The sequence below is a fragment of the Tiliqua scincoides genome, chromosome 9 (assembly GCF_035046505.1).
Source record: "Tiliqua scincoides isolate rTilSci1 chromosome 9, rTilSci1.hap2, whole genome shotgun sequence".
NCBI lineage: Eukaryota > Metazoa > Chordata > Lepidosauria > Squamata > Scincidae > Tiliqua > Tiliqua scincoides.
Genome location: NC_089829.1, coordinates 33487936 through 33631610, shown reverse-complemented (window position 1 = coordinate 33631610; position 143675 = coordinate 33487936). Strand labels below are relative to the sequence as shown.

Sequence of the window (143675 nt, the reverse complement as noted above, 5' to 3'; positions counted from 1 at the left end):
GCATCCTGACAACATCCTGTATACTATAGGCTCCATCTCCAAGTTCTGCCAACCCTAAGCTACATTAAACTGTAGCATACCTCATCTAGAATCATTAACACTGTGATGAAATTTGGAATTCCCAAAATCACTTACTGAACATGCTCTCAGCTGTTTCAAAAATTGGCCACACTCAAGGTACCAGTCCATATTAATTCTAAAACTAGTTGGCCGTTTTGAAAAGCGCTGGTTGGAACTTTACTGAACTTCTTTCATTTTGGTTTAACAGTACGTAGGATACAACACTCTGTGCACTTTCCTGGGAGCCTGGAATATAGCAAGTCTTACATCTAAGTAAACATGCATAAGATTGCATTGCGCATACTTTCAAGACAATCTTACTTTTAAAAAAGCCAACAGAGAGCACAAAAACCAAATTCATTTGTCTGGACTTTTCATCACTCTCTCTAAAGCTGAATACTCAGGAGTAAGTGGCCAGGTGACAACACATCCAGGCATTGATCGCACTTATCTCACCTTATTAATCATTTATCCAAGTTTTCAGAAGAGCAGCTCTGGAGCTATTGATTTGTCACCAAAGGGCCATTCATACACCACCAAGGCCCAGGGCTCCTTGCACAGAGAACACATTTTACATTCAGCTTTATTGACCCAAATGAAGACATCTAAATATCAGCACTTCGTTATAGGAGTGCCCACCTTGGCAAGGAGTCTTTAGGGAAGAATAAATGCCGGGCTGGGCTGGGGGGCGGGGAGGAGAGAAACTCAGTAAAAAGGTACAGATCTTTCTGCTGTCAAGAGAAGATAAATGAGTTGCAACTCTGCCTATAGTTATGGTAAATCAAAAAGATGTGGACGTTGCCTGTGAACATCATTTGATTATGACAGAACCAAGATAACCCACCAGTGGCTGCATGGGAGGCAGTGCTTGAATGACAAGGGGGGACAGAAGAGGGCCTGGGCCCCTTACCTTTTATTTTTTAGTTTTAAAAGCTAGTGCCAAAAACAAGGGGGATCAGGGAGTGGGGCTTGTGCATTTCAATAAGGACCCTTCTAAGAGCAGTTAGGCCAGCTAACCAAGCAAAGGGCTACCATTTTAAAGCAAATATTGTTAGTCAAGGGACAATAAATCCCTATTCACCCCAGCTAGGAATCCAGTAGCTGTTGCTCTTGTATTTCTTTTAAGGATGTGAAAGAACCTTAAAAGAAGGTTCTTTGATTGGGCAAGGAACCAGAAATCAGTTTCTCATTCCTTTTGCTGTGTAAAATAAGCTTCAAGATCATGCAACCCTCTCCATATGGGGAAAGCCATGTAGGGCCTTTTTAAAGGCTGCCCTCCCAATATACTACTTGTCCTGACACAGCACCCACCCTGCCTTCCTAGTGTTCATAGTTTAGGAGAGGGCTGATCATGTAACATCAGAATTTGTTTGGAAGCTTTGAGTTTTTATTGCACCTGCTCTGCGCAACAGCCATATAGATTACAGGTTGAGTATCCCTTATCAGACCTAAAATGCTCCCATTTCAAAAATGTACCATTTGGTGGGGGGCAGTCCCACCTCAACACCCTGAGTGGAGCAAAGCCAGCTTTTCCCACTCTCGACTAAGCAAAATAGCACCTTGGGATGCGATGTCTAAAGAAGAGACAGAAGGGTGGCACATACTGCTCCAGAGGGAGAAATGCTCAGTTGCTTCAACAACTCACATGAAGGCAGCTGCAAAGGTAGACAGTGGAAAGTGAAAGTTTAAATACCTGGGTGCCGCTCCTCAGCAGATGTTGGAGGGGCTTCCTTCCGAGGGAGGCAACACCACAAAACTGCAACTTACCCAAGTTTCCAAGATTAAAAAAAAAAATCCAACACACTTCTGGTCCCATGCATTTTGGATAAGGGATACTCAACCTGTATAACCAAATTCAGTCTTGGTATGTTACTTTGGCTGGCTACATTCTAAACAAAGTGGCTTAAGTCTCTGCAGGTTAAAAGCAAGGATATTTGTGAGCACCCAAAGGCCGGTTAAGGAACCATAAGAACAGCCCCACTGGATCAGGCCAGAGGCCCATCTAGTCCAGCTTCCTGTATCTCACAGCGGCCCACCAAATGCCCCAGGGAGCACACCAGATCACAAGAGACCTCATTCTGGTGCCCTCCCTTGCATCTGGCATTCTGACATAGCCCATTTCTAAAATCAGGAGGTTGTACATGCACATCATGGCTTGTAACCCGTAATGGATTTTTCCTCCAGAAACTTGTCCAATCCCCTTTTAAAAGCATCCAGGCCAGATGCCATCACCACATCCTGTGGCAAGGAGTTCCACAGACCAACCACACGCTGAGTAAAGAAATATTTTCTTTTGTCTGTTCTAACTCTCCCAACACTCAATTTTAGTGGATGTCTCCTGGTTCTGGTGTTATGTAAGAGTGTAAAGAGCATCTCCCTATCCACGCTAATCAATCTAATCAGCTTCCCAAGGCTTAAGAAATGGGGCGGGAGAGTTGGAAAGAGGGGGTTATACTTTGTGCCACAGCAGCCTCTGTGATACTCAAGGCATAGCAATGAGAATGCTGACAGCCTCCCTGGCACACAGCTAAATGAGACAGTCAGGGCCCTGTGCCAAGATCATGAGCTAGACTGAGTTTGTCCAAATACAGTACATAGATGGGGGCTTTTCTCCCTTATGCACGACTTCAGCTACACAGTAGTCAGGTAAGAAAGCAGCCCAGTTTAAATCCGTTGTGTGTCTGACCTCTTTATTCCAGGTTGGAGGAGACCTCTGCCACTTTCACACAAGCATTCATACTCTTGTACACCTTGGGGGGAAATCAGTGACTTGTGGAGAGGTGACCCATAGAGAAAGCTGCAAGCAGGGGCAAGGAAAGAATAAGAAAAAATGACAGGAAATCTAAATACGTTACACAAGGGCTCTGTAGGCAGTACAGTATCTCCTGCAGGAGATAAGGTATTACATTCTACAAATTTCACTAACACAACTCCATTTCTTGAGAATCAAGGGTCATTTTTTTTTAAAGAAAGCATTTTTTTTTAAGTGTGCATCATGACACCCTGGGGTTTTGTGAGACTCTGTAGGAGTCATGGGCTGCCCACCAGCCAGCAACAAAGCCACTACATGACACTGCAAAAGATGGCAAGAGACTGGGCTTGGCCAACTGAACTCCTGCGCTAGGTTTTGATACACTGGAAAATGCCTTCCCGCCCGCCCTGAGCCTTACTGGCCTTTGCAGCGTTGCATCAAGGTTCTATGAACCCAAAAATCTGGCAATGCGTTTGCAGTACCAGGGGGGCGTCACAGACCCCAGCAGATTGGGAAGCACTGGATTAAGGCATGGAGAGCTGCCACCCTTCATCCCTGCCAGTCCCAAGACATCTGCCTTTCCCCCACACACCCTACTATTTTGCCCCAGGAGGGAAGTTCCCATCCAAAGTTGAGGACACACAAAACTTGATCATAAAAGTCACAGGGCTGCAGGGACATTGTCCACACCCTTCTAGGCGGCTTTTGCTGGGCTGTTATTTTAAGACATTCCATGCTAGGAATCATTGATCTGGCAGAGGTCTTCGGCAAGAAACTTTAAAGTTTGCAGCCGGTCAGAAGCAACAGCTTTTTTTTTCTTCTTTTAAAAGGAAAGATGCTTTGTACATGCAGGAAACCAAAAAATTTTCCATCAATTGATCATTTGCAGATGAAAGTGCTCAAGCCAGGTTTGCAATCTGGACACAATACACCATTGTGCCTTTGTCTTCCACCACTGATAAAAGAGAGACTTAAACCAAGTTCAAATTAACTCCATTAGAGCCAAGAGACTGCAGAAAACATTTGACTCACAAGGTCCAAATCAATGAAAATAAGTATTTGAGTTGTCCGAAGTGGGAGGGGCTGCCTGGGGAACAGAAAAGCTTGGAAGAGCAATAAGTCTGTTACTGGTCTATTGGCGGGACAATATGTAGCAAACAAGCCAGAATGCTGACAAATCCAAACCTAGAGTTTCCTGCTATCACCTGGGAGCTGACAACAAAGTCCATAGTTGGAGAATACAAGCCAGTGGCATAACTAAAAGGGATGCAAAGAACTAAGTTTTGCAGGGAGCCTCACCACCCCTCCCCTTCAGAGTCATTCTGGGCAAGGGGACCAGAGTGGAGGGGTTGGTCTACATTTTGCTCCCCTCTCCAGAATGGCTCAAAAGGGGTGGGGGAGAAGCTGCTTGCACACCTTGGTGAGGCTTGTGGCAGAACTTAGTGTTTTGCACCCCCTCTGGCTACGCCATCGACACAAGCCAGTTTTCAGAAGCTTCGTGAATGGAAGCTCTCTGGCAGCCGACACGTCAGGGTACATTTGCAAACGCAGTTGTTACTCATAAGCATATATAAGTATAAACCTCCTTTTAAAGGTTTTTGAATAGAGGATGCTTTCTGTTTTCAAGCTGGAGGGCTTCCAAGTGAAGATTTTGTGAGTGTGGGGTTTGCCATCAGTCAGCAAGGTGCAAAGGTAATTGTCTGAGTGGGTCTTGCTTCTGAGTAATCACACTTAGGATTGCCCTGTACAGCCCAGACCACATGTTCTCTTAATCCTGAACATCCAAATTCATTGCTTAGAAATATAGGAAAAGGTGGCACACTTCAGACTTCCAGAACAGTTGTTTTCAAAAAGAACACAGGAGCAGTGGCGTTGCAGTAAATTCCAAATTCCCTTCTCAGCCTGGTCTTCCGCAGCTGCAGTATGGGGAGAATATTGTCCTACCTATTTAGCAAAATAGTATACGCAAAGCACAATTAATGCTTAAAAAGCTTTGTAGGAATGGCAAGTATTATTCCCCACAAGAACCACCCCAGAAAAGCAAGATTATGCAATCTGCCAAAACTTTTCACACATCTAAGCACTGCAAATACACCTTCTTAATTTAAAAGCAATGTGTTTAAGATTGTGTAACCAAGTAACATTAAAGGGACCATCATCCTGACATGCTAAGAGCCAAGAGAGCTGTTCCCCATCTGTAAAATTCTTTCATTTAATACAGCCGAAATGGATACACCACCATTCTACAAAAGAAACAAGCATTCCTATTAGTTGTGGTTAAGAGGTTAACAGAGGATCATGCGGTCAACACCCACCCCTTCCTTTAGTGCCTATGACTTTTCGCTTTTTAAAAAAGGGTGTTTAATATTATAAATACTATAATGAAAAAATGATCTACGTAAGCAAGTACAAAAGGAGCATCTCCATCCAATACACTCTGCAAAAACAGACAAAACTTCTCTGGGGTTCTGGATTCAAAGCTCACTCCAAGGAATAAAGATTTTGCTTGTGCAACATGTCTGCTGCTAAAAAAAAAAAGATAATAAATACACTGGAATTGTGCTAAAGCAAGAAGTGCACAAAACAAGGAAATGGGCGCAGAGAGAGCTGAAGCTACTTTAAATCAAGTCAGCCACAGCAAGCAAGCTACGAATCTTCTATTCCAAGACTACACCCCAAAAGTCAGTAGAGGAATGTTCCAAAGCTCCCTTTCCCATTTCGCTTGAACTGATTGCCCGTGATGGACACAAACATTTCCTGAGCCATCAGATCATCGTCAGCCTCTGTGATCCCCAAATTGCTCAGTCTTTTCTTTCGCAGGTGGGTTTTTTTCAGAGATATTGCCGACAGTTCGCTTACAATTTCCGAATTGTCCTCCATGTGCTTGGCGGAGTCTCCTGCTGTTCCGCAGGAGTCCAATTCTCTGCTGCCGCCCAGCTTGTTTTGGCCTTCACACCCAACCTCAGTCATATCACCAGCAGACTGGACAGCTTCCGCTTGTTCTGCGTCAGAAACAAAAATGGCATTAAATAGATTACTGACCACATCCATATATTGCCCTTCTGTACTTCTCTCAAGCGCTGGGTCCTTTCTAAATTAAGCCACTTCTGCCCAATGTTGCATATAAACAAGGACCAAATGCATACACCTGTGGGATGGGCAAAAATGGGTTAAAGATCTTAAAAACATATTCCTGTATTTGGCAGACTTGTCCAAAGAGTGCTTTTGGGGGGTTAGTTGGCTATACATGTACATATATACGTTGGCTATACATGTTAGTTGGCTATACTCTTGGATCCTTTGTTCTCTGCTGGGCTATATTATGTTTTTCACATTTTTATACCTCCCTTCATCCAAAGAACTCAGGTTGATGTGAGGACAAAAGGAGGGAAGGAATTATGTACAACAACCCTGTGAGGGAGGTGAGGCTAAGAGCTAGTGACTGGCCCAAGGCCACCCAGGAAACTCAAGGCCAAGAAGGAATTTGAACCTGGATCTTCCAGGTCTAAGTCCAACTCCAGAATAACTACACCAGGATGCTTCAAAGTAGATATTTTGACTGGAGCAAAAACCACATATAGCTGGCCACTGGCAGAGCAAAAATCTTCCTGTTTTGAAGTGCTGATTGGCTAAAATTTGGAGACTTGCAAGTCAGGAAAATTGACTGTATTTAACCATTTGAGAGAAGACAGAAAACAAGCTGCAAATCTCAGCATGCTTATTCTCGTTTTATTATATTTCCCTTTTGTGTGTCCAACTTCCAGTGCGTTTTGTATCCTATTTTGCAGTTTTGCAAAGTCACAGGTTGAACATATGGAGAAAGCCAGCCATCCGTACCTTTCAAGCTCTCTGGAGCACCGTCTTTTGCCAAGGAAGAGTCTGCAGGTTTCACCAAGACAACTCCATATCCTTCATTATTGTGTACAACATTGTTCACCAGGGTTATCTTGGGAATTTCGTAACACTCATCCAAAAAGTCCTGAAAAGCCAAGAGCGAGATCTTTCAAAAGGGGAACTTTTAAAGGAAGACACCTAACATCGCAAGGCCTTGCAACGGATTGAGAGAGATAGCGTATGAGAAAGAACTATGCCATTCACCCAGTCCATAAGAACTTGGATGTTTCATCCTAAGCCTGGCTCTCTACCCACTGATCATGCTGGCCTGACGCTAGAGGAGCAGCTGAGTTGAAAGTGCAGCTTTGGAGTCTGTGTAGCCATAGCAGTTCCAAGGGACACTGAAGGCAACAGGGCTGTTTCCTACTGTTTCAGCATATAGATCAGGTTTTTTCCTGTTTTTTTTTCCAGGTCAGGAGAGGCAGGTTATGTTTAAATTGCTGACTTTTTCAGGAAGAGGATGGGCAGAGATGTTCCTGCTCTCAGAATCAGAGTTATTTCAGTTAAGTAAGGAGGTAGAGGGGGCAAGAAGGTGACATGTACAAGGCTCTCATTGCACAGTCAACAGCAGTGGCAGTTCAGGGATAGGTGGAGGTATAACTCAAAAGGCTGCTGTTTTAATGACAACCAGTGTGAAAAAGCAGGAGAACAAGCTCAAAACTAGAACCCCAAACAGGCTGCAGTAAAGATCCAAAACAATCCCCTATAGACCCCCCCCCCCCCGCCTTCCTTTTGCAGTTGGCAAGAACAGAGCTGTCCATCTTGCCCCAGCTGAAGGAAGTCCCCAATCTACGGGACACAAACATCAGGTATAGCACGCCATCTGTGCTCAGCAGCTTATTTTAGCAAGGGGAGAATGTCCCACATGGCCACTTCAATAGCAGCATCAGCTGAAACACAAGGAGGACTGAGATGATGACTCGAATGACCAACACCACCCCTTACATTGCTTCCAACATTCCATCTCAGCCTGGGAGAACAGCATTGGGGGAAGAAGCCCTTGGAGGCATCTTAAGGACTAGGTTCTTTAAGACCAGTTTATTACCTGGTGCCATCCTCCGTTCCTTTGTGTCTTTTTTTTTGGCAGTTTGCTCTTTAGTTATTGCTGCTGGGTAGTCTCTTGGGTTCGGTGATGAATAGCTGAGAGCCACTTTGCAAGCTAATCTTAGCTGAAGAGCAGGATTATAAATACGCAAGATAAAGATCTCTGCGCAGAGTCATCAAGCTTATTGGGCAGCCATAGACAAATCTCTCTTGGCCTAGCCTGCCATCCTCTGGCTTGTTGCAAGGTTAAAGAGATCGATCAAAAGCCACCCTGACTTCTCAGGATATAGCAGGAAAAGAAATCTAACAAATTCATTCCCCCCTGTTAACGGGGGGGGGATAAAATCTTCAATCCAGTTAAACATTTACTGCGCTGTATTCAATCCGAAGTGCAATGTTTGGGGCGTTCAACATGCAAAGTGTAACTCACTTTTATTAAGATTCCCTCCTTGCAATGGTGTATCCCATTTCCCACCAAGGTACATGTGCTTCCGGGATAAATTTCTACACCAGCACCCTGCAGTTAAGAGGGGGGAAAACTGTATTAGTTAATAAGATCTAAGCACAGGATGAGATCCAATAGAACAATTCTGGGCAACAGAAGAGCTCAGAGAATGGTTTGATGGTACCCAGTGCAACCGTCCTGCTGAACATCATGGGTGCCACCTAAGTTCATGCAAATCAAATGGCTCCTGTAAGTTTAATTCATGTAACTGACTATGTAGTTGTGCTCTTCAGGGGTTGGTGGGTGTGAGTGATGTGTTTTTTACCTGTTTTCTTCCTGTGGCTCTGCCTACTGACAGCCACAGGCAAAAAAAACACATATATAACACCTATAGGATAGTAATTACACTCAATAAAAATGCTTTAAAATTGATTAAAGTATTAATTTGGAATAAAAACACAACACTGGTTTCAGTCCTTTTCTAAGGATCATACTGCCATCCATGAAAAAATAAAACTGCTTTAGACTGCCTCTAATTAAACGGCATCAGTGGCACACTCCCTTAGCAGCCTGCTCCTGGGACACCATGAATAACTTCACAGTGCATCAGGCAGAAGTCCATCTGGTGCACCTTGTAGCCAGTGATGTTGGATGCTGCACCTTTTGCATTTCTGCTTGGACATTTACTATCATTGGAGGCATTTTGGAGAAGCACCGTGCCTTGTCGATATCCAGTGGAAATTCATCAGGTGCATCTCTAGCAAATGGGGTGGGGGCAGCTGTTCAATTTCTGCCTTGGTGCATGCCTCCACAGCCCAGTGTCAAGCCGAAAAACCGAGGCAAAGCACAAGTTGCAGGGTGCCTAAAGCAAATGTAACATACAAGGCTGCACAAAGCCTCATAAACAGTAAAGTTTAGGTGATCCCACCTCCTAGACCTGCCATTTCCCAGGCTGTTCAGAGTTCAAGTGAAAACGGCAACCACCTCAATTCTCATCTTAAGCTAAAGAGTCTGATATTTTAGAATTTTATTAGGCTATCAGAAGCCCCTTATCTGAGCCTGAGGAGCTCTTTCGATCCCTGCCAGACTTTGCAATTTTCTACTAGGGATACCACATAACTCTTTATCTCCCCCTCCCTACTGTTAGCAGAATCAAATCTATGCAAGGCATAAAATAAAGGGGATTCCAGTTTATTCAAGTTGTAAAACGGAGCATTGCTTGACGACGGTAGCTTGATTTTTGACACAACATGGAGTAAATCTGTGGTTCTCAAATCCCCCCTCATGACTTGCCTCTCTTCATTTGCAAACACTTTGCAAAAGGAAGCTTTTCCTTCCTTGAGTTTTGAAAAAAGAAGCAATCAGCAAGAACCAAGACTCATAACTGCTAGAGGTGAGAATGTGAACATGGAGTTCTCAATTCTGCTTCCTCGTCCGTCCACTTCCTGTTAGTGTTTTCACTGTCACCTCCTGTAACGTTCCCTCTAGCACAGCAATTTTCAACCTATGTGTCATAGCACATTGGTGTGCCACAAATGATCCACAGGGGTGCCGTGGGAGTTTGGCAGAATGGCACTTATTAATAGGGCCATTGGGGTATGTGATCTCCGTGCCAGCAACACGGTATGCCCTGTCAATCGTCAAAAAACTGATGGTGCGCCTTGACAGTTTTTACACCTTGTCAGTGTGCCGTGAGATGAAAAAGGTTGAAAACGTAGAGTCGCAGCTACAAGTCTAGGTTCTCACTCTGCTTCCTGTTCTTCCTTTTGCAAAGCATTTGCAAACAACGAGACACAAGTCATGAGCATGATGGGGGGGAATTTGAGTAGGGTTTGCTGCTATCCCTGGTTTTGAGCATTGCAATAGCAGCAGGAACCTATACCCTGCAAATATGGGGGGGGTACCCATAGATCTACTCCTTCCCAACACTCTAATCCAGTGGTTCTCAGACATTTTAGTGCCGGGACTCATCTTTTTAGAATGACAATCTGTTGGAACCCACCAGAAGCGATATCATTAACCTGAAAGAAATGTCATGGCCGGAAGTGTCAAAGTTTTTAACACACTCCATATGACAAAATCAAATCTAATTAATTAATTAAGTAAATTAAAAGTTTACAATACGTATAAGTTTATAAATTCACTTAAAATAAAGATGAACCCTACAAATCCTCCCAAGCAGGGGCTGATCTGTTTAAAAAAATTCCCAAAACATCCCAAAGGCTCCCAATCCTATCCGCACTTACCCAGGAGTAAGTCCCATTGACTATCATTGGAAAAAACACACAGTAGCCTGCTAAAAAGTATGGATCTGTAACATGTCCCTAAATGCCGTCAAACTATGGTAGCATAAAGTCTAATATATTAAAAAAAATACACATTGAGATGAATGGTGACCCACCTGAAACTGGTTCATGACCCACCTAGTGGGTCCCAACCCACCGTTTGAGAAACACTACTCTAGTCCTTAGCATCTTACCTTTGCACCATACAAGTCAGAGTTCTTCATTAAAAGTTTGGCTGACGTCCGGACAGCAACTCCTGTCGTCTCACACTGCAGCACACAGTTCTCCAGAGTAGTTTTACCTTGGTGAACACCTGGGAGGAAGAAAAGGAGCATGGCATCCTGGGTTGATCATGCAGACCAATCACAGCACATCAATGTGCCACAGCACAATGGATGAAGATTGCTGCTCTAGGGAGTGAAATGGAGAAAGGACTATCTTGTGTTTCAACCAATCAAGCCTTGATGGAATAGAGCACATAAGACAGCTTCTTCCAAAAGTCCCTTCCAATGCTTATGTTCCATGATTCAAAAGCCATTGAATCACTTGAAGGATTTTTTTCCAACGGGTCTTCCATATCTTAACTAGTGCCCTGGATTTTTTCAGCTGCCATGCCATTTTCCACTAATCGTTTTCGCTATGCTGGCTTTTCCCAGTGTTTTCAGACAGCATTCTGTGCTTTGACTTTATTTTAATGGCATTTATATCCTGCCTTTCTTGCATGGCAAAACTCTGGGGTTGCCAGCTGGTCACCCATTCAGCACTAGACTGACTGAGCTTCAGGAAGACGGCTCTATCATGTGCTCCTGGGAATTGCAGCACACCTTGAGAGAATTGCTGCACTGCAAGTCTGCTAAATAAAACTTAATAGGGCATGTGGGGGTAGGGGAAAGGGTAGGTCCTCCGGATCACTGCAATGCTGAAGACCAACAAGGGCTGGGTTTGGTCTTCAGGCCTCCTGTTGCCCAACACTACATGAAAGGACAAAGTTTGAGAGGGGAAGAAAAAAGATTCTTCAGAGTAATTTATTAGGGACATGCAATTAATAACTTCTCCGGCCCAAGACCCCCTTTTTTGGGATGTGTGAATATATTTTCACATAAAAGGTGCTGAAATAATCTTGCTAGCCCATGTAACATTTGTTATTCAAATCTACCTCTCAATGATGAAATGTTAATTATCACCTACTCCAAAAGACAGAAGGGCACAGCCAACAAGATTATTGTCAAATTCAAAGTTATTGCGGGGGGGGGGGGGGGAGGGGGGGGAAGAGGAGAAGGTTCCCATTAGGATCAGAGGGGGGAAAATGAACAGGAGAAAAAAACTTGATATCAACATGGGTACGTATTTTCCTGACATGTTGATCTGTTCTAGCAAGACAAATATCAATAGTTTAAGGTTTTGCCTTATCTCACACAAATTAATAGACATGGAGAACAATTTCAGGTTAGACAAAAAAAGTGAAACTTTTTTTTAAAAAGTCTCCTCTGCTTTGGCAACACTATCAGAGAAAAAAGTCAGCCTTTAATAATTAGTTTGTTACAGTCATGGATTGCTATGAAATTAGCAAAAATCCAATTGTTTTCAATCAGCTTAAGTAGAAAGATAAAGAACTATTTATCATTACTTCTGCCCTCCATAGCCTGCCTTTCAAAAATCTTATTTCCCATACATCACTAACCACTATACCAGTGTTTCTCAAACTGTGGGTCAGGACTCACTAAGAGGGTCACGAACCAATTTCAAGTGGGTCCCCATTCATTTCAGTATTTTATTTTTAATATATTAGGCTTGGTGCTATCATGGTGTGTGACTGCATTGAGGGAAATATTACAGATCTGTACTTTTAACAGGCTACTCTGTTTATGCTTTTATCAATGATAGTCAGTGGGGCTTACTCCTAGGTAAGTGTGAGTAGGATTTCAGCCTAGGATAGTTTAAAATTTTCCTGCTTGATGATGTCACTTCCAGTCATGACATCACTTCCTGTGGGTCCTGACAGATTCTCATTCTAAAAAGTGGGTCCCGGTGCTAAAAGTGTGAGAACCACTGCACTATACTACTCTGGAGCTAAAAAGAAGGACATTGGATCTACTCAACTTGCAACCCGCCAATCAAATGAGGCCCCCAACAGTCTGCTAGGTGCAAAATAAGTCCTCCTTTTTTGCTGTCCCAGACAAGCAAGCTCGGCAATCCTTACATTGTAGTCCCAGGCAGGTAGCAGCAGCAGACATCTCATTAAGCCCCCAAGAGGGGCAACTTACTTGTAGAAGAGGCGGCTCTACTGTGGGGTCTGTTGAAGCAGCTGCCTCAGGCAGCAAAATATTTAAGCATTTTGGGTGATTAAGAGCAGGAGATATTTCTTGCATCCAAAGAACACAATCTATTTTTTAAGCTCTCCTACGCAAGCTATGCTGAAATGAACATTCACGGGGCCTCACGTAAGAGAACCATTCAATATATTCCATCCTACATTCATCAGCAAAAGGCAAGTACCCATTAGCAGCATCAGAAGCTCCAGAAACTTACCTAAGATGCCCTCCACTGCATCATGCTGGATGAGCTTCATGCTGGAGATTTTCACATCTGCTCCCGTACACTCAAGAAAAGCATCCCCTTTCCCCCGTTTTTCTATCACGATGTCATCTGGCAGGCCATAACCTTTAGAGGAAGTTCCAGAAAGGGGGGGGGAACTGGTAAGTTACTACTGCTCAGGAGCTTACCCTTAGGGTAAGTAATCTGTTACTTCAGTTTTACCATATGCCTATCTTGAAACAGCAGAGACTTCCAGATTCTTTTGTCAAGCTGTGGCTAAACAGATGCTGACACAGTCACACTATGCAGCCACAGATTACCGTTGGCCCTCCTTATTCTGGGCTCGGCACCCATGAATTTGACTAGCCGTGGGTGCCAACCCATGGCCAGAAGGGCTCAGAGACCTCCCAGTTGCAGTTGGAGGTCGTCTGCCCCACCAGCCACAGAACTAAATATCTTCAGATTTCAGTATCAGCTGGGGGTCATAGAACGGATCCCTCAAGATACCAAGGGCCGACTGCATTCCCACCTTTTACAGCCCTTTGTTTCTGATCTCTGCTGGAGGAGACATCAGCAATAAGAACAAAAGAAGTCCTTGTATCACAGCACTTAGTTTTAATCAAAGGATGATTCTTCACTAGGTTCTTCACCCATAATTTTTCTGCGAACAATGATTTTACAATCCAAAACGATTTTGGAGTATCGAATATTTACTTAGTCCAATAAACCTTCCATCACACACTTTCTAGAATTCCCTGCATAACAACTACATTGACCTACCTTACAGGGTGATTGTAAGATTACTGGGAAGAACTTACAAGTGCCCAAGACAGGGGCACCTATATAGCACTTTACAGTTCAAATGGTTTCACATTCCTGAGGTGCCATATAAATTCACTTTACTAGCTTTTTCAGATTACTGAAATAAGTTATCATACAACATTCATCTGAAGTAGGACAAATATCCCAGTATGACAGGTGGGGTTTTTTTTAGTAAAGCTACTCACAAGGAGACTGGGGGGAGGGAGAGAAGATGCCATCTACAGAATACCTGATCTGTATTTTCCAAGTTCAGGCGTCAGACACCTGTATTGTCTTCCCTGAATGGTAGCAGCTCCCTAGGGTTTCAGACAGGAATCTTTCCAATCCCAACCTGGCAATGCCAGGATTTGAACACAAGATCTTCTATATGCACAGGACCCAAGATCCAACACTGTCCTACTGCCACATCCATGCTACAGAAGCTCTATGCCAAGACACAACTGTTTAGTCTCTGCACACCCACCTCCCAGATGATTAAACACCCATCCAAAATTGTTAATAGCCAGCCTAATAAGAATATCACCCAATGCTTCTCTCCCCCCCCACCCGACTGCTTCCATCATTTTTTTTTTTTAAAGGGGGGTGAGAACCTAACAAGCAATAATGCTTCCTGGCACTTCTTCAATCACAGAGTCAACTCCATGTATCAACCAGATACAAGTATTTGCATTTTAAAAGCTCATGGCTATGTCTGGTCCCATCCATTTTAATATGCTTGCTTAAGATATGCCTGACCCCTTCAGCAGGACATGCTCTGTCATTTAAAAAAAAACACCAACACGACACCCACGTTCCCAAACCATCTTATTCTCACTTCTACCGATAACAAAATTTATTGAGACCCTTTATCCTGCAGGGCTCCTGCATGCCAGCGTGCTTGTTGATATAAATCGAAAACATCCGAGAGGTGGGAAGGAAAGCAAAATCATAATCAGAAAAACAAGACCATAAAAGGGGGGGGGGAGAAAAGAAAAGGCAAGGAAAAGAAATCAAGCCAAAATAGCAGGAAATTAAACCCTCTGCTTTCTTTCCATTAAGAAGTTTTGACAAGATAAAAATCCAGGCTGTGGCAGAAGCCGCCTCCGTGCGGCTACACCTGCCCTGCGGTGATATATCGGCTGTTATATTAAACAGCAGCACTGCAGCTCTTCTGGCAGACTTTCACAGGTGCACAGTGCCCTAGAGTGCGAGCATTACTGGGAGAAATACGAGGCAGCAATAAAAAGGGTTGCGGCAGCTTCATGGGACAAGAGAGCCGCATTCAAGTTCTGAAGTTGAGTCCTGGTATAAGAGCCGTGGGCTACGAAGCTTCAGAAAGCACTTACAGAACATCAACTCAGAGAGGAGGGCTGACAAATGCTGCCAATGTTCAGATGTTTTAGTGGGTTACATAGCCCCTGATTTTTTTTTTCACGTGACCGTTATTCTTCATGGTGCTTTACATGGTAATCCAACTATAGGTCACTGCCCCAAAGAGGTTGCAATGCTTCTGAAACAGCAACCAATGGCCTGAAGACAACTCTGCTTTTTCAGAAAACACACTTTTTATCTTTAAATCTAAAAGCCACCTTAAGTGCTTTATTTGAACTTATATACCACTTTTTCACCAAAAAAAATCAAAGCTGTTTCTATAACTTGCAGTGCAATCCTAGGCACGCTTACTCAGAAGTAAGTCCCATTCTGTCAAATGACACTTACTTTCAGGGAAAAGGTGCAAGGAATGTAGCCAAAAGAATAAGATGGTTCCCAGTTCCTGGATAGCTCACAGTATTTATAAAGCCACAAGCAGACACCAGCAAACAGTCATTGGTACAGACATTATAAAAGAAAAAATGCTTAACATTGACAAAGCATGTTCCGAGCACACAAAGTGGTTCACATGCTTTATTCTGATGCTATCCTTACAACCACCTTGTAAGGAGAATATGAATGATTACCCCCCCTCCCCATATTGCAGATGGGGAAGACTGAGGCTGAGATGGAGTGGCTTGTCCAAGTGTGGCTGAGGTGACATTCAAACTGGGAAAAATTCTAATAGATCTTCTCTCCCTGCCTACTAAATATATGAGGACCATCACTTTAAGGTGCCTCTTTGTCCAGTTGGCAGGGTCAATCTTAACAAGGCAATGCATATATTCACTGAATAAATGATACATTTTGACTCAGTAGACAGAAGGAGGGGAGAGGATAGGAGGAATGGGGGAAAGACAAGTATTTGTTGCAGTTACACATACTTAGGCTTGCTTACAGTTCAGTATGGGGGCTAAGGGATTGTGCCAAATTCTTCAGAATAGGTTCCAAGAAGAGATTTGAAAGAAGCAAGAACATCAGAATCATGCAGGCATTTGTGGAAGCAATTTCAGGCTCCCTGTCACTAGCAGAAGAGATAACAAATTCTTTCAATGCCAATAAAGGTTCTTGAAATCAATCGATAACAAATTCCCAATTCAAGAACTTACTGGGCTGGTGATCCTCTTCACTTGGGGGTGGAACAGGCCCATGCAAAGCACATGCTCCACGTGGAGGGCTGAACGTGACCAATAACCCAATCCCAACCATCTTTCCATCGCCAATGCAGCCACAAGGTAAGGGAATGAATGTTCCCTTACCTTAAGAAGGCCTGCTCTCTCCCACCCACCCCCCACGCCACACACACACAGCAGAATGCAGTGCATGCCCCCTTGACATCAGTACTGGAGAGCTGGTTAGGACTAGGCTGTAAACCTAGTTTGTACAGTCTTTCCCCACACCCAACCCCTTGAACAACAGTCTCTCTCATTCTCTCTCTCACACACACCCCCCAATGCAGCACACCTGCATTGCATATTTCACGACACACACAGCAGGGCAGAGGAAAACATTCCACTTTTCCACTACACAAAAACTGCTCACCAGCCAGGTGGCATACAAACTGAACCAGCTGTCGCTGGAAAACAAGCAGACTAGCAGAATTTGTTCAGGCTGCAGACTTTCGTTTACCTTGGTGCCAGATTTATGGATCTCCAAGCACAGAAAATACATTTCCCCACACAGTGCCACAAATAGGGCATGTAGGCTTACCCCTCTCTCAGCATTGCTCCCCAACAACCTATGCTCAGAGACACACCAGGGCACATGCCTCTGCACCTGGAGGGAGCAGAGAGCCAGTGATAAACTTGGCTTCCATGGATTTTTCTATCTCCCAGTCATCTAAAATGGTGATCATCACCATGACCTGTAGAACACAGGACAGATCTGTCAAGGGTTCACGCCCGAGACTGCTAGGTAATTTACTGGCTGAATAGTAGCAGGCCTGAAGCCTTGGCCTGACTAAGCCAGCACAGCATCCTGGGAGCAGAAAGGATGATGCAACATCAGGTGATGTAGACCAGGTGACTGCTCCCTGTGTGTGTGTGTGTGTGTGTGTGTGTGTGTGGCAGCACATGCTAAGGCAGAGTGACTCTGCAGATTTTACTGCTCTCTGATTGGCTGCCACACATATATATTCCAGCAGGAGCAAGCTGGGTTGTGGGAGATGCAGAGTGGATTTTGTGCCGAAAGCTATGTCAGTGTGATCAGTGATTCGTGTACCATTTGTACAGTTCGGACTGTTGCTCTTGTAAATATTGTACATAGTAAAGAGGCGTTTGGTGGAGGACTTCTGCCTTGTGTCGTCTTTGTCGCCGGGAGTGTGCGCTCCGACCTTGGGAGATAGGCAAGCCGAGCAACCTGATAGCAGCTAGCTGCGTGAACGTCTTCTTCGTGAGTTGAGGAGTACGTATATGATGGTGCCTTGACCTGGCTTATTCCTTTTGTAACATTACCTGCATTCCTGAAGAAGACCTGCCGTTCAGCGTCTACCTTATCACTGACAAGACGTCACTTTTTAAACAGAAAGGCAGATAGCCTCTTAGCAGGCAGAAGCTCTTACCTTCTAGCGCTACAGAGTCCGCGATATGCAACATTCCCTCGACAACGTAGTGACCAGGGCAAACGACAATTCTGTCCCCTTCATAGCAGGTATTCACAGCAGATAGCAGGTCACTGTGGAACTGGGGAGAAAAAACAGACTAAAGTTCATTCGTGAAGGGAAGGAGAAAAATGAAACAGTATCATTCCTGTTTTGGGTAGCTCAGAGTTTGTGGAGCACCTGAGCTCAACCATGGGTGTCAAAGACTCAAAGATGCAAGTAAAAGGATGCGTGAACTTATGATACCTTTTTCAAAGTCCATGTAGCTGAGCTTCATGAGTAAGAGCCCTCCAAAGGATCAAGCAGAAGTCTTCTCTACTCTGCTACAGCTGGAAGTGCTGAGAACCAAATTTAAGACCTTTGGAGCACTTAGGACCTTATGAGGTCCTTATGACCTACTCAGCCATGAACTATTGCCCTCTCCTCCAAAAATATATGGCAGGGAATTTGAAGCATTTACTTAAATGAACTATGGAATATAGTTGGCAACCTTCAGTCTTGAAAGACTATGGTATCGCGCTCTGAATGGTGGTTCTGGAACAGCGCCTAGTGTGGCTGAAAAGCTTCCACACTGAACTCTGGAAGCAGCCTTATTTATTCATTCACATATGGGTTCTGAGCTATCTGCAACAGTTCAGGAGAGAGACCTTGGGGAGCTGGTGGACAGCTCAATGAAAGTGTCAACTTAATGTGCAGCGGCAGCTAAGAAGGCCAATCCATGTTAGGGATCATCAAAAAGGGGATCTATCTATGCATAATTATCTACATTGAATAGCAGCCATTCTCCAAGGCACAGGCCTTTCCTAGTCCTATTACCCATATACTTTATAACTGGAGATGCCAAAGATGGAATCTGGAACCTTCCACCAGCAAAGCATAGCTCTACTACTGAGATATAGTCTCTCTCACTCTCCTCATGTCCAAAATGCAGCATGTTAGACATGCAGCTGCAGACCATTTTTCAATCCCACCTTGATTAAAAAATGAGAAGTCTTCAAGTTGCCATCCTGATAGAGCTTCACTGTTTTGGCTTAGCTCCCAAAGAACCTGCAGCCGATACAACTTGCAGCAAGCGTGCCAGTGTAATTTCTTGTTTTACATTCCCTGCATGCCAAGAAGCATCAACTGCTTTCCACGACAGAAAGTCTCATGTGCAGAACAAAAACAAGACAAGAAAGGCAAGAAGTGAGGTTCCTGGTCCATTTCAGGCTCACGTACCTGTATTTCTATCTCTCCATTGCAAGGGTCTTGAGAAAGCTTGTCCCGGAGCAGACACTGCAGCAGGCTTGACATCATGGTGGTAGACACAACATGGGTGATCGTGGTACCGGACGGGCGTGCTCCTTTTGCTTGGAAGCCAGAGTGCTTCTGGTACCCAAACACATACCTTCAATAAGAACAAGTTAGCCCTTCAGTCTCCAGCATCCTTAACCACATAAAATCCATAGATAGATGGTACACTTAGGCTGGCCAAGGCCAATCAGGAAAGCCCAAAGTTGCACTTCAGATGGGGAGACAGGTCTGCCATAACAAAGAAGGAGGGGAAGCAACAAGGCATCCCTGTATCATGCCTGGTCCCAGACCCAGCTAAGAATACCCTTCCCAGGAACATTTTCTATTTTATTCTAAATGGCAGGATGACATTCAGCTGAATAGCAGAATAATGAGTCATCCAATAACTCAGGAAGCCCACCCAAATCAGGCCATTGCTCCTTATGGATATTATCTATACCCGGTGATTACCAAACTGAACCCACAGGGGCACCGTGGGATGTCCCCAGTGACCTCTCTTTCCCAGCTCTCCTGGCACCACACAAGCGGGATCCTGTGCAAGCCAAGATGGCACATCCATCTTCATGCACCATCCAATATGATGGCACCAAGGAGAGCTAGAAAGAGGCTGCCATAAAAGAAGTGTGCAATGACCATGGTAAGTTTGGGAACCACTATGGACAGTCTAGGCTCTATCTGGAGATGCCACAGGTTGAATCTTGGACATATTGTCTCAGAACTCTGCCACTGAGTCATGGCCTTCGATCACTAAACCCCTTGACACACCTAATATCTACCTTAATAGAGGGTTTTCAATCAGCTTCAGCTTTTGTTTCAGGTGCTCTATCCTGTCGTACAGCTTCATCCCTTCCACCACAGAGACATTCTCCGCTTCAGAGTCGGAATCGCTGCCCGACAGGCTGTTTCTGAGGCCTAGGAACTGACGGTAGAGCTCCTCACACTGGGAGACGAGGCTGTGGTACTCTTCAATGAGTGCAGAGGGGACGCGCTCTTCAAGGATGTCATAGTATCTGAAATTCAGTTAGGGGGCGTTTAAGAGGAGGGCCAAGGAAATCTCAAATAGGTTTGAGATCCCTGAACCAAGGCCATTTGCAGGCTAATTTTAGGATGATCATAGCAAGCTGCCTTTAAGACTATTGGTCCACCGTACTTGGTATCGTCCGACCAGAAATGGCTCTCCAATGTTTCTGATAAGAATTTTTCTTCCCTGTAACCTAGAGATGCCAGGTATTGAACCTGGACCTTGGGCATACACAGCAGATGCCCCGAGTCACAGTCCCTTCCCAGTTGTTCAGTATAATTAGTTCCAACTGCAGTGTTTCAAGTTGAACATATTTCCCACTGAACATGGGTTCACACCATGAAAATGATGTACTCTAGGTCTAGGACAGGCAAAAGACAAATACTTCATACAATAAATCATTAAGCCATGGCAAAGGTAAGGCGATTGCCATTGTTCAGCCCACTTTCGACAAATGAATCTACCAACAGATTGACTTCAACCATGGTAGCCAATGGTATGTCACTGAATCATCAGGGATCAGCAGTGGAAGGACAATCCACACACAATGAATTGTCCACAACAGGAAAAAGACCAAGACTACCCAGTCATCGGTCTGATCCAGCGACGGGTCAGAAGAATGCAGAACGTGCACAGAAAGGTTTGCAGAAAGCTAAGAGCATCCAAAGCAAATCAAACACATGAGTATTATCTATGAACAACCGATTATGTCTCACTCTCTATGAGAAGAAGTTCCCCTTTTATTTTACACAGGTATCATTCTGTTGTCTTCTCTCATTCGTCTGTACGTGCCAATTTAGCAAATTTTGCACATTTACAGCAAGGATCTCCTTAGGTTCCCATGTGTCCTAAAAGTCAAATATTTTGGTATGGTCTACTGTACACTCTACAACGACAGAGAACAGTAGAGCCAGAAATGGGAATTTGGCCAAAGACTTGTTTATCATAGTTATCTAAGGGCAGAGTCATTGGCTATGAGGCCCCAGGGACAGAAATCGACAGTGTGGGGGGATGTTACAGCGAACTTTGCAAAAACAGTTGGGAAAAGGAGAACAAAATTCAGCTTTATTTCACTGAGATGTATGTTCCTGAGCCATCCCAGAGGGACTTCTAGCATCTGAATTTATTCCAGCAAGGCTAGAATTTAAAATGTTTTCTTGCCTATGAAATTCCACACTCAGTTTTGCAGTGCCATCTAGAGGACTACATGGGGTATGCATGGGATGAACATCTCCATAAACTCCTTCCCTTCAGCAAGATGTTGAAAATAAAAAAATTAACTGGGAAGACAGAAAAAAAATCCTTTATTTTAAAACTACTTGCAGCCAAAAAAAAAAAGGACTTGTTAATTCACACTGATTTAGGGAATTTATTCTCTCTTTCTCTTGCTGCCTTTTAGTTCTCATCATCCCCAAGGGTCACAGCAACAGCGGAATTGGCAGAATTTCTGTCAGGATCCAGACCAAGAATTTTACACCTCTTGACTCCTTGGTCCACAGTTCCCTGTCCAGCAAACTTTGTACACCTACTACAAGTCCATTTGCCCTCCTGTCTGTGAGTCTTGTTTCATTTTGGTCCAACCCTATTTTTCCCCTTATCTCCACTACCCATCACAAATTCAGTCCCTGTCTCCTCTGTCCTTTTCCAAGTACAGTGCGCCCTCAGTATCCGCAGGGGATCTATTCCGGACACTCCCACCCGCCGCCGATACCAAATTCTGCAGATAATGCAATTACTGGGGGGGCCGAGGGGCAAGTGCCTTCCATGAGGTTGCCTTCCTTCATCTTCTGAGACCCCCCAGCTGTGGGCTCCGCATCTGCAGGCACCCAAATCCATGAATGCCAAGCCAGCAGTTAAGGTGGAACCACTATATACTTCCTTAACATTCCTGTTACTCAAGCCATTTCCTAGTCGGCATTCTCTTGCCTTTGGCCTCTCTGTCTTATATTTTCTACTATTGTGCCTCCATCCCTGTCCCCACCCCAAAGCCACCCAAAGGTGATGGCCAAGAGGCCCACAGCAATTCCTGAACCTCAATACTAGTGAGAGCGGCAGCACCTAATGCACCCTCCAAGAGAAAGCAAGAGCACTGTGGAGAGGTCCAACACAGAGCACTGGTCCAGGATCCTCAACAGCCTGGCACCCAAACTATCCTGTATGAGGTTTTAAACCTAGCCAAACTGACAGCTGCTCCTTCCCCCACACAAGCCAGCCTGCAACTCCTTTTATCCTTGAACAAAAGAACATTCCAAGCCACCACATTTGCTGTGCACCAGAACTATGTCAGAAACCTTCAGTGCCTCAAGCACAACACAACACATAGCCCACTGAAAGCTTCAAACAGAAGCCACCCAAGTAGCATTCAACTCTAAGGGGTTCAAAAATGTTTTTTATCAAGCACTCACAATCTGAGCCGAGGTTCAACACATCTGACGAAGTAATCAAAGTCGTCATCATCCTCTTCATCCCAGCTCCGCCAAATGTGCTTGTAGAAAAACCTTCAACACAGACCAAATTAAACAATGACTCCTTCAGACCTTGCTGATGAAGAGTTATAGTTGCACACAGATTAAAAGTGAACGCATTCCAAAACATTGCAACCCATCTCAGACTCCTGAATCTTCCTCCATGATAGAATATCAATCTCAGTCTCCCTGAGCCTCCATATACTAGATCAGTGGCTTTCATACTTTGCACACTGACTTATCTGGTGAGGAACCTCTCCACATTGCAGAGGGTTCCTAGGCATCTCCTATGAAACATGCAATGCATAATTCAATGGGATTCATAACCACAAGAGGTAGCGATGGCCATTATCTTAGATGGTTTCAGAAGAAGATTTAGAAGGCAAGAGATTTTAGAAGAGGATGGTTAGAATATGGACAGGGATCTTTCCCAACCCTACATGGAGATGTCAGGAAATCAGAGATCCTTTTGTAAGCTGCCATTTAGATGCAGGTCTTTCCTATCTCAAAGAGGCAGGACTTGTGGTATCCCAATCAGAAGAGAGTTTCTGGGCCTTAGGCCATGCAGAGTTTCTGGGCCTTAGGACCAATTGAGGAGGGCCAGTCAGCGCAGCCAGCTTCTAAGAGCTAGCTACTTAAAGCACTCCATGACTGAGCCAATGTATTTAGTTCAGGCAGCCCAATCGGTTTCCCTGCCCCCACAGGCCAGTGCAGTCTACCTGACATGCTCAACAGCCAGCGCCGTCTGGTCAAACTCCCCCGATTCATCAAATACAACCCACAGCTCCTGCAACGGCAACTGATGCTCCTTCAATTCCAAAAGCTCTTGCATGCACTCCAGGGTGAAGGCCTCTCCTTGCGTCTCACAAAAGAACGGCTCGCTGAGGCGCACCACGGCCTTCAGAGTCGAGTACTCCACATCGACAACCTAGTGTTACAGCAACAAATAAGTGGCACATTATTCTCTAGTACAGGGGTGTCCAAAGTTTTTGGCAGGAGGGTCACTGTGTCGGGGGATGGGGAAAAAAGAATCAATTTACATTTGAAATTTGAATAAATTTACATAAGTTTACATAAATGAATATATTAAAGATGACCTTATATGAATGAACGAAGGTCTTGCAATAGCTCAAGGTCTATAAAAGGCCTTGTTACAAAGCAAGACTGGTCTTTCCTTTGCTGCCGCTGCTGCATCACAGACGTGAAACTGCAAGCAGTGGCAGGAGCCCTCATCCCACAGCTCACGCGAGAGGTCAAACAGTTGCCTTCATGCTAATAGCAGTTGCGTCAGGCCAGTGCGGGCTCCAACAAATCTCCGGAGGGTGAGAGGCTCGTTGGAGACTGGGGGCTCCCTGAGGGCCACACTGAGAGTCCTCGAGGGCTGCAAGTGGTCCCCGGGGTCTGGGTTTGGGCACCCCTGCTCTAGCACAATAAAAAAGGAAGAGGCCAAGCCACCCTCCCCCCCAAAAAAAAACTTACACAAGAGATTACCTTCTACAGCAGCAATTTTCAACCTTTTTCATCTCACAGCACACTGACAAGGCGCTAAAATTGTCAAGGCACACTACGCTGCCAGTGGGGGCTCACATCCCCCACTGGCCCTACTAATAAATGACCTTCCCCCAAATTCCTGTGGCACAACTGTGGACCACTCAGGCACACCACAGCCTGAACTGTGCCACAGCAGAGTACCTGAAAATGGCTGTTCCATGGGGTAATGATTAAACCACAGTCTTATTTATGCACCATGGTATCATTTTATTTCTTACACTTAAAAAAATTCAGATTTTTTTTGTCCAACAGGAATATGAGAATCCTTACATTTGACATTTGTTACCAGTCAGTATTCTACACTCTCACCAGTTTTCTTTCATCTCTGTTCTTGTAAACCATATGCCTGCTAATGCGCTTTACAATTATCTTGCTTAGTTCAGATAGTAAAATCTTGATGTTTATAAGAGAATTCTGTTTCTAAAAGCTCAAAAAACAAATATCAAGTATATCTACATGGTGTTATCTTAGGACAAAATTATGTCTGCAGGGCTCAAAATTCAATTTGGCAGGACATCTCATTGCTAAGAACTGGACAACAGCATTTAAACTAGCACTGGATTAAGGGCCCAAACCTATCCAATTTTCCAGTGCTCGTGCAGTTGTGCCAGCACTGCATCCTGTAGTGGAGAAGCAGTCACTGGGGCCTTCTTAAGGTATGGGAACATGTGTTCCCTTGCCACAGGGCTGCAGTATGGCTACATCAAAGCTAAAAAATTGGATAGGATTGGGCCCTAAGCTGCTAGACCTCAAGGTCACCCAATGATGTTGGCTAGCATTATGTTTCAGACTTATTCTTCAGGCAATGAAGAATTAGCTGCCACAAAGTAAGATGGCTGCTAGCCAGGGGGATTAGACAGATTCATGGAGCAGAGCAATTGAGGCTAGTGGCCATTGAGAGACCTAGACAGAACCTCCAGGTTCAGAGACAGTTATGCCTTGGGATGCCAGGTTTTCTTTGGGGGAGAGGGGGCAAAGAATAGCAGGGCTTATGGCTTCAGATCATGCCTTTGGGCTTCTAGATTGGGACTGGAATACTAGATGGGTGTTTGGTCTGACCCAGAACTATTTAAAAGCATACTGCCCCAGTGTGCAGCAAAGTCCCTCTCACAGAACCCATTTGGGCTCCTATTTATAACATCTGAACTATAAAATGCACCTCCACTTGCTCTGTGTTTGATAGGAAACAAACACCTAAGGGAGCCCAAGGAGCCCTTACCTCCACCAGCACCTCAAACACATTGGTGCGCCAAATTGCCTGCCAGCCAGATGGCTCAAGGACCTTCTCCAAGTACTCCGCTGTGAATTCTTTCACCTCCAGGGCCTTGCAGTCAGCTAAAAAAACCAAGATCAAGAATGAGTTCACCCACCACAGCAAGAGCACTTTTGGTGAGCACATCAAAGGGAAAGCTGTTGACTAAATTAGCACTTTGCCCAGCAGAGAAACAGCAGTTGCAATTCAGAAATGTTTTACATTACTGGATTGCCTTACAAACCACTGGGCATTGAAAGAGGTGGGCTAGGCCAGACTTGCAAAATTAGTCATTGACCTGCCTGTTGCGAACACAGACTGCCTCCAGGAGGTCAAGAGGGAAACTTAACAAAAATGGGGCCATTGCTTCCTTTAGGTCACAAATGACTAACGGGCTTCTGGGTGAAAACAGCTTTTTTCCACTATCTTCATCTCACAGCACACTGACAAGGCAGTAAAACTGCCATCAGTTTTTGGGCAATTGGCAAGGCACACCATGCTACTGCTAGGGGAACTCACATCCCCCTATGGGCCTACTAATAAATGACCCCCAAACTCCCACAGCACACCTGCAGACCATTTGCAGCACACAGGTTGAAAATCGCTGAGCTAGAAACTTTGGTGAATTATTGGCCACCAACCGCCAACTGCAGCGCAATCGCTCCAGAGCTGGGCCATGTGCTTTTTCTGAGCCCTAAGACAGCACTCACCCAACATGTAGTCCTGATATGCTTTGAATCGCTCATAGAACAAGAGATTGTTCGTCTTGAAAGTATCTGGGAATAACACATTCCCCTCCGGCACCAGCCTTTCCAAGGTGGTCCCTGGCTTGTCACGACTCCCATAATCACTGCAGCTGCCGTATTCACTGCCATCGCTCTCTTTGGCCTCACCTTTGGTTAACGGGGGGAAAAGTCATCATGCCAGCATTTGAAAAACGGCTCACCAGTACAACAATGTCTGCCCACATGCATTACTTTTTTAAAATATTGTTTTGCAAGTGTTCATCAAGAAAATATCATGGACAGAAAAAATAAACACAGGTTGCAATCCTAACCACATTTTCCTGAGAGTAAGCCCCATTGAACAAAATAGGACTTACTTCTGAGTAGACCTGGTTAGGCTTGTGCCCACAGTCTATCAATGAATGGGTCCAACTGCCTTCTGTACAGAGCAGTGGTTCTCACATATTTAGCACTGAGACTCACTTTTTAGAATGAGAATCTGTCAGGACCCACCAGAGGTGATGTCATGACCAGAAGATCAAGCAGGAAAATTTTTAACAATTCTAGGCAACAATTCTACCCACACTTACCCAGGAGTAAGTCCCACTTACTATCATTGGTAAAAGAATATACATAGTAGCCTGGTCTGTAACATTTCTCCAAATGAAGTCACATACCATGGTAGCAACAAGTCTAATATATTAAAAATAAAATATTGAAATGACCCACCTGAAATTGGTTCAGGACGCACCTAGTGGGTCCTGACCCATAGTTTGAGAAACACTGGTATAGACACTATACCACATTCAACCACTAGATGAGGTGCATACTGGAATCTAATGGAATGAAATTATAGTTATTTAACAGCATAAAGATGGGAAATAGGATTTAGGAGTTTTCTTTCCTTGTTACAAGGCATTTAAAGGTAAACCTTAGTATCAGCGGTGCATCAAAACAGTGGATACCAAATCAGTGAGTACCAAGGCCCCACCTTATAAATAAATAAAATGTTATTTCTTTCTAAATTCCCTTTTTAAAAAGTCTGGTGAATCTAGGTGTATCCTGATACAGTAGCAATTTTCACCCTTTTTCATCTCACAGCATACTGACATGGTCCTAAAATTGTCCAGGCACACAATCAGTTTTTTGACAATGGACAAGGCAGACCATGATGTTGGTGGGGGCGTTCGCATCCCCCAATGGCCCTACTAATTGTCCTCCCCCAAACTCCTCCCCGCAGTACACCTGCAGACCATTCATGGCACGCCAGTTGATTGAAAAGCACTGCTCTACCAAGACCCAACTAGGTTTACCAGTTGGTTTAAAAAGTGTGTCCTGGTGCTAAAATGTTTGGGGACCACTGGCTTAGAGGGCACTGCAAACTGGTAGCTAATATTGCAAGTGGGGCAGTGAAAGAGAGACATGGGCAAATGCAAGGGGGGGCTATGGGTGTGTGCTCCCCAAAACTGTCATGCCAGGTGGAAGCAAAGTCAGACACCAGGGGAACACCCACTGGGCCTGAGTTAGAATGGGAGCCCGGTAGAATGGTCTACCCGGTAGGTAGATACAGGCGCCAAATCCAGGCAGGAGCCCAAGTCTATCCACCTAGGAAAACCTCAGCCATGAAGACCGTAAGCTCAGTTGGAAGCCTAGGTCTACCTGGCAGGTAGATCTGGGCTCCAAGTTCAGGTGAGAGCCCAGGTCCACCTGCCCAGGAAAACCTCAGTATGGAGATTATGCTCAATAGAGAGGCCAGGTCTGCCCAGCAGGTAGATCTGGGCTCCAAGTCCAGACAGGAGCCCAGTCTACTGGCCTGGTAGACCTGGGCTCTGGAGTTAAGATAGTGCTTATGTCCGTCCCGTCCCCCCCCCCCCCCCCATCACTGGATCGGCCCCTGGAGAGGAGATCAGTGTTTACCAAGCATAAGGTCTTCAACGGCTCCCCCTGGCTCAGAGCAGCTGACATCCGGAGGGGGCTCCAAGGGCTTCTCTTCCCGTCCGTTGCCGCCCTCCTCCACCACCAGGAGGGCAGTCACCGTCTCCTCTGGTCGGGTCCCATGAGCCGCCGCCGCCGCCGCCGCCTCCTCCTCCGGTTGTAGCTCCGTCACCAGCCCCGCCAGCTCGGGCTCCTGCTCAGCCATCCCGCAGCGACCCGGCCGCTTCTCCCCCCGCGAGCTCCGCCCGTCCAACCCTCGCTGTGAATTTCAAACCTTCGCGGGCGACGAGCCTCCCTTCCTGGACTCAGAGCGCGAGAGAGCCCTGATTGGCCCGCGAAGGGGACTCCGAACGCCGCGGGAGCCAATCGGGAGGCGGTTCGGGCGCTCCTTGGAACGTTGAGACAGCCGGCGATGTTGCAACGTTCTATCGGCGAGGGGAGGAGGGACGGAGAGCCAGGGTGGGCAGATTGGCAGCTGCGGCCGGTTAATTCAGAATAAATGTGCATAAGGTTCCTGTGTGTGATGAGCTCTGGAGAACTCACCCCGTTGATAGGAGTGCAGGCGCAGGACGGGCCATTAAAGGAAAGTGGGGCTGCAACTCTGCTCACAGATCAAGCCTAGGCCTGTCTCGGAAGTAAATTCTATTGTCTTCAGTGGGGTTTTCTTCTAGGTAAGAGTGGATAGGATTGCAGTACACCAGTGGTTCCCAAACGTTTTAGCATCAGGACTCACGTTTTTTAAACAACACTCTATCAGGACCCACCTAACAACTATGCATGTCTGCTCAGAAGTAAGTCCAATTAGAGTCAAGGGGGCTTACTCCCAGGAAAGTGTGGATAGGATTGGGCTGTCAGTTTACCAGACTTTTTTTTTTTTAACAAAGGAGATCTAGAAAGAAATAATATTTATTTATTTATTTATTTATTTAGATGTAGTAATAACCAGGAAAAAAAAACCTTCAAACATTGATCTCCCTATATGAATATATGCTTGCAAACTTCAGGAGTTCAGCTCCTTGAAAGGCAGTTAGCAGCTATCTTGCAAACTGCAGGAGCTGAACTCTTTACAGGGTAATTAGCAGCTACAGTATCTGATTTTTTAATAGCCTCAGAGCTTGAGGCCATTAGTTATCTGATCCTTTCATCACGCTTTGGCGACCCACCAAAAATCAGGTTGTGACCCATCACGTGGTTCCACAGTTTGGGAACCATTGCTGTACATACTTAGTTCTCAGTCTTTTCTGTGAGTGAGTAGAGATATAACCAAGCAGTATGACCCTATGAATGTGCTCAGTGAGACTTACTCCCTGGTAAGTGTGCTTAGGGTTGCAGCCTTGCAGGGCAATCCTATGCATGTCTCCTCAGCACTGATAGTGCAATCTTATGCATGTTTACTCAGAAGTATGTCCCATTCTGTTCCGTGTACATACTCCCAGGTAAGTATGTATAGGATTGCAGCCTGAGTCCTGTGTATTGAACAGAGCTGAGTTAAAAGCACAAAAATTAATAACCTTGGTCCATATGCCTTGTCCTCCTGTTTGTAATGTCAAGCCACAGCCCTGATCAATAAGGAAGCCTGGTTTGGACATTTGTAAAAGAAGCAAAGGTTGCAATCCCAAGCACATTGGCAGCTCAGTCCGTAACCATAAACTGTCAATTCTTTCTTGGCCAAGTTGGAATGTGTCTGAACTGTGATTGCCACAAGGGGGCAACATTACGTTTCAAATCATCCTGAATGCCATCATTAATCCATTCTCTTTCTCCCTGGTACAAATAAACAGCCATGCAAATCCTTTAATTGCTGCTGTCATACACAGCTGTAGCTCCACTCTTTCGTAGATTCTTCTTCTTCACAGATCTCATCAGAAGGGGGTGCTGAAGAATGGAAAATAAGAATAATTATGCTTTATTGTTTCCATAGCACCATCAGTATCCTTTACAAAGTAACAACAAGAGTAATAACAAGGATCATACAGTCTGAACATTGAAACAGGGAAGGTAACAGTCAGAGGGGACAAACCAGTAGCATAGCTAATGATTGTGTAGCCCAATGCCAAGCTCAAAATGATGCCCCAGAAGTGATGTCACACCCAGGTTTTTTAAAAAGTGAAAAGGGGGGGGGGAATCTGCCTCCTCCCCAGCAGTTTGCCACCCACTTGCTCTGCCACCTCCCCCCAGGTTCTCCCCCATATTCTTATTGGTTCCCTGCTGTATCATAACACCTAATTGGCTCTCAGAACAATCAGTCTCATTGGTCAGTTTTGAGTTAAGAAAATCCAGTTTTTGCTACATAATGCAGCTGTGTTTTTATTTTCTGGTTATTTGGCTAGAACGTTTGCTAGAACGGAGATAATTGGACAAAGTGGTTTGTTTTGTTGCACTCTGCATTAAATTCCGCATCAAATGGTATATAACATGATGGTATTATTCAAAAATACCAAGGTTTTCACAATTTTGGCCTCTAGTGTCAATCTCAGGTTGTTGCCCTCCTGAAACCTGTTGCCCGGTGCAGTTGCTACGGCCTGCACCCCCTTAGCTACACCACTGGGTTGAACAATTAGAAGAAGATTACGGGCAAATGGGGGAAGAAAATTCATTTGATCCAGTTAAGGAATGAGGGTTGAATGGTTGTCCCAAAGTCTTCATGGAAGAAACTTCATGGGTTTTCAGGAGAAATTTGAAGGAGAGAGACAGATTGCACAGGTCTATGGAAGACAGTTCCAGGTGTAACGGGCATCAAGGGAGAAGGAGGTTCTACTTAGTCCAGCGGTGCTTCCCCTTAAGTAAGCTTGCACAGAATTGCAATGGAAACTACTCCCAGTACCATCCTCGACATGTGTCCTCAGGAGTAAGCTTGCTTGAGTTCAGTGGGATTTCTTTTCAGGTAGGTGTGTAGAGGATTGCGGCCTCCATTTATGATTGGACATGCTATATTGTTCAGAGAGACACCCCCGTCCCAAGGGACCCCGCTTAGCCTTGAAGATTCTTGGGTGACCTTGGGTCAGTCACTATTTCTCAGCCTCACCTACCTCACAGGGTTGTTGTGAGGACAAAGGGAAGAAACTATGTACAACACTGAGCTTCTTGGAAGAAGGGCAGGAAAAATGTGGAAAATAAAATGAATATTAAATAGGAGTTACCAAGACTGAATGGGAATCTTATCTATAATGTCTTTGTTTCCACCATGCAAGAAAAGTGTAATACAAACATAATATGTCGGTGTTGCTGCTTGTTCCACTGCTGAACTGCCCTTACTGTCAAGAATTCCTCCCTGATGTTCAACCAGACTCTCCTCTCTTGCAGTTTGCACCCACTGGATCTAGTTCTAATCTCAGAGGCAGTTGAGAACACATTTGCCCCTTCTTCCATATGACAGGTATTTGAACAGCGCTATCATATCCCCTCTCAGTCAGTGGCATAGCTAGAGGGGGTGCAAAGCACTGAGTTTTGCAGACAGCCTCACCACAGCGTGCAAGCGGCCCCTCCCCCTCCCCTTCAGAGCCATTGGGGGGGAGCAAAATGGAGGCATATGCCTCCTCCCACCTGGAATGCTCCCCCTGCCCAGAATGGCTCCAAAGGGGAGGGGGAAGGGCCGCTTGCACACCAAGGTGAGGATCCCGGCAAAACTTAGTGCTTTGCACCCCCTCTAGCTACGCCACTACTCTCAATCTTCTCCAGGCTGAAGATCCCTCAGCCTTTCCTCATAGGGCTCCAGGCCTCTGATCATCCTCATTGCTTTTCTCTGAAATCTCTCCAGCTTAGCTGTAGCACCCTTCCTAAAGTGTGGTGCCCAGAATTGGACACAGTACTCCAGGTGAGGTCTGACCAATGCAGAGTACTGGAGTACTGTGTCCAGTTCTGGGCCCCACACTTTAGGAAAGATGCAGCCAAACTGGAGCAGGTTGACCAGAAGAAGAGCAAGAACCAATTTAATTAGAAAGTAGAGCGAGACTTGGCGCCGTCACAGCAGGACTCCAACAAGATAAATAATTTTAATGACACTACACGGTTTGTTACCTTAGTATTGTTAAGAGGTTCTTATTGCCAATTACAAACTTGTGACCATGACTGTCTTGTATAGTTAAATCTCGTAATGAGACTCAGTCTTTCATATGCCTTCTGACATTTGACTCTAGGGCCGACTGCAGGTTTCATTTCATTCATTCAATGACTTGCATCTACAGAACACCACAACTCTGGAAGTACTAGTTTTTCCCTAATGCAGTATATCTTTAAAAAAATAATAATAACCTATCATTAGTGATGCTGTTCCTGCTTTGGAAACAGACAACCTGGTTCTGTGGTCTGATCACTGTCCGGTAATTTGTTTTTCCAATGAACAGCCTTATTAAGTATCTCTGCCAATAAACCACAATGCTGCTCATGATTCTTGGAACAGAATGAGAGATCTCATTAAATAGACTCAAGAAGGCACTGCATTCAAATGATTAGACCATCAATCCTTCCTGAGGTGGATGTACCAGAGATCTCCCTATTGGTTTCCAGTAGCCCGGCCTTGGCTCCCTTCAGCCTTTGTTTTGTACGACAAAGTCATAATTGCTACTCAACAAGGCTTGCTTCTGAAACATACTTACACTGTTCCTGTTGACTCCCTCTTTTTCAAAACAGCTTTCATGGCATTAAACAAAGCAAAACAATTTGCAGACACAACTGACGCCTGTTTTCAAAGAAAATAGTGTTGAGATGCAATGCAGCAAACGACTGCAATTTCAAGGGCTGTCAACACGGATTCCAAAAGGCTATTTTGACTTCATAAGAGTCATGAATTCTCTAAACTGGAGCGTGACTGGTGACATGTGGCTATTTTCCCCCTTATTGTAACACCCCCTTATTGTAACACCCCAGCTTCTTCAGATGTTAGCTGGCACCCATCCAAGAAGCTGCCCGGCCCAGGAACGGTGGTGAGGATGCAGCATGTGCTGCCATTGCTGATCCCATCCCCTCTGGGCCCGTTTCTCCCCCTTCCTGTCTTTGCACCACACTCCCACCACCCCCGCACCACCCAGTGTGCACTTAACACACATTTGCAACACTTAGAGCTTGCTTAGGGAGGCCTGCACTGGCCCATGACATAGCTAGAGGGGTGCAAAGCACTAAGTTTTGCAGGGAGCCTCACTGTGGTGTGCAAGCAGCCCCTCCCCCTCGGAGCCATTCCATGCGGTGGGAGCAAAATGGAGGTGTTGCATCTATTTTGCTTTTATGGCCCAAAATGGCTCCAAAGGGGAGGGGCCGCTGGCATGCTGCGGTGAGGCTGTCTGCAAGATTTAGTGCTTTCCCCCCCCTCTAGCTACACTACTGGCACTGGCTCAACTCCAAGTTAGGATTGGACTTCCTCCAAATTTTCTGAAATTTGGTCAGATTATATCCCTCACAAGATTGATTTTCTGTGCCACATGTCCTACTGCTTACTTTTACGATGAATAGAATTTTCACGCCTCAAATGGAAGAAAAATGTTTTTTATTTTTTTATTTTTATTTTTTTACATCACTTGAAATAGACTGATAGTGTAACAGTCCTGGGCTAGGGAAACAAAATTAATTCCACAGCCCAGATTCAGAGAGCTAATTGAAGGATCCTGAAGGGTTTGGGCACACGCAATGATTTTTTTTTTACCTGTTTTTTCTTTGAACAGCAAAATTCCCCAGACCATGTCACAAACAGCCTCAGAAGCATTCTGTCATGTGGCCAGTGGAATCGCTCAAGAAACGCAGAACCCAAAGGTCCTTGGCGCACAAAGAGCCACCTGAACATCTCTTTGCATCTCAGTCTCTGTACTGTATTAGTTCTTTTCAAGCCACCTAAAGCCAGCTGTATTGGAGCTGAGTAGTCATTTCTTGCAGTTGGTTTTAATAATGTCCAGGCTACCTATTTCCCCAGGGGATCTGAAGACTCAGCTGCTGATGGGAGGCAGGGGGGAGGGTGACTGTCACACCTCCCCTGCATGCCCAGAACTGCTTCTGGAAGATGAAACAGCCACCCACAAAACAGGCAACAAACAGAATGCTGCTATTTTTCTGATGGAGATCTTTGGCACCAGACAAATATCTCCAACATTTTTCCAGAATGTGCTCGTTCTCTCTCTCTCTCTCTCTCTCTCTCTCTCTCTCTCTCTCTCTCTCTCTCTCTCTCTGGGGGGCAGGGGGGGCATGTGGGTGTGAGTGTATAAAAAGTATACAGAGAGAGAGAGAGAGAGAGATAATTTATAGGCTGCTTTTCACAATAGCCCTTTTGTAACATATGTCTCTTTTTCCGACTTATTTCCACTTTCCATAGCAGAAACTCAAATGGCACGAAGTAAGATTGCCTCTGGAATAAATCAGGGGAAAGATACATTTACGAGCACTGCTTTCTTTTGTTTCGTTTTTAAAAACCAATTAATTCGTCTGTGCATTTTATTAATAATTATAATTCTGATGATAGAATCTGCATTTCTCCAGCTGCAGAGTTTGAGCACAATTCATATTGGGACAGCTCTTGGCTATTGATAAACTATGTTGCTTCTGAATACTAGGCTTGGGTCAAAAACACTTCTTTCTCTCCCATTTAATGAGTATGGTACACTACAAAATAGCAATTTCCAGCCTATGCTCCTCAGGGTCAAAGCCATCATAGTCTATGACTGAGAACACAACCATTCCCACATCTAAGGATCAGAGTTCTGTTCTGGTGCCAATTCACTTGTTACACTACACTAGCTGTCCTCGATTGCCTCTATATGTGGGTGTTAATGATCAATGTCTGACAATCTGCGCTCCAAGCAAGCATTTGTGGACATCCACTCATTCCCTTGATGTGACAGCATCTTCACTTTTACTCATGCTGACTCATCATTCAATACACATGATTAAGACATCTTGAAGTGTTTATGCAACATGCTCAGTTCTCGAAGGAATGTCATTATTGAATGCAAATTGCATTCACCCCAAAACTGGAAGTAACATTTAAAGGCCTTTCAGAGGTCTTACAAGGTCTTCTGAGGGCCAGGAAGGCCACACGCAGCCTCTCAGGCCCTCAGAATACCTCTGGGGGGGGGGAGACAGTGGGTGCGGGCAGCCTTTGGGGTGCCATGGCTGGGGGCACCACCTCCCTACCCGAGCTGTGCTGCCCGGGTCACTTGTACCCATGGAACCCCCCCCCCCAAATCACACCAATGCTTTAATGCTTTGTGGCCCAGCAGGGACAGGTTCAGAAGGGTGGGAAAGAAACATGGCTTTGCAGAGGGCATCTATCAGTATAAGGGGATTATGTGTTGTGCATCCAAACCATTGTCTGCGATCCTACAGCTGAGATCCTCATGTGCATGGACTGCTTCTTCGGGCGCAATTCAGATGCAAATCACATTTGAAAGTACACCCACAGTGTACATAACAATCACTGAACTGGTTGGGGGTGTGCATGTAGTTGTTGGCACATGGCTAGTTGTCTGAGACAAGAACCATTATGTCCAGAAAGCCCAGGGGTCTGAGGAGGACAGATTCCACATCACTAAATCAGAGGCACATTTAATAACTGCTCTTTTCATGCGTTTGCAGGCTACCTCTGACTCCAAAGCCATCAGCAGCACAAATGAATTGATGTAGGCGAGGACAATAATTAAACTCCATAGTTTCAGCCTCACAAAAGCTCAGCTGTTTTGTTCTGTTGGTGCTTTTATAAATAACAAATCACTAGAAGGATGTCTCCGGAAGAGACTTTTTTCCCAATTGCAGTCAGAGAATAAGCAATGTTCCCAGACCTGTAGGCAAACCGGTGAGTAAAAATTGGAAGCTAAGCACTCTGAATATTGCTAATGCTCAAGTGAAGTCCCAGCTTGGACAGGAAGCCTTGATAGTACTTTCTGGCCAAGGGAAGCCAATGGCCAGCCTGTGGATGGAGTCAGGAGAAACCTGCATAGGTGAAGTGACTGCTGCCAAGGGATCACTCCAAGATGTAGCCAGTTTAGTTGGTTGAGTGGTCAGAATTCTGGCCAGGCACTGGCCCTTAGAGGTATGAGTATTTTTGACTCTCTTGCTATCCTCAAAGCATCATATGAAAACAACATTCTACTAGCTTGATTCTCTAAGGTTGAGTTCATTGGTGGGAGTAACTACCCTTTGGGCTGTCACTCTCACTCCAGCAACATTAATGTCAGCTAATCATATTCCTGAGCTGCTGTAGTGCCACAGAAAATTGCATTTTATTGGTCAGAAATATGAACCTCAAGAGTTCATAGTGAATGCCTTAAGCAGGGAGAGGGATGGAAAGGCAGCAAATAAATATTTTAGCAAATGAATACATGCTTTTCTTTGGCTTTTCTTCTACAAAAATTAATCAATGTCCATTCAAAATACAGACACTGTGCTCTGTATTGAAAGAGATGGAAACCATGTTGAACAAATATATGCTTCTTAATGCTTTCAAAAATATTCTTTTCCAAAAAAAATTGCATGAAATGCTAGCATTTGCAAAGGCTTTTTTGGGTCATGTATTTACAAAATATGATTGAGTTCCATCACAGCTGCTTGCCAGGTAGGTTAAAGTGCCTATTTCTTGATAGGGTCATTATGCTTTCATTTTGTTGTGACAACTGAGAACACACTGTGCCTGGCCAGTATTTGTTGCAATTTTTGTTACTTTCACAGAATAGAAACTGGAGTCCATTAAATAAACCTTAATTTTCTCCAGTCCTGATAGTGGCTTACTCACAAAGAAGTGAAGCATCATGTTGGATGTTCTGCTGATGCTGATAAATTGATTCCTAAATAATATTCCTTTTAATTAATATTAAAGTAATAATAAGGTGTGCATAACAATAAATTATTATAAAATAATGCAATTTTAAATTAACTAATTACAGTACTTATTAAATTAATGACATTTTTATTCTCTCTCCTATGAGAAGGTGCATACATACAGTAGTTGTCATCCCCCTATTTTATCCTCGCAACAATGCTGTGAGGCTGAGAGAAAGTGACTGGCCCAGACGGTGGTGTCACTAGGAGGATGGGGTGTGACACCACTACTGGCCAAAATTTTTAAAATCTTGATATGTTTAAATAATACTGTCATGTTATATATCATTCGATGCATAATTTCATGCAGAATGCAATGAAACAAACCATGTGGAAATATCTCTACTCTATCAAAAGTTATTGCCAAAAAACCAGGGGTCAGGGGGATGGTGCATCACCATGCCCATTGCTCAGGGCCTTGCCCTGCCCACTGCATGAGAGGAGGTCCATCAGGGGGTGACTCACTGGCCTCCCGCACCAGGTGATACAACCCCTAGTGATGCCCAAAGGTTTGATCCAAAGGTCCAAACTGGGCCCAAAGTTCATTCGCTGACAGCACAATCCCAAGCATTCTTCTTCATTTATTCTACTGAGAAGAAAGTCTCATCGCATTCAATGGGGCTTACTCACTGGAAGATTTGTATAGGGCTGCAATCTGAGTTTCATGACAAAGGAAGGTTTTGAGCCCAGGCTCACCCAGACCTTTAACAAGTACACCACAGTGGTGTGCATGTACTCCATGTGCACAGTGCCTTACAGTGATACAACAAAGAAAACAGGTCCCTGCCCTGAGGTACTTCCAATATAAATTTTGGCCGAAATGTGTGCCTTCTTTTTACTGCCTTTTGCAGGCTTTGAGCTTGGAGCTTATAGCAATCAAAGCAGATGCTTTGCTACTGAGTTATAGATCCATGCCCAAACTATATTCTCAGACCTGTTCTCTTTGGGCTGCTTGTTTTTCTCTCACAATGCTTCTGAGGTACATGAAAACTGGGCTTTCCCAAATCTTGAAATATGATCAAGATTAACTGCAAATGACAGAAAAGAAAGCATGCAAATGAGTTTCTATATGAGAACAGGGTCTGATTTCTGGCCATTAGCTGCTTAATGACGTCATTTCCGGCCCTCAGCTGGAGCCCTGAAGGCTAACTTCGGCCCTCTGTATGAAATGAGTTTGACACCCCTGGCCTAGCACATCTCTCTAAGCATTCCTTTTGATGTGCAATGTCTCCCATGTCTACGTTTTCGTTAGCACATTATTAGACACCTCTTGGTGTTGTCTTATACGACATCACAAGATTGCCCAGAACAAAAGAATATGCTTGGAGAATGGATATTTCTGACACCATCCCTGTTCAACTACGAGCCAGGACCTTGGACATAATAAGAACTGAAAAATGTACTTTTCATTAGCTTATCAGTCAATCACTCGGAACAATACAACAGGCTGACATTTCCACCTTCCTTTTACAACCTCCTCATTCCCTCTCTGAACAGTATGCATCAACTGCCTGCTTCCCAACAGGGTGGACCACGCTTCAGCCATGGTATAAAATGAGCCATCTAATATAGATATATCTGGGACGCCAAATAAATAAATAAAAAAAAGGATGGAAATGTCTAATACCAGGATGCAACTGACTAGGACACAGTTGTCCAGGATACAGTGGTCCTGTCACTCTCCTGAAGTACCCTGTGAGATCAACCAGGACCCAATCGTGTTGCATCTTGAATAGATGAAAGATGTAATAATATCCGCATCTCAAAAGCAAAACAGAGGGAAAAACCGGACGGTGGATATCACACTGATCTCCTTCCTGATCTTTGTGCTATCCCTGATTTTTGTTCTGCAAGGCACCGCCTGTGATTCAGAACATGGCTTTTCATTTTTTTCATTTTCTTTGTGTCATTGTCCTGCTGTGACTATGCAGGTTTAACCTAAAGGGATTGGGGTTTATTATGTAAAGGTTACACTTCTCACGCAGTGGGGAGCTTGAGAGTAAATGTGCACCTGGCAATTCAGCAATGCATCGGCACCCTGCCAAAATTGTGCAATTATGTGTTGATAAAGGAAAGCCCCTGGATTATTGTTTCTCGCTTGTATTCCAGTTTGTATGATGCTCTAAGCCAGTGATTTCCAACATTTTTCATCTCACGGCACACTGACAAGGGTAAAAAAAATGCTCAGTGCACACCATCAGTTTTTGACAATTGACAAGGCACACTGGGCTGTATGAAGGGGGCTCACATTCCCCAATGGCCCTACTTATAAATAATCCTCTCCCAATATCCTGCAGCACACCTGTGGACCATTCACTGCACACCAAGTACCTCCCAACTGCAACTAGACAGGCCTTCCAGGTGCATCTGGGAGGTGCTGCGAGGCCCTTCTGTGGGTTTCATTATCCGTATCCTTGGAGGGAAACCTGGAATGGATCTCCTGCAGATACCAAGAGCTCACTGTATCTAGCTTACTGTTGTCTATACTGGTTCACTGGGATCTTGGATAGGGGTCTTTCCCAGCTCTTCCTGAAGTTACCAACTATCGAACCTGGGACCTTTTGCATACAAGGTGTGTGATTTATCACTGAACTATGACCTCCCTTCCCCTCCTTCTTGTAATTTGTTTTATTGTTTGGATAATCATTGTTCAATTGCTTTTCTTTCTGCCACGGTTCCATTTTAATTGTTGTTGTTTTTTTATGGCCATTAGCTACTTTGATTTCCTTGGTGGGAGGGGGAGCAGGAAACATAGTGCATGTTTTGAAAATAAATAAATAAATACATGTGTATGAATTTTGTTGTTCTGACCTTGGGATTCTGATTGTGCTCTCCTCCCTTGAACACAGTTATATATGAATCATTCTGATGTCTTTCTATCAGCAAAGAACACAGATAAAAGAAAAACGGACATTGTGATCTCATCCATATTGGCCTGAGTATGGTACACAGGGATCCTCAGTGATTAATGGAAGAAACAAAGACCAGGCAGCCTTGAATCCTAAGGTATTGAGTGACATCTTCCAGGTACTATTGTTTTAAGAACTGAATGCACTAGTAGGACAACTCCCTCATAAAGTGTTTCAGAGTCATGGTCACTGCAACGGAAATACATGGCCCAAGAAAACAGATGCTTAACATATAAATAGGCTGATTTCATGGCCTTTTTAACATCTTTTATACATCTTTTAGTTGCTTTTTACAGACCTGATTCCTCCATAAACTGCCGTTTTATGCTCTTTTTTATTCTGACATTTATCTGACTACTGTTTTTATGGTTTCTGTTAATTGTGTTTTTAATATGTTTTTATCTGCTTGTTAAATTATGTTTTAATTTGTTTTTAATATGTTGTAAGCCGCCCTGGGTCCCTTTAGGGAGAAGGGCAGGATAGAAATAAAGTTTATTATTATTTATTATTATTATTAGACACAACAGTGGGGTAGAGTCAAGCAACCTACCTAGATTTCCACAAAACAAATTTTTCTGAAAGCTTCCCACATCGCAGCATCTTCTGAACAGGCAGTTTAAAAAGAGTAACTGAGCCTGGAGCATGTCAGCCCTTTTTGTATCTGTTGAGAACGACGGATCAAAAATGATCCCAAGCAACATCACGTTTGGTGCCAGTTTGTCAGGGTTTCGGTGGAGTCTGGATGATGGTCAAGTAGACTTGGAGTCAGGTTCCAGTATGATGAGTACTCAAAAGACCAGGGAATGGATCAAGGTGGGTGGGTTTCAGAGTAGGCAAGGGTCTGTTTGGCGCCTTCTCTTAGGGTGCAATCCTAAGTGTGGTTTGAGCTGCTCCCATTCACCAGCTCCCAAGTGTCACAAACGTGCTGTAACACACTTGGTGATGATTCACACCAGCACATGGATGTGCACCGGCCTGGGTCTGCCAGATCCCATCCTTACACCAGCCCAGCAAGTTAGGTTTGCACTGGGCAGTATAGTGGGTGAAAGAGGGTGGCAGGCGGGTATTCCTGAGGTGGAAAGGGGGCATTTATGGGTGCGGAGGAAGGGTCAATGTTTGACAGGGACACTGTTGTCCAGGATGCAATTGCCCTGTCAATCCCCATGACCCTCCCCCCACTGAAGAATGTAGCGCCCACCCCATTGGCCCAGCTGTATCAGTACTGGAAAGTTAGTTAAGATTAGGCTGTAGGTTCACCCGTGAAGGGGTGAACCTTCTTATTTTTGCAGTGCCTGACTCGCACTGCGACTTGTTTCTTGTAATGACTTAGACTCAAATCAAAAACAGATCAGGACAGGTCGCAATGGCCACCCGTTATGACTCACAAGTCAACTGGAGTTAGGGGGTCAGAGACTCACAACTTGGCACAGTGACTCTGGCACATCCCTGCTTAAAAACTTATTGAACCAAGCCATGAGAAAAAAAACAAACAAAAGAAAACGGAATGAAACATAATCTCAGCTTGAATAGCAAAACTATTAGAAACTACAAAATGGACAAACAGGACATGCAATTCAGCAGGCAGACCTAATTATGGCAATTGTACAGTACCTAAGAAACAGGGAATATAGAATCATATTACCATGGAGACCCAGATATTCACTCTACATAGGCATAATGAACAAGGAGAAAATGTTTTCATGGTTAGCACGGAAATGGGTTTTAAAACAAGAACTGGCAAAAACATACAAACAACACAATGGTCGATAACAAACAATTATAGGGAATTTTACAGATGTTTAGGATCAATTATTTGTGTTGAGCATTGGTCTTCAAGCTATGCGCAGAGGTATCTGTGCAGACATGATGTCCAGTATATTCAGCATATCGCACTGCCCCAGTGCCTGGGGCAATGATGTAATGACATTATATGACTTTGTGACATCACTTCTGGGTTCTCCCCAGAGGAGGGAACACTTGCTGCAGCTCCTCTCTTGAAGGGGAGCCTCCACAGGAGAAGGAACAAGGGGTGCATTAGGACCCCCTCTTCCAGAGAGAACCCAGAAGTGACTGCCTTGTGCTGCTTGTGGTGCAAGTAACCACTTATGGGCTTTCCCCAGAGGAGGGGGTGCTCGCTGCCAGAGTGAGAAGCAATGGGGGGCATGAAGTTACCAGCACACACACACTCCCAGATAGGATGGGGGCTGCCTGGAGCACAGCAGACAGGGGTACTGCCACTACTGCTTGCCTCCTGATGTGTCTGCACCTCTCCCACGGTGGTGTTCAGAGCACCTGACCTAATCTCGACACACCCAAGATAAACTCCTGAGTATATGGGCATTTAGCATGCTGAGGGGGTGGAGCTGGCAGATGCAATCATGAGAGAGGGAGAAAAGACAGAGAGAGAGAACTTCTTTGGGTTGGGTAGATCTGCCGCACACCTTCAAGCCCCCAGCTCCTCTCCTTAATGTGCTCTGGCTTCCAAGCTCTGGCTCTGGCTCCAGCTCTGGCTCCAAGCTCTGGCTTCCAAGAGGCTGCACTCAAAAATTCCCCCACAACCCTTCTATCTTCCAACAGAGCTTATTCTCATAAAGATTGATAGCTACAATCTTTATGAGCTAAAATCTTTATGATAGCTAAAAAATTGAGTGTTGGGAGAGTTAGAACAGACAAAAGAAAATATTTCTTTACTCAGCGTGTGCTTGGTCTGTGGAACTCCTTGCCACAGGATGTGGTGATGGCGTCTAGCCTGGACGCCTTTAAAAGGGGATTGGACAAGTTTCTGGAGAAAAAATCCATTATGGGGTACAAGCCATGATGTGTATGCTCAACCTCCTGATTTTAGAAATGGGCTATGTCAGAATGCCAGATGCAGGGGAGGGCACCAGGATGAGGTCTCTTGTTATCTGGTGTGCTCCCTGGGGCATTTGGTGGGCCGCTGTGAGATACAAGAAGCTGGACTAGATGGGCCTATGGCCTGATCCAGTGGGGCTGTTCTTATGTTCTTAGCTGCCATGACTTCCCTGCCTTAGCCCAGAGAAGACAGCTGAGATGCTCCTCTTTAAATTCCACTTTTCATGCCATGTGTGCAAATGGTTCAGGCACTGAATTCAGTGAGGTGTACATGTTCCCTTCATCCAAGCAGCCGCTCCAGCGCAAATGTGTTTTTTAAAAAGTTCCTTAAGAGGAATAAGGCAAGAAGGAGAGCAAAAGCGCTCGGAAGAATAAGAAGTTCATGCTGTCAAGCTAACCACAGCTAATTAATCCCAAGTGCTTAGGGAAAAGAGAAATGCCATTGTTCGTGCTCAGAAGATGTAAAAAAGATTTGTCCCAATGGAGACAGCTCATTTGGGCACAATTATTCCTCTGAGAGCATGAAATGTACAAGAGCAGAGGGGTTAAGGTCCACTAGGGAGAACGGGTGTTTATGATGTGAAGGATGTTCATAATAATCAATCAAGCCTTCAAATGAACTGGGCTCTGTTCTAATAGGACCTTTGGTGTTGTCAGCAATCATTGCATTGTTTCTTTTGAAGCAAAGCTTTTATCTCACACACCCCCATTCCTTCAATCCCACCCACACTGAGGATGGATGATAGGACTGCCCTGCATGTGCACGGTGACCAGATACAATGGAGGTCAGAGTTCCTATACCTTTAACCATGGTATAGAAACTGAAACTTCAGCAAGTGCAGCTCAACATGGAAGGGTTTTAAAAGCTGCACCTGAAAAAATTCACTCTTCTATACCATGGTTAAAGGTATAGGCACTCTGTCCTCTATTGGATCTGGTCACCCTATGCATGCGGCTCTTGGGAATGGGAAAGGTGAGGAATCAAGCTATATGCCCTTGCTATGAAGCCTGCCATGTCAACCAACCAATGAGAGTCAGGTATGGGTTAATTATATGCTGGGATGGACAGACTGAACTTTCCAGGAATTATATTTGTGTTGCTCCAAAGCCTAGGAAGCACAAATAGTCGTTTGGGGAGGCAGAGTGTATCACACAGTGAGAGTTCAATCCTATGCGTGTCTACTCAGAAATAAGTCCCATTACAGCCAATGGGGCTTACTCCCAGGTCAACGTGTATAGGATTGTGTCACCTTTGGGAGGTGGGTCCAGTTGCCAAACTGGCAGCAAACTGGCGCATTCACATCTGAGGTTCTTTTTACATACGCGCACCCCCAGAAAATCTCATTAGTGCACTTTGCTCAATATCCCACCCCTATGCCACATGAGGCTGAGCTGGGATTTGAACCTGGGTTCCGGGAAGCTGGATGAGGGCACAAGAAAAAAATGCAAACCACTGAGGTGGGAGGCAGACAGAAAGTTTGGTAGTGACTCTAGATCACCATCAGTTAGCAGTAGTTCCAGAGTAGCCTTCCTCTTGGGCTACCACAAGGCTGCCAACGACCCAGGATCAGGATACCTGAAGGACTATTTCCTTCCTTAAAATCTTGTTACTGGGATAGTAACATTTGGGAGAGCTACCAGGGGATGGTTCTGGCCCATGGCATGTCAATAATACGAATAGAATGCATAAAGATTACAAAACATATTAATAAGGAATCTGTTAAAAATATAATGTCATCAAAAGGCTTCCAAACATCCAGAAATAAGTCCATATATATAGTTGTATTCTATATAAGCCATATGTTCAAATATTGATAAAGATAGAAGGTTTTCAATCCTCTGAATAATTAACTGAAGCCTCACTGAACACAATGGGACTTACTTCTGAGTAGACACGCTTAGGCTTGCGCTGCTTGTCTTCTAGCCATAGTAAGGGCACAAAGAGTCCGTCTCCCCTGAGCTACAGTTCAGTTCTGCCTGAAATAGGCAGATAATTCTGAAGAGCGTAAATATCTGCAAATATCAGTGTTTGTTGCAATGCAGAGTTATTTCAACAAGTAAATTTAATACTGCTATGTAATAACTTCTACCCTAAAGAATCACATCAGTGTACAAGACCACATCATATGCCTCAGAGCATTGCTTGGCAACGACGAATTTTTAGCACACACAACGGGCTTGCATTCCACAAAAGCCACACCTCTGAACTTCCCTTGGCAGTGCATGCCTACAACTCCAAATCGGCAACCTCCTGCTAGAACAGATGGACAGTGGAAAAAACCTGATTAAAAAAGCATGCAGGCCCACGACAGCTCACAGCATTTTGGGATGGACCAGCTTTCCTGCCATAGCTTGGCTGCCCAACATGCTGTTACAAAGAGAGAACATTTTCTCCAGTTCAACTAGAAAGTGGGTAGATTACACAACCGCAGTGGTGTCGGTAGGTGGTGCGGGGGTGCAGGCCGCACCGGATGATGCGCACAGGTGGCTGACACCACTACTGGGAGGATCAAAAAATTTTAAATCTTGATATTTTCAAATAATACTGTCATGTTATATATCATTTGATGTGAAATTTCATCCAGAATGCAATGAAACAAATAGCGTTGAAGTATCTCAATTCTATCAAAAGTTACAGCCAGAAAACCAGCCGGGACGGGCAATGGTGCATCACCATGCCCACTGCCCAAGGAGTTAGTGCACTTGTTTGAATACAGCAGCCCTGTGAGGCAGAGAAAAGAATTATGCTTGTGGCAGCCCGATCCTAATCTGTGCTGGAACAGGCAGACCAAGTGGCCTGCACTGTATCAAGCACAAGTTAGATGCTGCCTGGAGCACAACGGGGTAAGGGGATATTTTCCCCCTTGCCCCATGTCATGCACCGGCCACCCCATGGGGCTAGTCAGATCTGCGCCACCACATTCGCTAGTGCAAATCCAAGTAGACTGTAAGGCTGATTGGGCCAGGAGTAGGGGTTAGGATTTGCCCTGTATTGCTGCAGCTGATCCCAACCCCCTCCTCGGCCCAATTCACCTCCTGGTCTGCTCATCCCCCCCCCACCCAAAAATACCCAACCCCTGCCACACTTTCCAACCCCCTGCAACAAACTCCCCTGCAACAAACTCACCTGGCCCAGATCTGGATCCAGCGCAAAAAGGCTCGGCCTGCTTGCAAGGAACCGCTAACAAGCTTTAATGGCATGTTTGTGGCACTCCTGGGCCAGCACAGGGGACTTACGCCAGTCGATCAGTTCGTCAAGATTGCGCTCTGATTCATTTTCCAATTTGTCTTCTTTTAATCCCCCAATTGTTTTTCTTTCTAATAGTGAGCCCCTTGGGGGCAGAACTACATTACTAATACATAGGAATAAAAATACCGTAAATTGCCTTGGGCTCCTCCCAATGGGGAAGAGAAAGGCAGAATAAAATATTTAAAAACGGGCTTCAAAACTTTTCTGCTTCAGGGCCACATCATATACTTTAATATGGTGTTGAAAGCCAAATGTGGCCTGCAGACAAGGGTTTGGAGACCCCTGCTTTAAAATAATAATAATGTCTTTAAACCGTAGCACTTGGTAATCTACAGCCAAGTCCTTCATCACTACCACAGGAGATGAAAGATGCTTGACTTTATAATGCATGCATGTACAAGAGAGAAACTCACTAATAACCCAACTGAGATCATATTGTTTGCCCGGAGATGACCGAAAAACAGCAGAGATGCTGTCTCTACAAGCATGTACTACCGAAATGTTAATTCATCAAGCACAGGCAGGCAAGCAGATAGGAAATGAGTGTGATAGATTTTCTCCATCCACTTAATTACATTTAGACTTCTCTAATAGATGCTTTTAATTTCCCTGGCTTGTAAACCCTTGGGTACCATCTTCCAGACAGCCTGAAGTGGAGCTCTTTCCAACCAGTCTCTAACTTTTATAGCTCAATGTTTTTCGTGCACCACAGGAGATCTAAAAATCAGAACGGACTGGCCATTAGTTTAGTCTATACCTGTGTTCATTATTTGCAGAGCATAGTCAAATAGCATGATTGAAACATACAAAATGATGCAGAGGATGGATATAGAGGGATGTTCTTTTCCCTCTCATACAACACCAGAACCAGGAGACATCCACTAAAACCGAGTGTTGGGAGAGTCAGAACAGACAGAAGGAAATATTATTCTGGTATAATATTACCCAGCATGTAATTAGTCTGTAGAACTCCTTGCCTCAAGATGTGGTGGTGGCATCTGGCCTAGGTGCCTTTAAAGGGGGATTGGACAGACTTATGGAGAAAAAGTCCATCACAGGTTACAAGTCATGATGGGTGCAACCTCCCAGTTTCAGAAGTAGGCTACCATCTCAGGCTCCAGCAGATTTGGGACCAATCCTGACAGGCAACACATGCGTATGACAATCAGCTCCCCAGTGTTTTGTACACTAACTGGCCCATTCTTTTTTCCTATGCAGATGGCAGTGGTGGATCACCACAGTCTGGATCAAGACCACAGTGGAGGGGATAGAGTTAAAGCCTTCTCTCCCTGCCATGTTTCTGATCCATGCAGCCATTTAACTTTTCTTTAACAACAGAAAAAAAAGCATGCACTTAAAGTAACATCTAGTTTGACCCAAACTGTCAGGTAATGATTTTTTTCCCAGCTCTGTTTTCTCAAGAGCCTTTTAAGCAGTTTCCAGGAATAGAACGCAGGCCCACCTTCATGCAAAGCAAGCACACTACTGTTGAGATATGACTCAAAGTGCACTGGACACAGCCAATATGCATCCTCCACTACAGCTCAGTGTCAAGATGTCCCATTGTCATGTACCCGTTTTTGCAAATCTAGTCCACAGTCTTCCTCTATGGCAGTATCTTGGCCTTCAGGGAGAAATTTTTCTGCCTAGGCAAAACAGTAGCATATTATCAGTACTACTTCTAATAAATGCAATATTTGCCTACTCAGAAGTCCCATTTATTTTCATGGGACTGACTCCCAGGTTGGATTACTCTAGGTGCACAGGATCTTGCAAGCACAAGCCTAGACATGTCTACTCAGAAATAAACCCTACTGATCTTAATTCCTGGAACTTACTCCCAGGTACATCTGTGTAGGATTGCAGCCTTACAGCCCAATCCTATTGTTCAACCCTATTGCCATCCAGTGGAGCTGGTGCAGCAACCACCACATCCAGCATAGGAATTCATCCACTTATCCCTGGTTGGTTGGCAACTTTCAGTCTCAAAAGACTATGGTATAAGCCTACAGCACCCGGTATTCCCAAGCGGTCTCCCATCCAAGTACTAACCAGGCCTGACTTTGCTTAGCTTCCAAGATCAGACAAGATCAGAGATGGTCTACTTGAATCACTGGTGCAAAGCTAGGCTGCTCCGTATTGGGCTTTCAGGCCCTGGAAGAGGATAGGATGCAGCGGTAGCCACTGCTCTTCTTGGGCCTGAATCTCCCCCTCATCCTGTAATGCCTTTCCCGGCCCTGCCTTCCCCATCTCCTGCTGCCCTGCAGAGAACCTATCTGCTCCAGTGGGCATGGGCCTCTTGAGTCGTGATGGCAGGCCAGCGGGGGCCTTGCCACTGGCACCAGGGGCCTTCCATGCTGCCGCAATGTGCTTTATGGCACATTTGCAACAGTGGGCATGCCCATAGGATTGGACTTTACGTTTCCCAAAGAATCACAACTGGTGCTGTTTTTAAAAAAAGTCTTTCAATCAAGTTTTTCCTCCAGTATGACACACAAAAATGTTTTCCCTTCCCATGATCTGGCTAATTATTGTCGCATTTTTGTAAACAGTAATAAATTGTTCCTTCTGTGAATGACTACAAATTCTATGCCAAACTTTTTTTCCCCCCCTGAATCGTTTCTTCTCAGGCTCAAATGCAAAATCCTTAAGCCATTTTCTGGCAACACAAAAGGCCCTGAAAAGGAGACTGCCTGATTATCTCTTACCTGGTCCTGAATAGCAACAGTATAAAACCTGCTGCATTTCAAGGCTTCTGTTCACTGAGGCACCCTTTTGTCTAAATTAAAATGTGGTATACTTCCATCTTACAGCCGGGGTAAGTTACTTTCGGTGTGTATAACAGCCAAATTTAAATGACAGATCACACAACTGGGACTGTTGTGTTGAATGCCTGTGTTTTGAATGCTAATAGTATTTGTGCAGAACCCCAGTTCAAATCAGGATTGCAGTACAAGGAGAGGGGGGTTGTTCTTTACCCGCATTGCAGCCTGAATCCAGAGTGCCTTCCATGAAAGATATTTTAAGGGGGAAAGCTCTAACTGGTGCCAGTGAAAGCACGTTTTCTTTCTTAAATAGTGTTTGCAGGAGGGACAATCTAGACTGAGACTACAGTAGGAGCAAAGAATGCAAGTCCCCCATGCTCTGTTCTGTCCTGAATTGGGGTCCCACAGAGGTGTTATTTACATTTAAAAATAGATCAGTCACATAATCTTTCCACTGACTCATTTGTATCCCCTGTGTCTCTTTGTGAATCACTGGTCTCGCAGTGCCTTCCAACTGGAAGTGGTTCAGGTAGAGACATGGGAGCCTTCCTCCTCTGAAAGTTCCATCTCTTGTGTCAGTAGCCCAGGTACACTCAGTGCACAGACTGACCATATAATCTGGAGGACCAAAAAAAATACAATGCATGAGCGGTCCTTCCACTGCAAAGCAGCAACAGGACTCTTTTTGATCAGAGATGAAATATTGAGGCGGGAATATTTAAATCGGATGGACATCAGGAAGAAATTCCTGACAGTAAGGGGCAGTGAACAGGGTGGAATAGATCGCCCAGGGAGGAGGTGGATTCTCACTCACTGGAGATCTTCAAGCAGAGGTTTGACAGGTATTTGCTAGAGATGCTGTAGGAGGATTCCCTGCTATAGGCAGGGGGTGGACTAGATGACCTTGTGAGTCCCTTCTAACTCTATGATTCAATCTTGAACCAGAGTTGATTCAACTCTATGAAATCTTTTTCCCCATGTTGTTTTCTAGTCTGCCCTTCCCACCCCTCCTCACCCAGTAAGTTGCCAATTAGACCGTACAAAGAACCTGCAGGATCAGGCCAAAGTTCCATCTAATCCAACATCCTGCTTCCCCAGAGGTCAACCTAAGAACTTTGGAAAGCCCACAAGTAGGACAATAGCACCCCTGCTGTGCCAGCCCCTCCACCCCATATATTTTATAATCAGTGGCTCACTCCCTCCAAGCCTGGAGGTTGTCAGTACAATCCTATGCATGCCTACTCATAATTAAGTCCCATTCAGTTCAATGAAGACTTACTTCCAGGTCAATGTGCATAGGATTGCAGACTGTGACTCATAAAACACTAACTCATAAATTAGTCTAATTCCTTTTCTAAAGCCCATCTAAGCTAGGGGCCATCACCATTTCATGTGGCCTTGAGTTCCATAAGTTAAGTATCTGTTGAGTCCTGAAATACCTCCTGTTGAGTGCCTTGAATTTACTGCCAGTTCATTTGATGGGGTGACCCTGAGTCATTGTGAGCATTGTGAGTGAGGGAGAGAAACGCCCATCCGCCCCCTCTCTCCACCAGCTGCTTTTCTCTCTGAGAGATAAAAGGAATTGGAGAGGGAGAAGAGTGGCAGAACTACTCATAGCATCTAGTTCCATCCTTTGTTCGTGCTACAGACCCAGAGTATCCGATAAAGCAATATGAAATCAAAAGGAACAATCACCCATAAATAGTACACCTACAGCCCTTGCATTAAAAAAATAAAAATCTTCTTTTGGAAGCAGAAAGATCTTTTCATGAAAGAGGTTAATTTGCTCCAACCTGCTAAAAATGAATTCCTGGCTGAAGAAGCAGCTGGATGGTTGGCCTTTCTTCCAACCTGCTGGGCATCCCTCCAATGGTGTTCTCACACCTGATGAAGAAAATTGACCCTGACTTTGTGGGTTTTGTTTTTCAAAGTTCACACCACCAACTCCAGTTCCTTCCCCCACCTCCACCCCACATCACTTGGGAGAGAAATGCTCAAGAATTTAGAGGTGTTCCCTATGGGGTACCTGAAAATTGACTGGTACTTTGTAATATTTTTGGTCAGAAGTAGCCCTGGCAAAGCAGTGCAGCAAACTTGGAGCCCAGTCCTCTCCAACATTCCAGCACATATGCAGCCATGCCAATGGGGCATGCACTGCATCCTGCAGTGGGGGGGGGGGGGGGCAAGTCACAAAGGCCTCCTCAAGGTAAGAGAATGGTTGTTCCCTTACCTTGGGACTGCACTATGGCTGCATCAGTGCAGGAAAGTTGGATAGGACTGGGCCCTAAGATCACAGGCTTTGAGACAAATCCAAGTCTGATTCACCTGAGATAGAGCAATGGCTCACAACAGCTGGATTAACCCCATCCACCCCCTGTGCTGGCATTCACACACACACAGAGGGGGGAGCACTATTCGAGTGTGCAACAACAGGACCAAAGTCAACTTGGTCACAGAGGAATTCTAGGCAAAGGAACAAGGAGCAACAGAACAGTAGCCTAGTCCAGTGGTTCTCAAACTCTTTAGCATCTAGACCCACTTTTTAGAATGATACTCTGTCAGGACCCACCGTAAGTGATGTCATTCACCTGGAAAAGATGTCACCGCTGGAAGTGACATCATCAAGCTGGAAAATGTTTTTTAGCATCCCCATATGACAAAATCAAATCAATCAGGTAAATTAAAAGTTTACACTAAGTATAAGTTTAAAATTTATTTAAAATAAAGACGAATCCTCCTAGACTCCCTAATCAGTTGCTGATCTGTTAAAAAAAAATAAAAATTCCCCAAGCATCCTAAAGGCTGCAATCCTATTCACACTTACCCAGGAGTAACCCCATTGACTATCATGTTAGCAGCATATCGGTCTGTGCCTCCAGTCCTCTCCCCATAGCTCCTATTTCTCTTTCCTTACTCTCTTTTAATTCTGCTTCACTCCAAATTTCTGTCCTCCTGCTCTAAGGCGGGGGGGGGAAGAAGGGGGGTTTCAGGGACGGGTGACTCACTCCCAGTGGCTGCATTTCACTCTCAGACCAGCGCTTCAGAGCGTCCCTGGCTTCGCCCAGAGCTCATCCCCGGGCTAAAGGAAGGCGCATTGATGCCCAAGCACCCACCCCGGGGGGTCTCCTGGCTTCTGCTAACATCGCTCAGTCCCGCAGCGATGCCGGAGGAGCTGCTGCTGCTGGACTTCAACGTCTCCAGTCGCTGCAACGAATGCCTGACTGAGAAGCCCGAGCCCGTTCAGCACCATGGACAGTTCTCCGCGCCGGTCTCCATCCTCTTAGCGGTGCTGATGGGACTGGCCGTGTTGACCATCGTGTTGGGCAACGCGCTGGTCATCTTGGCTTTCGTGGTGGACAAAAGTCTGCGGACCCAGGGGAACTTCTTCTTCCTCAACTTGGCCATCGCGGATCTTTTAGTAGGTGAGTGGAGAAAGAGGGCACTGGGTACTCAAGAGCCTGAGTTTTGTCTCTGGAGGGAGACAGAGTGTCTGTCTGTCTGACTGACTTTGGGAGCACAAGGCAAAAAGTAGAATTTACAAGTTTAAAAATAAATGAGTTCCCAGGGGAAGGGTCATCTGGATCCAAGTGCCACCTCGTCCAAGGTATGGCTTTAGGACAGTGGTTCCCAACCTGGGGTATGGGTACCTCCAGGGGTACTTGCCAGGACTTTTAGGGTTACTTGAAAAAGAATTGAATAATGGTGGGAAAAGGCAGGTCTGTATTAGAATACCTTGTGGAGCTGGCATTAGAATGCCTTGTGAGGCTAACATGAGGGGTAAAATTTATGGAAACAGGCTGCCAAGGGGTACACAAGTGAAAAAATGTTGGGAACTACTGCTTTAGGCAAAGCAGAGAGCCTCAGCTTGCCGGGGGGGGACGGGACACAAATATTTAAAATACTAAAAGTATTTTAAAAAATGTAAAAGATGGATTTTCCCAAAGTTTAAGATCAGCCAATAAGGCCTTGTGACAAATTCTACATTATTTCCAAGCCTAACTGGCTTCCCCAAGAAGCAGGGCCTTCTCAGTTGTAGTGTCTGGATTCTAGAATTCCTGTCTGGGTGACTCTTGCCCTCCTTAATGTTGTTCCCCCAAACAAGGGAAGGTAGTCTGGTTTAGCCATGCCTTTGAGGCTTGCTGTACAATCCCTCTCCAAGTTTCCTCAGAAGTACTTCCCTTTAAGTTCAATGTGTCTTAGACCCAGGTAGGTACATTTCTGCCCAATGTTGCATATATGTAACAGGGATCAAATGTGTACACCTGTGGGCTAGGCAAAAATGGGTTAAAATTGCAGGTTCAACCTTTTTTAAACTAACTGTATGTGTTTCCACTGTTTTGCTGCTTTTGATGTTTTTATAGTGGATTTTTGTGCATTAGATTGTTTTAACCCATTTTTGTCCAGCCCACAGGTGTACACCATTAGTTCCTGTTGCCTATATATGCAACATTGGGCAGAAATGGCTTAAGAGTGACACTTAAATTGTTTTATGCAAGTGGGGCTTCCTCCCAGGAAAGTGTGGAGAGGACTGCAGCCTCAGAGCCAAAGCCTATGGCTGTCTCCTCAGAAGTCAGTCCTACTAGAGGCAGTGGGGCTTCCTCCCAGGAAAGTGTGTCTTTAGATTACTTAGGGAACATAAGCAGGAAAACACTGCCTACGTACCATTCATAAAATAAATTATTTTTAACAAGGCAAGCCTAAAATTTAGCATATATGAAAACATATAAACTATAACCATCAACTCTTGTTGTGTCCTCTTAGAAATAAGGTACCCCTGTGGCTTTGCTTCTTTCAGCCACAGTTCCCCAGCTACAAAATGGGAACGCAAAATGCAAGGATACTGAAAGAACAAGGATTTTTGCACATATTCCTGAACTATAGGCAAAGGGGTTAGCTAGTATTTTCAGGGCAAATTCATGGCTTGCTGTTAGAGTAGCAGAAGTGATATTGGATTTATGATAAAATGCTATGAATTTTTTTTCCTTACCAAAAACCTTGAAAGCTTTGTTTTTAGTTTCATGTGTAGTTGAGTAAATTATAGGAACTGGGATCAGGGAGAACTCTTCCTGCTTGATAGAGGGAAGATGAGAAACCAAATTAACTGCTAGGAAAATTCCTCACCTGGTTCAACTGCTCATATTCTAAATGCAATATTTTATTTTTCACACTTTTATTCTGCCCTTCCTTCAATGGGTTCAGGGTGCTGTACCAGGTTCCATCCCTCCTTTTGCCCTCACAACAAGCTTGTGAGCTAGGTGAGGCTGAGTGATAGTGATTAGCCAAGATCACCCAGGAAGCTTCACGGCTGAGTGGGGATTTAAACCTGGATCTTCCAGTTCTAAGTTCAGCTCCCAAACCACACTGTACCATCTCGGGTATAAATACACTGGCAGCCTGCTTGTTGCAGACAATTCTCTGAGCAAAACAACTTCAGGACTCAGCCTGTTGCACAAACAGATAATCATTTTGTGATTTTAGAACAGCTGCAGCATTGCGTTTATTTCACCTCAATAACACACCAGGAAGCAGATGCAAGGATGAGCTTTCAACACACATAGGATGGGAGGGGGGAACATTTCCATGCCATACAATCTTCATTCATGAGGGGTGGATCTTTGAATGTAACAGATTTACCCTAATTCATCAGGTGGTTAGTTACGATACATTCTACATTGCAACTGAGGTTTCAAAAATCTTCATATTTCTTTTGCTCTGGAATTCTGTTCGAACACCTATAGGAATTTAAGCTCTGTTTTTCATTATTAATGCTGAGCATTTGATTTTGCAGTTATTACGCACACCTAAGCAGCAGTGACAACACCACCAAGTTCTCCTGGGGGGGGGGGAGTTAAAAACACAGGTAGAGGAGCAGGAAGTAAACAGAGAGAGGAAGCTAGAGGACGACCAGGGATGCAATTCTAGCCACATTTCCCTGGAAATGCCACTGAACACAATGAGATTTGCTTCTGAGCAAACATGCATAGGCTTATCCTGTAGTGTAGACCATCTCTACATTTGTTATTACTCAGCATATATGTTTTTACCCTGTGTGGAAAGGCACTCTCTCTTCTAGCACAGGTCCAAAAAGGTTGGAAACTAGTGGCTTGGTACCCAACTGTGCCCTCTCACTGTTCATGTGTGTACATAGGGGAAAGATGTGCTTGCCTAAAAGTGCCTCAGCTTCTAATTAAAAGCATGGACCTTCAGGGAAGGTTGCTCGAGACTGTCTCACCAATGCTGTCTTTTTCTGGTCCATGCCCCTAGGTGGATTCTGCATCCCTCTCTACATCCCTTACATTCTGACAGGTGAATGGAAGTTTGGAAAAGGATTGTGCAAGCTCTGGCTGGTCGTGGATTACCTGGTCTGCACTGCTTCCGTTTTCAACATTGTCTTGATCAGTTTCGACCGGTTCATCTCTGTTACTAAAGCGGTATGGGGTGTTATTTTCCTACTTGACAACATTTCTGTCACCACAAGCCTCTTGCATCCTTTCAGAATTCAAGCAATGAACATGTGCTCAGTGAGAAGAGAGGAGGTGGTGGTGGAGCACAGCACTGATATGAATAGGCAATAACATCACACACTCAGTATGGTGCTTCCACTGCTGTTTAGAAACTCCAATCCCTTATGCAAACCTTCTAATGAGCAACATTCAGCTGATGGATACATTGCTCCATATCAACCTGGAATGTTCAGGACAATGCTCTTTATTTTCCCTAAATCATTAATACCTGAGTGTTTCAGGATGACTTTTAGGGGGATGCTCTGGACACCCACTAAAACTGAGTGTTGGAACAGACAAAAGAAAATATTTCTTTGCCCAGGGTGTAATTCGTCTGTGGAACTCCTTGCCACAGGATTGTAGTGATGGCATGTGGCCTAGATGCCTTTAAGAGGGGATTGGATTGATTTTATGGAAGAAAAGTCTATCACAGGTTACAAGCTGTGGTGGGTATGTGCAACCTCCTGGTAGTAGAAGTAGGCTATCTCTGAATGCTAGATGCAAGGGTGTGGCAACAGGGAACACACAACAGTCTTGAGCGCACCCTGAGGCATCTGGGGGGCAACTGTGAGATATAGAAAATATCACATTCATTTACAGGCCTCCTAGGAAATGATTTGCTCTTAATGCATTTCCTTTTCCGACATTATCTTCATGGTGCCGCTATAACAGCTCCTAGATATTAATTTTAACATGCACTGCCTATGATAACAGAAGGCATGCTGTGCCTCTTTGATGTGGCGCTAAACATGCAAGCAAGTGCGCACATACTATGGTGGAAAGCAAAGCGGCTTAAAATGCTTAGCTTTCATCCGCATATAACTGGGGTTTCGATACAAAGGCAGGCAGGCAGAAGTCACAAAAAGATTTGTTTGAGATTACATTTCAAGAGCCTCCTTGAAAATATCCGTGTTAGAATGTGGAAGGGAAAGGCTAGTTTATTTTGAAGATTTATGGCCCACCTTTCAAGAACATGGGCCCTCCAAAGCAGCTTAACTGGGTCACAATGATACAATTGTATCATTTCAGGTCATCTCCCCCAAACATACAACCTCATCCACTGAAGGCTCAGTGGTCTTCAACCTTTCTCATGCCACAGCCCCAACAAACAAAGACTGGGGACCCACCCTCGATCCCTTCCCCTTGCAGGACCCCATCTGCTCGCTCCACTCCTCACTCCCCACCTCCATTACACCTCCCAACACTGTTCACTGTAACTAAATATTCTTATTGGAGAGAGCAGAAAAAATATTCTTATTGGAGAGAGCAGAAAAAGTCACCGTGAAGCCTGGCAGTACTGAAAGCTATTTTAGCACAATTGCCAAGAACCTGAGCAGGACTGGGACACAATCCCCTGGTACCCGATGCCTCCCATTTTACATGGTGATACCCTAGTCCTGTGCTCTTCAATCTATTTCATTCCTGTAAATTGCTGCAACCCCACAACTGAGGCTTTGTGATCCCATTAGGGTCACAACCCCAAAGTTGAAGAACACTGCTCTAGCAGGTGGCAGAGACCAGAGGGTGCTTCGTATCTGTAGTCCCCAGAGCAACAGGAGCAAAGAGGAAGAAGTACCTGCAGTTGTGCTGACATCAGGTTGATGGGGACTGGAGCAAAATCCTGCAATGGGACTCCATGGCACTCTCTACCCATCCCCTGATGGAGTATTGAGCAATGCCACTGCTACCATTGCTAAGGTTTAGTCATGTCAGCCTAGTTGGGTCCTCTGGTCAGTGCCTGAACCAACACCATCACAGCCCTGTGTTTGCTTAGTCTCTGGCCAATAGATGAGGCTATGAAACACCGCAGCAAAGTTGAGTTTGCACACAGATGCTTCTGGGAACTGCAAATCCCCCAAGCTCCCAAACACTCTTTTCCTTGTCTATTTCCTGTCAAAACCACTAAAGCCCTATGTGAGGTTTTCCCTCTGTGGTTGCTCTTCGGTCATGACCTTCCTGCCACTTGTTCTTTAAGTTTCAACTTTTCATCCCATTTCACCATTCTGAGTTACTATCCTCTTCCTTCCTTTGTGCTGCTCATCTCTAGGCCTGTTTCCTCCATCTATCTTTCATATGACTTCATCATTCCCTTTGACAACTACTTACTCTGCCCAATTCCCTCAAACCTCTCCCCCTGCCAACCTTTTGCAGTTTGGATGGTAACATGATCAGGTTATCCATTCACCCCCCCCCCCCAGACAGAGACAGAGACAGAGAGAGAGAAACAAAAGCACAATCCAATAGCTATTCTTAATACTGCATTAGGTATGAGTCTAGCTTGAGCCACTTTGCCTACACAGTTGAATAAAGTGTTACTGGAAAATTAGAGAGGTTATAGATTGGTTAGGTGGAAGAGACATTCTTTCCATGTGCCCTTCCTCAGAGGCACTAGCTACTTTTCTCTAAGCAACTTTCAGTGCCTTTGTGATAATACATGCATCAGAGGTTCTCAAACTCCCCCCTGCCATGACCCACCTGTTGTGCGGTGGACGATTCCACGACCCACCTCCTACTCCAGTGCTGGGTCTCCAGTGCGGCCTCCAATTACATCCAGAGGGCTCCAATTTGGAGCCAACCAGACTCAAGGACAGGTAGGAGGGCCCAATCCAGGACCCACTGGACATCAGGTCATGACCCACAGTTTGAGAAACCCGGACATACATCATATACCTAACAACAGTCACACCTAAACTAATCTTCTAACACCTATTTGCATTCTTACACTAAAGGACAATGACTGCCAGACCTTTTGGATGCAAAGGGTCAAGAATGAAGGAGGGGAAAAAGACAAGAGCAACCATCAGACCATTTGATGGTCCCTACACATTCTCACTGTTTGCAGACATCTCACTGGGTTAATAATAACATGGCGCTGCCTCCTGCCTTTCCTTCTTAGGTGAATTACAGAGCTCAGAAGGGAATGACACGGTACACAGTGGTCAAAATGGTAATGGTGTGGATTGCAGCATTTCTCCTCTATGGGCCAGCCATCATCAGCTGGGAGCACATTGCCCAGCAAAGCATCCTTCCAGAGAAAGAGTGTCATGCAGAGTTCTTCTACAATTGGTATTTCCTAATGATTGCCTCCACTATAGAGTTCTTCACGCCTTTCATCAGTGTCACCTACTTCAACTTAAGCATCTATTTCAACATTAGGAAGCGGACACCCATAGGAACCAAGAAGCACCGATTGGGCCAAGAGGAGTGTGAAATGCACTCCCTAGGAAAGAAACAACAGCATGCAGTATTTTTTATGATACCTGTGAACAGGAAACGACACAAGAAGAGGATGTGTGAGAACCTCTCACCTGTTAAGCCTGCTTCTTGCAAGCTCAACATGCGGAACCTGGAGAGCCAGTCGGTAGAATTTAACGTTAATCAAGATCTTCCCCCTTTACAAGTGGATATTCAGACCAAGTCACCATGGGATGGTTTCTACAAAGCTCTAGAGAGCCTTTCCAATACCACAAAAAGAACGGAGATCGCCAACACCATGACAACCCGGTTTCGACTGTCCCGGGATAAAAGGGTTGCCAAGTCTTTGGCCATAATTGTCTGCATCTTTGCTCTATGCTGGGCTCCCTACACTCTCCTGATGATCATACGAGCAGCTTGTCATGGACAGTGTATCCCCCATGCTCTCTACGAGGCATCGTTTTGGCTCTTGTGGCTAAATTCAGCCATTAACCCCATTTTATACCCTTTGTGCCACATGAGTTTTAGAAAAGCCTTTTTTAAACTCTTGTGCCCAGGTAAGGCTAAAATCCATCCTAATCTCTTCCCATGAGAACCCATTCTTCTTTTAAGAATCTTGTGCTCATGTACACTCAAGGCTTGTCTCTTAGAATATTCTACCCTTAAACATTTATGGAAAACTAGATTTTTTGTGCAATGCAGAAATTTGTACTCAGAACTGCTTTGAGACAGTACAATTCTTTGCAACCACGATCTTGTAATGCTGGTGTAGGCAGTGAGGACTGGCTAATCTATACCCATTATCAAAGCAAAAGGTAGTTGTACAGATCCTCAACTTGTCAGTGGTCCCTTCTTGTCCTGCACACCAACAGCCCTATCAGGCAGACCAGTTATCACCATGTTCTACAGATGGCTGGGACCAAGAGTAGCTTACCCAAGTCAACCCAACAAGTTCATTGTAGAGTGAGATCTGAACACAAGACCAAGGATCATGCTCATGCACACAGCCGTTGACTGCCAACAGTGACAAACAATTCAGGTTGGGTTGCAAACTCTTTTACGCACATCACAATTTCACAACCTCCTTCCAGCACTTGGTCTCCCTGAATGTAGAATCCCCTTACCCCCAGGTCATTTGACCCATAACTCAATCGAACAGCACAGGCGTTGCAAGCACAAAGGTTCCAAATTCAGCCTCTTGTGCCTCTAGTTAAAGAGATCAAGTAACAGCTTTGGGAAAAGCCCTGTGAGAAACCTTATATATTCAGTTTTCTTGGCTACGTGCAGCAGTGGTCTGACTCCTGCCAAGGTTGCTTCCTGGAACCAAGAAATAAATCCTGCCAAAGCAGCCACTCAGCACCATTGCCTCTGAATCAGAAACCTCTTATGTTTTGAGCATGTCAAAATGGGGTTTACAGCCAGGATTGGCTACAGATACAAGTGTCACTCCAATTACATGAGTAATCACAAGGCAATTGTCATATAGCCAACAACTTCTATGAACAACATTCATTTCCACATAATGTGCTGTAAGTTGTTTTGTTTTAATCAGCATCCAATCGTAACATCCCCCCCCCCCCAGCTGTGAGACATTTTACAACCAATTAAAATAAAGTTGTTTTGAAAAGAGGATTATTGACTGACTTTTTTTACTTGGTCATTTGTAACACTTTGTTCTTAGGAGTGGAGTGGTTCTCTAGAACCTCTAGATCAGGGGTGTCAAACATAAGGCCTGGGGGCTGGATGCAGCCCATGGAAGCTTTTTATCCGGCCCTCAGGCTCTCAGCTACTGAGAGGTACTGAAACGTTATGGCTGCAAGGGCAGCCCGCATGAGAATTGGGCTCTATCTTGAAATGTGATCAAGATTTGTGTATTTTCTCTTCTGTCATTTTCAACTAATGAGTTCCTAAGTGAGAAAAAGTGCTTATTTTTAGTTATGACCTGTTTAATGACATCACTTCCTGCCCAATGACTTCAATTCTGGCCCTCGACAGGCATCATGAATGCTGTTTGGCCCTTGGTATGAAACGAGTTTGACACCCCTGCTCTAGATCCTCATCCTTCTCATAAAACCATGAAAGGAGGGTGCTGGTGAGACAATCTAACCAATCTAAAAGCAAAACAATACAGTAATCCATCATATCCACGGGGGATCTGTTTATGGACTCACTGTGGATACTGAAAACCACAGATAATGGGGCACCATTTTAAGGTAAGGTAAGGAACACTTGTTTTTTTACTTAATGCTGCAAATCGTATTGGCTGCATGGCTACAGGGCAGTCTCCCAAAAGCCACTTCCAAAAGCCACTTCCAGATCACGCCAAGGCCTGCAGCCCCCTCCCCTGGGCTCTGGCTTGCCCCAGAATGCATCATGGAAGTGTTTGAGAAACACTTCCATGATTCATTCCGAGGCATGCCAGGGTCAAGGGAGGCGGTCACGGGCCTTGGCACTACTTGGAAGTGGCTTCTAGGAGTGCCAAAGTCTGCCCTGTAGCTGGCGTGGTTTGTGGTACAAAGGTTAGGAGCACTTTTAAAACTTAAGACATTTCTAAATAGAACACTTTAAGTGCCTGGGACCCAGAAGTGGCTTCCAGGAGAGACTGTCCCATCTGGCCAAATCCACCGATGGTGAGGGATCACTGTATTAGCTGATTTCAGCAAATAATTACTGCTGGAGGCAATAAGATTGACTATGTGAACCTCTTGAATCTGATCTAGCAGGGAAAGTTCTTCCATTCTTCACCAGCCTAATTAGAAAATTGCCTCAGATTGGACTTGGACTCCGGTTCCACTTCTTCTCCAATTCTGAGGCAGTTCAAAGAGAACACAGCCTCTGGGTCATATTTCTGTTTTTTTTGTGCCAAGTGCATGCAAAGCAAACAGAAGTTCTCTATTGATCATGGGAAACACAAAGGACCCATAAGTACAATCAAGAAAGCTCAACTATTATCAACTATTCACTACAATGGGTGACAACAAAGGGACAAGTTCGTTAATAGCAACTTTATTGTTTCAATGGTGCAAATTCATGATACCGAGTAGAACTGCATAACGCATTTCCCCCTTAATTTTACAGTAATGAAGGTTATACATATACTATATAGACCACAATTTCATCTATTACCCTTTTTTCTCTCTCCTCTCTTAATACTATGTGGAAACAAAAGTTATCTTGATAAATATGCCCTGTGCACATTACTGGCCCTCACTGAGTGTCACAGAGCCCTCCATATGCAAAATATAGCTTCTGGATTTTCTGAGCATGGTGCTTAAAACTCCAAAAACATGCATTAATATATTCTAGTTTTAAGGGGGAGGACGACAAAAAGATCTGACATAACCTTGAGCTGCATTTTATAAGAAAGTTAGCAGAACCCACATACAAGAAAAGTGAAGATTTTCTGTAAAAATAAACCACACATACATCTATAACACTTGCAGATGAAAAAATCAGATTAGGTATTCAAGGGAGGAATGGGCCGGAGTAACAGAAAGAGGAGAGAGTAGAATGCTGGGGCTGGGAAGAAAAGAGTCGACACCTTGACATGAAGTATAGAAGAAGAGCTTCAGTCATGCTTACTTTCTGATGGCATCTATCAAGCTGCTGGTCCAAACAGTTGGAATATTTGGTAAAAAGTAGTCAATGCAATTGTTCGGAAGTGCAGCACTGAACACATTGCACAAGAAGAGAGTGAACAGGTAGCCTAACTTGGCACTTCCGAAAGGCACAATCTATGAACTCTAGCATCATTGTAAAAAAAAACCCAAAACTATGTACTGTGTGTAAATGGGAAGATGAGCAAGACAGACATTGCGCACACACAGCTCTCTTTCTTAAATGACCAGCCCTTCATAGATCGGCCCCTCGGATTCCGGCGATTCTCTCCTCAAACGCAGGTGCTCCAGCGTGTTGTGAAAGTGTTTGTTAATTTGTTCTGTCTCTTCGGTGGATTCAAGGTTCGGAAGGTCTTCCCGGATTTTTTGTATAAGCTGATTCAAAACCTGAATTGTGACCTAGAGAAAAAGCAAGCATGAGGAAATGGTAGAGTTTAAAATCTGGACACACCACAAGATGAGGATGTGGGAGTGCTTTCAGTGTTTGTTTTTGTGGGAGGGGGAATTTCTGTAGGCGCTGGAGTCCTGCCAAGATAGAGTCGTGTTGTGCAGCTAACAAGACTTAAGCCATTTCTGCCCAACGTTGCATATACACAACAGGGATCAAATATGTACGCCTGTGGGTGGGCAAAAATGGGTTAATAGAATTGGAAAGTCAACTTGACCTGAGTCAGCTCTCAACTGGTTAGCAACCTGAATATGGCAGTGGTTTCTGAGCGCTGAAGCTGCATTTCACAAGAGATTTTTCCCCCAATGAAAAAAATTAACATTAGACGAGCTTGTCTGAAAATAAAAGAAAACTTACCTACTGCTAAGGTTTCCTGCAACAATCAGTTTCATTCCAAGGCTTAGGGCACAATCCTAACCAGGTCTACTCAGAAGTAAGTCCTATTTTGTTCAATGGTGCTTAATCTCAGGAAAGTGTGGTTAGGATTGCAGCCTTAAGGATCCAGCGCATGCCGTATCACCACTGGAGCTAACGTTGTTGCAAAGAAGTTTCAAGAGGAAAGCAGGAGGGGAGAATATTAACCCTTTAACTGCTCCCCACCTGTTCCCCATGCCAGGTTCTAAACCAGATTTACCATTTCAGGAACCCACAGGTGAAAAGAGCACTGGGGAAACGAAGAGCCTGATTCCAAGCTGCCACTTCAACTCCTTCTTTTCTCACACTGCTTTACAAAGGAGAAGCACCAGCCGGCCAGTTTTTATTATACATATCTATAGGCAACATAAAATGCTACTAAGGTCATCAATGTCATCTTACTCACCGCATCATTTTCCTTTTCGTAAAAGTAGATATATCTATTCAGGATTTCGATGAAGAGCTGAACCTGGAGAGAAGGGTCCATGCACTGATTTGCGATCTTCAGGGCCTTTTTCAAGCACTCCATCACTCTTTTCCCGCCGTGAAGCTAAGCAACAAGGCAAAAGGCAGCTGGTCACCATCCCATCACACTCATCAAGCCCCCAGCATATCACTGAAACAAACCTCCAGTCAGTCCCCAGCCATGCTCTGGCACACTGCAATGCCTTAAATTGTGCCAACTCAGTTTCCATAGCATGTAGGAGAGAAGGTTGTGTGGCCAGCCACCAACCTCCAACTTGTGCATGTTTACTCAAGACTCAGCCCAACCATATTCAAGAAGGCTTATTCCAAAAGTATACGTGCAGAGCATCAGAGCCCTACTGGCCTCTCTATACCAGTGGTTCCCAAACTTATCAGCACTGGGACCTACTTTTTAAAATGACCCTCTTATTAAGGCAGACCTAGCTTCACAAGACTTTTTTAAAAGGTGATCTAGAAATAAACACTATTTCCATTTATTTATTTACAAGTAACATTTTATTTATTTGCATAAAGACTCGATCCATTTCTCATAATGAGACAGCCCTCATGACTAGCCTCAAGGCTTGAGGGGTTTAGTTACGAGGCTCGTATGTGACCCAGCCTTCATTTGCCCCCACTACCTGTCACTGATGGACTTGGGGGAAAAAACACACCAGAAAAAAAAAAGACTTCCAAACATTTATCTCCCTTTATTTACAGGAGCTAGCAAACTGCAGGAGTTAAGCTGTTTACAGGGCAGTCAACAGCCATCTGATTTTTGAATAGCTTCAGGGCTTGAGGCAATTAGTTATCTGATTTTTTCCATCACTTATGTTTTCATTGGAGACTCTGTAGGACCCACCAGAAACTGGGTCCCAACCCACCAAGTGGATCCCAACCCACAATTTGAGAAATGCTGCTCTATACATCTGAATGGGCCTTGGAAGATTCAACATGCACTTTAAGGAACACAGGCAAGCTTTTATTATCCAGCCAGTAGGTGAAAGCCCTGAATATTGGAAGAGAAGTTGCCTTGGCTTGTAAAAACAAAGCAAACACTAGTATAATAGACCCCATTCTAGTGCGCACATCCTCTCACCCAACCAGCTTACAGGAGTCTCTCTCTCTCTCTCTCTCTCTCTCTCTCACACACACACACACACGAACTATGAATGCAAGTTCCTTCATCTCCTTGTATTGTCTGCACGTTCCTGAAGCAAAATGGCACAACCACAAGAAGACAGATGGGACATCAGGGTTGGTGTGTGTAGCCGGATGCAAGTCCAGACTATGGTTTGCTATTATGAAAAGCAGAAGCAGGTCAGTATGCTGTCCTGCCTCCCACATACCAATTAGTGAAATCCAGTTCCAGTTTGTGGCAAACCATGGCTTGCAATTTCATCTGTCCAAAACTATGGTCTGCATTTGCTGCCATACCAAGATAGAAAGTCAGCTGCAAACCAGGAACATAATGATTATCATGCACAAGGGGAACATAAGAACAGCCCCGTTGGATCAAGCCATAGGTCCATCTAGTCCAACTTCCTGTATCTCACAGTGGCCCACCAAAAGCCCCAGGGAGCACACCAGATAACAAGAGACCTCATCCTGGTGCCCTCCCTTGCATCTGAAATAGCCCATTTCTAAAATCAGGAGGTTGCACATACATATCATGGCTTGTAACCCATAATGGATTTTTCCTCCAGAAATTTGTCCAATCCCCTTTTAAAGGCATCCAGGCCAGATGCCATCACCACATCCTGTGGCAAGGAGTTCCACAGACCAGCCACACACTGAGTAAAGAAATATTTTCTTTTGTCTGTCCTAACTCTCCCAACACTCAATTTTAGTGGATGTCCCCTGGTTCTGGTGTTATGTGAGAGTGTAAAGAGCATCTCTCTATCCACTCTTTCATTCCCATGCATAATTTTGTATGTGTCAAGCCCGTGGGAGAAAGCCCATGGGTTGGCATTATGCCCAAATGCACCCAAAAAATGCAAGTAGTATACAAAACAAAAAGATCAACATGCAATTTGTTTTACCTAGTCCCCACTCTCTAGTAGCTATGTAGGGAAAGGCCCAATAGGCCTTCCAGTTGCAAGCAGCTGCCTGAACAGGGCACTAGAGCAAGGGGATTTCTTGCATTTCTTGTTGGACAGCCCAACTTCTCACTATGCAGCAGGAACTTAAGTCAACAGGGACCACTAGGACCTTTGGCTCTTCCTTACCTCTTCTCCATTCTTGTCTGTGTTCCGGCCAGACCAGAACAGATGGGCACAAGTGCTCACGGCTCGGCACTGATCTGGCTTCTTCAGCAGTTTGGAAGCCGCCAAAGCACACTGGGTCCTCAAAGGTTCGTGGTTCTCTTCGCCAAAGCATTTCATCCTCTCAAATGTCCCAATTATCAAGGTGATTGCGGCCAGCTGTGCTTTTGAATCACTGATTTCGTCTTCATACAGAGAAAATGCCTAATCCAAACAAGAAATAAAGGGGGAGAGAAAGTGGAGGATGAACAGCCAGTTTTGATTACTATGCATTTTTACAGAGGCAGTATTTTTTACATTTGCAAAAATTAAGCTCCCGCTAATTGCTCTTAAGGTCCCTGAACAAGTTCAAGCAGGCAACAGTTGAGACTGTTTTCAAGCACAATTTCCTAAGCCAAGGCAGACGAGGAGCCAGCTTCGTTAAGCTGTAGCCATTGATTTAAGTCCCTGGTGGGAAGTTATACACTTGGGGAACAGCATAGTTATATCACTTGGGGTAAAATTCATTTACAATACACACACAGTGCCATACAATAAAAATAAAATATGGAAAAATATCAAAACCTTTACAGGAAAGAAATATTTTCAAAAGTTCAGCAGGGGCCTCCCCACGCAAGCAAGTGAAATCAAGAGGCTTGAATACACCTATGTGTTGCTGGGTCATGGTCCACATGTTCAACAAGGGGACATACGCTAGCCCCACCTGAGACATGAATTCGTAGGCCACCGTCTCATGGTTCTCAAACCCGATCTCCCCGGCCGCCAGAGCCCCCTGAAGGAATAGGCGTAGTGGAAGCTCTGCCAGCTCAGCCTTAATCAAAGCACTAATTGTCTGGTGCGCGAAGGAGAAGATCTTCTGGCACTTCTTTTCCCATTTGTCATCCTACAATGAAGTTAGATTAAAGGGAAACTTTTGGTCAAACAGCATGAAGGAAGAACAACACTCAGCAAGAAGGGCCATTCTGCATTCTGAGACAAGGACTAGAATTATGTAGCCGAAATAAACTATAGGCTTGAACTCCAGTTTTTGCAGAAGGAACCAGAATGTGGCAGAAGACATTGAACAATACCCAATTTTTCTTTTTTGTTAATATAATGAATACAACAGGGAGCTTTTACACAAAGAACCGGCAGTGGCCATGTTGGAAATTGCTCTTCACTGGAAAATTCACCACAAGTTGCTCTGTAGCAAGTATCTTCTGTGGTGTACATAGCAACGTACATGAGGTTCCCTGGCGGTTTCTCTAGATCTTCTTGGCTTCATATGTGCACTAGATGGCCACGTTATGCACTGTGTTTTGTCTAACCTAATATTCTTACTTGTTGTAGTATATTATTGTTGTCTGTTTATTAATTTATTGTATTTTTTATATATCATCACCCACCTTGAGCACCACTGGGGAAAGGAGGGACACCAATCTCTTATATAAATAAATAAAAAAGCCTTCAAGGCTATGCTCAGGGATCATTTCCTTATTTGATCTCCCAACCCCTTTGTTCAGCTTTTGTACCATTCTCTCAAAAGGTTAAGAAACATCAGAATCCTGTTGGGAATTGAAGGGGTTTTTGTTTAATGCCTTATCTTTATTTATTTATTTTTTTAATAAACTTAGGAACATCTCACCAAATACATTTCAGTTCGCTCACTCACCACTTTGGAGTTCTCCTTATAGCGAAATGCAAGCTGGTAGGCGGCAAAGACCAACGGCGGCAACGTGAACCGAATACGCTGGTTTCCACCTGCGCCAAAGTGTTTCCGAGCAGTGTTTAAAATCTAAAGCCGGAGAAGGGTCAGATATTGGAATCAACATCTGATCAATGCCAAAAAAGCCACCATCCTGCTTTACAAACTAAAGAATGGGTAATCAGAGACTTGGTTTTGGAACACAGCTGTACATCTTCAGAGCCATCGTAAACATGAGAAACAGTGTACTAAACTTGGCTTTCTGGGTCTTCTATCACCGAAAGCCCTACTTCGAGTCCAGGGCTCAGACTCCCTATACTTCTATCCTGTACTCAGCTTGCTGCTCGGACAAATTGCACACCTCCAACTATTCTTCAGTTTCCAGCTGTGCCCAGCCAAGTGCCTCTGAGGAAAAGTAGATCATGAAGGTAGCCATTTTTCCACTGTTCACCCAAGCACCTGTTCTCCAGAGATATGCTGCAGCTGGTCATGGAGGCTCCACCTCTTCCCATGCCCAATCAAAGGGGCTTCCACAGGTGATGCTGGAGAGGGGCAAGCAGGAGAAACTAGCTCTATTGCTTTCCCCCTCCAACTTCCTGGAGGCACCAGCTGTCGCTGTTCTTAATACAACCCAAGTGTCACTATTTGCATTTCTTCATCTTAATTTTTTTTGCAGAAATGATTACAAAGCCTCTACTTAGGAGTTTGTTTTTTTTAAGTCAATTTGCAAGGAAGAAATTAAGTCCCATTTTTCAACTATTCCTGCAATTTAAAGAAAATGCTAATGACTCACTGTCCTGAATGTTACTCAGCAAGCCCATTAGGCATCACCATTCCCTTCATTTCCTCTACTCAAAAGTACAAGAGAGCAGAGAGCAGAAAGAGAAAGAACCTGGGATGTTTACAGCATTTGTAGGTCAGCTTCACATTTTAAAATGTATTTTCAAATGAGACATGCTGGGTTGGCTGCTTTAGAATTGAAAATGGGAGGGAAATAAGTTTCTCCTCCACACATAATCCAACACAAGTTAGGCTGGGAAGCAACAGCAGGGGAGGGCAAATGAGCCTTCCAGCCTTGCTTGCTTCCCAGAGGCATCTGAATGACTACTGCAGAAAGGAGAATGTTGAGACTTAATGGGCCATCAGTATGATCCATCAGGGTTTATCTCATGTTCTTAACAGGCATCAGTTAGAGTTGGATGCATTCTGTGCTTAATAGAAAAACTGGAAACCTGCATAATCCTGCTTTCTAACGCAAATTTGCAAAAGTGCATCTTATCTCTTATTTTAATGATGTCTCCTGCCTTTGCTGTTCGAGGGACAATAACCTCTGCAGAGCACCAGAACTTGGCTCCCCAATTTCCAAGTGCTCACCCACACATGCACTCTGTATTTCAGATATCTTATTCCGTTTCTCCACTGGCTTCCAAGATATTCTGCTGTCCATTCAGTTACAAACATATCTAAGAAACTGTAGGCGTAAACCTAACCAACTTCCCAGTACTGACTAGACGCAATACAGCCCCAAGGTAAGGTAACAAACATGCCCTTACCATGAGGAGAGCCCCTTGACTGCCTCCCCATTGCAGAGTGCAGTGCACACCATATCGGCTCAGCTATGTCAGTGCTGGAAAGTTGGTTAGGATTGCGACCGGCGTTTCAAAACAAAAGCTCCCAGTTTGAATCACGCCTCTTACATGAACACCTTATTCAAACTCTTCCCCCATCAGGCTCAGCTCTCCACTTGCAATATGGGGATGCCACTACTCACTTGAACAGCCCCGTTAGCCAAGGACTACAACAGGATAATATATACAAAGGTTTTAGATATTAACACATGCTGTACAAAAGTATAAGACAATAAGCATTTTAAAATTCTGGTTTAATTGAAGAAATTGCTGGGTTGACTGGGTTTTAGGGTTCAGGTTTTGACTCCTTGCTTTGATCGAGTCACACACATTCATGCAGGGTTCATACCATGTACTGCTGGTCAGGGTCATCAGAACGAAGAAGATGAATGAACCTGCCCACGAGGCCCTGCTCATCTGCAAAATCCTCAGGGTCTGGATCTTCAGCTGGCTGATCTGGCTGGTCTTGGATCAGCGTTGACACTAGATTCATGATAGCATCCACCTGCAGAAGACAGATAAAGATCTATCCGAGTTAACTATAGCTTTGTGCTGAAACCTTTGAAGATAAATGCACAATGGTTCGAATTAGGGAACCACAGAACTCCCAATCAACCAAAGGTCTCTTGCAACTCCTAAATCCTTCTTCAGCCCATTATATCCCCCTGAAAAGTTGCCCCTGCAATCAGGAGATCCTTGATAATACCTTGGGATGAACCATGGGGAATTTGCAATGGGCAAGATTGAGAGTTATCAAGCAACCCTGCCCCTGTGCAAAAGTGGGCCTTCCACACACACAAGGGTTGGATCCTGCTCCATGTTGGATATGCTCAGCCAACAGAAAACACAGAACACATCAAGCAATTTTGATCACCTCTTATCCAAAACCCTCTGCTAAATTCAATCTGGACTTTGATTTGTCAGACGTAAAAAAAGGCAAGATTGTCAACATAACCAGTGTCTTCCATCCCACATATACTGAATTTTCAGGGGGCTTGTCAAGCTGAACAAACCTGAACAAATCCAGCCAAACCTGACTTCAAGGAATGAACTTCTACCCAACAGATTCCCTCCCATTTCAGGCAGTGTGCCTCAAACAAACAGCTGGAATTCCAGAATCAACAATAAGAGATTAACGGGAAATTCAGTTTCCGTTCCAAAACCTTTATTGGCATATGTACAAAGAAACCCAAATACTAGTCCAAGAAAACTATCCACATCATACATTGATTAAGCTCAGCTTCCGGAAACAATTCTCATATACCGTATTTTTCGCTCCATAAGACGCACTTTTCCCCCCCAAGAAAGTGGGGGGGGGGGAAGTGTGTGCGTCTTATGGAGCAAATACTGCAAAAAAAAAAAACCTCCGCCCCGCCCCACCCCTGGCCCCGCCCCCTGCCCGCTCGCTCTGCTCTGCTTCCCCGGGCAGTCAGAGGCTACTCAGAAGTAAGTCTCAGAGTCACTGGGGCTCACTCCCAGGAAAGCGTGGGTGGGGTGGCAGTCTTGCTGCCCAATCCTGTGCATGCCTACTCTGAAGTAAGTCCCATTAGAGTCAGGGGGGCTTACTCCCAGGAAAGCCTCTCTCTCTCCCCCCCAAGCCTGGAGCATCACATCCTCTCTTTCCCCCCCACCCCAAGCCTGGAGCATCACAGCCTCTCTCTCCCCCCCAAACCTGGAGCATCACAGCCTCTCTCTCCCCCCCCCCCCAAAGCCTGGAGCATCACAGCTTCTCTTTCCCCCCACCCCAAGCCTGGAGCATCACAACTTCTCTGCAACACAAACACTTTCCCCCCTCTCTCTCACACACACACAGATGCTCTGCCCCCCCCCCACACACACACACTCACACAGCAGGGGAGGGGCGCTTTCACTCACCTCATCCAGCATCTGAATGTAAGCCCCCCCCCATCACAAAGAAAAAACTGTCTCCTTGGTCAGAATGCCAGTGTTTGCTTATTGCACAAGCCCCAGGTAAGGCTCCGTTCTCACCATAAATCCAGAGGTTTGTTGTGTCTTGAGAATTCAAGTTGTGGTTGGACTTTCCACTTGTTCATTTGTATTGGAATCACGGAAGAACTGGTGAGGAGGTAGATGTGGTGTCAGCAGTGGCCCCTTTAAGGGTAAGGCCTGGGCATTCAGCAGAGTGTGCTGCACAGCTGCAGCCACTGGAAGGCAATAGGGCCCTCAGGGATATAAGGAGCACCTGAGGAAGGGGGTGTGGGTTGTAGAAGGAGTGCAGGTTGGAGAGGAGACTGACTGGGTTTATTGAATTTGGAATCTGACAGTGGATTGTGACTGGACTTGGATACCCTGATGGATTTGACTAACCTTGGACTGTAATTTGGCTTATTGGTTCTGGACTCTGATTTGGCAACTCTGATTGATGGGACTGATTTACTTGGCATCTGTGGACTGGAACTGGACTCACTTTTGCTTGCTGCACTGGTGAGTTGCACAAGGGGGACTGATCAGCCTTAAGCGGGCACAAGGCCCAGTGGACTGGGATTTGGCAGAACATCATTGTAGCAGAAAGATAATGTGATCCCTATTTATGTGCACCTGCTTTTGTGAGCTTCATAAATTCTGACTCTAGCGATGATGAGTTCTTGGGGTTTCCAGAAAACTAGAGTACTCAAACCTTTAAGTCTCTCCATTTGTTAATGACAGTGATAATGGTTCTTAATGCCACTGTTGACTGCTGTTCACTTTACATGGTTCAAATGTTATTCATTATAGTTTATTAAATATTTTATTACACTATTTGGTTCAGAATATTTTTTTTCCTGTTTTCCTCCTCTAAAAACTAGGAGCGTCTTATGGTCAGGTGGGTCTTATGGAGCGAAAAATACGGTAAACATGGTAAAGAAATTTAGCTATTTTAATTGATACAGCCTCATTCCTGCCAGTTAGTAATTGTCTAACAATGTACATTTCTGATCCATTAAGTGACACTAGAAGAGGGAATAAATATCAGCTCCTTAGATCCGAATAGCGGATACAACTTAGTAGAATATGAGGGACTGTCTCCAAGGAATCTGTGCCACGATGACATGCTTTGGATTATTTAGCATTAAACCTAGCTTTCATCTCATTTGAGGGAAGGGCATTAATCTAGCTAGGGAGAACAGTCTGCGTACATGCGGATTCATTAAGAAAGTTAAATAATTACTGCTGAAATCAGCTGCCCAGGATAATCCAAAATGAAGTGAGGAACAGGTTTTTTGGGCATCAGCTAGGGGCTCTTGTTTTTCCAATGTCCCGTATCCAGGTACGAAGGGTCTTAAACGCTATTGTCCATGGCATCTTGCCCAGCAAATCCAAGGAAAGCCCCAAAGATTGGAGTTTCTTACTGAGTAAGATCAGTCCTGGGGAATAAAACGTTTCTAAAATGTCTTTCAATAAAGGGTCCTTTGCAGCAGCAGAGCCAATTCTGAGCCCATGTCTGAAAAGGAACAGCCAGGCTAAAGATTCCACTTTATGTTGCCCAGCTTCCAGGCATAAGACATAAGGCATAAGACAGCGTACGGTACGCATCGTGATATTGCAAAGATTTTATAAAGGAAGAGAGACTGAATCCGTAATGCAGAAGGCAGAAATCCAAATGGGGATTCCATATAAAAGCTGTGCCACTACCTTATTGTTGAATGTGTGGAGCGCTGCAGGAATGAAGGAATTCCCCCAAGCATAAAAGAATCGACTTGGCTTGGGCTGTAATATTACTTTTTTGGATTGCTAATTGCCGGTGTATCGTTCAGAAATGCTTGTAATGAAACAAGACTCCTAAATATTTATACTTGTTGGATAACATAACCTTCAAAGATCCCTGTTTCCAAGAGTGGCCAAAAACTACTATTTGATTTGTCAAAATTAAGTATCAACTTGTTTTGTTTAAAAAATTTTAAACATGTCGTTATTAGTCGTTTTAAACCAATTTTTGTACATGCTAATAAAAGCATATCATCCACATATAGTAGTAGAGGCAGAGCTAATTGACCAACTTTGGGTGATTAATGGGAAATAGATGTTCTGAAGGGATTCCCTAGGCAAAGTCCTCAATGACTGCGCAACTCAAGTCAACTAGGTTCTCTGTTACTGAAAGAATCCACGATAACGGAGGAAAACAGCTGTCTAGATCCATCCAAGAGCTCCAACATATCAAATAAATCAACAAAACAGGACAGTACAAAGCCTTTCCTTGATGGGAGTCTATATGCATGAGAAATATAGCTCACCCTTAAAGTTGCCATCTCAGATTTGACTGCATAATCAGGTTTAATCTGAAAAAAACCTATCACATAGTCTGGGCCTACACAAAGATACCATACTCAAATGGTACGCCCCCTTGCAGATGTTCAGGAACAGAGGCAAGGTAGTGCCAGGTGCACTCATTTTCTTCCATAAACATGGACCAGATCACAGAGGGGCAACAACCTATCTGCCCCCCATCAAGTCAAGAAAAAGTCCATCTGCATTGAGATTTCCACCAGCTGCAAAATTAGAGGCATTTTTTCAGCCTCTATGATGGCAAAAGCAAGTGCCCAAATAGGTAGAAAAATGTGGTGTTTTCCTACCTGATCCTGGGAGACAATTTCGGTGTTATAATCCAGTACGTTGCTGAGTACGTAGCAACTCATACTCTTCCTGGATTCGTAATCAAAATACTCAAAGAGTGGGTGGAAGTGTTTCAGTTTCAAGACTGTGAGGACATTGTTGTAAGTATCAACAGGAATCTTCAAAAGCCTTGTTAGTTCCTTTGAAACAGCACTGCTTGTAGCAATACTAAAGATGTAAGTGGGAGATAAAATAGTAAATTGACAGTCATCAAGTCTCTCAAGCTCAGGACCATTTCCTTGGAGGCAGACTTCTTAAACTCAGACTAAACAGCAGGAACAGATATAAAAGCAAGAGCGATTTCTACACAATACAAAATGTTTTAGACTGCCAGCTCTTGAGGTTCAAGCAGGCAGTAGTAATACATTGTTTTGTCATTCAAAAGCAATTCATAAAAAAAAAACACCACTTTAGACAGCACTGGGGTTTTTTATATTAACCAACCTTAGTTTGTTTCTGTTCCCTCCCACCTCAAATTTAACAGAATCTACGGACTTCTATCCAGGAAGGGAGTTGGCATTCACTTACTGCTCCAGGTTAAGTTTATTAAATATTTCCACCGTCGTCTCCAAGACTTTGTCTACATAGTCAACACGATCAGGATAGCATTTCATTGCCAGGTTAATGAGGGAGACTTGCAATGACACCACATCCTCCGAAGGCATGTCTTGCCTAGACTAGAGTTGGAACACAAGGGTATGTAAGAGATGGAAGAAAGGCTGTAGCTTGGGGCAGAGCACCCAATTTTTGTAGGTTGAAGGTCCTCAGGTCAATCCCTGGCCTAACCCACCTTCTATCAGACAATACTGAGCCAGTATTACTAAAATTCTAAGAACATAAAGCTTACAGAAGCATTTTCAGGTGATTCAGTCAGTGACACAGCCTGCCAGACTCGAACAAGGCCCAAGAGCAATGAGCTAAGTTAACCATGAGATGATATAGGTTACTTGCTTACTTCATCAGAATTCGCAAGAGGCTAATGGGCAACCTGGTGCTACAACATAACTGAAAATTTTGCTTGGAAGCATCCTACCACACAGGTGCAACAGATAATTGGCCAGGCTGACACAAGCAAAAGATACCTATAAGCCTTGCATTTCTGGAACTCCTTGCCACCTGTGGAACTGCTTGCCACAGGATGTGCTGGTGGCATCTGGCCTAGATGCCTTTAAAAGGGGATTGAATAAATTTCTGGAGGAAAAGTCCATCACGGGTTACAAGCCATGATGTGTATGTGCAGCCTCCCGATTTTAGAAATGGGCTATGTCAGAATGCCAGATGCAAGAGAGGGCACCAGGATGCAGATCTCTTGTTGTCTTGTGTGTTCTCTTGGGCATTTGGTGGGCCACTGTGAGATACAGGAAGCTGCACTAGATGGGCCTATTGCCTGATCCAGTGGGGCTGCTCTTATGTTCTTAGATAGAGCAAGGCTCCAACTCAGAATAAAGCAGCTTGACACCATGGGATTCAGAGAAAATATGAACATCTTATCCACTAGTTTGTTTTCAGCACCTCACAGTTCTTAAAGGCACTAACCCAGTGTATTTCAAAAGAACAGAGGGGTACAGAGCCTTGAAGGCTTCAAGAAAGTACAGTGAGAACTCCTTATCTATGGGTTTAGCATCCAGATTTGAATATCCTTGGATACCAATTCCACAGATGGAGGGCCTCAGAGAACCTCTTGGATGCAACTGTACATGCCTTTCCACTGCATCCAGGAGGCCTTCTGCACCCAGGAGAGCTAGGGTGGTGTAGTGGTTTGGGAGGTGGACTTAGACCTGGATGATCCAGGTTCAAATCCCCCCTCAGCCACAAAGCTTCCTGGGTGACCTTGGGCCAGTCACTTTCTCTCAGCCTCACCTACCTCACAGGGTTGCTGTGAGGACAAGAAAGAGGGGAGGAGCAGCTGTGTAAACCGCCCTGAGCTCTTTGGAGGAAGGGCGGTATAAAAATGTGAAAAATAAAAATAAATAAAATTCTAAGGAGGCTGGGAACTGCGTGCAACCTCCAGAGGGGTTGGGCATAGCCCCAAGGTACGTTGTTGGAGTGCAATGCCACCGCCTGCCCCCAAGGATTCAATTATCCATGGAATTTGGTATCTATGGAGGGGTCCTGAAACAGATCCCCTGCAGACACTAAGGGCCCACCGTAATAGTCACTTTGCATGGGTGGTCATCACTGAGCGTACTCCAGGCACAGATGGAAAATCTGTATAATGCTGAGCTTCCAAAGCAAAGAGACGTGCTCCAATTTCTTCCAAGTGTATCCAAAACCCAATGCAAGGTCAGACAGGAAAATCATTTGGTTCTGGACAGAGGGAGGTAGACAAGATCCCCAGGCTCAAGGATAAAGTTATGACTGGCAACTGCATTTATACAGCAGTGAATAAACTGAGCATCACTTACGGACATGACCAAAACATGCAGCTTACCTGTATGACAGTAGCCACCTGCTGCGAGAAGATGTCAAAGAGTTTAATGTCAGCAGGTATTCCTGGCCCATCCTCTCGGTGAGCAAAGAGTGCAAGCCTAACCCAAACAAAAAAAAGGGGGACAAACATGATACTTCATACAAATTATCCTTTTGTCCAAATGCATTCAGAAAGAGCAGTTAATTGTTCATTTCTGATCACTGTTTATTCCTCCCCAGGCATGTGATATAATGCATGACATAGTGACCACTATTTTAGTACTGGGTAGACATATCATTTATGACAGTGACCTCTTCGAATTTCTTTTAATAGAGCAGCAGAGTATGCATTTTAACAGCATTATGATTTATGTGTTTTAAATTTGTATTAATGGAGAACTTTTAATGGCATTTTTTAATTGCTACTGTTCCACTGCCATAGGCACTTTCAGGCAATGTTGTCTATAAATACTGGGTTGTATTCTAAGAAAACTGAATCTAAGCACCATTGAAATTAATGAGACAAGCGAGTCATGACTCACTCGCTCAGGGAAGGCACACAGCTCAGGAGCAAAACATCTGCTTTGCATGCAGAAGGTCCCTGGTACCTCCAGGTAGGAGGGAGGAAAAAGTTCCACTCCCCACAGTAGCCCATCAGACGCTACCAAACAGCAAAGAACAGCTTGACTAGATTAACTTGTTTATATCCTGCCTCTTTCATCCTAGAACTCAAAGCAGCATACATTGGGCTCTCCTTATCCACAAGCTTGGCATCTCTCTGCAGTGCTCTCTGCAATTTGATGCATAAGATGATCTCACAAGCATAAGCTTGTTAAGCAGCTACAATTCCACACAGAGGAATGGATAGTTCACACTATTTCAAGCTGCGTGGAGGACTGGATGTTCTGAAGTCGGAAGAGAATCCAGCAAAAAGTACAGAAAGCCAGTAAGGTATCTTCATTTTACATAATGCGCTTGTCAAGGTTATATAAGCTCTTGTGATTCAGAGAAAGCCTAAATTACATACCTCCCGGGGGAGGGGGGGGAGGGCTGTAAAGTGAGTGTATAGTTCCCTTCAGGTTGCCAATTCACATAGTTCTCCTACAATACTCAGACAATGCACTTTTTTAAAAAAAGAAACTGAACTTCTACTAAGATTTCAAGAAGAATGTGATACATGCAGTCACACATCATATGCAAATAGCTCTTCTAAGATATAACAATACAACTTCATCAGCAAAAACAGACAGAGAACAGAACTGGGAACTGAGAGGGGGAAATACTACAGAATTCTACTTCTACCACTCAGCACTATCTGAAGAAACCTGCAGGCGAAAGATGTGGCTTGCTTGCTCAAGCTCATTTCAAGTGAAATTCAAGCTTGCAGTTGCCTCTTTGCTTTCCAGCATAGCCCCAAATTTACCAAGCACATCTATGCCTTTATTGCCCTATGGTACATAGCCAATCCAGCCTGCCACTCTGCCAGAGCTTCCTTGACTATCTACTTCCTTCCTGTTGTATAGGAACTAGGCCATGTTTTCACCTGCATCTCTACTTGCTAGCCAATCCCATCTCTTCAGCCCACTGTTTACTCATTTTTCCTTCTTTTAGCCTCCAAATCCTCTCTCCAATCTGCCTCCAGTCAGTTTCTATTTCCTGCTAAGCACAGAGAAAACGCTGCCAAATTTCAGCATGTGTGGTTTTTCCTGTTAAACGTATCTCTCTTGTAGAAGCTATACCAGTGGTCCCAAACTGTGGGTCGGGACCCACTGGTGGGTTGCAACCTGATTTTTGGTGGGTTGCCAAAGGGTGGTGGAAAGATCAGAAAACTAATGGCCTCAAGCTCTGAAGCTATTCAAAAATCATATACTGCAGCTGCTAACTGCCCTGCAAGGAGCTGAGCTCCTGCAGTTTACAAGCATATGTAAATATAGAGAGATAAATATCTGTGGGTCTTTCTGGTTATTATTACTTATAGATAAAATATTTCTTTCTAGATCTCCTTTTTTAAAGCCTAGGAGGGTCCCAATAGAGTGCTGTTTTAAAAGGTGGGTGCTAGTGCTAAAACGTTTGAGAACCACTGAGCTACACAGCTCTTTATTCCATAGATTACTCTAACTTATGTTAATTACAAGGTTCATGAGCATCCCATGACATCACAGCACCTCAACCAACAGGCGGAAGAGTCTCAGGCAATTTTTAGCTAAACTTAATAGAATGCATGGAGTAAATTATGGAAATGTTCACTCCTCCAATGAACCTACAGGCTTTCCTTCCACCCTGCTCCCACAAAGATGCACTTCCTTTACTTACCTGTCAATTAATGCAATAATGATATTTTTAACATTCACATTTTGGTGTAATTCAGCACAAGCTCGTAGAAAAGGATTCAAAGTCTGGAGGTGAAATTCATCTGGAAAAACCTATACAAGGCAGAAATACTTGGAAGTAGATTCAGACAACATTCAAACACACACACACATCAAACACACAAGTATTTGTTAAGAATCAAGTCCTAAATAACCAGGCTAGCTCTCATAAAACTTTTATCATCAATTTGCCCTCATGTAATTCTGCTTCTTCACACCCAATTTACATGATCACCACACATTGTTTTACAGCAGGGGTGTCCAAACTTTTTGGCAGGTGGGCCACATCATCCCTCTGACACTGTGTCAGGGGCCAGGAAAAAAAAAAGAACTCACATTTCAAATTTGAAGAAATTTACATAAATGAATATATTAGAGATGGAATTTATATGACTGAATGAAGGTCTTGCAATAGCTCAAGGCCTATAAAAGGCCTTGCATAAAGCAAGGCAATCCTTTCCTTCACTGCTGCTGCTGCTGCTGCATCAGACGTGAAACAGCAAGCAGTGGAGGGAGCCCTCGTCCCACAGCTCACGCGAGAGTCAAACAGTCACCCTCATGCTGTAAGCAATCGTGTCGGGTTAGCATGGGCTTCAGCAAGTTTCTGGTGGGCCAGAGGCTCATTGGAGACTGGGGGTCCATGTGCGCCAGATTGGGAGTCACTGAGGGCTGCAAGTGGCCCCCAGGCCAGGGTTTGGACACCCGTTTTACAGAACAGATAGACAACTCTGGAGAAGAAATGCTGACCTGCCCAAAACCATATTACACTACTTGGCCAAAAATATTTTTTAAAATACAAAGAAACAACCAATACAAACTTTAAAAATGAGTAGCTATTGATTTATTTGTATACCACCTTCTAGGTCAAAGCATCCCAAAGCAATCTGCATTAGAAACAAAATAATCCATTCCTAAGGAGCAACCCTGGATGTCCTGACTACTTCCTCGCACAGCAGCTATAAACAGAAGCAAGTGCTGGAGGAGATGAGATGATCACAGCCAACCCAGGTATTCTGATGATTTCTGAAACAGGCCTGAGGTAAGTAGCCCCCATGAAAACAGCCACTAAGAACCACCAGGCAACTGGCTCAAAATACCCATTCAGAAAGCTGAGGGGGAGGAAAGATGAAAACATAAAAAGCAATTCGGATGCCATTAAAAGCCAAGAGAACGTGAAGGAATTTGACTGGCACCTAAAGCAGCAAAGGGAGGGGAAGTAACACAGGTTAGGGGGCCACCACTGAGGAGGCCCTCTTTCTAGTAACCACCTTCCTAACCTCCAGCAATGAATCTGACAGAAAGGTTTACATTTAAATACCCCAGTGCCCATTCCATATCCACCCAAGTGTGGTCATCAGTGGCTTTAGAGATAGGACACATGAACCTACTGTTGATTTATATCTCACCTTTCTTTCCATCATGGAATTTAAGGTGGAGTCCATGGGGTTCACAGGTGGTCACCTATCCAGGCATCAACTAGAATGAGACCTGCTTAGCTTCCACAAAGTGGCTGCATTACATGTCTTCAGACCATGCCCTGGGGTAGGAAGGAGCAATCTCACTCTCCCATCACACAGAGGAATGTATTGAGTGAGCCACACCAGTCGTACACCCCAGTTCCTATGATCTGCAGGAAGCCAGCCAAGTCATGGAACTGTAACCACCATCCTTCACATTACTCAGATTTTTCCCAGCACAAATAATCAGGCCCCAGATCACAAAGTGGGAGTCTGAAGAAAGCGACATGCTGCAGGTCACTACCAAGTCAAACCATTATTCTTCCCTATCCCACTCCAATTTACCTGTATGATACACTCCATGAGGTATTCCTGAGCTAGCGCATCTCTGCAGTTTACAACTTGCTCCAATATGCCTGATAAGACAATCTAGGAAGAAGGAAGGAGAAAGAAAAGCCGAGTGTTAGTTCTCTTCTGCTCCTTGCAAACTTATCAGCTTACAGTGCTGTTAGAAATCAATTCCCCCTAAGGTGCAAAAACACAGGCGATTGGGGGCCATCTGAGAAGTAGCTTGGCCAAGTATAGAGCCAACAGTTAATTTTACATGCAACAGACTTGCAAGAAAAAGGTATCTTGTATTTGTCGTCACAGACACACAGTCCATTTCTGCAAAACCCACTGACAACCTTAGCCTTAACAGTAACTTTTCTTTAACCATTTACTAATTTATATACATACTTTGGTTTATAATCCTCTTTGTGAACTCCTTTCAGTTGAAAAGCAGTACAGTAATACCTTGACTTTCATCCACTTCCATCACTTGCTGTTTCAGCCATTTTCAATTATAACCACATTTCAAATTTCATCCACGCACTTTCCTCTTTCGTCCAACCTTCCACGAAATCCATCAACATTCTTACAGTCTCTTTTATTTCTGTTTATTTAGGTTTCGCACACATTTGCATGTGTTACATAATTAGTTATTCACAGTTTTTGTTGACTAAAATAAATTTGCAAGCTAAATAAGGCTACACTTTGACATTCTTCCATTTTTTACTTTCATCCATGCGCTGGCCTCAGACCAGATGAAAATGCAAAGTATTGCTGAACACAAATATTATTAAATAAAACAACAACAACAACCTGGATTTGAATACTTGTTTTCTCTTTTGAATATCTGTATTCTCAACTACCAGAATCCAGTTGGTACTTCTAAAATTGTTGTTTAAAAGGGCACCACCTACATACACAGCACATGACAAAGAATGAAAAGATCAGCCCCCAACCTGAGAGACGTACAACCTACAGACAGACACAAAGAAGACAGCTAATCTTTGTTTAACATGTTTTCTACAGCTGTAATAAGGCAAAAAAAATTCACTCACTTGGCAAAATATGAAGTCATCTCACCTGCTTGTATCTCTCTACGTTGACACCTTCCAGTTGACTCAGACGGACTAAGTTGGTGCCCACCAGGATCCTCAGTTCCTGTCTCTCACGCTCCCTCTTCTCCCGGTCCCGACTGTGTCCTTGGTGTTGCATTCGCACCCAGAGCTTATTCATCTCGGCAAAATTCAACAGCACAAAGTCCATGGAATCACTGATATCTCCAGTGGTTTCTTCACTACCAAGACAAAGAAATGAACAGTGCTTACTTACATAAAGATTATTTTTTGACTGTGGATTGGGTCCATTTTAATACAGAAATCAGAACTCTTGCTTTGGACCATGAAGAGAGGATGCTTGTTAAAAAAATAATTCTTTGGGATAAAGCTGTGTAGTTTAAGGAAGGCCTGGTCAGATATACTACCTGCTGGGAATTAATTTTCACACCATATGCAACCCCAATACAATATTCTATTCCTTTCACTTGACCAGGCACCTTTGCTTCAATCTCCAATGAACACTATGTTATTTCCTTACTCTGTCTGCTCCCCATCATCAGGCAAGATATTCCGGGTACACTGAAGGAGGTAGTTGCGGAGAAACAGGCCTCTTAAAGGATGCTGGACACCACGACACATTTCCACCAGATCTTTTAAGATATCCTTCCTGGACTGAGGGAAGGACTTCACATAGACAACGCCTACTGTAATTAGTAAATAGCTGGGAAGAAACAGAGCATGTTAATAAGGAACAGTCTGTAAAGCCAAAAGTGATGCATTCAACATAAACAGTCATTAGCAGAACTTGGGCTAAGACTATGCCTTCCTCAGTGCTCCAAAAATCATTCCCATACATTCCAGCCCACCGCCTTAGGCCACGTAAGGGGGCTCTCTTTCAAATGCCACCTCTGTCCCAATTTAAGGGGTGGCAGCATGGGGCCATGCCTTCTCTGTAGCAGCCACAACAAGGAATTCCTTTGTAGGGATTTAAGAACCATCCTCAAAGCTTTTTGGCGAGGGCACAAAACAGGTCTGTTTCATCTGGCATTTGGGTGATGTAGTGATGTCTGCCCTCTATAATAGTGAGGTGGCTTGACTGCTTCTTTCTGGTAGTGACCCCCCCCCCCATGGCTCTACTATATGTGTGTGGTGGTTTTTATTTTAAATGACTTTACTTATTGTTTACTTATTGTTTACAAGGACATCTGCAAGAGGGATCTGAAGGCCTTAGGGATGGACCTCAACAAGTGGGAAACCCTGGCCTCTGAGCGGCCCGCTTGGAGGCAGGCTGTGCAGCATGGCCTTTCCCAGTTTGAAGAGACACTTTGCCAACAGTCTGAGGCTAAGAGGCAAAGAAGGAAGGCCCATAGCCAGGGAGACAGACCAGGGACAGACTGCACTTGCTCCCGGTGTGGAAGGGATTGTCACTCCCGGATTGGCCTTTTCAGCCACACTAGACGCTGTGCCAGAACCACCTTTCAGAGCGCGATACCATAGTCTTTCGAGACTGAAGGTTGCCAATACAATACTTATTGTTTGTATACACTGTTCATTTCATTGGGCAACTTTGTAAACTGCCTTGGGCGTTTGCTCCAGCATTTGCTTCGAAAAGGTTTACTTACAGTCGAGGGATGATGTTTCCAGCATATTGAACCAGTTCGTACAGATCTGCCACTTTCCTTCCCTTGGCAAATTCATCTGTCAGATATACCTCCAGGTAGTGCAGCTCATCTGAAATAGCCATATCTTTTCCTTGCGATTAAGGATTAAGACCAACATACCTTGTGTGTTATCACCCAGTTAACACCAAGAGAAAAATTGATTGTTCAGAATCTAAGGCAGACGACGTGAGCAGCAAGAGAAAGGAGTTGACATTTCAGAGGGCAGCACAGTGATAAGATTAAATCTGCAGGCAGAGATAGACAGACAAAAGAGGAAAGAGCCCAGCTTTGAAAATTAGGCTTGCTGAGAAATGTGGACTGACTAGAAGAGATGAGAGGAAGCGTGCAGTGGCTCAGTGCTATCAGTACTGAGGATGGAAGAAAAGTTAAGTGAACCAGACTTCCAAGTATCCTGACCCATTTCAAGCACGTGTAAGCCAACTCTTTATGTGCCCATCATTCCCTTCACAGTTTTGTGTGCCAGGGCATATAAAGCAATTATATCTACCGTCTGTCTGTCTACCTAGATGTTGATCCTGAGATCTATCTAGATCCTGAGGTCTATCTAGCTCAGTGTTGACTGGCTGTGGATCCTGAGATCACTAGTATCTCAGACAGGGGTATTTCCTCAGCCCTACCTAAAGATGCCAGGAATTGAGCCTGAAATCTTCAGTATACAAAGCAGGTGCTCAATTACTGAGCTGAGGCCCTTCCTCTGACCTTCTCCTCCTTTCCTTGGCACCCAATATTCCCCAGAGACACATGCACAAGAGGCACACAAATTAACAGTTCTTTAAAACAGCTGCGGTAGAAAGCTGTAGTTCCATCACACCTCCAAAGTGTGAAAACCCCATCTATTGGCAATGCTAGCCCGGAGTTCACCCACATGTTTCAAGAGGATACAGAGTTCATAGTAGCTCTTTGGAGACAACATAGATGTCCGTAGCTCACCAAGCATGTTGGAGGCATGTTTCAGAGCATCCATTAGCTTGTTTTTATCCTGCAAAAAAACATTATTATTGGCTGTGTCTCATTTCTCCCTAGCAGAGAAAACACATACAGAGCTATGCAGATATACCTATACATGAAAAGGTCAGGCCATCACTTTAACTAGCAAGCAAAATTTACGTTGATTAGATGGAAGCCATTTAACATAAAAGCAACCAAGATAGTAAAACCCATCAAAATACACAAAAGGAAAAGCGCAATACTGTACATTATTCAGGTCTCTGTTAGTAAAACTGGGCCTGGGTTCTGGTGATCTACATACATGTATGAACAAGCTGAACACATCTGATTTAGCCAGGAATAGATCACGTTTCATCACAAACCAACCTACTATTTGCAGTACAAGGACAAAAGGACCAAATCCTACTGTTCTTACCAAGCAGCGCTTCATCTGAAAAGACTGGACCTTCACAGCCTGAATGGCTTCATCCAGGAGCTTCTCTTGCTCATCTTGAGGAGACTGCTGTGTGGTTGGCTAGGAAAAAGGAAACAAGAAAGTTGCTAGGACTGACTGAATACCACACTGAGCTGTCTTTAAGGAATTCCACAGCAGACAAAAGTCATTCCACTGCGAGAGTCATTAAAATCCTTCACAAATTTCATTCCAAGAGGGCACCCAAGCCATCGAAACCAACCCAAGAAGGACTTTAGTAAGCTCTCCAGAATTTGCCTCACGTTCTGCTGAGACTCAAAACAGAGGAGAAGAGCAGATGATAAATTCTCAGTAGCAAAAACAGTGCCAAACCCCATCCCAATTACCTCCCTTCATGCAATTGGTTCTTAAATTGCTTTGTAAACTCAGAATTGAAGTGTTCTCAGGAAGTAAGGGTTTATAGAAGAATCTCAAAAAACAGGAACAGAAAAAATGTGTACATGAGAACACACACACACTCTCTCTCCACAGAATACACCCTAACTAAACCATACACTGAATACCCTGCACAAGGATTCCATCAACCTCTCAACAACCATCCACAACTTTTGTACACATACAGCAACATTTACCAGATCTTATTAAAACGTGGAAGAGAATTTCCCACAGATGGAGTCTCTCTCTCTCTCACTGATACTAGTGCCCTATAAAATTAGTTGCAAGTACATAACTGAGGTTTGGAATTGGTTATAATCCATAAGGAAAGATCCTTGCATATTAGACCAAGTTCCAGAAAAAAAAAAATGAAAGCAAGATATGTATATCAAACATTAACCAACTCTCATCAGATCCTACAAAGGTCAAGTGTATACACTACTCATAAAAGTTTGGCCAGCACTTTGCTGCAGCCAATACAGGATCAGTCACTAATTCACACACTAATTAGCACACATCTGAGTGTTAGTAGTGAGAAAATTATGTTCTTTATTTCTCTTTTCCAAATCTGACCAATACAGTCATTCTGCTTCCTTTGAGGGTAGACATTGCAACATACAAAACACAAATCCCTTTCACCATTCTCTTCTAACAGCAACAGAATGCTGGACTTTGGTTCAATTCAGAATATGCTCTCCTCTGCACTAATTCCAGCATTAACACATCCTTTCTGAAGTTAGGTGACCACAACTGGACCTATTTCCAGTGCGACTTCATAGCTAACCCTTTTTCCCTAACACATAAAGAACTGCCTTTCTCCTTACTTGCAACTGCATTGCACTGGCAGTTCATAACCTCATGATCAACCACTAACTTGAAGTCTTTCCTCCTGTCTCTTGCAAAACGTCCCCTGCCAAGAACAAAAATGCTTTTCTTGCCTGCTTCCAAATGCATACCTATGCATATTTCATGGTTTATTGCGTTTCAGTCTGAAGTTAACCCATTCATCTTACCCTAACCTTTTGCTGCATCAGGGTACACCTCTTAAATGGTTGACATCAGCTACAACCTTCCATCATATCATTATTAAAATGTACTAAAACAGGTTCCAAGCCTTTCTTTGTCCATTTTATAACGTACCAATACTTATTCTTTTGGTTTCCTAAGTAAAGACTGGAAATAGATCTACTCTCCTGCCTTTCTACTAAAGTGGTGAAATATTACAGAGAAAAACTTGCAAATATCTCAGTAAAAAGCTCTGACTCTAGCTTTCATGAACTAGATATTCCAGCTAGATATTCCATATTTCAGTCTTTCTCAAACTGTGGGTTGCAAGCCAATTTCAGGTGGATCTGCATTCATTTTAATGTGTATTTTATTTTTTTAATATATTAGACTTGATGCTACCATGCTATATGACTGCATTGGGGGAAATGTTACAGATTTGGTCTTTCAACAGGCTACTATGTATACACTTTTAACAATGATAGTCAATGAGGCTTACTCCTGGGTAAGTGTGAATAGGATAGCACCCTTTGAGGGGTATTTGAGGAATTTTTTTTTTTAACAGATCAGCAATTGCTTGGAAGGATTGGTGGTTCTTTATCTTAAATAATTTTTTTAACTTAATGTAAACTTTTAACTTGCTTAGATTTGGTCATATGGGGGTGTAAAATATTTTCCTGCTTAATGATGTCACTTCTAGTGGGTCCCAATAGCTTGTCATTCTAATGAGCGAGTCCTGGTACTAAAAAGTTTGAGAACCACTGCAATATTCTATTATCTTTCTTTAAAAAAAAAAGACACAAAGTTTGCTATTTAACATCCAAAGGCTACAATCCTAAACACACTTACTAGGTAAGCCTTACTAAGCCCAATCTGATTTAATTCTGAGCAAGAATGCTCAGGACTGTACTGCACATTTTATACAATTTCATCAATACAGCCCCAACACTGGCTATTTATTTAAAATAAATATCTCACCTTCCAATACAGACTTCCAAGGAAGCATTCAGGATGGATTAATTTAAATCATGATTTTGGTTCATTAAGAAAGAGGTCAATTAAAATCAGTGATCTAAATCAAATGCTTCCATTTGTTATTGAGACACTTCCTTAAAGGCATACTTAAGGGCAGACAGATGGAAACAAAACTTTTAGAGTACTGACTGAGCCAACTACAAAGATCAGGTGAGTTACCAGGCCTAAAACAAAGTACAATACAAGGTCACCCAGAAGAACTATCTGGTGCATCTGTGGTGACTTCTTAGTCTCTGCCCCCCCCCCCCCCCAGAATGAAGCCATAGTACATGGATTATTTTGCTGCTGGATGATTGGTCTGCTGGTCACTGATCCATCTAACTCAATATTGACTGGCTGAGGTTCTCTAGGATTTCAGACAGAGGTCTTTCCCCAGCCCTACCTGAAAATGCCAGGGACTGAATGCAAAATCTTCTGTATGCAAAGCAGGTGCTCAACCACTGAATTGTGGCCCTTCCTCTGAATTTCTATCTTTGACACCCATTATCTAAGCCATAATACACGAACTACTCTGCTGCACAATGATGGGGAAATATGTTTTCTCTGGAGTCTTTCTTTGCAAAGAACAGCAGCGTGTCATAAAAGGATCACGAATTCAGTTGAGGAATTAAGCATTTGCATTAGAAGTCAGAATTCATTTTGAACCAGGTTTTTTTGAAGAAGAAAAAAAGACATTGTTGCTGAAGCAAAGAGTACCTTTTGTCAAGTCAGACCACTGATCCATTAGGGTCAATATCGTCTGTACTTACTGGCAGGCACTCTGCAGGGTATCAGGTGGGGATCTGTTCCAGTTCTGCCTGGGGATTGAGCCTGGTACAATTAACAAATGCCATTAAGCTCATTGCACACATGTAGATCTCTTTGGAAATAATGTCTTGAAACAGACATTGGACTAGCTAACCTTGAGCTCTCTCCCAGCCCTAGAATTCCAGGCTCTAACACAATCACTATTAGGTTTCCTGTTCAGGGACAGCACACCTCTGTAATACCAATGGAAATAGTTGCCTGGCTTCAAGGCTTGATTGCAAATTTCTCTCACAGGCAACTGGCTGCACTCCCTACCCCAAAAGAGAATAGTGGGTTAAGTGTACCTTTGATCTGATTGAGAAGGAACATTCTAATACATTCCAAAACACGATTCATGGATTGTGTTCAGTCCCATTTTGATACCAACCATTCAGTGACAATATTTCAGACTAACAAAATGCTGGTCATTCAAACAGGAGCAATCTATTCACGTGTGCATATGAAAGTACACATACCCTTGCCTGCAACTTCATTCACACATGGGAATGTCAGTGAGGGTCAGGCTACATCTAGTACAGTCTCTTTAGCAACAATTGTAAAGCACGAAATAAACCAATTTTTAAAGTGTTTCCCCCTCCCTTTCCAAAATATAGTAAATAAGGATCATCAGTTTCAGCCAAGATGTGTTACACACATAACACAGTTCTATGAACATCTACTCTGAATGCAATGAAAGTTATTTTGATGAGATTTACAACTGGGAAAACCTACATGTGACTGTACCCTCGCAGCACAATTCCTTCAAACAAGAAAACTCGCCTCCAGATACATATGCATAAGAATGTATCGCCAAAGGTAAATTTATGCATATGTACTTAAAAATAAAACTTACTTTGTTTAACAGTGTTTACCGCTGGGTGCTATGACATTGCCAATCTCAATCAGTTGATGTATTTTATAATTTTTATCCAAATACACATGTTGCAAACTGCTTTGAAAGTGAAAATAAGGTCATAAATGAATGAAAAATATGGCCCAGAAACACAGCCTCACAGCCAATCCTACGCATGTTCTCCCAAAAGCAGGCCCTCCCTTGTCCCGAGGAGTTTATTCCAGTTAGATAAGAATAGACAGGAAGGCAACATCAGAGGCACCGTATTTATGTTTACTCAAAGGAAACCATCCAATGTGGGCTTACCCCAAGAAAAATTCCACAGGAAAGCAAGCACACAAGGAACCCCTGTTCACGCCCAATGTTCACTCCAAACTTTGTCCCACTGCACTCAAAGAAACTCATTCACAGGTAAGAATGGAAAGGAGTGCAACTCAAAGCCTATCCAAGGCAAAATCAGTGCCAATACTTTCTTTCATGGGAACTACCCTCAAAAAGAATGTGCACAAGAGTACAATCTTGCAACCACTGTTATTCAAGAGTCAGCCTGATTGTGTTCAAAGGAGCTTCCTCTAGGGCAGATGTGTCAAACATAAGGCCCAAGGGCCAAATGAGACCCCTGGAAGCAATTTATCCAGTTATAATTGGGCTCCCCTAGCTTGGTAATTGGGCTCTCTTGTATCCTGAAAATATGAACAAGATTTGCACATTTTCTCTTCTGTCATTCATAGCTAATCCATTTTGATGTGAGAACAAAGTGCTTATTTCTGGCCATCATTTGTGCAATGTCATTTCTGGCCCTCAGCAGGCACCATGAATGCTAACTTCAGCCCTCTGTATGAAACAAGTTTGACATCCCTGCTCTCAGGCCAGTGTTTCTCAACATTTGTACTCTAACATACCACTTCACACCGTCCACCTATTTGAAATACCACTGGAAATAACTGGTGATAACACCATTGACAGTTACTTCTGGGTTGGGAGGTCAGATGCAAAGTGACAAACACCAGTACGAGGCTCAGGGTGGACAGGAAGGCTTTTCTGAGCATGGAAAAGCTCTGCCTGCAAGCCAAGCTTCCTACTGCTGTTTGTTATATCATATTCCTGGTCTCGCTGCCAGGCAGCAGGTGTCCTGCAAGTACCACCAGACACCATCTCAAGTACAACTGGTGGTACCTGTACCAGTGGTTGAGAAACACTGCTCTAGACTTTTTCTTTTAAAAGTCTCCAGTCTGAATGATGCAAAGCCAAGTGCTTTTTTTCCCCCCAGAGAGGCTGGTCATTTCCCACAATCTTTTGTGGTGTTACAAATTCCAATTCTGGTCACTGATCATAACAAATGTCCTCCAGCAAACTTGCTTGTTTCCTCATTTTTTCTTTGTTTTTCTCCTGAACTTCCAGTGTATGCTTCTTGAGACTGGATGTTTTGGCATGTCTCTTCTTATGCTCGCTGCATTGCATTCCCGGTCTCACTACCAGGCGGCAGGTACAGGGTGACTAGATGTCGTAACCTCAAAATAGGACATGGCACCGCAAAATGTAGGACATCCAAGAAAAATGTAGACCATGACCAAGTAAAAGCTAAAAACACTTGTATATTAACCCCTGATTACCTCAGAAGGCCAGACTGGAGGGAGGGCACCAGAATGCAAGCCTCTTGTTGCCTTGCATGCTCCCTGAGGCATCTGGTGGGCCACTGTGGGATACAGTAGGCTGGAATAGATGGGCCTTTGGCCTGATGCAGCAGTGTTTTCTTATGTTCTGAGGATTTCAACTATATCATTGTGACATTTAAAACTACATTGCATACGGTTTATTGATTACAAGAAGGCTCTGCTGCCTACTCACAGGGAATTTAAGTTCTCTACCAGTATGGGAAGCTAAAAAGAGGGCATGCCCTGGAAAGAGAGGATGCCTGGTCGCCCTGGGCAGCTGTCCAGCGAGTATCCCCAGACACCACATCAAGTGCCCCTGTGGTGCCCGTTCACTGGCTGAGAAGCACTGCTCCAGGCGAGGGTGCGTGGGAACGCTGCAGCCTCCCAGGGGAGCCCAGCGCACAGCTGCAGGGCAGTCATTCCCCTGGGGCTGCAAGGAGGCCCTGCTTACTCCCAGGGAGGCGTGCAGAGGGTGGCAGAGGAGGCCCTGAATCATCAGCCAGGGAGCCCATCTGGGCGTCTCCTTCCCTCCTGCCCCCTCTCCCTCAGGGGAGCACCAGGCCAGCAGCCTTCCCTCTCAGTGGGGAGGACCCACAGCAGCTCACACCCAGCAAGCCCCAAGCAGGGAGGGCTTCCTTCCTCCTTCCCTCCACTCTGAGAAGCCCCCTCCATACCTCACAGCCCACTCACCATGGCGGCAGGAGGCCTGCAAGCCCAGCGACAGCTCCCTCCACCTCCTCCCTGACACTATCATGTGACTCAACCGGAAGTCCCTCTCGAAAGCCCGCCTCTTTCTCCCCTCAGGCGAGTTCTCCGCCCTGATTGGCTTCCCGCTTCACCTCGACGAACGTTTGCGGCGACCAATCGGAGCGTCGATTTTCTTATTTTTTTTCTTAGTATTTTTTTGAGGAGAAACATATTTGATTGTCTTTTTTAACGCCTCTGATGAAAGCCATGAGGAAAAAAACAGGGGGGGACGACCCCCAGGATTTATACGTTGGAAGTGGGCGCGGCCATAGCGCGTGCGTGAGGGGGGCGTCGCAGGAGGGGAAGGGGCGTGGCTTAAGCAGGGTGCCTGAGCGTTCGGGAGGGGCGTGTCTTAAGCGGAGGTGTCTGAGCGTTCGAAAGGGGCGTGGCGTGGCTGTAGCCAGTGAGAGTGTTGCAACGTTCCATAGAGCGCGCGCGGGAACAGCTGAGACGCCCCAGGTTGGTGCACAGTCAGGTTAGAGGCTGGAGCGGAGCCGGTGATGGAGCACGCGGCGATCCAGCGCTTGGCCTCCAAGCTGGGCGTGGCGGCGCCCGGTGTTGTCAGGTACGCATTGCGTTGTAATGCCTGCTCAGGCTGCTTCTCTATGCATTAAGGCTGCAATCCTGTGCGCACTTTCCTGAGAGTAAGCCTCATGGGACACAATGGGACTTACTTCTGAGTAGGCAAGCATAGGATTGGACCCTAAGAACATAAGGAGAATCCTGCTGGATCAGGCCATGAGCCCATTCAGGCTGTCCACACTTTCCTGCGAGTGTCACTGAACCAAATGGGACTTACTTCTGAGTAGACATGCCTAGGCATAGGATAGAAGGCTGCAATCCTAGCCATGCTTTCCTGGGAATGAGTCTCACTGAACACAGTGGGACTTACTTCTGAGTAGACATGCCTAGGCGTTGGCTCTAAGGCTGTAATCCTAGCCACACTTTCCTGGGAGTGAGTCTCACTCCTACATAATTTTGTAAGTCTCAATCCCTCCTCAGGTGCCTTCTTTCTAGACCAGCCATTTTCAACCTTTTAGTAACTAATACAAGTAGTATATAAGAAGAACCCCACTGAATCTGGCCAAACTCCCATCTAGCCCAGCTTCCTGTATCTCACAGTGGCCCACCAAATGCCTCAGGGAGCACACAAGACAACAAGAGACCTGGACCCTGGTGCCATCCCTTGCATCTCACATTCTGAGGGAGCTTACTTCTAAAACCAGGAGGTTGCACATACCCATCATGGCTTGTAACTTGTGATGGACTTTTTTTCTGTAACTAGCATGCTGGAACATAAGAAGAGCCTTGCTGGATTAGGCCCAGGGCCCATCTAGTCCAGCTTCCTGTATCTCACAGCAGCCTACCAGTTACTTCTGGGAGCACACAAGACAAAATACTTGCATCTCGCTGACACTTCCCTGCATCTGGCATTCTTTTTACCCTTGCACCTCCCAATGAAGATGCCAGTCTATGGCTTGGGTTTAATTTGGGCCACTTTATTAAACACAAGTGACCAGTTTTTAAAACATGAAACCTACTGAGCAAATGGTCCCTCCCTTGCCAGTCTGGAAAGCGATGGATCACATCAAAAAAGTTATGTGCAGTCCAATATATTCCATTTTCCCACAATGGCCAATAAGAGTATTCTGGGAAATCCAGCAGCAGTGCAGGAAATCAACTCCCCCTCCCATGTTCTTTGCCACCAACACTTAGAGGAAGAGACCACTCCTATATATGGAGGTTCTGTTAAGCTGTTATGGGACATGAACCCTGGCCTTCTGGATCTGTGTAAAGAGAGCCTGTCCCATCTACTATTTTGTTTCTCTGATAAAGCTCAAGTGCCAGTGTGGCACGAGGCCACAAGCTGGGCATGATATAATGCTCCTGTCCAAGGAGATCCCATTTCCTTGTTCATATAGAAATGTATAACCTGTTTTATAGATGTTGGGGGACTCACAGGATGACCTAAAAAAGTTTCCAGTAGTATCATACAAAGCTGCTTTCTCTAGTTATCGCTGCTGGGTGTGTGAAGGGTGGGGGGCATAGCATAGATGTACTAAGGAACATTGGGAGACAGTTGGTGCAACACTGGGAGACAGTGTGTTGTTTTTTGTCTCCTTTTGAACCACAGATCCTTAGTGCAGTATATGTAGGTAGGTGGATCTGATGTTCTTTGCTTTGCAAAGTTGTGCAAACAAAATTAACTAATGACCTCTTCTCTTCTTTGATCTCCAGAAAAGCGGAAGAGTACCTTCGGCTGTCTCAAGTGAAATGTGCCACCTTGCTGGTTCAGATGACTGCAACTAGCAGTGCTGTAATCTGCCTGGACTTGGCTGCGGGCTTCATGAAGCACCCTATGGATAAAGTAGGACTTTACAAAAAATTATCTTTCAACCCTTGTTAAGCTCCTGGTTGGTCAGTTTGTTCTTTAATCCTCTGCTGATGATTGCTGGGTAGAGAGAAATCTTTGGTTCAGTTGCCAAAGTTGCAGCATGAGCCTATGCATATCTACTCAGAAGTAAGTCTTTTGGAATTCAATGGGACTTACTCCCAGGTAGATGTGTCTAGGATTGCAGGTGACTTTTCTTCTTTAATTTTTTTAATCCATTTACCCCATCACTTCTTTGTTCCACATCCTCCAGTAAACCCTTCTGATGCTGGGGGGGGGGGGGGAGTTTGAACCATACAAGTAGCCCGCATAGATGGCACTTGGATGGCTTTGAAACAAGACTAAACAAATTCATCCATAAGAGAATTGTATCAACTGCCATTAGCTTTGATGGCTAAATTGAGTTTCCATATTCAGAGGCAGTATTTATTTTTTTGTATTCATGCTAAAACTTCTATGCCTCATTTTGACCCAAATGGCTCACCACAAAACATATTAGACTGGAAAACATCTATGTTCTGAAAAGCAGCAAAGCTGGAATGCTGCTGTAACAGGAGCCAGCATTAATACAGTCGTCTGGGTTAGAAACCATTCACCCTAAAAAGGCAACTGAAACAAACTGGTCTTTATCAGCCTGCTAGAGGGAAGTGGCTAGCCAGGCCTGCAGACTGTCAGAGTCTAGGTGCTGTCATTAAGAAGGCCTCACAACATGTTTGCACCAATCTTGCCTCGGACAGGGGCATGGAGCTCCTGAGATTTGCAAGTCTCAGTGGGCAGGCAGACTCATGTGAGAATAACCAATCCTTTAGTTACCTGAGACCCTAGACCCAGATCAGTTCAGAGATTTAAATATGATCATTGGCACTTTGAACTGGAGGTGGGGGGATAGGACTGGGAGCCAGTATAGGTCAAATAATAATAGAGTGATGTGCTCCAAAGACTAATCCTTCAGCAACACCCTGGCCACAGGGTTCTGCACAGTTGCAGCTTTCCAGAGCAGGGTTCTGGAAGTTGTACACTCGCCTGCCCACCCACATTGTAGGAGTAGTGAACCAATGGATAGAACCATCCTACAATAATACTTTTACATTTAGGAAGAAAACCCACCTTGCAAGGCTCTGCGCTGGTGACTAGCCCACAAAATTATTGCTAGCCTGCTTGCTCATGTAAGCAACTTGTGGTCCCAAGTCTGTAAAGCTTTCCTTTGTGGTCACTTGGAGGAGTTCTTTTACTTACCTCAGGGGACTAAACAAATGCTTTTTACACACAAGGAGGAAATGTTGAATTGTTTTTCTTTGCTCTTCTTTCTTCTAAAGAGTTATCTAGTGAAACTTTCTGGCTTGAACAAGACCACTTACCAGAGCTGCTTAAGGTCCTTTGAAAGTCTCCTTGGGCTGCGCTCTGTCCTCAGCATCCGAGATTTGGCCGTTCAGTTCTGCTGCATGGAGGCAGTGAACATGGCATCAAAAATATTGCAGAGGTAGGCAATTTTGCAGGAGTGTGGTGCTTTCTACGTAATTTTCCAATGCCCCAAATCAGTCAGGATCTGGTTTTGTGTGTTTGACCTATATTTGGTAGGAGACGGCTTTCTGTATTCGTATAGGATTTACTACATGCTCAGTCCTCAGTAAGCCTGTTGTCACTTGTAAGGAAACTGTAGTAAGTTGATCCTATCAACATTTAGATGATTTGACTTTAGCCAATCAAACTGTACTAATACATTTGAGAAGAAAAGTCAAAAGTTCTGAAGAAAAGCCTACAGCAGGGGTGTCAAACTCGTTTCATAGCCAGGGCCGAATAGCATTCATGATGCCTTCTGAGGGCTGGAAGTGATGTCATTAGTCAGGAAGTGATGTCATTAAACAGGCCATAACCAAAAATAAGCACTTTTTCTAAATTAGGAACTCATTAGCTGCAAATGACAAAGAGAAAATATGCAAATCTTGATCATATTTCAAGATACGGGAGAGCCCAATTTTCACGTGGGCTGCCCTTTCAGCAATAACACTGCTCAGCAGCTGAGAGCCTGATAAAAATCTTCCGCAGGCCGCATCCGGCCCCCGGGCCTTAGGTTTGACACCCCTGGCCTACAGTGTTCCCTCCTTATCCATCTGCAGATTTTCAGTATCCTCAGATGCCAAGCCTGCAGCTGGAGAACCTCTGGGATGTGACTGGAAGAGTCGCATCTGTGAGATATTCTGAGGCATAAGGAGCCTACGTACAGCCTTCTGGTCGTGTCCGGAGGTGTTCTGAGGCCTCCGCCTATACAAATTAGAGGTGCCTTCTGGTCACATCTGGGGCATGTTCTGAGGCCCTCCAGCCGCGGATTTTGTTGTCTGTGGAATTTGGTATCCTGGAACAGATCCCCCACAAATATAAAGAGCCCACTGAATTTGCTTTGTTTTTAATTGTGTTGCAGCAGCTATCATATGAGAAGAGGTATTCTCCCCTTCCCTTGTGACACGGGGAATACCTCTTCTTCATCTGCCATTTTAAAAAAATGTTTGCTAAAAATTATGTATTTTAACAGCTCCACAGAGCACTCCTCGGTATTCGTACTCAAAAGACCCATTGTATTCAGTGGGCTTTTTCCCAGCCAAAGAAAAAAGCTGTAGGATTTTTCCCCAGCTGTAGGATTGCAGCTGTAATCGGAGGCATCATTTCAGTCACTCAAAACATTCTGTGACTGGTTAATCCAACTGATTAATCAACTTGGCGTTGCAGCTCTTGAGCCTTCAGCAACTCCCAGCTAGGAGGTCTCTGGCTGCAGGGACTGGGAAGATTCTACATCAGGGATACTGAAATGTATTTGCAAGCAAGGTTTCTACACCCACAGCCATGTTCTCAGGAAGTGGCCTTGCTGTTTCAGGTACGAATCTGGTCTGCCCAAAGCACAGCAAATGGATCTGGATTTGTCCAAGCCTTTATTCACAACGGCTGCCCTGTTTACAGCTTGCAGGTAGAGTGACCTCATCCATCGTATATGCTGCAGTTGGACTGGGGTTGGTACAAAGCAGTTGTCCTTGTGCTTGTTTTCTGATGAAAGATGCAATTTTGCACGAGAAGGAAATTAGGAGATGGTTAAGTGCATCTGTTATGTCATTCGTGTAGACACTGTGCACAGCAGAAAAAACAGAGTCTCTTATGAGATGGTCCTAAATAAAGGGTTGGCCTGTGAGCCTCTTTGCTGGGAGGACTAGTTGGAAGTTAGACAAGGAACAAGGGAGGGTGAGGTATATGGAATGCTATTTAGCTCAACCATCTCAGTCTTTCCCACCCGAGCACTTAAGTCAGTGCTTTTAAGTTGGCATGGCTTTCCAGCAACTGTATCTGAAAAATGCAGCACTGTTCAGGAGTTAGTAACTTGCAGTCTTGCCACATGGGGGCACCCTTTCCCAAAAGTACTTTCTCCCAGAAACATTGCTTGTGGGAGGAAGGCACAAGGTTGAGGGTCTGGTTTGGTGATTCCTTACTCCTCAGAAATGACATTGTGAGTATGTATGCTATCCCGTTGCTCTGCTACTTTAATTTATTTTTATTTTTGGTTTATGGTAGCTTATATATGACAAGCACTGTTTTATACACTACAGGTATAAGGAGATGGGTTTTGCATTTTGTTTTTAGAAAGTGTGTGTATTAAACATAAAATGAGCTGGTTTCTCTAATTCTACCTCTGCTTCCATATGAACACAGCAATCTCTTGGCAGTGGTTTTTATGCTCCAATAGAGAAGTGGCAGGTCTGGGCACATATGTGTCCCTCACTTTTGTGCTACAGAAGGCGTGCATGTTTTGGCAGAGGAATGCTGTACTCTGCAATCAGGACTGAAGTGGCTAAGCCGAAAGACATTCCATGCACCTTCATCCTCCCTGGCTCCTGGTTTGACATCTAATTAGCCCTTCCAGCGAAGAAGCTTACTTGTGTTCTCTCCCCTTCACCAGCTATTGGAGCCAGGAGATGCCTGACTTGAATGGAAAGCCACAAAAACTACATATCCCATGACACCTGGCAGGGAATGGTGCTCCTGAGCATGCTCAGTAATGCCTGGTCTAGTGGAGAGATCTCTAAAAACCCTTTTAGCTTCAACAGCTGTCTTCCACTGCCTGCCCTGTTTCCCTACAAGCATCAGTTTGATTGGAGGGGGAACTGGCAGGGAGGGCTGGGGACAATCTCCCACAGGTATGCTTTCTTGGAAAAGTCTCAGAGACCCAAAGATTCCTGGGGGAAAAATGCATAGGTTACTCACGTTTACTAAATGCAAGCAAACGGCTATTAAGAAACATCAATTGGGGACAACATATGGATTGTTTTCAGTAGTAGCACCTTTTGCACAAAACGTGACTTGTTGACCTAAGGTGATTTCAACTTTTTAAAAAATCCACTGGTGGTTTGTTGCAGGAGACTGAAATTAAAAGTGGACAAGAGCAAAATGACGGCTGCCTCTGGTGTGAAGAAAGCCATATTTGACCGCCTCTGCAGCCAGCTGGAAAAAATTAGCCAGCAAATCAGCCGTATGTATTTTATTCCTTGCAGCTCTCAATTCTTGTATCTACCATGTGCAGCACAAAAAAACTAACTTCAAAGAGGAACGTGAAGATTTATGGTTTATCTTGTAAGTCCTTGAACTGGTGTCAGCATTTTTTTTAAAATAAATCAACAAAATACAGTTTTGCCCACTTTGAATCGGTAAGATAGGGTAGGCTGTGCCAAGAGAATCTCAACCTGAACGAAAGCAAAACAGAGAACCATCTTTGTCCAAGGTATCATAAACCACAGTAAATAGCTTTTCTGTTCTTCCAAAGGAGAAAGCGTTCCGGGGGCTACCGAGGCTGCCAAAACCCAGAAGACATTATCCGAAAGCCTTAGAAAGGAAGAGGGTAGGTGTAATCAACTGACTTGCTTGCTACACTTGCAGAATACAGACCTTTTGTTTCATTTGTTTATAGGACTCAGACCTCCTGAGCAACTCATAGAAGGGGCTTAACTGTGGATGTGTAGTGACAGTTTCACTGTGCCTGATACCTTGCCCAGGTAGAACAATAGGCCAAGAAGGAAACAGTAGCACCTTGTTAAGTTGTGCTCATCTCCATCCAGTGGTCAGACCCATCTACTTCACCATGACTGAACACCTTTGGGCTGATGTCATGTTGTGACTAGGAGACTGAGCTGCAAATCAGTTTGAGCTTCACCTCTGCCACAAAATCACTAGGTAGCCTTAGGCAAGCCACTCCCTTAGCTTCTGTCTTCTCCATCTGCAGTATGGAGTTGATTGTACTGGCTTTGCAGATAATTGTATTATAAACTACATATCAAAGTAGTATAATACATAAGGAAAATGTGTTGAGTTCTATGGGAAACCAAAATGGAGCAGCACATGCATGTTTACTCGTGAGTAAGCAAATGTGCCTCAGTTCAGTTTCAACAGGCAGGCTGAGGGGAATGCAATGTCACCAAAATGGTTCCAGTCTGATGAACGAAGGCCCCAACAATGTCTTGAGAAGGAAAGCCCCCTCCTTCCAAGCTAACAAGGCACATGTATTGAGCCCCATGAAAAGCAAAACTGTGCCACAGGTGTGCTCATAAATAGAGTAGGCAATTGTGCTTTAGTTCTTATTGAAGGCCAGGCAAAGGAGAATGCAAGGCCACCAGAATGTTCATGAATGTGGAGCTCAATAAATGTTCCAGAATGTCCCCTTTTGCCACAGTAAAAAGGATAAAAACAGAGGCTTGAGCAGCTGGCGAACTTTTTTTAAAATCTCAAAGCCAGGTGGGGCCTGATAGAGTTAAAAAGTGGGTCCCAGTGCTAAGGAGTTTGGGAACCAATGCTCTGTATCAAGATTATATGGGAAGCTATATGTAAAGTCTTTATTCTAGTAGGCCCTTCCCATCAAGTAGGGAAGGGCCTTCCCATCTAGTAGGCCCTTCCCATGTGTTTGGCACCTGTGGATTTGATACATTGTGGGTGCCAGCCCTACAACTGAAGGGTCTCAAGGACCTCTCGGATGTGACTGGAAGGTGCTTCCTGTTGCATCCAGGAGGTCCTCTGTGGGCTCTTCCACAGATTTAATTTTCCACGGAAATCAGTATTCACAAGGGGTCTGGGAAAGAGGGCACACTATACAGGGTGACCCAAAAGTAGGTGGACAGTAAATGATAACATCTATTCCACCTACTTTTGGGTCACCCTGTATGTGGATTCAGCTCAAGAAATGCATCCAGAATATATCTTGGGTGACAGACTTTTTCAACTAGCTAAGACTGTGTTTTCCTTTTGGGGGGGGGGTGTCAAACTTGCTATCTGAGAGCATCTTTGAAAAGTTTTTTGTTTTTTTTTCCCTTGGCAGTCATTGAAAGAGAGGCTGAGATCCCTCGCAAGCGTCCAAAAACCGAAACCAACACAAAAGAAGAGTATGAAGAATGGAAAAAGAGAATTCTGGAAAATGCTGCCAAATCACAAAGGGATGATGTTTGATTTGATCATATCACAACTTTGGCCGCCCTTCCACCATTTTAACTTCAAGTGTAATTTTATGCGAGCAGTGTCTTTTAGGACTTGTTAAGGCATTGATTTCCTGTTCCTATCCCAGTTGAGAAGATTGCCATTCAGTTGTGTAAGGATTGTTCATGAGGAAGAGATGAATGCAAAAACTAACCCCATCAACTGATCAGTCTCCTCCATGAGGACTAGGCTGCTGAAATGGCACACCAAATCTCCAAAACTTGAGTTTCCTGGAGGAGCCTTTAGTCGTTGTCAGACTACCTTATTTCATTGTTGAGGCTCTTGGGGATCACTTTTGAAGTTGCTTGTGTCTCTTGCAGTATAGCAGGTTGAACTTTGTTTTCTACTGAAATGGTTACTATGCAAAAGAATGGATTGTGAAGGTGGAGTCAGAAGCATCATATCAAAAGCTGGATTCTGTACCATTAAATTTCCTCTGTCTTTTGCCTCTGGATGCAGAATGAGATCTCTACCTCAACCACACTGGCTGATAGGTAAAACCCATTAACTTCATTGGAATTCACTCACTTAAGGAGATTCAATTTGTACCTAAGTGCAAATCTGAAAGGTCAGCCTCCACTTTGCAATCATTTCCATCCTTTCAAATTTTCTCTGTGCAGGAAGCTGATATTTGACAATGGCTTGTGCATGGGACTATTCAAGCAACATATCTTCAGTATGTTGCATTTTTTTCTTTTTAACGATGCATCGCCCTGGTTTATTTTTATAATGACTTTCTGTAAGGCACAATTCATCTTGGAGAAACAGCAATAAATATTTTTATTTCTATGTTTCCATTACTTTCTTTTACACTTTGCAAAGAATTGGGGGTCTATCAGTGTTGCTATGTTTTGCCTTCTTTCGGGGAGCCCAAGATTGCCACTTCCCTAATGGTCAAGAATAGGTACAGGAGGCCACAGAGATTAGATTTACTTGTTGATTATTCTTCACTTGCCTAGTGGTAGATTTACTTGCAAATTCATATGATGCTACACCTCAGTGGCGGGGGGGGGGGGGCAGAATGCAGTCTTACTTTCCATCCCATGCGGAGTTCTTTTCCTTCCCAGACACCTTGCAGAGGGGGGATTGTTATTCAGCCCAGTTCCTCTTTTTTTTTTTCCTGATCCCCTGAGTTTACTCCTAAATTCACAGCACTGTCAATTGATTCCTTTTTATGCCGGCATCTGTCCTCATCATTCTAAAAAAGGCCTTTGCACTGTGTGCAGAAGTAAGACATTTGCCCCTGGTTTCATGAGAGGATCTCCTTCTATGAAAAAAGCATCAGTGGCACCTTTCAATGGCACATTTTGATCTGATTGTCAGCCTTACCCACATGATCCCTTTGTCCTATTTGGCTATGGCAAGCTGTATGATAGGATTGTGTGCATAATTAAGATATTCATCTTTTTCAGCCTTGCAGAGCAAGAACCTAAAGGCTAACAAGCTTATGATCAATTAATAATATTGCCAGTGCCATCAGGATGTTATGTTTGACAAAGCTGTATCAGAAACACTAAAGTCATGTGAGCCACCACAACCAATTGGCTGAAACAGCAGCATAGAAAAATGAAACCAAGGGCTGGGAGGGCAGAAAAGGAGGAGGAAAATGGCAGCAAGCAACAGTAGCACCAACTGGGGGATCAAAATGGGGAAAAACAGCAGTGAAGAACTAACATCTGGCAAGACTTTTCAGTCTGATGGACTGTGTCTAGTGTAGTACTTTTGAAGTGCACATGAAAGTGAGAATATTTCTTCACCCATGCCCTAAGGGTTCTCAAAGTTAAATTATTAAAGAAAATGTCCCACTTAGAACAGGTAACTACCAATCACTATCATATAACTGGAGAAAACAAGGCACATCAGCCGTATGTCAAACGGCATCATCTTTTGTCCCCTACACATGATAAACCTTTAACTCAACAGAATGGATTTCTCCCAGTGGAGCATCGCAGGCTGCCCTATTTGGCTTGCAGGCAAAAATATAAGCACACTTGTGACTATGTGACAGAGGAGGAAGGAAATCTGGTTTCCAGATAAGCAGAAGTAGGCCACTTGCTAAATCAAGGAGTCCTTTGGTTTTTCAGTCAGCTCCAATGGGTTATGCAGGATTCTCTGACATGCTGGGGAATCTCCTCAACCTGTTGGCTGCAGCAACCACGTAGAAATGTTTCTGTAAAGAGATGGAGAAATTAGACTGTTAGGATGGGGTAGTGCAGGGGTTTCCAAACCTTGGCCCATGGGCCACATCTGGCCATCCAGATGATTTTATCCAGCCCATGTGATCACCTTTGGAGACCAGCACACAGGTCTGGTTCTCAGTGCCCTGCTTAGAAGTGGGAACCCTGCCAGCACCTCTCTCGACCAGCTGCAGAGGTGGTTTGCAGGGATAGTTCAGAGCCGAGCGAAGGGCCTCCCCCACAGTTCAACCTGTATTTTCATTCAGGCCTGACAGGCAGAGATGAAAATGGTGAAGCATCCTATCTCCACTAACCCCTGAAAAACTTGACCTATCTAATGACTGCTTACTTTAAAGGCACAGAAGGAGGACAATCAAGGAGGGGGACATCAGGGAGGGTTTTTGTGTACAGACATCAGAAAAAACCTGGCTGCCTCAGAGCAGAGAGCCCCTAGAAAATAACCCTCCACAAAAGCAGATTTTCATAAGGTTCTTATACAGTACAACTATCAAATTCAACTCTAGAAAGCAGGTCTTTGCTCTGCAGTGCAGATTTGTAGAACCCTCTGTGCAAAGGTATCAGTTTTGTTTATTTTTTTCCATTTGCATCCCCATCTTTCAGTCCATGACAGCCCTCAAGCTGGCTTGGTACTGATTCACCCTACTCAGTTCAGTCTCTCTCTCTCTGTCCAGCAGCCAGCATTACTGCCCTTCCCTTAATTGCAATAGTTTGAGGATTCAAGGTGTTGACATGATCAAAGGGGAACAGCAACTGCTGCTTGTGATCTTGGTCATTTGGACAATTTAGCAGTTTAGATTGATACTCGAATCCTCCCCAGGGGGAGAAATGAAATTTTCTGTCTTGTCATAGAGCAAATTCCATATTTTTCTGTCGGAGTTGTGCCTACAGTGACTGGTGTTGCAGTAAAGATAGCCAAAATGCCTTGGATTAAGAAGAGCTACATGGGAGAAGGTGGATTCAAAGGCAGTGGGGCAATGTTTACACCTTGAAAAGCAGGTGTGGCTGACTCCTTGCAATCTGCTCTGTTGCCATTCTGGGCAAGAGTTAACAGATATAGCCCAATTCTGGAGCATCCTGTTTACTAATACAACTGCAGGCAACTGGTGGCGTAGCTGGACAGGGGCAGAGCATGCAGTCTGGCAGGGAGCCTCAGCGGGCAAGCAGCCCCTCCCTTCGGAGCCATTCCCTGCGGGGGGGATCAAAATGGAGCTTTTGTTTGGGAAAAGACCAGGTTTCTTCCGTCCTCCTCCTCAGCCAGATACTGCACCTCAAGGAGATTGACGTCAAGATCAGTGCCTCTGCACATGCACGGATGGAGCGCTACAGCCACTATAGTGGCTGTGATGAAAAATCTCTGCACATGTGCACCCCTTTGTATACCTGCAGCCGGGGCTGGCCCATCCATGACACGAACTAAAGCAGTTGCCTTAGGCACTAGATGGGGGGGCACCTATCTCTCTCTCTGTAGCTGTTCCTCCTCCTTCCACTCTCCAGTTTGGAAAAGGAAGGGGAAATATGGAGGAGCGTGTGGAAGGAGAACATTGGAGAGTGGAGGGAGAAGCAGAGACTGGCATGGCACCTCAGGCATCAGGAGGCCTTGGGCCAGCTCTGCCAGAGGCTTTTCACTGTGTTCCTTTACTGTGCTACAATGCCTTCCTTAAATAGCATCTGGAGCAATGATAAAGACACTGAGCACATGCAGAATGCCTGGACTCCCCCAGGCTGCAAGTAACCACAGCCATGCAGCCTTCCTCTGACCCTGATCCCTGGCCGCGAATACGTATTGTCCATGATGGTAAAGAAGCTCCTGAGAGCACAGACATTGCCTCCCTGCCAGTAATTGCAGCCTTGAGTCCTCCCATCATGTTGCTTCCTTGCCTCTGCATGGGGCATAACTGAAACCAGACTAAAATTCAGAGGTTGGTCGTCCTCTTTGGTAGGTTATGGCACTCTCTTCCCAAAGAAGTTCACATAGTATCCAGATGTGCAGGTTTTTAATAATAAATAATTTTGTCTTCCTCACCAGGCTGCCTTTGTCTTTTTTTGGTCAGTTGTTTGTTTTGAAACCTTTTCTGTACCCTCCCCAACTATTAATGGATTATGAATGCAGCAAATAAAAAAATCAGTTCACACCTGAATCTCTCCCTCTCCCCCTTCCTCGACAGGCACCCTTACATTGAGGAGGGGGAGAGTAATGTCCCTCTTCACCCCAGCACAATGTCTTTTATAGTGGCTGCCTGCTGGTGTCTCTTTGCATCTTTTTAGATTATGAACCCTTTTGGGACAGGGAGCTATTTAGTTATTTGATTTCATCTGTAAACCACTTTTTGAACTGTTGTTGAATAGTGGTATATAAATACAGGTTGAGTCTCATTATTCACCAGGGTTCTCTTCCCAGAAAGTACATGGATGGCAAAAATCGCATTAAAGCAAATCCATTTAAAAAACAATGTCCTTTTGCTGGGTGATATAAAAACAGCCTTGCTGACCTCTGTGATGTAGGATAGAGTCATTAAGAAGACAATCCATCAATTATTCTCTCTCCAGGAGCTTAGAAAGGTTTCACTCTGAGTGCTCCCTTCACCCAGAGCAAAGTTATTTTCTTTCATATGTTCAGGGGGAAGGGAGGGGTCACTTGTGTAAGTGCCTGGTAAGAGAATGATGAATTGTCAGCTGGCTGCCCTCTCTCACATTAAACTATTGTTAAACTACTGTTGTTGTTTTTTTTAATTTAAAGGGCCCTTCTCTGAGAAAAATCTGTGGAAACTGTGGTTAATTAAGTTATACCTGTAATCCCTTGCATGACTGTCTCTCTGCAATAGTAAGAAAAGCAGTTTTTTAAACTGTGATTTTAAAGGGATGCATTTTTCCCCTTCTCCAGGGATCAGCACATTCATTCTCATTTGCAGTGGCTATTTGTGTCGAGTCAAATCTGTGTATAACAAGGTTGGACCTATACTATTCATCATCATCAATCATCATCATCATCATCATCATCATCAAAGTTGGCTTACCTTCCACTTCCGGTGAGCCATGTATCTCTGGAGTAGCACCTGAGACTTCAAGTGAGCCTTGGATTTCTTGGCTTTGCTTGGCAAATTTGTCAGCCATTCATGCTTCAGGCAATTTGCTGCACTGATTCGGCCACTGGATGGGGGTGGGGGAGAGACTTTGTAAATGGAGTGCCTGCATCCCAATCTCTCCCATATGCTGTTCAGTCTGAATGGATCCAGAAACAAATGCCAGTCCCCTGTTCCTAACCTCTTGCTTCCCATCTTTATTTTGCAACCAAATGACATTTAGAGAGGATGATGGAGACAGGAGGTCCTTGTTCAGGCCAGTGAACTCAAGGAACGGTGAGAGCTAGTGTAGCATCCCAGCTAAGAGACAGAGTTGCCGATCTGGGGTTTTCTCCAATTTGGATCTTGCCTCTGCCATAAACTCACTAGGTGGGGCCTTAGGCAAGCTGATCTTTCTTCCCTCCAGTCTTCACTAGTTGCAATAGGGGGATAATAATGCTGACAAACCTCACAGGGTTGCTGTAAAGACAGCGTCAAGATAATACATGTGAGCACTGTGGATGCTCAGTAAGCATTATGCAAATACCAAGCACTAGTAAAGTACTAGCAGTATTTCCCTGCAAACTATTAGCTGTCCACACTCCATTCAAAAGGCAAGTGTATGGAGCTTCTGAGCTTGCTGGTGATCTACTACTTCAAGTGGGAATAAGTCTCTTGGGGGGCCCCAAGGGCTTACCAGTCCCTAGAGCCAGAATCTCTGTACCTCTTTTCCTTGATGAGGAGTCTGGAAACAAAGTCTTTTGCTTCATCAGACACTTGCTCAAATGCTTCTGCATCGAAATCCCAGCTGCAGTTGACGATATAATTCATGGTCTCTGTGTCCGTCTCCCCAAGGAAGGGGGATAAACCGCTGAGCCTAGAACAGGAAATGGAAAGCACAGCATGGAGAAGCTTATGGCTCTATGCATCATATATCCATTTTGTAGGGAAATATGCAAATAGAATGCAAAGTGTTTCCCCAGAAGCTGTGCAACCCTCATTCGGGACCAGCTCCCACAATCAAGATTATACAGGAATATTTTTATCCTAGCCTATACTACTTCAGGCAGTTGGGAGATGGGGTTCACTGTTTAAATCCTCCCCCACAAAGGGAAAAAAAGTAATCTCCCTGCCCATAGAATGTCACAGAACACTCCTCACCTCCCCAAAAGGCTACTGTTCCAAATGCAGGGAGATGTTGGCTTTCCTAGAAGCACGAAGAAGGGACTGTGCTGATACAAAAGTACTTCTTCATGCAGTCCATTATCTATAGAATTTAATGCCATAAGATTTGATGACAACCATTGACTTTTAAAGGGATGAAATAGATGTATGAAACACTGCCATGCCTATGGGGAGTCAGGGGGTAAATACCCTAGGGTACCCCGCCTGTGGGGATGGCAACACCTTCCTCACCTCTCACTACCTTCTTCACACCATTTGGAGGACCGGAAAGGTCACACATGGCCTCCATGCATGGCCTCCATGCATGGCCTCCCACACATGGTCTCCCTGGCCCTCGGAAGGTCTTCTAAAGCCTCCAGAAGGTCTTTAAATCTCAATTCTCCTTTTCAGCAAAAACTGGAAATGACATTTAAGGCCTTCTGGAGGCCTCGGAAGGTCTTCAGGGGGCCAGAGAAAGTAGTGCACAGCCGTTTTCAGCCCTCAGAAAGCCCCTAGATGTGGGAGAGGGCAGCATTCTGCGGTCCTGGCCCAGGTTGGCAAAGGGACCAGGATCACCAACGGCATGAGGATAGATATATCAACAGCTACAAGCCCTGATGGGTATGTTGAACCCCCCCAAAGGTCTGAAGCAGTGCGTTTGAATTCCAGTTGCTGGGAAGCAACAGCAAGGGAGGCTATTTGCTACATTGACTTGTGGGCTCTGTGGAGGCATCTGGTTGGCCACTATGGGAAACAGGATGCTAGACCTGCTGACCCTTCACTCTGATCACACAGGATTCTCTGAATGTTCTTATTCAGACTGGTGGTTTGCTACTACATTTTGTGTAATTATAGTGGGGTCACAAGGGGACATTCCCACCTCCCCAACTATCACCTCCAATCTGAAGCATGCAATGGAGTCAGCATAACACAAAGATCCACTCCCCGGTGGGCCCAGACAGGCTCCTGCAGCAGTTTTTGGCATGCCATCCCCTGGCCCTTCCTACAGAGATTGTGCTGTCACACCTGTGCTGTCATACCCTTTTGCTCCTGGAGGAGTGTACTCACAGCATGTATGCTATGACGCCAATGCTCCACATGTCCGTTGGGAATGACACAAAGTCATAGTTCACCACTTCGGGAGCCAAGAATTCCGGTGTGCCAAAATTAACTTTCAGCTTCTCCCGGGGCTTGTATCTTTACCAGAAACAAGAAAGACAATAAGAATGGAACAATATTCCAAGGGACACTTAAATTATATACAACAGTGGGAATTTGTTGTTTATTTGAAATATTCAGGACACCCCCCCCCCCACTTTCTACGGCAAGAATTATACTTAATATGATGATATAATATCAAACCATTATAATATAGTATGCACAATTCCATTATTATGACTCAAAATGTCATCGTTAAATATGTTTCAGTTAATATGCTTGTACACATGGTTGGCAAAGGCAGGGCATCAAATGCCACCACTATTCAGATTCACAGAACTTTATGGTACCACATGTCAACCTTTAACCAAGTGACAAGGCAATAGGCTCCTCCTTTTCGTGCACTCCCTGTTTTTGAAAAGAGAGGAATGTAGCCGAAGAGGAAGTATGGAACAGAGGAGAGTGATAGGCTAGAGTGTCTCAGGCACTCTAGCCCACCAGTCTTCTATTCTCCACCCTTCTCTTCCTCCTCCACTCCATTTCCCTCTTCCTTTCCAAATGTGCAAAAGTGTCCCTCTTCCTTTCCTTGTGCAAATCCAGGAAGCACAAGAGGAGGTGTGGGAGTGGCAGAGATTTTTTTGAGAATTTTTTTATTAAAAGTGTCTATTCCAATGTCTATAAACTAATTACAATTCAAGTAAATCTGTTGCTCTTATCAATACCTTCCCTAAAACAAAGGGGTTCAATGGGTTGATTTGACCATGGATTCCTCCCTCTGGTCTTTGGTGATATTTTATTTTAGTTTTGTGCTGTTGGCTGTCCAGGTCTCTTTCACAATTTGACTGCATTTTTTTGTATTTTAACAAATACAAATTTGTTTAACAAATACAATTTTAACATGCTAATGATTTCAAATTATGCTGCTAGCCACCTTGGAAATCCTTGACTGAGAGGCAGGGTGGAAATAGTTGAATAAATAAAAGGGGCATCACTACAGAAAAGGCCCTGTAGGTTTCCTCAGTAATCACCTGCCTAGCCTCCAAAGGCATGAAAACCAATACAATCACAGCAGTATAGCAAAAAGTGTTCCTCACCTCCTTGCTAATCCAAAATCAATTATTTTAATCTGGTTTCCAGTACAATTCACACATAGTATGTTCTCAGGCTAGAAAAGAAAAGGGCATATTTAACACAGTTAGAGACATAGGATTAGGTAAGATTAAGGGTCAGCATCTTTGGGCAACTGCTACAGTCCCCTGCTGATCCCTGAGATCACTTCTGCACCCATAGCATTTGTGTGGTGGTGGCAGAGCAATTCTCTCTGTGGTTGCTGAGACCCCTTGAAACCCAGAGCTCACCCTGAATGACAGCATCAGTGCAGATGTAATGAATGAGACCTGCACTTGCATGCTCCCTCCCTTCCTTGCTCACTCAGATTCCGACCCATAGTTCACTGTTCTACCCAAACCAACAAGTTTCCAAACTAAGATTACACATCTAGTTCACACTGCAATCTTGGTTTGCAGGTCAATGACAAGTTGTGCAAACCATAGTTTGCCCAGTTGGGACATAATAGCACATGATGGTTTGCTGCTAAATCCAAAGGAAATCAGAGCATGAGAGAAGAGCAGGGCACCAGTTCAGAGCTCACCGCCAACCACTGTTTGGCATGATGGCTGAACCAATCTGAAGGCTCCGCCCACAAGCATACAAATTAAAAGACAAGGCACAGTAGAAGAGAGAGGATACGGGCATGGATCCTAATGTTTCCTTCTGCTAGCAGAAATCCTCTTCTACTTATGGAAGCGAGACCTCCAGCCTGATAAAAGAATGCAAAATATGCGTCCGCCAAATGAGGATGACTTCTTTGGGTCACACCAGCTTCTATGCAAGACTTTTTACAAGCTTTGTTTAGAGCCCACTAGATTTGACACGCCACATGCTGTATCTTCCTTACTTAGAAGCGCTTCCAACTTTTAAATATTCACTCTAATTATGATACAGAGTCAGTAAGCCAAACTTTCCATCACCTTTAAGTCTAGATGAAGGATGTAATGTTGATGCAGGTAGTGGATCCCTTCACATATTTGCTTGGTAAATAGAATGGCGTCCAGTTCAGTAAGACTGTAGTTTTCATCAGTGATTCGATCAAACAGTTCACCACCATTGACACTAGCTCAGTGAAAGAACAGAAAGGAGAGGGGAAAATAGATACCTCCTTATTAGTTCAGCTGATTTCTATATGTCAGCAAATCCCAAAGCCAAAACTGCAAGGCTTAAATCTTTAAGAAATGTAATTTGAATTTAATGTCAATTATCCACCCAAAGCCATGCAGCCAGAGTATACATCTAAGCCCCAAAGGGTTTAATAGTGCAATCCTATGCATGTTTATTCAGCAGTAAGTCCCATCAAATTCAATGGGACTTGCTCCCAGGTTAATGGACATAGAGCTCCAGCCTAATAGTATGGGCAGTCCAATCCCATGCTTCCCCGTGTCCAAAAGAACAGCAGCACCAAAATGGCTACTGCTGTATCCCACGGGCGAAGGGAAGCTGCTGGAGGTCTCCTCAAGGAGAAGGGGACTTTCACTGAGGGAAGGAAACTTTCCTCAGACTTTCATCCCCTTCCCCCAAGGAAAACCCCAGGCCCAGCAATGAGGCTTCTCAAGTGTGCACTGGCTGTTTTGTGGGTGGAGACTTAAGAATTTCTGTGTCGGGTTTTTCAGCCTGACATGGAAGACAGGATCTGGCAGAGGAGGCCTCCACTGGTCTCTTCCCCCAAAGTGAACCTCTGGTGGCTTCCCTCCTCCCTCCTGGAGGTCAACGCCAGTGCTAAGGACCATTAGGATTAGGCCCACACTCCCTATTGTAAGTGCATATAGAATTGCAACTTGAGTTTGACAAATCAGTCAACAGTTTTAATCAACAGAAGTGGTGGGCTGGCTGGCATGGCAATGTTAGTTAAGCAGTTGTTGCTATGAAAAAAAGATTGATGGAGCCGGTGGAGTTTTTAATCTTATATTGTGCATTCCAATCTGTTTATTAGCTACTGTCAGTATTAACTGCATTGTATATTACCAATACAGTACTTTGCATATTTAATTTTAAAGCACCAGTTTCACAAAACTAAATTTGATCTTTCATCATTTTAGTGTTGACTGTAGTCTATGGATAAAATTGCAATACTGATTGACATTTAGAAGTGGGAGTTCAGCTGCCATGACATGTAGGGCCCTATCATCAGTTCTTTCTTTTTTTTAAGATTCAGAATGAGAAATGATTGAACTGGAAATTAAAATGATGGGAGAAAATCCACAAAATGCATTATGCACGAGCATGCAACGGGCTTTTAACCATCAGTCACAAATGAACCTGGAAGCAGAAATTAAAATAAACCCTGCCTTTGTTAGGGAGGCACAATAATTTGTAATACTATGACGTGTGCAGCTTGTGCAAAAACACATACAGTTTCATTAACTCAGAAAATGTTCAGATAGTCTTAATGACTCACTATTCCATGATTAAGGTGAGGTTGTTCTTGGATTCGAAAGCATCATAAAGCTGAATCAGATTGACGTGGTTTAGTTGGTTCATGATGTTGATTTCATTTTTCACTTCTTCCTGGAATATTAAGAGTCTGGTTAGCATTAGCAACAGCAGGGAGACCTACCTCTTCACTGTTATTTTATCTTATACCCTCCAATGAGCTCAAAGCAGCCAAATCCAGGGTCCCTTAAGTGAGACCAGTTTATATTTTATTATTATTCCCCGTGTAGCACCATCAATGCACATAGAACTTTATCAAGGAAAAAAGACGTCAACAGGTAAAGATCTTTCTTTACTCAGTGTGCAATCTGTGGAGTTCCTTGCCACAGGATGCGGTGATGGTATGTGGCCTAGATGCCTTTAAAAGGAAATTGAACAGATTTAGGGATGAAAAGTCCATCATAGGTTACAAGCCATGATGCATCAATCTGGTTCTAGAAGTAGACTGTCTCTGAATGCCAGATGTAAGGGAGTGGCAATAGGATGCAGGTGTCTTGTTTGGTTCCTGAGGCATCTGTAAGATACAGGAAGCTGGACTAGATGGACCTTTGGCCTGATTCAGCAGGGCTCTTCGTATGTTCTTATGTTCCTGCTTTGAGGAGCACAGTCTATGGCATTGATATATGATCCTGAACACGATATCATGCTTTGTTCAGGGAGGGCCGTAGTTGGGCAGAGCACCAGTTTTCCATGCAGACCGTCCTGGTTTTAGTCCCTGACATCTCCAGTAGCGCTGGAGAGGCCCCTGCCTGAGACCCTGGTGAGTTGCCAACAGGTAAGCAACACTAAGCTATCATCTGGGTCAGTGTTCTTCAACCTGTGGATCACAGCCCCAATGGGGTCGCAAAGCCTCCTTTGGTGGGTGGCAGCAACCTTTCAAAGCCTGCGCAAGAGAGGGTGTGGATCCAATCCAATAATGGTACTGCCTTATCAAAATAGAGTTTCTTGATAGAATCCTGCACAGCCTCTTCACTCTGTCTTGTCCTGCAGCTCCAAAGGCTGGCCCTGCTCAGGCCTGCTACTTCACAGGATAGTCCTAAGGACAGACATTGTTGTGAAGACATAAGAAGTAGGGGGAAACAGGGTGGGCAGGGACAAGAGCTGGTAGTGGGCAGATTGTGTTCCAGGAGGGAGGTGGGATCAGCAGTGGGTTCCCAGTCATTTATTTATTTATTTATTTATTTATTTATTTATTTATTTATTGAGCTCAAGGTATGAAAAAAGGTATGAAAAAAGGTATGACCACTGATCTAGGAAAGCAGTGGCTTCCTTTGCACATTTAAAACATGTCAGTGGATCACATGGATTCTAATTTTTAGAAAGTGGCCATGCCAGGATGAAGCCAGCACACCTCTGATCAAGGTTACATAGTCAGTTCACAAGGTTGTGGATTCATTACCCAGCATGAACCAAGGCATCCCTTGGAATCTTCAAGAATGCAACATAGTAAACACTACCCTGCAGTTGTTATTTTAGGGCTGATCAGCAAGGGCAGGAAGCTGTCTTGTCATCAGCAATGGCAGCTGTCTTTCAGGGTAATTGGTCAGCCATTACTGATCCCTCTTCACTGAGCAACCTCGGGGTTTGCAAGGCCCAGCAGGTGCAATATGAACTATTCAGATCTTCCTTCCTTTATTTATTTTTTTAAAGAGGATATAGTTACCCTTTCTTTTGCTACTTTCACTTTGATGATTTTGGCCGCAAGGCAGAGTCCAGTTGACTTTTCTGTGCACTTGTGAACTTGACCAAAACGCCCCCTGTTGATGGATGGAGAAGACAAATAATGAATCCCAAAGAGAAAACGGCTTAGGAGATGACTCGCTACAGATGCCTCCGGAGAACGACTATTCTTATCGTCAATTAAAAATAACCTGGTACAAAGCGAATGGAATCGGTCAGGAGTCCAGGAGCTCCTCTTTCTCCCAGCTTAGGGAGGATTAAGCTTGATCTTTCCAGCCAGTTGTTCAGTGCTTACGTTAAAATATTACACCCCATTTGTATTCCTCCATTTCACAATGGAATGACGAGCCACCAAAGGTCTGTTTTGGTTCCATAACCGTACGTTCCTTGCCTGCTGTCCTTCAGTAATGCATGATCAAAGCTGTCTTAGCATGGATATTTGGGGCAAGCTTATAATTTTCTAGATAAAAAAAAAACTATGGGCAGAAGATCTCAATGCCTACATTAGAATCTCTAGGTCAGCATTTCTCAAAGTGTGCTCCTACAAGCCCTGGGGCTCCCTGAGAATCCTTCAGGGGCTCCAGCAGTACCCCATCAGTGGTCACCATCTGCCCCTTGCCCTGTTTGCACTGGGACTCCAAGACTCCTCTTAAGACTCCTTTTAGGAGCATAAAGGGCTCTCAAGGCTGACAAGTATGAGAAACACAGCTCTAGATTGAGAAAAATAAAAACCAATTCTGCAAACATATGAAATCTTTGATCCTGTGCACACTTACTTGGGAGCAAACCATGCACATTTACATGGGAGTAAATCCGTTGAGCATAGTGGGATTGACTTCAGAGTAAGTATGTATAAGATTTCACTGTAAAGTTACAGCATGATTTCTGTGTGCTTATAGATAAGTAAATCCCACTGTGTTCAATGTATTTCTGATGCTTCAGAGCACCACACTCCTCTCCTCCATAACCCCTCTTCCTCACTATTCCTCTCTTCCTTTTGCAATCCATTGAGCGGGAGGAGGAAGACTAGTGGAGGTGTGTGCCTCTTGAAAATCTGACACTTGAGACACTGTCCCAGTCAGCCTTATGGATGGGCCGGCCCTGAAAAAAATATATTAGGGATTCCAATCACAGAATCTCTTTGTCACAACTAGTTTGGCCTTGAGAGTGCTGGGAGAGACACTATCAAGCTCAGTTACATGCATTCTGCTGCCACATCCAAGGATCTGTGGCTCATAATAGCTGTTATATAGGAACATTAGCAGTGAAATAGAAGAGGACCACCTCACAGACCACATCCCTCCCTTAAGCCATACAGGTCTTCCTAAGTACTCTTCTAAACTTGACATGCAATTGCTCCCACAAACCTAGTGAGGACCAGTGAGGATCTTCTTCTAGGGGCAATCCAGTCCTTGTGGGGTATGGAGAGGAAGACTCCACTTGTTTCAGGATCCTACCCACTACCTTTACAACTTCTCACCCTCTGTTCAGGTGCTCTGCACCCTGCAAGGAGTCTGAGAATCAGCATGTTAAAAACAAAACTTTTCTGATATTCCTACCCCAATTAGGATGATGCTTTTAGGAGGGCTGACCAAATGGCTGATTCAGAGACAAGAGTGATCCCACTTTGGTCAGTGGACTTTTCTACCAGCACAGTCACTTTTGATTTCTTGATATTTATAGTCCATGGACAGACTCTAAAACAAGCAGAACTCTTCCCCCCCCCCTTTTTAATGGATCCAGGAGACTTTGAATGGTTAGCTCATCAAAGCCCATTATAGTTAGACTCACCCTCCCAAGACCTCGTGATGACACACTGAGTAACATGCAGTCAACTCTGTTTGCTTGATGCTCACAATTCGATGTTCAAAAGGAGCAGGAGGTGAGGGACTGTCATCTGAGAAAGAAACAACAATTGTAAGGATTATCTGCTGTGACAAACAGTTGAACATCATTTGATTTCCTTCCTCCCATACAGTCGCTTCCCCAAGTGCTTCCCCAAGATTACAGGCATCTCCAATTACTCTTAACATAAGCATGGTGTAGGTACTACACCAATAGCGGAGAGGCAGGATGGTGTAGTGCTTCTGGAGTTAGACTTGGAAGATCTAGGTTCAGATCCCTGCTCAGCCATGAAACATCTGAGATGACCTTAGGGATTGACCCAAAGTCACCCTGGAAGCTTCATGGCTGAGCCAGGATTTGAACCTTCCTTATGAGGAAAGGCTACGGCGTTTGGGCCTCTTCAGCCTAGAAAAGAGACACCTGAGGGGGGACATGATTGAGACATACAAAATTATGCAGGGGATGGACAGAGTGGATAGAGAGATGCTCTTTACACTCTCACATAACACCAGAACCAGGGGACATCCACTAAAATTGAGTGTTGGGAGAGTTAGAACAGACAAAAGAAAATATTTCTTTACTCAGCGTGTGGTTGGTCTGTGGAACTCCTTGCCACAGGATGTGGTGATGGCGTCTGGCCTGGACACCTTTAAAAGGGGATTGGACATGTTTCTGGAGGAAAAATCCATTACGGGTTACAAGCCATGATGTGTATGTGTTTTAGAAATACATGATTTTATTTTAGAAATAAATTTCTAAATTTTAGAATTGATTTTCCTGATTTTAGAAATGGGCTATGTCAGAATGCCAGATGCAAGGGAGGGCACCAGGATGAGGTCTCTTGTTATCTGGTGTGCTCCCTGGGGCATTTGGTTTGCTGCTGTGAGATACAGGAAGCTGGACTAGATGGGCCTATGGCCTGATTCAGTGGGGCTGTTCTTACGTTCTTAACCTGGATCTTTCCGGCCTAAGTCCAACTCCAGAAACACTCACCCCAGCCTCACCTACCTCACAGGGTTGGGGCGAGGATAAAAGGAGGGAAGGCACCATGCACACCACCACCCTGGGGGAAGGATGATATAAAAGTGTGAAAAATAAATATGGGGGTGTGTGAGGCTGTAGCTCAGTGCTAAATAATCTGTTTTGCAAGCCAAAGGACTCAAGTTCAATCCCTAGTATCTTCAGGTAGGCTGGAAAAAACCCTGCCAAAAATACTGGAAAGCTATTACCACTCAGCAGAAGACAATAAACCACATTCAAGGGAGAAGCCTCTGTATATTTAGGCCACAAACACAATACAGAAACATTAATTAATTAACTGGCCTGCGAAATTGAGGTCAGACAAACTGTTTTTTCCTCAAAAATTTCTGGTGGTTTTATATGAATTTGGGATGCTGATTCCAAAAATGGCACCAGTTTTGCCCTATCGCATCTAGTTTAGGAGATGTGGTTTAGTCTTGTTAGAGAAAGGTTGAAGCAGGTTTCCTTGTGAGGAAACCATGGTGTAGCCTTCCTCAGAAGGAAGCCGCTTGAACCATTCACTAATGACACTGTGCTGTATCTCCAAAATGAGACGTTTAGAAACTAGGAGTATCTCTAAAACCTGATGAAACTAGGGCATCAGGTATTATTTTCAAGGGGGGGGGGGAGATGGACCAGACAGACACTCACCAATTACCACTTCTTCCACTTTGCTGGCCCCTATTGATGGGGCATTGTCTGACGGCTTCCCTGTGCACTGACTGGATCTCCTTTCCTGCCTCCCTGTGGTTGTGCTGTCCAATTCCACAAGCTCTGCTTTGCCATCCTTCATAGAGTCTTTTGTCATCTTTGCTGTTTCCTTCAGGCTTTTCTCTATGCCTCCCAGATCTTTCCCAGAGTCCTTTGTAACTGACCCCGGATACAACGTCTTGCATTCCATCTCTACTTTTTCTTCTGTCCTGACAGGCAGCAGTTGATCTATAGGCTTAAATATCTGCTGACCTTGCTTTTTAGAAGCCTTCGGTCCTTTTATTTCTTGCGCGGGGTCAGTCCAGCTACTCTTAAAGGGTTGCTTTGTTGTATTAAAGTTTGGCCGATGTTTTGCTCCTTCACCTCCCAAGGAAGGAGAGACAGGGGCTGATACTTCAGGGCTCTTGCTTCCAAAACTTCCTTCTTTACTCTTCAGCATCTTGTCCTGAGCACCGCTCATTTGCACGTTGATTGAAATCCTACAAAGCAAACATATTTTAGCTTAGACCCTTCTCTGTGATCTTTGAGTTCGCCCCAATCAAGAAACTGCCTAATCAAAACTCTTCTGTTTTTTGTCCTGATGGACCAACATGGCTATCTACAATTCTTTCTCTGCTTTGAACAATATGTCCAGGAAAGCAGGCCAAAAATGAGTTCAGAGAGGTTTGTCCAGTAAAGGAGAACTAAACCCAAATCTGAAATCTCTTGTTTGCCTTAAGCCAGAACCAAAGCCATAAATACAAAAGAGGAACCAGTTGAAAAATCATCAGGAACTCAGCTTTTAATTGTAGAATTAATCAACTAGTGCAGTGGGTAAGGTGCTGGTTTTGACCTTTAAAGCCATATACTGCTCTGGGCCAGGCTATCTTAGAGATCGCCTACTCCCGTACAATCCGGCTCGTCCTCTCAGGTCATCAGAGAAGGCCTTTTTACAAGTGCCACTGCCCAAGGAGGTTCGTGGGGCAGTGGCAAGAAATAGGGCCTTCTCAGTAGTGGCACCAACGTTGTGGAACTCCCTTCCCCTTGACTTGAGAATGGTTCACTCTCTTGAGTTTTTTCGGCGAAGCCTGAAGACCCTGCTCTTTAAACAAGCCTTCTGATTCCATGGCCTTTTTAACACTTTTATACATCTTTTAGTTTCTTTTTGACAGGCTGGATTCCTCTATGATTTGCTGTTTTATGCTCTTTTTATTCTGACTTTATTCTGACTACTGTTTTTATGACCTTTGTTAATGTGTTTTTTAATATTTTTTATCTGTGTTAAATTATGCTTTTTAAAATTGTTTTAACATGTTGTAAGCCACCCTGGGTCCCTTTCAGGGAGAAGGGTGGGATACAAATAAAGTTGTTTTATTATTATTATTATTATAGCCCAATCCTATGCCAACTAGCATCAGTGGAACAGGCATGTGTACTGCTACAATTGTGACTTAAGGCACATTTGCAGCAATATGGAGGCCCACCAGCCTGCCGATGACACTTGGAGGCCTGTGCCCACTGGAGCAGGTAGGCTCTCTGTTCAGCAGCAGAGTGTAAGGGAGGGTTGTACAAGGAGAGGTGTTACATGGCAGGGAGGATGGGGAGGGGGCAGTTCAGGCCTGGGGGGCAGAGACAGTGGCCACAGTTACCACCACATCCTTTCCCTTCTCCTGGGCCTGAAAGCCTGACATAGGGCAGTCCAGATTTGCACCAGTGATATTTCTGGTGCAGATCTGAGTAGCCCCACAGAGGCTGCAGGGGCTTTACTGGGGTAAGGGGATGAATGTCCCTTTCCCCGAGGAGGCCTCCAGCTGCCTCTGTTCCCACACTGGATGCAGCAGAGGCTGCACTGGCCCCATTGAATCTCAGTGCAGGACTAGAATTAGGATTGGGCTGTGAGCTACAGATCAGGAAATCTCTGGTTTGGATTTCACCTCTGCCTTCAATTGACTAAGTGGCCTTAGGCAAGCTACTCCCTCTTGGCTTTAGTCTTTCCTATTTGCATATAAGAACATAAGAACATAAGAACAGCCCCACTGGATCAGGCCATAGGCCCATCTAGTCCAGCTTCCTGTATCTCACAGCGGCCCACCAAATGCCCCAGGGAGCACACCAGATAACAAGAGACCTCATCCTGGTGCCCTCCCTTGCATCTGGAGATAAAAATACTGGCCTTACAAGGCTGTGGTAAGGAATATAACCTCACAGTGCATGTGAAGTACTTCAAACACTTGAAAGGGCTGTATAATTGCTAATTAATTTATTGTTATTATGTAAAAGTAAGAATTATCCAGCCTCAGGAGCCCATCCCTATTGAATGGGTCAAATTCAAATAGATACATTCATGGAGGATGCCAAAGGCTGTAATCCTCCTATACACACTTACCTAAGAGTAAGTCCCACTGAATTCAGTATATCTGAATAGACATGCATGGGGTTGTGCTGTAAGTCTATCATTTGCTGTTAGCCAGGACAGCAAAATAGCATCTCCAGGATCAGAGGAAATAAGCAGCTGAATACCAGTTACTAGGGAGCAACTAGAAGAGAGTGTAATTTGGACTAAGTGGACTTTGGAAGGATCCAGCACAGACCCTTCTTATATTGTCAGTATGTAAGCTTAGAAAATAAAGAAGTTAAGCCATTACCTTGTCCGTATAACTTCACCACCAGACTTGGATGGCACCACTTCTCTGGAAGGTGCACCAAGCTGAGAAACCTTATTTTCACAGCCCTTTGATTTTTGACTGACGAGCTTTTGAGGATGTTCTTCCAGGCCTAGGGTTTTGTCCATATTTTGGCTTCCAGCTGGATTGCCGCTACTTATGCAGGGAAGATCACTGTCCTTCTGGACCACAGCGCTGAGATCCTGTTGGCACCCTTTGGAGCTATCTGCCTGTCCAGACACTTCTGTGATCTCCAGCTGTGCCATCTTCTCTTTCACGGGTGGATTAGAATCAGTTTTGGAAAGGACCATATGAGCGAAGTTCACCTTTTCACATGCTCCATCGCGTTCATCCAACTTTTTCTCCCTTTTGGTTGCTGAAGCAGAAATTATGTTAATAGGGAAAATATTAGCATGAACCAATAGGTGATGGGTGGGATTTGCAAAATCAAAAGTCTGAAAAATGTTGGGATTGCAAACCTCCCTCCCCTATATGATACCCTCACATTTTCTGGTGCCAGGGATGCCATTTCGGAAAACATGAGGACAAGATTCATAGCAAAGTTCAGCTGCCTGCTCTTGAATACATTTTAAAGTAAGTGGCAAAAATGCTGCCATACTAAGACAGCAGTGGACTAAAGGAAGATTTGGATCTAATCTGCAGTAGATCAGCAAGGGCTTCTGACTCCTAATAGTTTAAAAATAGAAATGATTGACATATGCCAAACCATGGTTTGCAAAGACAAACCATGGTTTGTCAAGATGTCTGAACCAACCAAGGTTCAGACCATGGTCTATGAGTGCCTGTCAAACCACAATCTAAAACTATGGTTTGAAGCTGGTTTGTTAATCACAGTTTGGAAAAAAATGGACATTCCATCTCAATTGACACAGTGGCAGACCTCCCACTTAGTCGATGGGGCAAATGCCCTGGGTGCGACCCGCGGGAGCTTCTCTGAGGCTCCCGACAGGATTAGAATCTGTGCTTCTGGTTTTACGGAAGCACAGTTTAAAGTATTGAGGAACTTCAGAGAGGCTTCCCCAAAGCATCCTGGAGTGGCATGAGGCTCTGTAAGCTCCAGGTAAGTGCAAGGGGCAGATTTGTACTTGGGGGGGGCAGCAACATCCTGTCCCAGGGCACAGGGCTGGCGAGGTCCACCACTGAATTGACAAACTATGCTACAGTTTGGCAAAGCATTCATGGATTCTCAGGAAAGGCAGGGAGGAGAGGAAAATCATATCAACCTTGGTTTCCCTGACCATCTAGAACACAAATAATGGTTTGAAGTATTAACTATGGTTGGTGTAAACCATGGCTTGGCATGGGATTTGTTCAATGGGATGCATCTATTAATACCTTCCAAGGAACTCTTGCCTTCTGCCTGGATTCCTTTAGAGGCAGGTGCATGCTTTCCTTTTGCACCTTTCTCATCTGGTTTATCTTTAGGCTAAAAAACAAGAAAAGTCCAATATTATTAAGTTAAAAAGATTCCCTTTTCCAATTTATTTTCATTAAACAAGCCAAGATGGGTTCTGCAAAACTGTTGTCAATACATCTGGTTTTTTAGAGCCTGTATACTTATAGTAGAGGGCGTTGTACATGTCCTGCACGGGTTTCCCTACAGTCCTGATACACTGGCTCTAACACTGCTGCTGGTACTCTCAGTGACTAGACTAGCCAGGAGGGCCCTGTGCTACTGCCTGATATGGCCAACTGAAGTCACCATTGCACAGACTCATATGAATAAATAGTTCCCCTTGTTGCAGGGGATCTTTCCTGGCCCTTTCGCCTGGGATCCTTTACCTGGATCTTCTGGGGATTAAACCTAGAATCCCATACTTGCAAACCACATACTCGATCACTGAGCCAGATCCTCCATTCCCCTCCATTCAGGTACAATCTTTCCTCTTACAACATCATGCAAGTAGATCCTTATCAAAGATGCAGGCATCTTGGAACTGGGGGTCTAACCTGTTAGGCTCTCTTGACCAATGTGAGTCTTCCCAGGAATCCACTTGTTTGTGCATCCAACATTGCCTTTTCACTTATTTGGCTTGGGCTTATCTGCTTTTCTGAGTGATGTGAACTCCATCAAGGCATGTGGCTGAAGAGGCCTGTTCAAGTGTCCATTTCTCAACCCTTTTTCCACTAGCCAATAAAGCACATAAATAAAATGCAAATGGACCTTGTTCACCCCACTATTTAGCCACTCATTCAAAGTCACATGTTCGGTAAGTGCATTGGTCCAACAAAATAAGAAACACAGCACAAGCTGTTTCTAGGGCGTTGCAGACCAACATTTCTGGGAGGGGAAGAGTTTCCATCTTAGATTTAAAAACTGACCATGGACCCTTGTGTGAAAAGACAGAAGTCTCATAAAGAAAGAAATAAGTGAACGAATGAGGAGATTATAACTAAGCAATTAGAGGATAGAGACACCGTTAGGACAGGCACAGAAGATCAACTCAGTGAATTCTAAAACTACCTGACTCTTCCTATTTGCATTTTCCTTTATAGGTTCCAAGTTGTTACAAAATATAATCAAAGAGCTAGCATTGCACAAAGATACATTCCCTGGATGAACAATGATCATGTCTGAAGAATGTAATGCAATTTGATGCATACAAGGAAATCCCAAGCATGATTTCACAGGAGCAGGTCTCATTGAACTCTCAGAAGACCCAACCACACAAGCTCAGCCCCTGAATCTCTTGCTATCACCCAGTCACTGTAGATTTCCCCCTCCTTCCCATTTGTAAATGGGAAAGGTGGAAGAAGGCACCATCTCCTACCATCATCCACAAGCTTGGGGGCTTTGCCCCAGGTCCTCCAGCCAGCTCAAAATGGGGACAAGGTCTCAGGAAGTTTGCACAAATGAACCTTTGACACAATACCAGCTAGAAGAGAAGGTCTCTTATATATGTAATCAGCCTTAAACATTTTGCACCCATTTATGGACGTTAATCTTTTTGTTTGAATAGGCCCTCAAAACTCAGAGTGCAATCCTAGACATGTCTACTCAGAAGTAAGGCTCATTTAGTTCACAGAGGTGTGTGTATAGGAGTGCAACTTTAATCAGTACTTGATCTAGCCCAGGGGTGCCCAAACCTTGGCCCTGGGGCCATTTGTGGCCCTCAGAGGCTCCCAATCAAGCCCTCGGGGAGCCCCCGGTCTCCAATGAGCCTCTGGCCTTCTGGAGACTTGCTGGAGCCTGTGCTGGCCTGACACAACTGCTCTCAGCATGAGGACAACTGTTCCACCTAATCCAGGGGTGTCCAAACCCTGGCCCGGGGGCCACTTGCGGCCCTCAGGGACTCCCAATCCAGCCCTCAGGGAGCCCCCAGTCTCCAATGAGCCTCTGGCTCTCTGGAGACTTGCTGAAGCCTGCGCTGGCCCAACACAATGTTCGACCTCTCGTGTGAGCTATGGGACATGGGCTCCCTCCACTGCTTGCTGTTTCACATCTGTGATGCAGCAGTGGCAGCGAACGAAAGGCCAGCCTTGCTTTGTGGAAGGCCTTTTATAGGCCTTGAGCTATTGCAAGACCTTCATTCATTCATATAAGTTTCATTTCAAATACATTCATTTATGTAAATTTATTCAAATTTGAAATGCAAATTAATTCCCCCCCCCGGCCCCCCAACACAATGTCAGAGAGATGATGTGGCCCTCCTGCCAAAAACTTTGGACACCCCTGACCTAATCTGAGCTGTGTGACGAGGGCTCCCTCTGCTGTTTCATGTTTGTGATGCAGCAGTGGTAGCGAAGGAAAGGCTGGCCTTGCTTTGTGTAAGGTCTTTTGTAGGCCTTGAGCTATTCCAAGACCTTCATTCATTCATATAAGTTCCATCTCTAATATATTCATTTATGTAAATTTATTCAAATTTTAAATTGTAAATTAATTCTTTCTTTCCTGGCCCCCAACACAGTGTCAGAGAGATGATGTGGCCCTCCTGCCAAAATGTTTGGACACCCCTGATCTAGCCTGTACTCCATGGAACAGCAATATTTTTATTCCCATACCCTCACTTAGGAATTCAACTTGCTCTCTATCTGATCAGACAATCTGAAGCATGTTGAAAAATTAATTTGATGAATAAGATATGAGAATTACTGGTATTACCGGCACTAACAGATCAGATCAGTTCAGAGTAGTACAGTAAGCCGGCTGAAAGGACTCGTTTTTGGAAACGAGAAATAGGATATAAAAAAATGATTTTGTTCTGGGTACCACCATGTATATAAAACAAAAAATGTTGACAAATTGGTAAGGATTCAGAGGAGAGACACAAGGATGTGACAGAGTCCAAAATAGTCTTCAGCCTTTTTGAAATAAAGGACCTTCTCTTAAATCCCCAAAGTGACATGGAACTCATGATCAATTTTTTGTATCATATGCACCAAATTATGTCAATTTCGCTTTAGCTTGTCCAGGCAAAATGAAGAAGTTACAGTGGTGGCATGTTGTAGTTGCACAGCAAGGGGAATTTTTGGAAGTCTTATATTGTACAGACTATATGCATTATGACATATTTACAGACTATGTTATATTATTGTACAGACTATGAAAAAAAACATCACTACCAAAATATCTTCTCCTAAACACCTACTAAATATATAGGAACCACCTTCTCTTTTGTATCTGGTCATCCTGCTCTCCTTTCTCTGTTATTATTAATGTACTGCTTTTCAACAACAATAGCAAAAAAAGATATTTGTAAATGGTTCCCTAGCCAAAAAGGGCTCACAGTCTAAAAAGACAGAAAGGGGATAACAAGAATAGCCACTGAGAGAGACACTGTGCTGGGACGAATAGGAAAAGTTACTCTCACACTTATTCATATTTTACTTTTTCTGGCTTTCTTCTTCTCATTTAAAGAAACCCAAATAGGGTGGGGGGGACAGTGGTGATTGATCAGAGTGCAGTATTTCTCAAAGTGTGCTCTTAGGAGTCCTGGGACTCCTTAAGGCCCATCCAGGATCCATGAGCACACCATAAGTGGCCACCATCTGCTCAGCACTGCCCACTCTGTACGTGCACCGGTGCTCTGGGGCTCCCCAAGTCTCTGTTTAGGAGCGTAAAGGGCTCCAGAGACCAAAACGTTTAAGAACCATTGCACTAATTGAAGCTGAAGCCCAACAATCTAGATGACCCCTGCAAGTAGAGGATAAATTGCAAAAAAAGAAGTTATCAGTATGGTAGAATGAAAAAATACTGAGCAACGATACAACCAACCTTTTCTAAGATCTCAACCAGATTCCCTTTCCTCCAAGGGACACCCCCTTCCAGAATGAAGTCCACCCCCTTGGAGTTCTTGCAGGTTTCTCCCAAACATTTCACAACCTTGTCCACTGAGTCTACCTTTTTCTCTATCTTCTCCAGCTTCTCCCTGTAATTTGAAGCATCTTGATATGTCACTCTCATAAGCTTTAAAATCTCAGTGCACATGCTTTGGATATCCATTTGATGAATGCCATCCTCTGACTTTAGAACTTTCTTGACCCCCTCTCTTTGTTCGGTAGTTGTTTGTGATATGCTTAGCCCATGGAGGCCTTTTCCTAAGTCATCAATCTCTTGGTTAAACCTCTGCAGTTTTCCTGTCAAGTCTTCTTGGAAGTCTAACAGTTTGTCAACTTTTTCATTGAGAAGGTTCAGCTTTTTGTCCATGGTGCTTAAACTGTTTCCTTTTGTAACCCGTGGCCTCTTTGCAAACCCATCTTCAGATTCCAGATTACTTCCAGACATTTCAAGCGGAGAAGATGACGTTGGATCCCTAGTTACAAGTTTAAGTTAGAAGACAGCTGTCTGAATATCCATAACCTTTAGCCACTTTGCACCGAAGGAAACATTCTAGAACCTTCTGGGCACACGTCTTTGATTAGCTGCTATGTGAAACTTTTATTTCCAGTGTCCATTATCTGTTTTTGTACTGTGTGCTTATAACTATGGCAAATTGCCAGTGGACTTGAGGGAGTGTTTCTTGTCCCCCTTTCCCCATGGGCCTCCTTGACGTCATGTTAAAATTCCTTCCTTGAGAGGCTGTTGATAACCAAGCATGTCAAGAATTGGCAATGGCTGCATGATAGGTCTTCACGCAGAGAATAAGAGAGTTTGAATTTTGTGTCAGCTATTCTACTCAGCAGGGAAAACTGAGGGAACAAACCAATCCACCCAAAAATGCTTTCATCTCACAAGTCAAAAGAAATTGACTTGTGTCTATCACAGTGAGCCTTGACAAAAACCAGTGTTGTCAAACATGAACACATTCACAATGGCTGACACACAGCCCTGCCATGCTTGAGGCTGGCTGGCAATTGGGATTTAAAAATAGAACGTAATGACAATGATATGAAGCGCATATCTAGTGCCAGCATGCCTCTGACAACTGAAACAACGCAAACTGAATTCTTTCCTTGGTGCCAAGAGAGTCCCCAGTGTAAAAACACACACAAACACACACAATGCAAAGAACACCCAGCATAGCAAGTCAAAATTCTTTCCACAATTAACAGCAAAATTATTAATCCAATAGACCTCAAGAAAAGGATTTGCACTTTATTTTCCTACTGATTATTTTTTAAATGCAACTGACCCTGTTAGCTGAATAAGAAGCACTTTTTCAAGTGGGTGCTCCTCTTTTATTTAGCAGGGGGAGAGTAACTGGCCCTCCTCATCCCAGCAGTGTCTTTTCTAGTGGCTGTCTGCTGGTGTTCTTCTGCATCTTTTTAGATTGGGAGCCCTTTTGGGACAGGGAACCATTAATTATTTGATTTTCTCTGTAAACCACCTTGTTAACTTTCGTTGAAAAGCAGTATATGAATACTGATGATGATGACAACCACAACAACTAGCACTAACAATATCTACCACAGTGCCCAAAACATCCATTTTGCCTGCTTTGCATGGTGTAAACCACTGTGTGAACTTTTTGTTGAAAAGCAGTTCAGGTCATCCCTCGTTATCCACTGGGGTTCTGTTCTGGAACCCCCCTCATGGATAAAAAAAATCCATGAATAAAAGAACAGTGGAAAAATAGATTTAAAGACCCACTTCAGGTTTCTTGCCCCTCCATTGCTCCTAATGGAATAAGGTCTTGCAGCAACATCTGCAGGGGTTTGATTCTGGGACTCCCTACTGATACCATAAAATGTGTTAAATAAAAGCAGTTTTTAAAAATTAAAAAGTGCATCCCTTTACACTTGTGGTTTAAAAACAGCTTTTCTTACTGTTGTAGAGAGGCAGACAGCAATCAGAAATGCAAAGAGCCCCCTGCCTTTGAATGGATCTGCTGAAGAATGGAATGATCAATTGCATGACTATCTTTGATTTTAAAGAGATGCATTTTTCCCCTTTTCCAGGGATCAGCACATTCCTTCTCATTTGCAGTGGCCATTCATGCCAAGTCAAATCTGTGTATAACAACGTTGAACCTATATATGATTATTCTTATTGACAATAATAAAAAAACAGAGGTAAAAACTGTTAGGCACTATTAGTGCACATCCCTTGTTCATTCTTCTAGCGATATCTATGACAAGTGGCCAACAGTATGACTGACTGGCAGCAAAAGCCTATGCATTACTACTCAGAAGTAAACCCATTGAAGTGAACGAGACTTACTCCCATGCAAGAGTGTTTAGAACTGAAGCACAAGGCTAAAGACACTTTCCTAGAAGTAAGCCCCACTGAATACAGTGGAACTTACTTCTGAGTAAACATGTTTAGTTAACATACACTATATGGCTGCAATCCTAAACACACTTACCTAGGAGTAAGCCCTGCTCAATTCAATAGAGATTGCTTCTGAGTAGTGCATAGATTTGCACTGTTCGTTTTACAGTTATCTGAACAATGGCTGTGAAGTAGATCATTCTAATTCAGGACATTGCATCAGTGCTGAGCTTTTTATTTTGCATGCTGATCTCAACAAGGGAGACAGATGCATTTCATTCATATTCAGAAACATTTCAGCACACTTCTTCTTTCTAATAAAACCTCACACAAGCCCTGAATTAGCTGTCTTCAAATGGCAAAGTGACAAACGGGAAGCAGCCATTTGTGATAAAAGAAAGTCTCTTTGGTCTTTCAGAAGGCTGAAGGACAACACCAGAGAGGGGAATTGCTTGGAAATAACTTTTTTTTAAAATCACACATTAATACTTGAAAAATGCATTGTTGATCCAGAGTAGCACTGCAGAAACCAGAACTAGGGACATTAGAGTTGGGCATGCTGGTCCAGTTCAACAGTCTATCTACAACCCGGCCCATTTGTGAGGCTAACTGAAATGGTTGCTTCAGGCAGACGACTGGCAGGGGGACCCACCTCCATCCACCCACTTATCACTGTTGCTGCTCCCCCCCTCATTCCCTAGACTGGAAGAGGAAAACAGAGCAAAAGAGAAAGTGTGATGCTTTACACACTACCACTCTCATGTCCTTTCTCTTCCTCTCCAGGAAGTGAGAGAGGAGCAGAGGGAGAGCATAACCAGGTGGGGTGGCAGCATTTGACTTGCCGCCTCCGGTGCTGGAAGGCCTTGGGCCAGACCTGGTGCCTTTGTGCACCATGTGGTTACAAAGGGTTGGGCATTCCATCTGTTTCTCTGCCTCCAACAGCATCGTGCTCTGCAAATTACCCCAGCGGGGAGCATTTTCTACAGAGCCAGTGTCCAGTTTCCAAGCCTTTTTGCTCACACTGGCTTTAGTAAGCAACCACATTCTCAGAACCAGTATCCCTTTTGACACCTTCAGATCTCCCACAATCATTTCTGTGCTGTCTGGCTTGCTCATTGGCCAACTTTGGTCTTTGTGACATTTCCTTTGAACGTCATTCGCACATACAAGAATAATTCATCGACTGAAGAAAAAGTCATCCTTCAGTCAGAGGAAGCAAGGCAGCAGTAAGGGTTGGAGAGGCAGGAGGCTTGCACTGAAATTAGCATACATCACATCAAAATGTTTCAAGAACTTCCCAGCCTTTATATCCCATGATGCAAGGCAGGTGAATATTATTATCCCTGCCTTGCAGATAAGAAGTGGGGTGGGGAGAGAGAGGCCAAAAGCAGCTTGCAAACCATTTTCAGGGGTGATACTTTGCAATACTCCGACCTAGGGAGGCTTATCTGTAGCAGGCTTTTTCAGATTTGACTTGCATTGAGTACTGTTTCTTGTTGTTTTAATGAATCCTCTTGAGTTGCTCTGGGCAACAAGCATGGTTCCTCCCCCATTTTATCCTCCTCCTGCTGCATGGTCACCACTGCAAGGATTTGTACCCAAAGCTTCTCCAGTCTTAGTTCAGTACTCAAGCCAGAAAAACATCCATCATTATTGTTTATATCATGTTTTATCCCATCTTTCTTTCCTTCAGGGATCTCAGGTCAATATACATGGCTCCGCCTCCCTACCACCCTGTAAGGTAGGATTGGACAAGAGAGAGAGACTGGGTGACCCAAAGTCATTCAGGGAACATTATGACAAACCCACATCTCCCTGCTCTTGAAGCAACACACAAACTATTTACTTTCAAAATAAGTCACTCTGAACATCTTTTGGAGAGCAAATTACAAGGTCCTTGCTCATCACCTGCTAAGCCCTAAAGCAGTGGTCTTCAACCTTTTTTGTGTCACAACCCCGATAGATAGATAGATAGATGAGGCTGGGGAACCATGGCTGCTCCCCCCCCCCGACCCAATTCCCCCAACCCCGCTGGCCCTGGACATGGATAATTATGTAAAATAAATGAGAGTGAAGCTTGAGCCATTTTTTTTCTGTAAGAAACAGGCTTCGAAAGGTTGCCACAACTTTTCAAAGCTAGCATATCACCCCCCATGATGAACCTCTTCCTATGCAATGGGTGGGGCAACACTTCAGGTGGTGGACATAGTAATGCACCATTGCCCCGCCCCACTTGCTTTTTGACTATAACATTTGATAGAATAGAGATATTTCGACGCTGTCTGTTTCATTGCATTCCACATGAAATTACACACAGAATGATATGTAACTTGATGGTATTATTCAAAAATACCAAGATTTAAACATGTTGGCTAGTAGTGTTGTCACACACAACCTTGTATGTGTCACCTGTTACAGCCTACATTCCCTGCATCCCTTTAGTGACACCACTGGGCCAAAGCATGCCCATCTAGTGTACCATCCTTTACCTGCACTTGCTCACCTGCTGCCTCTAGGGCATCCCAAGTGAGAGAAAATGGCAGTTTTCTGTCCCACCATTGCTCCCCTTCAACTGGTATTCAGAGGCAGAACCTAGACCTAGCTCATAGCCACAATAACTAGTAGTCAGTGATAGTCCTGGCCTCCATAACTTTGTCCAATTCCCCTTGAAAGCCACTCAAGTGAGTGGCAATCACCACACCATGTGGCAATGAATTCCACAGACTAATTATGCACTGTGTGAAGTACCACCTCCTTTTGTCCACCCTAAGTCTTTCACTTCTGGGTTTTGAGCCACCAGTTGAAGATGCCTGGAACTTACTGCTGTTATTGGAAAGCACAGAACACACAACAATGCACTTATATACAGTTACTTTATCAGGTTAGATACAAAGCAGAGCCTGCTGATGTAATGGCTGCCAACTTGCAAAATGGAAGAGAAATCAAGGACCAACATGGAGGCCTATCAGTAGCAAAGAAAGGTCTGTGATTAATCTTTGCTGTCATCCACCTTGGGGAAAAACAAAATACTGGAGAAACAGGCTCATTTTGGGCCAACCTCAAGCCTATACTTACATAGTCTGATCAGCCCAATATAATAAGGCAACAGAAAGTCAGCCAATAGAAAAGCAGAATTTGAGGTCAGACAGCCAAGCATAGCTAATAATCAGAATATCTATTTGGGAATCTGAATATTCAATATAAAATTGAATAGGATTTCTCTTATGTCCTGACCAGAGATGCAAAGATGCTAATGTAATGGTATATTCTTATACCAGCTAATAATAAATACTAGAATACAGCCAATTCAATTTACAGTCTCACTTAGCCATCATGGTTAATAGCCACTGCTAGACCCATCCTTTGTGGATTTGTCTAATCCCCTCCTAAAACCATTTATGCTAGTGGTGAGCACCACAACTTGTGGCAGCAAATTCTGTGGATTAGTCACAAACTGTGTGAAGAGCTTCACTGTTGGTCAAGTGGCAGTCAGTAAAATCAACTGGGGTCAATTTCAATAGATGTTCCAGGATTCTAAGATTCTGAAAGAGAGAGGACAACTTTTCTCTGTCCACTTTCTCCACTCTGGGTATGATAGCATGAACCTCTGTCCAGTTCCCCCTTAGCTGACTTTTTGCTGAATTAAAAAGCCAAACCTTTATGCAGAGTAGTTTCTCCAACCCCTTGAGCACCTTTTGCTTTCCGTTTACAAAAGGTGATGTATTCCAAACTAAAACAATAAACCCCAGGAGAAAACAACAAAATGGTGTGTTAAAATTCTATGACAGTGGGAACAAAATGAAGACCCAATAAGTAACATGAGATAAATTTTGGATAGGGACACACCTACCCATAGATCCCTTGTCATTTTTTCTAAAACAAATTGCTTCTCTGATGTTCAAGACAAAGCAGAATACAATATGACAGGGAGCACAAAAATAATGGTTTAAAACTCTTCAGCAAATTATTCACTTACCGCAAACTTCTTTATGTAATCGGAAACGCAAGATCCTCCCATACTCAAAGGAAGAGACTTATGCAATGCAGATCTTTGATACAGCGCTCCCATTTTCCGCCCCCCCCAGGCCTTGTTGGGCAAACCACCAGGGTAGCCAGCAGTCCCTGACTGAATTAAGAACCAAAGCCTTTCCACTCCTGCCAAAATAGACATTCCACCTTATCTGCCACTAGAACAGGCATTTCAGTCACTTCCCTATCTCTAAGTCTCGGCTTCTATCTCTATTCCTACAGCTCACTTCCTCAACTGCTGATAACAGCTATACTGCAAATGGAGGATGCTCCAGAGACAGACCCCCCCCCCCAGTGGTAAATTCCCCTTTATAACTTAGTTATTGGATATGCAAAAGAAGTTGCAGTAGGACGATTGCTTCCCTTATAAGAGAACTGGCCTGGTTTAGCAGAGCGAACAAGGATTAAATGCCAGAGATAGGGTCTCTGGGTACATCACTCTTCCTTTGTCTTGCTTAACATCCAGCCTAAATAAGAGTTCTGGATAACTCATTAGCTTGCTTAATGTTTTGTGACGTTTTAGTTCAGTGGTTCCCAAACATTCCGGCATTAGAACCCACTTTATAAAATGACACCCTATCAGGACACCTAACTTGACAAAATTAAGTCTCTGTTTTTTCCTTATTACTATGGTGGGAGGGCTGCCTTCTGGAGCATTTGTTGAAATCCACATTCATCAGATTGGGACCATTTAGATGGGCTTGCATTCCCCTTCGCCTGGCCGTCAATAAGAGTTGGGCACATTTGTTTGCATTTGCAGTTCAGTTTCAGTTTCCATAGAGCTCAATACATTTTTCCTTGTCAGTTTGGGGGGGGGGGGACATCCTTCTTGAGTGCTTTCTGGTGCCTTGGTTAATCAGGTCAGGGCCATTCTGGTGGTGTTGCATTCCTCTTGGTCTGCCCTTCAAAGTGAACTGAGACACATTTACCTACTCATGAGTAAACGTGCATATCCAGCTCAGTTTTGTTGTCCATAGGGTTCAATACATTTACCTTGTTAGCTATCAGCTTGTCAGTTTCAGTTTCATGACCCAACCAACAATCAGATCACAACCCATTTGGTGGGTCCTGATCCATAGTTTTGGAAATACTGTTTTAGTTTCCTTTAATAAGAGTATTACCCTATTTTGTCTTGTGAATTCGTCTAATTGTAACTTCCATCTTTTCCCCATACATCCAGTTATGGAAAAGGCTTCAGGGGTGAGGGGGTGAGAGAAAGAACCTTCCTTTTTATTTCAAACCCATATGTAGGCTTATACCATAGTCTTTCGAGACTGAAGGTTGCCAACCATGTGATTATCCATCAGGACCACCTGTATTTTAATAAAATGGCATCCCTGTTTCATTGGGAAACACATTTCTTCAAAAGTATTTTTGACATAATTTTGAAACTGCAGATGGCAAACACATCTTCAAAGAGGTGTTTCTCCTTCACACTCCAGAAAGCATATATACCTCTTCTAAGACCATATCTGCTGCAGCTTACAAAGTATTTTTTTCTTCAAAACAATTGTTTTGGGGGTTTAACCCCTGGGGGCTGGGGATAAGAATAGGCCCTCAGTTTGGCTGTACTTGTCATAAGAGGTGACTAAACAGCCACCGGGTAGATGGGACTCGTCAGCCTGGGAAGGCAACTCATCTGAGAGAAGGAAAACTCTGATCCCAAACCTCCACTGCCTTATGGCTACATCCAGTTATGGAAAAGGCTTCAGGAGTCAAATTCGAGGCAAAATCCGGAGCCCCGGAGGCAGTTCATGGCTGAACACAGTCACGTTCTGGCAACTCCTGCAACGCTGCTGGAACCAACCGTATTGGCCTCTGCCTTTCCATTGGACCATTTCAGCGATGGGGAGAGGGGGGATTTGCTGCATGGGTAACAGCCTATCCTCCATACCTATTTTACCCAGGCTTCGCACACTGGAGAGGACACTCTGTTACAGAACCACCATTCAGAGCGTGACACCATAGTCTTCCGAGACTGAAGGATGCCAGCAATTGTTTTGGGCATAAAAGAAAGCTGAAACAATAATTTTGAAGGATAGTGCATGTTTTTAGATGGTGCATATATGTATCAAAGCAGATGACATCTTAGAAGAGACATTCCCTCCTGGGTGAGAATACCTCTTCATATGCAGAGTTAACTGATTTTGCAATCTATGTCCACCCAGAAGCAAGTCCCACTGAGTTTAATGGAGCTTACTACCAGGAATGTGTGTCTAGGATTGCAGCTTAAGTTTCATTTGATTCATCAACTATTGTTTAATTCTGTGAAAATTCTAATTTCAATATTACTCATTTTAATTTAGTTGATCTTGGCTCCACTGTCCTGCCTGATGTGACCCCTGCTGGAAGTGGAGATGTCTTGGGTGGGGGCTCCGCAGCTGCCTGGTCCAAAAAGGCACAGTTTGGGGAAGGAGGTTGCAGAATGAAGCTCTAACTGTGGGGAAAGCTGCCCAGTCCTATGCATGGCTGCTATCTTTGGTGGGATTTGGAACAAGTGGTTGGCAACCTTCAGTCCCGAAAGACTATGGTATAAGCCTACAGCACCCAGTATTCCCAGGTGGTCTCCCATCCAAGTACTAACCAGGCCTGACCCTGCTTAGCTTCCGAGATCAGACGAGATCGGGCATGCAAGTGGTACTTGCAAAAAATACAAAAGGTTAGAAAATACGAGTTGAGTGAATGGACAGGCAGTATCCTAGGTACAATTCAAATTGGCAGCTTCCTGATATGTAGCTCCATCCCTAAGGCTGCAATCCTATACATACTTTCCTGGGAGAAAGGTTCAATGGGACTTACTTCTGAGTAGACATGCATAGGAGCCTGCTGTTAGTCATTGTTACACCAACACAGATCATCTGGACTAAGATCCTCTAAGGAAGGGCAAAATACAAAAGTGATAAACTGATGAGTGCACATCCCCATTCTGATGGAGATAATTAGAAGCAAGTCAATCATTTGCTTTCAAGGAGCATGGTTATTCAGTACATTGAAAAGCGGTGGCATTAAGACAGGGGCAAATGCACACTCAAGTTTGCTAATGCCAAAGGATAAGCTTGCATGACCGCAAGGGTCCCCGTTAGGAAACCTGGCAGTTAGTCTGGAACAATCTAATGCACAGCCTTTCTCCATTAGCAACTCTAAATACAGAATGTGAGTGTAAGTAAAATGATACCCTGCACTGCCTGAAGCTTAATTCAGGGAGGCAATTCCGTTATCAAGCAGCTTCTCAAACCTTTCAGCTTTCTCTTTTGCCAGCAAAACTCATCTCTCTCTTTTGACGTTTTCCAGGGATGGTGGGTGTAGAAAGCAACCACATATGGAATTGGAAGGCTTTAACTGGACATTACAAACCTGTTACCATCGTCGTCTCCAGAGATAACAAGCAATGCATAAAACAGGTACAGTTTGCAGCCTTAAAAGATCAACTGTGAAATCAACTGAATTTTGATTCATTTAACAATATTTCATCCCCAACTTCCCACAAGTTGGAGGAAAGGGAAACTTGGTATCCACCCAAAAGTTTCAGGGTCAGATGTCACAACTTCCAGGTAAGCAGACCTCAGCTGACTCTAGAGAGGTATATAAGAAAGTATGGCTTGTGCCTGGAGACAAATGATTACAGAGTAGTGATCCTCTGTCATTGTCTTTGAATTGTTGTACTGTTCTTGGTCCTAAGTGCAATAATTCAGACACTGAAGAAGGATCATCTGACCCTCAAGTTTTTGAGTGGATCCAAAGGCTCCCTTTCTCTGGCAGAAGGAGTCTTGCTCTGATCCTCTGGACTTCTTTCATCCTTCCCCATATCTGCTTCTGTGCTGAGAATGACTTAACCAGATTCCCATTTAGGGTTACCCGAGGCAGCAACGAAATATCCTTAATCCCTGAAAGAGACATTAGAAACTCCTGCCGCTTCAAGGAAAATCCAACTGACTCATTCCACTGGCAGCGACCTACCCTTTCATTCGTCTTCCATCCATGCACCAAATTAGAATTGGATACCAGCATATAGCACTTTCCAGGAGTGGCACCAGAAGACACGAAGAGATGTGACCGCACAGGCAAGCCTGGAGAAGAAAAACGAGGTGGATGAAATCCTCAGTAAAAGACCCTTACAACACTCTCTGATCAGAGAGATGCAAAAGTACAAATACTTAGGAATCTGTGAAGGTCTCCTGCATCCTGCGGTAACTAGGGTGTCTCTGATTGCACTGTCTGGGCACGAGGATATTTCAATCAGTGGTTCACTCCAAATGGATTAGAGTAAAAGGTCAGGGCTCCACCACCCTCCCCACCATAATTGATATTTATTTTGTCTCCCGCATCTCTTACTCAGAGAGAGGAAATCTCCCACAGCCAAAAGGGTTCCATATTTAAAACTTCCTGACTTTTTTTTTTTTTTAAACCCCACAATGACAGCATCAGCAGGGACGGTATATTTCAGACTGGTTTGGTTTAAGAAAGGAGAAGGGGTAAAAATCAGGACAGATTCCTCTCTTGCAGAATAGCATTGACTGAAGCAGGGTTTACACCAGTAATGGATTTGGCCCATAACAGGAGGTTATTGCATTAGAATTTTGCATTAGAATTTTGTTTCAAGTTACTGCTGGAGACTGGACTGGGTTAACTTACAGACCTGATATTTTGCATTTCCCCCTAGTCCTAAGCCTAGGGCTGCAAACCTCTACCCACTTACCTGAGAATAAGATCCAATGGCCTATATGCCAGTCAGAGAGCTGACCTGGCTGGGACAACACCTGGCAGTGTTAACACTCAATATGACATCAGGGAGCAGTATAGAAACGCACAGTGAAAGGCTTTGTCCCAGGGCTCCTAGCCTACCTGGCAGCAGCACTGGTGGAAGTTAGAGAGGTGGGTGTCTCTGCACTATTGAAATCTACAGCATTGTTTGCATTCTGCATTTCTTGATGAGAATGCAAGTATGTCTCCTGGCCCATAAATTGTTTTGTGTGTCAATAAAAGGGGGGGAGTAATGATATTCCAGCACTGTTCCGGTTATAGCTCAGTGGGATTGAAAGACACAGGAGCACTTTCAAGTGCCAGGTAATGAGAAAACAGGTTTTTGAAAGAGTTCAAGGGACACAAATGGGAAAAGCCAGCTGGCGTTCATCTCGCATTACAGCCTCCTCTGGCAAAACAACAAAATTACAATTACTTAGTCTCCCCCACCCCACCCCGCTTGGCTGTCCTGGGAGAAGACACTTCCCTTCGGCGGAGATGTCATCTCAAAAAGCAGAGGCTCATTTCCACCGCTCTGTGGGCCCAGGGAGACTTGCAAACCAGTTTTCTCTTTGCAAGGCAGAAGAGCGTATTATAAAGTGTTATGGCTGGGCAGGAGGTGTTGTTTGCTAACAGAACTGTGCAATGCGATCTTGGCCCCTGTGCCCCCCCCCGGCCCAAAAAACGTCAGCTCTGGATTTCTGAGAAAACCAGAAGTGACCTTTTTAGGCCTTTGGGAGGCCTCAGTAAGCCTTCTAAGCAGTGGCATCACTGAAGTTTGTGTCAACCTGTGCGGGAGGCCAGCACATCACTCCTATGATGGACCTCCTCGAAATGCAGTGGGAAGGACAATACCTGGAGCAGTGGTCACGGTGATGTACCATCGCTCTGCCCCTGCTTTTTTTTTGGCTCTCACTTTTGATAGAAAAAAGATATTTCAATGTGGTTTGTTTCATTGTATTCTGCATGAAATTACGGATCGATATATACCATGATGGTATTACTCAAAAATACCAAGATATTAAAAATTTTGCTGAGTAGTGGTGTCACATCCCCCCCAGTGCGCGTCACCTGGTGTGGCCCACATCCCCTTGCACCCCCTAGCAACATCACTGTTTCTAAGGTCCTGTAAAGGGACTTTAAGGGAAAGGGGGGAAATGGGAGGCAGGGTGGGGGAGGTTATGGCAGCCCACCACCAGATGGCCTGCTGGGGCATTTGTCCCCCCCCCGCCCCCACCACCTCAGGTACACTGGTGGGACTGTGTGTTCTGGTATCTTTCTGCAAAAAAGAAAAAAAAAATCAAAGAATGACCCAACTGCGCTGAAGCACCAGTTTATATAAGCAGAGTGAGCCATCTTGCACTCCTTCAGAACGTGTGTTGTAAAAATCTTGCTTCACGGTTAATTTTGGGGATGTCGGGAAGACAGCAAGCAACTATAGATGCCACATCTGATATATAGATTCATACATTTAATCAAAAAAATGAACACAAATATGAATAAGTATGGGATTTTGAGGAGAGAACTTAGTACTCAAAGGGTAAATTTTTAACCAAGTTGGCAACCTTCAGTCTCGAAAGACTCTGGTATCGCGCTCTGAAAGGTGGTTCTGGAACAGCGTCTAGTGTGGCTGAAAAGGCCGATTCGGGAGTGACAATCCCTTCCACACCGGGAGCAAGTGCAGTCTGTCCCTGGCCTGCCTCCCTGTCTATGGGCCTTCCTTCTTTGCCTCTTAGCCTCAGACTGTTGGCCAAGTGTCTCTTCAAACTGGGAAAGGCCATGTTGCACAGCCTGCCTCCAAGCGGGCCGCTCAGAGGCCAGGGTTTCCCACTTGTTGAGGTCCACTCCTAAGGCCTTCAGATCCCTCTTGCAGATGTCCTTGTATCGCAGCTGTGGTCTACCTGTAGGGCGCTTTCCTTGCACGAGTTCTCCATAGAGGAGATCCTTTGGGATCCGGCCATCATCCATTCTCACGACATGACCGAGCCAATGCAGGCGTCTCTGCTTCAGTAGTGCATACATGCTAGGGATTCCAGCACGTTCCAGGACTGTGTTGTTTGGAACTTTGTCCTGCCAGGTGATGCCGAGAATACGTTGGAGGCAGCGCATGTGGAAAGCGTTCAGTTTCCTCTCCTGTTGTGAGTGAAGAGTCCATGACTCGCTGCAGTACAGAAGTGAACTCAGGACGCAAGCTCTGTAGACCTGGATCTTGGTATGTTCCGTCAGCTTCTTGTTGGACCAGACTCTCTTTGTGAGTCTGGAAAACGTGGTAGCTGCTTTACCAATGCGTTTTTTTAGCTCGGTATCGAGAGAAAGAGTGCGGAGATCGTTGAACCAAGGTACACAAAGTCATGGACAACCTCCAGTTCATGTGCAGAGATTGTAATGCAGGGAGGTGAGTCCACATCCTGAACCATGACCTGTGTTTTCTTCAGGCTGATTGTCAGTCCAAAATCTTGGCAGGCCTTGCTAAAACGATCCATGAGCTGCTGGAGATCTTTGGCAGAGTGGGTAGTGATAGCTGCATCGTCGGCAAAGAGGAAGTCACGCAGACATTTCAGCTGGACTTTGGACTTTGCTCTCAGTCTGGAGAGGTTGAAGAGCTTTCCATCTGATCTGGCCCGGAGATAGATGCCTTCTGTTGTAGTTCCAAAGGCCTGCTTCAGCAGGACAGCGAAGAAGATCCCAAACAAGGTTGGTGCAAGAACACAGCCCTGCTTCACGCCACTTCGGATGTCAAAGGGGTCTGATGTGGAGCCATCAAAGACAACAGTGCCCTTCATGTCCTTGTGGAAGGATCTGATGTTGCTGAGGAGCCTGGGTGGACATCCAATCTTGGGGAGAATCTTGAAGAGGCCATCCCTGCTGACCAGGTCGAAAGCCTTTGTGAGATCTATGAAGGCTATAAAGAGTGGCTGTCGTTGTTCCCTGCATTTCTCCTGCAGTTGTCTAAGGGAGAATACCATATCAGTGGTGGACCTGTTGGCTCGGAATCCACACTGTGATTCTGGATAAACGCTCTCTGCAAGTACCTGGAGCCTCTTCAGTGCAACTCGGGCAAACAACTTTCCTACAACGCTAAGGAGAGAGATGCCACGGTAGTTGTTGCAGTCAACCCTGTCACCTTTGTTCTTGTACAGCGTGATGATGTTTGCATCCCTCATGTCTTGAGGTACTCCACCTTCTCTCCAGCAGAGACAACGGATTTCATGCAGCTCAGTGATGATGATCTCTTTGCAGCACTTTAGGACTTCAGCAGGGATGCGGTCTTTTCCAGGTGCCTTGCCAAAGGCAAGGGAGTCCAGGGCCACGTGAAGTTCTTCTAGGGTTGGTTCACTGTCAAGCTCCTCCAGCACAGGCAGGCACTCAATGTTGTTCAGCGCTTCTTCAGTGACTACATTTTCTCTGGAATATAGCTCAGAATAGTGCTGCACCCAGCGTTCCATCTGCTGCGCCCGATCCTGGATGACTTCGCCTGCGGCAGACTTCAGAGGGGCAATTTTCTTCTGTGTTGGACCTAGGGCCTGCTTGATACCATCATACATCCCCTTGATGTTGCCCGTGTCAGCTGCTATCTGTATCTCGGAACAGAGCTGGAGCCAGTAGTCGTTAGCACATCTCCTGGCAGTCTGCTGGACTTTGCTGCGAGCACCTTGGAGGACCTGCAGGTTGCAACCTGCAAATTTTTAACCAAATCATAGAATAAACTGTCCATTCTCTGGTCATTCAAGTAAGCATCTTAAACCTAAGCCCTCAGCGATGCCAGGTCAAGATGACTCCACTCCAGTCAAAAGCTCAACTTCCCTGACAGCCTCTTCTTGCTGTGCTATCTCTGACCGCCCTGACTGACTGCTTTCACCAGCAGCCCGTGACAGACCTCCTCTCTGCTGGGTGGCTAGCAAAGTGGCCCTGGACCACTGAAATACAAGCAGTTGTTGTGGGAAGGGGGGAGGGGAAAAGCAATTAGCAAAGTGTTAATGGCTTCCTTCCCTTTGGTTCCTTCTCCTGCTGGACTTTTCAAAAGAATGAGAGAAGGAACCATAAGGCTCAGTCAGCTGGGGGGGGGGAGCATATGTTCTGCCTCTAATAGCAAGTAACAGTTGACAGGGGCAGCCTTGCCATGCAGAGTGAAGCAGACAGATTGCAAGTCAGTTCTCAGAGGAAGCCCACAGAAGAAAACCCCTACCACCAACAGGCTGGTCCAATGGTTCTCACATTTTTAGCACCAGGATCCACTATTGAGAATGAGAATCTGTCAGGACCCACCAGAAGTGATGTCATGACCGGAAATGACATCATCTAGCAGGAATATATATATATTTTTTTTTCTCCAGGTCGCCCACCAAGGCTTCAAGGGAAGGGCGGTGTCTGGCAAAAGAGAAAGCTGAAAGGTTTGAGAAGCTGATTGATAACGGAATTGCCTCCCTGAATTAAGCTTCAGGCAGTGCAGGGTGTCATTTTACTTACACTCACATTCTGTATTTAGAGTTGCTAATGGAGAAAGGCTGTGCATTAGATGGTTCCAGACAGTCTCCCCACGGTTCTTCTCTGCCTGCCTGCGCTTCTCCAGGTCACCCACCAAGGCTTCAAGGGAGCGGATGCGTTCCCTGAGATCCTGGAGCTCCTTGCACCGAGGACACACCCATGACTTATGCCCTCGAGGCATGTAGTCATACATGTTACACTCGATGCAAAACACTGGATAGCCCCCGCCCTGCTGCTGGCTGTCTGACTGCATAGCTTTTTTTTTTAATTTAGGGGTACTTAAAAAACCCTACACTGGTTTGCTGCCCTCTTCTCAAGGGAAGAGAAGGGCGGTGTATGGGGCCCTGGCTTCCTCTCCCTGCTGCTGAACTCATGGTGCCTTACCTGGCACTTAGTTCCCAGAGGCACTTGGTGTCCCAGAGGCCACGCGCGCTTCTGCAGAAAATAGGATTGGGCTGTAATATATTAAAAATAAAATATTGAAATGAATGGGGACCCACCTGAAATTGGCTTGCAACCCACCCAGTGGGTCCCAACCCACAGTTTGAGAAACACTGGGCTGGTCTACAGAGGAAGAAAGGTAATAAAGAAGCATATTGCTTCGATTCTTTCTCCCTTTTCCAAAAGAAAAAGAAAGGAACTGAAAAAGAAGGAAGGAATTGGGAGTGTGATTTTAACAGAGCAAAAAAGGAGAGGGTGCCCATTGGTATTCCCCTTCAAGCTGTAAAATACCTTGTGCCAGAACAAAGCAGCAGCATGGCTTTCTTGGAAAGACAATGCCACCTAGCAACAAAAGGGTGCAATGACAAATTGAGTTGGAAGTTTATTAATGCCAAGTTTGAGAAATGAAAGGTGATGTTTCAGGACTTTCTCCAAGCCTCAGTTGTTCTCATCTGTGAATTTTGTCATGATTGCAGTAAAAGCAAAGCTGGCCATCCCTGCGGCAAAGAGAAACACTGACAAGAAAAGTCAACGTTAGCAGCAGCGTTCTGGAGAGAAGTGAGACAAGAGGAGCCCTGGGAGGGGCAGAATGCAATAGTCAAAGCCAGAAGTGGTACCACACACACAGACCAAAGTTTTTGCTGAGGGTGCAGAGAAGGATGATGGTATTTTTAACATCAGCTGCAGTGCCAAAGCTAGCGCAGAGAGATGGCCCACCTATGAAACCAACTGAGAAGTCCCTCTAATAGCAGATTGGCAGGGGTGCCCGCTATCAGCAGGCCATACATTTCCATCCCTCTTCTTCCTGTACCTTGGAAAAAGCAACCCGCAGCCAAGGTACTACCATCAAAAAGACCTTCTCTCCAGTCCGGGTTACAAGCCATGATGTGTATGCGCAACCTCCTGATTTTAGAAATGGGCTATGTCAGAATGTCAATGCAAGGGAGGGCACCAGGATGCAGGTCTCTTGTTATCTGATGTGCTCCCTGGGGCATTTGGTGGGCCGCTGTGAAATACAGGAAGCTGGACTAGATGGGCCTATGGCCTGATCCAGTGGGGCTGTTCTTATATAACTAAGCAAGTGCTTGCCCTGCTTGTTTCAGTGGTGAGAACTGAACTTGGCCCTCCTGACCAAGGAACTAAATTGGACAGAGGTTAAGAGAGATGTTTCAGACCTAATTGACAAATTAAAAATCAATAAGTGACCAGGTCCTGATGGCATCCACCCAGGAGTTATTAAGGAACTGAAGAGTGAAGTTGCTGATCTCTTGACTAAAATATGCAACTTGTCCCTTGAAATGGCCATGGTGCCAGAAGGTTGGAGGATAGCAAGTGTCACACCAATCTTTAAAAAGGGAAGGAGAGGACCCGGGTAATTATAGGCCAGTCAGCCTAATGTATGTTCCAGGTAAGATGGAGGAATGCCTCAAAGATAAAATCTTAAAACACATAGACAAACAAGCCTTGCTGAGGGAGAATCAGCATGGCTTCTGTAAAGGTAAGCCTTGACTCACGAACCTTTTAGAATTCTTTGATAAGGTCAATAGGCATGTGGATATGGGAGAACCCATGGATATTATTTATCTGTACTTTCAGAAGGAGTTTGACAAGGTCCCTCACAAAAGGCTGCTGAGAAAACTCCACCATCAGGGAATTAGAGGGCAGGTCCTCTCCTAGATTAGGAACTGGTTGAGGTCTAGGAAGCAGAGAGTGGGTGTCAATGGGTAATTTTCACAATGGAGAGAAGTGGAAAGTGGCGTGCTGCAAGAATCTGTCCTGGGAGCTGTACTTTTCAACCTGTTCATAAATGACCTGGAGACAAGTTTGCAGATGACACCAAACTTTTCTGAGTGGTGAAGACCAGAAGAGATTGTGAAGAGCTCCAGCAGGATCTCTCCAAACTGGGAGACTGGGCAGCAAAATGGCAGATGCATTAAGTACAGGTTGAGCCTCATTATTCGGGTGGATGGCAAAAAAACACACTATAGCAAATCAATTTAAAAAACAAAGTTTCTTTGCTCTGGTAATTTAACAACAGCCTGGCTGACCTTTGTGATGTAAGATAAGAGTCATTAAGAAGACAATCCATCAATCAGTCCTCCAAGTGCTTACAGAGGCGCTTCACTCAGTCCTTCCCTTCACCAATGCAGTGATCACCTTTCTTTCAGAAGCTCAGGGGGAAGGGAGGGGTCACCTGGAGTGAGAAGTATTGATGGATTATCAGCCAGCTGCCCCCCCTCTCTCTCTCACTAACCTATTGTTAAAGGACTGATCAGTTTTTTAAACTGATTTTAAAGGGGATGCATTTTTGCCCTTCTCCAGGGTTCAGCACATTCCTTCTCATTTGCAGTGGCCATTCGTGTTGAGTCAAATCTGCGTATAGCAAGGCTGGACCTGTAGGTGCAAAGTCATGCACATTGGGGCAAAGATTCCAACTTTATATATAGACTAATCGGTTCTGAGCTGTCTGTGACAGATCAGGAGAGATCTTGGGGTGCTGGTGGACAGCTCAATGAAAGTGTTGACCCAATGTACAGCAGCAGTGAAGAGGGCTAATTCCACGCATGGGATCATTAGGAAAGGCATTGAGAATAAGACAGCTAATACTGTAATGCCGTTGTACAAATCCATTGTAAGGTCAAACCTGGAATATTGGCAGTTTGTGCAGCAAAATGCTGTCACGAAACACAGCCACTGCTACAAATGCAGACACTATACAGAAGAGTAGGGTTGCGATCCATATGTACATACTTATCCTGGAGTTAAGTCCCACTGAACATAATGGGACTTACTTCTGCAAAGATATGCCTAAGATTGTGGTGTAGAGCTGTGCAAACCTTGTATCAGTTTTAACTTGTGGATTGAATGTTTTCTCTGAAGGTCTACTCATTCTTTTCTTCTAGGCTGTTAAGGACACCGTTTCTCAAAATTGAATTCCAGCATAAAGTTGCAACACCCACAGGACTCTGGCAGGAAAGACCAGGGGAAGGGAGCCCTGCGGAAATGGTAGTTAGTGTCTGTTGTCATCACAGAACTGAACTTCCTCATCAGACACAACCTTTCAGAAAGTTTTCTAATGAGATTTCAGAGAGTCCTACTGTAATGTCTGAAAGACTAACTAAAATGGACAATTCTTTTAGGGAATAAGACTCTGGAGGGCCATTCCATTTTCTCCTAGAGGATTATCCTAGGTTGTAGTACAAGGCTCTATTTAGAAGACTGGGTAATCAAAATATTCAATTCAACACAAAAAAGTTCAAAAAGCAAAACCCCAGCATTTCATAACATTAATGTAGGGATTTGCATTATATACGTACTGTTGTATTGTATTATCTTTAATTATTATATCTTTATATTTTGCAAGCCTCTTTGGGTGCCCATTTAGGAGAAAAGTGGGGTATAAATTGAGTATCTGTGCAAAGTTACTCATGACTTCCTTTCAATCGGGCTGCATAAAGCCCTCCTTGTGCTTTCAAAGCAGTTAAACTTGTAAGGCAACATCTATTTGCAATCATAGAACATGCTACTTCTCTTTTCACCAGCATTACAAGTGCAGTATATCCTGCTACTCTAGACACTGTAAACTGCTGCTATCACCAGTTAGTCTCTCTCTGATAGTAGGGGTTTAATGCTGTTCCTAAACTACTTTCTGAAGTTGCCAAGGCAAGGGAGAGGAAACAGACATGACACAACCTTTTTTCAATTGCATCCCCAACCTTTGGAACTCCTCTTCACTAGTGTCTCCTCACCTGCTAGCCAAGACTTGCTCATTCAAGCAGGTGGGTAGTTA

The 143675-nt window shown here is 44.4% G+C and overlaps 5 protein-coding genes across 7 annotated transcripts; 2 read left to right on the top strand and 3 right to left on the bottom strand.

Annotated features, from left to right (window-relative positions):
* Positions 1-5052: 5052 nt before the first annotated feature.
* Positions 5053-28233, bottom strand: SHCBP1 (SHC binding and spindle associated 1). Its single transcript, XM_066637964.1, has 13 exons — positions 28011-28233; positions 26079-26261; positions 25336-25451; positions 23285-23493; positions 22506-22598; positions 19856-20089; positions 19005-19173; positions 17748-17868; positions 13010-13141; positions 10675-10793; positions 8181-8267; positions 6650-6791; positions 5053-5814 (listed from the first exon to the last, which is right to left on the bottom strand). The coding sequence occupies exons 1-13, from the start codon at positions 28231-28233 to the stop codon at positions 5495-5497; spliced, it is 2148 nt and encodes a 715-aa protein (XP_066494061.1). The 3' UTR covers positions 5053-5494.
* Positions 28234-51758: 23525 nt separating this feature from the next.
* On the top strand, positions 51759-58888 carry LOC136660655 (histamine H3 receptor-like). Its single transcript, XM_066637963.1, has 3 exons — positions 51759-52020; positions 54863-55029; positions 57998-58888. Exons 1-3 carry the CDS (start codon positions 51759-51761, stop codon positions 58886-58888), a joined length of 1320 nt encoding a protein of 439 aa, XP_066494060.1.
* Positions 58889-61286: 2398 nt separating this feature from the next.
* On the bottom strand, positions 61287-90618 carry VPS35 (VPS35 retromer complex component). Its single transcript, XM_066637628.1, has 17 exons — positions 90549-90618; positions 84093-84191; positions 83612-83708; positions 82670-82793; positions 81586-81768; positions 81073-81286; positions 80008-80091; positions 78150-78259; positions 75859-75955; positions 73956-74104; positions 73388-73595; positions 69166-69321; positions 67156-67278; positions 66208-66387; positions 65469-65708; positions 63182-63325; positions 61287-62312 (listed from the first exon to the last, which is right to left on the bottom strand). The coding sequence occupies exons 1-17, from the start codon at positions 90549-90551 to the stop codon at positions 62133-62135; spliced, it is 2391 nt and encodes a 796-aa protein (XP_066493725.1). The 5' UTR covers positions 90552-90618; the 3' UTR covers positions 61287-62132.
* A 448-nt stretch (positions 90619-91066) lies between these two features.
* On the top strand, positions 91067-100284 carry ORC6 (origin recognition complex subunit 6). Its single transcript, XM_066637740.1, has 7 exons — positions 91067-91170; positions 92844-92973; positions 94314-94477; positions 95867-95956; positions 97395-97507; positions 97799-97873; positions 99341-100284. Exons 1-7 carry the CDS (start codon positions 91106-91108, stop codon positions 99466-99468), a joined length of 765 nt encoding a protein of 254 aa, XP_066493837.1. The 5' UTR covers positions 91067-91105; the 3' UTR covers positions 99469-100284.
* Positions 100246-130274, bottom strand: MYLK3 (myosin light chain kinase 3). Of its 3 annotated transcripts, none has more exons than XM_066637739.1 (13): positions 130167-130274; positions 119875-119965; positions 118501-118894; positions 115817-116355; positions 114092-114197; positions 112284-112377; positions 110586-110695; positions 109105-109246; positions 108169-108239; positions 106985-107113; positions 105477-105629; positions 104708-104840; positions 100246-101665 (listed from the first exon to the last, which is right to left on the bottom strand). In XM_066637739.1, the coding sequence occupies exons 1-13, from the start codon at positions 130257-130259 to the stop codon at positions 101594-101596; spliced, it is 2127 nt and encodes a 708-aa protein (XP_066493836.1). In that variant the 5' UTR covers positions 130260-130274; the 3' UTR covers positions 100246-101593. The 3 variants fall into 3 exon arrangements, with proteins under 3 accessions (XP_066493836.1, XP_066493834.1, XP_066493835.1); XM_066637737.1 differs by lacking the exon at positions 130167-130274 and adding an exon at positions 123755-124433; XM_066637738.1 differs by lacking the exon at positions 130167-130274 and adding an exon at positions 123881-124432.
* Between the last annotated feature and the right edge of the window lie 13401 nt (positions 130275-143675).

Coding starts and splice junctions, on each gene's coding strand:
- SHCBP1 (XM_066637964.1), bottom strand. CDS start 28,233: ATGGCTGAGCAGGAGCCCGAGCTGGCGGGGCTGGTGACGGAGCTACAA. Junction 23,494..25,335: donor TGTTTGAGGTGCTGGTGGAG/GTAAGGGCTCCT, acceptor CTGTAACACTAG/GTTGTCGATGTGGAGTACTC. Junction 5,815..6,649: donor TGCTCCAGAGAGCTTGAAAG/GTACGGATGGCT, acceptor TTTCTGACGCAG/AACAAGCGGAAGCTGTCCAG.
- LOC136660655 (XM_066637963.1), top strand. CDS start 51,759: ATGCCGGAGGAGCTGCTGCTGCTGGACTTCAACGTCTCCAGTCGCTGC. Junction 52,021..54,862: donor CATCGCGGATCTTTTAGTAG/GTGAGTGGAGAA, acceptor CCATGCCCCTAG/GTGGATTCTGCATCCCTCTC. Junction 55,030..57,997: donor TCATCTCTGTTACTAAAGCG/GTATGGGGTGTT, acceptor TTTCCTTCTTAG/GTGAATTACAGAGCTCAGAA.
- VPS35 (XM_066637628.1), bottom strand. Junction 81,287..81,585: donor GATGATGGGGAGCAGACAGA/GTAAGGAAATAA, acceptor TTGTCTTGGTAG/TGAAGAAACCACTGGAGATA. Junction 66,388..67,155: donor ATAAGGAGAACTCCAAAGTG/GTGAGTGAGCGA, acceptor ACTTCATTGTAG/GATGACAAATGGGAAAAGAA.
- ORC6 (XM_066637740.1), top strand. CDS start 91,106: ATGGAGCACGCGGCGATCCAGCGCTTGGCCTCCAAGCTGGGCGTGGCG. Junction 94,478..95,866: donor GCATCAAAAATATTGCAGAG/GTAGGCAATTTT, acceptor TTGCTGTTTCAG/GTACGAATCTGGTCTGCCCA. Junction 97,508..97,798: donor AATTAGCCAGCAAATCAGCC/GTATGTATTTTA, acceptor GTTCTTCCAAAG/GAGAAAGCGTTCCGGGGGCT.
- MYLK3 (XM_066637737.1), bottom strand. CDS start 124,264: ATGTCTGGAAGTAATCTGGAATCTGAAGATGGGTTTGCAAAGAGGCCA. Junction 116,356..118,500: donor GGTGAAGTTATACGGACAAG/GTAATGGCTTAA, acceptor TTTGCTTTGTAG/GATTTCAATCAACGTGCAAA. Junction 108,240..109,104: donor TCCTTCATCTAGACTTAAAG/GTGATGGAAAGT, acceptor TTTCTTTTCTAG/CCTGAGAACATACTATGTGT.